This window comes from Hippichthys cyanospilos, chromosome 9 (assembly GCF_059441005.1).
Source record: "Hippichthys cyanospilos isolate Australia breed blue-spotted pipefish chromosome 9, RoL_Hcya_1.0, whole genome shotgun sequence".
Classification (NCBI taxonomy): domain Eukaryota; kingdom Metazoa; phylum Chordata; class Actinopteri; order Syngnathiformes; family Syngnathidae; genus Hippichthys; species Hippichthys cyanospilos.
This window is the reverse complement of record NC_142377.1, coordinates 8,029,745-8,155,698: the sequence shown is the minus strand read 5'-3', so window position 1 is coordinate 8,155,698 and position 125,954 is coordinate 8,029,745. Positions and strand designations below refer to the sequence as shown.

At 42.0% G+C, this 125,954-nt stretch overlaps 8 protein-coding genes across 11 annotated transcripts in view; 3 read left to right on the top strand and 5 right to left on the bottom strand.

Annotated features, from left to right (window-relative positions):
- Positions 1-6,627: 6,627 nt before the first annotated feature.
- sack1d (scaffolding CK1 anchoring protein D) lies at positions 6,628-15,796 on the bottom strand. The gene is made up of 5 exons (XM_088423625.1): positions 15,780-15,796; positions 11,904-12,592; positions 9,332-9,499; positions 9,061-9,185; positions 6,628-8,133 (listed from the first exon to the last, which is right to left on the bottom strand). The coding sequence occupies exons 2-5, from the start codon at positions 12,393-12,395 to the stop codon at positions 7,347-7,349; spliced, it is 1,572 nt and encodes a 523-aa protein (XP_088279751.1). The 5' UTR covers positions 12,396-12,592; positions 15,780-15,796; the 3' UTR covers positions 6,628-7,346.
- LOC148418696 (zinc fingers and homeoboxes protein 3-like) lies at positions 15,633-40,393 on the top strand. Of its 2 annotated transcripts, none has more exons than XM_088423623.1 (3): positions 15,633-15,949; positions 35,604-38,313; positions 38,841-40,393. In XM_088423623.1, exons 2-3 carry the CDS (start codon positions 35,762-35,764, stop codon positions 38,872-38,874), a joined length of 2,586 nt encoding a protein of 861 aa, XP_088279749.1. In that variant the 5' UTR covers positions 15,633-15,949; positions 35,604-35,761; the 3' UTR covers positions 38,875-40,393. The 2 variants fall into 2 exon arrangements, with proteins under 2 accessions (XP_088279749.1, XP_088279750.1); XM_088423624.1 differs by lacking the exon at positions 15,633-15,949 and adding an exon at positions 18,348-18,469.
- A 1,219-nt stretch (positions 40,394-41,612) lies between these two features.
- top1a (DNA topoisomerase Ia) lies at positions 41,613-53,511 on the bottom strand. Of its 2 annotated transcripts, none has more exons than XM_088422624.1 (21): positions 53,366-53,511; positions 52,903-52,927; positions 50,795-50,879; positions 50,590-50,659; positions 50,336-50,388; positions 50,147-50,239; positions 49,995-50,064; positions 49,287-49,378; positions 49,099-49,214; positions 48,906-49,027; positions 48,689-48,811; positions 48,381-48,568; positions 48,052-48,196; positions 46,807-46,950; positions 46,545-46,730; positions 46,389-46,457; positions 45,902-46,016; positions 45,658-45,785; positions 44,336-44,430; positions 44,104-44,253; positions 41,613-43,531 (listed from the first exon to the last, which is right to left on the bottom strand). In XM_088422624.1, exons 1-21 carry the CDS (start codon positions 53,396-53,398, stop codon positions 43,429-43,431), a joined length of 2,205 nt encoding a protein of 734 aa, XP_088278750.1. In that variant the 5' UTR covers positions 53,399-53,511; the 3' UTR covers positions 41,613-43,428. The 2 variants fall into 2 exon arrangements, with proteins under 2 accessions (XP_088278750.1, XP_088278749.1); XM_088422623.1 differs by having other exon boundaries at positions 50,590-50,686; positions 53,366-53,510.
- Positions 53,512-54,724: 1,213 nt separating this feature from the next.
- cyld2 (cylindromatosis (turban tumor syndrome) 2) lies at positions 54,725-61,759 on the bottom strand. The gene is made up of 14 exons (XM_088422625.1): positions 61,593-61,759; positions 61,049-61,515; positions 59,771-59,903; positions 59,303-59,526; positions 59,056-59,224; positions 58,081-58,213; positions 57,840-57,944; positions 57,564-57,643; positions 57,117-57,183; positions 56,186-56,318; positions 55,994-56,102; positions 55,784-55,902; positions 55,496-55,700; positions 54,725-55,294 (listed from the first exon to the last, which is right to left on the bottom strand). Exons 2-14 carry the CDS (start codon positions 61,481-61,483, stop codon positions 55,089-55,091), a joined length of 2,118 nt encoding a protein of 705 aa, XP_088278751.1. The 5' UTR covers positions 61,484-61,515; positions 61,593-61,759; the 3' UTR covers positions 54,725-55,088.
- On the top strand, positions 61,572-77,995 carry snai1a (snail family zinc finger 1a). Its single transcript, XM_088422626.1, has 8 exons — positions 61,572-61,720; positions 64,841-64,951; positions 66,972-67,099; positions 67,190-67,256; positions 68,818-69,082; positions 73,747-74,200; positions 74,706-75,206; positions 76,737-77,995. The coding sequence occupies exons 6-8, from the start codon at positions 74,125-74,127 to the stop codon at positions 76,919-76,921; spliced, it is 762 nt and encodes a 253-aa protein (XP_088278752.1). The 5' UTR covers positions 61,572-61,720; positions 64,841-64,951; positions 66,972-67,099; positions 67,190-67,256; positions 68,818-69,082; positions 73,747-74,124; the 3' UTR covers positions 76,922-77,995.
- Positions 64,568-69,702, bottom strand: LOC148418693 (glutathione hydrolase 7-like). The gene is made up of 15 exons (XM_088422769.1): positions 69,621-69,702; positions 69,121-69,329; positions 68,896-69,047; positions 68,261-68,378; positions 67,353-67,420; positions 67,188-67,261; positions 66,935-67,116; positions 66,777-66,864; positions 66,558-66,691; positions 66,372-66,460; positions 65,544-65,636; positions 65,351-65,468; positions 65,115-65,249; positions 64,984-65,047; positions 64,568-64,911 (listed from the first exon to the last, which is right to left on the bottom strand). The coding sequence occupies exons 1-15, from the start codon at positions 69,700-69,702 to the stop codon at positions 64,793-64,795; spliced, it is 1,725 nt and encodes a 574-aa protein (XP_088278895.1). The 3' UTR covers positions 64,568-64,792.
- On the bottom strand, positions 70,287-72,162 carry LOC148418692 (uncharacterized). Its single transcript, XM_088422627.1, has 4 exons — positions 72,027-72,162; positions 71,353-71,487; positions 71,054-71,150; positions 70,287-70,898 (listed from the first exon to the last, which is right to left on the bottom strand). The coding sequence occupies exons 2-4, from the start codon at positions 71,459-71,461 to the stop codon at positions 70,643-70,645; spliced, it is 462 nt and encodes a 153-aa protein (XP_088278753.1). The 5' UTR covers positions 71,462-71,487; positions 72,027-72,162; the 3' UTR covers positions 70,287-70,642.
- A 24,537-nt stretch (positions 77,996-102,532) lies between the features above and the next one.
- The window catches only part of myh7ba (myosin, heavy chain 7B, cardiac muscle, beta a), a 23,510-nt gene continuing 88 nt past the window's right edge, over positions 102,533-125,954 (top strand). The window contains exons 1-43 of one of the 2 annotated variants that reach the window (XM_088422779.1): positions 102,533-102,644; positions 104,226-104,329; positions 104,396-104,539; positions 104,609-104,765; positions 105,266-105,293; positions 106,611-106,707; positions 107,350-107,358; positions 108,178-108,270; positions 108,375-108,438; positions 109,599-109,697; positions 109,768-109,871; positions 109,950-110,088; positions 110,168-110,286; positions 111,231-111,380; positions 112,143-112,313; positions 112,384-112,563; positions 113,352-113,484; positions 113,899-113,969; positions 114,297-114,384; positions 114,465-114,582; positions 115,145-115,268; positions 115,332-115,468; positions 116,585-116,840; positions 116,933-117,175; positions 117,384-117,560; positions 118,080-118,225; positions 118,301-118,391; positions 118,885-119,274; positions 119,338-119,464; positions 120,030-120,148; positions 120,214-120,410; positions 120,484-120,667; positions 120,729-120,894; positions 120,965-121,089; positions 121,580-121,695; positions 121,797-121,989; positions 122,285-122,488; positions 123,031-123,156; positions 123,231-123,401; positions 123,480-123,584; positions 124,172-124,267; positions 125,521-125,655; positions 125,924-125,954. The exon at positions 125,924-125,954 is cut by the window's right edge and continues 88 nt beyond it. In XM_088422779.1, coding sequence (XP_088278905.1) covers positions 102,548-102,644; positions 104,226-104,329; positions 104,396-104,539; positions 104,609-104,765; positions 105,266-105,293; positions 106,611-106,707; positions 107,350-107,358; positions 108,178-108,270; positions 108,375-108,438; positions 109,599-109,697; positions 109,768-109,871; positions 109,950-110,088; positions 110,168-110,286; positions 111,231-111,380; positions 112,143-112,313; positions 112,384-112,563; positions 113,352-113,484; positions 113,899-113,969; positions 114,297-114,384; positions 114,465-114,582; positions 115,145-115,268; positions 115,332-115,468; positions 116,585-116,840; positions 116,933-117,175; positions 117,384-117,560; positions 118,080-118,225; positions 118,301-118,391; positions 118,885-119,274; positions 119,338-119,464; positions 120,030-120,148; positions 120,214-120,410; positions 120,484-120,667; positions 120,729-120,894; positions 120,965-121,089; positions 121,580-121,695; positions 121,797-121,989; positions 122,285-122,488; positions 123,031-123,156; positions 123,231-123,401; positions 123,480-123,584; positions 124,172-124,267; positions 125,521-125,655; positions 125,924-125,935 — 5,805 coding nt within the window. In that variant the 5' untranslated portion in view covers positions 102,533-102,547 and the 3' untranslated portion in view covers positions 125,936-125,954. Of the gene's footprint in view, positions 102,645-104,225; positions 104,330-104,395; positions 104,540-104,608; positions 104,766-105,265; positions 105,294-106,610; positions 106,708-107,063; positions 107,202-107,349; positions 107,359-108,177; positions 108,271-108,374; positions 108,439-109,598; positions 109,698-109,767; positions 109,872-109,949; positions 110,089-110,167; positions 110,287-111,230; positions 111,381-112,142; positions 112,314-112,383; positions 112,564-113,351; positions 113,485-113,898; positions 113,970-114,296; positions 114,385-114,464; positions 114,583-115,144; positions 115,269-115,331; positions 115,469-116,584; positions 116,841-116,932; positions 117,176-117,383; positions 117,561-118,079; positions 118,226-118,300; positions 118,392-118,884; positions 119,275-119,337; positions 119,465-120,029; positions 120,149-120,213; positions 120,411-120,483; positions 120,668-120,728; positions 120,895-120,964; positions 121,090-121,579; positions 121,696-121,796; positions 121,990-122,284; positions 122,489-123,030; positions 123,157-123,230; positions 123,402-123,479; positions 123,585-124,171; positions 124,268-125,520; positions 125,656-125,923 lie in introns of those variants that run through there. The other variant, XM_088422780.1, reaches the window with a different exon arrangement.

Here is a 125,954-nt window from a genome sequence, read left to right as displayed (position 1 = left end):
ACCAGGTTGGGCAAAACGTGTGTTTGGAAGCACACAGCCGAACAATCAATGTCCGTAGTAAATAATTCACCCGCGGGTGGAACTATTGTTATGAATGCTGGGTTTCCGCAGGGATTGATTCGATAGGACCAACACGTCTTAGTGAGAAGTGCTGTCTCTGCAAACGAGGTATTTTACTTCCTGGTTAGGGACATCGGTACCATAAAACTTTTTTTTAAATCAGAAATTAAATGAAATGTGCCAAATGTAATTTATATGCTCACATTACACTGTTCAAAGAATAAAATATCATGTTTATGCCCTTCAGATGCTAACCACTAATGCAATACGCATTGCTAGTTTGTTTACATGCTCACTGTAAGAAAAGGTTATTCTAGCATCTCTGATACAAGCTTACAATCAATAAACCTAAATAATGAAGGTTAAGCTGATTATTTAACACTCACTACATTTAAAATATTCACATGTACACTCTGTGCATGGCTAAGAACACAGAGCCACTCCAGGTTAGGTTTCTTGGAAAACGCAAAATGGGAAGTACCTAACACAATAAGAGCTGTTTTGCTTTTCACAACAAGACATAACTTTACATTAAAAAAAAAAAAAAAAAAGAAGCAGCTCTGTACCCATAAAAACACAAAATAAACACTACATGGCTTTTACGAAGCCAAACTATATGGATTCATTGCAAAACTATGGGTGAAAAGTACAACAGTCTTTGACACATGATGATTTTAAAAATATAGAGGAAGCCGGGTAGGTTTTGAGTAGTTCGCCATAGAAATCCAACAAAGTTTATCTCTTGTTTTCTACGTGGCAAGATTAGGCGACGGACGCAACACAGTGTAACTTTGCTCTCCTACAACCTGCGTTTGCTTTGTTTCATCTGTGAAATGAGCGTACTGTACTGTACCCGGGACACCACGTGCCGCTCACAAAAAGCTCACCACCAATTTCGATTGTGTCGGACTCAGGTGCTTGTGTGACCGGAGGCTTACTCATCGCTTGTGTTTTCATCATCCGGCAGCATCCCGCTCCCTGATAACCGCATTCCACGCTGGGTCAGCTGTTGGGATTAGGCAGCGTCGTAAACGCTTTCTATGCGATGCCGCGCGCGACTCGGACACGCAAGTGTTAAGACGCTACAGCTGCTTCTAATGGGCCCGTGCCATAAATCTCTAAAGAATGGCCGCTCGGAGAGGTGGGCGCTCAGGAGCAGCTGTACCCATCTAAAAATAGCGTGAAGGCTGCTCCTGGCACACGTTGAAGTCAACATGCAGTTCAGCACAGAAAGCTTATCAACAATAACTCCCACCTGCGTGAGGCCTAGCATCAGCGATATCGCACAGGAAGCCAGGGCCTCGCGCGGCGGGAACGTCAGCGCATGTCACCCTGACTCATAGGCCCAAACAACCACGGCCGCGAAAATCAGTCACTTTGCAAAACATTTTCAATCATCTCCTCAAACCATTGGTCAGAGGAGTCACAAACATTTAGCTAGCTACACTGGTTGAAACAACAATACTCACAAGCTAAGCTCTTTTTTATTTTTATCAGCTTATCCTTTGGTTACGTTCTGTAAGTAAGAACAGGCAAATTTGTACTTTTCATCCAGCCCTGTTTGTTCGGGCTGAAGATAAAAATGAAAAGGAGTCATTTACAAGCACTCTGCTTGCACTTGGGTGCTCCCACCTGTCTGGGAAATGTGATTGCTGAACGTTGGGCTTGCAGGCTTAGCAGGTGCCAAATTCTGCCTGAGGGAGTCACTGTAGCACACAAACTGACTACTCAAGTCCAAGTGCTGTATTTTTTGCCCTATAAAGTGCATCGGATTATAAGGTGCACATTCAATGAATGGCCTATTTTAAAACTGTTTTCAAATATACTGTAAGGCGCACAACATTATAAGGTTCATAGAACAGAAGCTGCAGTAGTGGTTTGGGTTGCATTGTGAATCTACTAAATGGAGCAGCGTTAAAGGGAATGTCAACAAATAAATCAGTCAAACTTTTCAATCAGAAATTAAGAATAAAGAGCAGGAAGTACGATCTGAAAAAGGGGGAAAAATACATCTAGAATCAAAGACTGTTTAGATCACAGTCAAGACAAATCAAGAGATTAAAAGATTAGAATTATGATTCAATTAAATATGAAACTTAGTTTTTAAGCAACTTGCTCCAAATAAATTGCTTCTAAATTGGAGCACATATAGCATATCGGATTTTCAAACATGGTTTTATATCATTTTTAACAATAATAATAAAAAACATTTATAACTGAAATGCAGAGGTAAAATTTGAAGAATTTGCATGGCGATTGTTTTATTTTTTTCAGCCCCCAAAAATGAAAACTCTCGGTTTATGCACTGTATAGGGCGCACCAGATTATAAGGCGTACTGTCAGAAAATTGAAGGCTTGTAGGTGCGCCTTACAAAATACGGTAATCAAACTACAAACTCATCAAGCAGCTTTGCGGTAATTAAAAGGTGGGGGGGGGGGGGGGGGGGGGGCAACACTCACGAGCTGGACACTTTTCACGAGAAAAATGATCCAAACCTGAGCATTTGACCAAAAATGTGAGCTGATCTCTTATTGAGGACAAGCACAGAATCCACCGAGTATATTCTCAACCAGGCGCTATAAATAAACAAGACGCTGTACATAAATCCAATAATCAATTGTGTGACCAATTCACTCCGTCTGCTTCCCTCTGATCTATTTGGCCGGGTGGGATTTGTGAAGAGGGGAGACACTGTAAAATACTGCCACAATCGAAGTCCATAAACACTGACTGCCCTCATGGCAGCTTTATTTTCGTAAATATTTGATCATAGGCACCTCTAAAACTAACATTTTGACTACTTTAATTCAAATCAATAATATCGTTCAGAATATAGATACCATCATGCATTTCTCATTCATTTTTTTCATGAACGGAAAATTCAGGAGTTACTAGAAGGTTACTTTCTTAAAAACCTTATGTTTTACTTTGTTCCTTTCTGAAAAAGCAAAATTGGTAATCCTGCGCAACCTTATTTCAAAACATCTATGGGAATGTTTTCTCAGGGTATTTTCTTAGTCCTCGCCGAGGAGAAATCCCAAAGTATTTATCATAAGAACGAGAGAAAAATGTGACTAATTTCACCCTTCCTGAATTTCAACACGGCAAGCTAAGGCGACGACTGTTTTTGATATGCAAGAACAGGGCACTCTCTGGTGGCTAAAACGTGCCAGTGATGCGCTGCACAACTAGGCCTTGTTTTAGTGAATAGGCCCCCCTGGCCAGGAATAAAATAAAAAATCACGCGCGATATTGTGTTTTAATTGACACGTGAAGTGAAATATGCAAAGGTTCTCTGTTTACCTGTGAGCCTCATCTAATAGGTGCACACTGTTGTGTTGCGGATCCCCTGCTGCTCCCCTAATTACAGCCAGTGGTTGCTTTGCAGCAGCCTAATAAAATCAAATACAGTGCTCTTCCATATTAGCCCCATTGTATTTACTTGTAGATCAGTCCCCTCTCAGCTGTGCCATTTTACATAATGAATGCCGAGGCTTTTGATGTGTTTGCCCGGTAGGAGATGCGCGCTCGGCAGGAGGAGCCGCCCGAGGGCCCGCTGTTCTTAGCTTATTCCTTCAAAACGCTTTAAAAGCGTCTGCTGCATTAAGCCCAAACAGGCCTAATGTGGCATTATTTGAAAACCTCGCTCGTTTTCTAATTCGCTCCTTCTGCTTTACTGCCGTTAGATGCTGCGATGCTTAATTATTTTGTACAATCCGGAAGCGAGCCTGAGCATTGGCTAACATTTTTGCGATTAGTCAATCGCCGATTAGTATCCATGTAATGAACGTGCACGGGCTGCAAGATAATGCTCAGATGGTTTGGGTAAAATGTTAAATATGCATGAATCCCCGTTGCTATTTTGGAAACGCTATTTACATTAAACATGCCGTTGTTGGGGAAAACACTCGAGCCCATGACTGGATTCGATAAATGATCTCTGTTGTTGTATATACAGCAACGCTGTCGAATCGAATTTAGCTCGTGAGGAATAAAGAAAACGTATTTAAAAAAAATCCTTTATGATATTTTCCTCTGATTAATATTGTGTTTATAAAATAGGCATTGAACAACAGTGATGTTATTTTGTCACTTGCTGTCACCTGGAAATGGCCTCACAGTTGCTCAAGGCTAAAGTAACGACCAATCACAGCTCACCTGTTTTCTGAGTTTGGTCATGTGACTGTCACAAGCTGAGCAACTGTGATGTCGTTTTCAGGTGGCAGCAAGTGGCAAAACGGACGTCCCTGGAGATGGATTAAAATAAATGTTGCTGCTTGGTTCATATTCCACATATTCTATTTTTTTTTTAATTATTTTTTTAGTAAGAGTCCAGACATTCAATCTCGGGTGGTGTCTATATTTATATTTTCATTTTGTTTTGGCCAAAGGAGGGTCTGAAAATAGTAAAAAATTAAGTTCCACAATACTCCTAGTCCTTTGTTACCTAGTCACCAATTACGTTTGTACTTCATTATCTAAAATAATCAATTACTTTCATACTTACTTTAGTAATAAATTACCAATGATATTTAACTCAGGTAACCAGTTTCTTAAGTGCTTATTATTTCATTCAGTGCCAGACATTCTTAGAACCTCATTTAGCCAAACACCTGAAAAAAAGAAAAAATATATAAATAAGTACTTGCGATTTAATGTTGGATGAAAATTACGTTTAGTTTAACATTTTGTTAAATTCGAGATATAATGGTCAAAATAACACAAAACTTGATTAAATATTTCACTTTTACTATATGGCACTAGATTCATTCATGCCTCTTTATTTGTGTTGCCTGTAGTGGACATGTGTTGTTTTTGGTCTATATTTTTTTTTTGACTCATTCGAGCGAGTCTACTAAGTCCTAGTGTCCTCAGTCGAGGACAGACTGATCTTTCCACTGATTTCTGGTGTTTGGGTTGCAGGCAATGCACTTTGCTGTCTTGCTGGGACAAAATTGACACAACAAGTGGACACAAATAATTAGATTGGGTCTCAGGAGAATTTGAGTTTCCCTTTTTAATTGAATTACTGCAATAAATTGAATTCTCCTGCGTATTTGTATTTATTTTTGTGAATCTGTATAATCTGACGACTTTTCGTCACATGTTAGTGAAGCTTAGACTTCAGGAAATTTGTGCGTCGGTGCCACTGATGTATCAGGATATTTCTTTGGAGAGTAATGTTGCGGATACAGATCTGGAGTTGAAATCAGCTACGGGCAGATGTTTGACTGGAGCTACCAAAAATATAGTCCAGTAAGGAGGCTACCATTAGTTGGAAATACCTCTAAACTTCACTGGAGATCATATTTCATGTAAGATCCTATGGTACAGTAAAAATCAAAGAATACTTTTTCCTAAAGGGAAATTACTAAAAGAAGAGCAACAATTAGTTCTTCAACTAATTAATACTTGGTTTTGGGTATATCTTTCCCGACTCTAGTACTGCCAAAACTCTTAACAGGCCTCGTCCTTTGTGGATCCATAAATCCGTATACATTGATACGGAATAGTCGCACCTCAGGCAGCGAAACATTCAACACATCAAGCTCAGCGGGATGAAAACCCAACACACTTCTCACTCCCAGAGCCAAGACTCTGATGTGTTTTGATCCTTCGCAGCGGGGCTTTGGGTGCACGATAGGAAGTTGAAAACACCGTTCATGCCAGGCTCAGCGAGCATTTGCGCCCGTGCAAAGCCACTTTTTTGGGGGGTGGATTGCGATTCAGGAGGACGTTCAGTAGAGCATCGCTAATGGGGAGCTATGAACAAATTCCTACCCCCTGCTTCTCTTCTGTCTGGAAATATGCTGTTTTCTAACTGGTGGGAGTGTCTGGTTAGAAATGAAACATTACAAGAATTAATTTTTGAAAGAAATATGCTCTGAAGTCATATTAGCATTTGTAAACAGTGTTGCTTGTGTATGCTTACAATCCATGACAGAGCTTCTCCAAAGAGGTGCCATTTGACTCATTTGGTCCAGAACAATGCTTCTCAGTTATTTTTTGCAAACCCCCCTCCCCTCCCTAGGAAAGAGAAAATCTTTCACACACCCCACACACATCGTGCAGACTATGAATAAGATTATTGTCTATAAAAAATTAATAAGTATACCTAAAGGTGTATTTTTAACATGAACAAAAAAAAGCAATACAAATCAACTTTCAACAACTATGAGCTATTTTTTTGCCGTGTTTATACAGTACAGGCTATTCTAAAACAGAAAAAAAGAATCGAGCGCACAGGGCCTGAAGTAAAAAAAACAAAAACGCCAATCCTAATTTTATTGCAAATAAAAAAAAAAAAAAAATTACTGGTTTCACCCGCGTGCCCTCAGGGGGGGCCCGCCCCACTATTTGAGAAGGGCTGGTCTAGACACTGTCGCTTAAAAAAACAAAAACAAACAAAAAAAACCCCACACACACAAGCAGTTGTTCTCTCTTGTCACACTGGCACTTTGCCTTCTTGTGTGTTTTGAAGCTTCTGCAAATGACAACTTGTTTGCAATTCAAAATACAATTCAACTTAAAATGAACGCAATCAAGAATCAAAAAGAGCACTTTATTATTAGCAAGGCACAAGTATATTTAGATGCGTTCACCACAGCCATGTGTTATTCAAACACCCGCATCAGCACAAAAGCACTTGTAATCATTCATACGTACTGTAACAAAGGGGTCACCAACTTCTGAGAAACAAATTAATGTGAAGTGTGAACAGACTGATTCATGCATGTAAATTAATCATTTATTCGGGGCGGGGATGGATTTAAAAACGATACGGACACAAAACAAATTAGCAACTGGCACATTTAAACTGAATCACATTGAAACATCGCAACTCGATAACTCAATTGAGAAGCGTTTAGTTATCTAGAGTTGTCCAAATGCTCAGGCAAAATACTATGGCCATCGTTGAATAAGACATTGGAAAACGATTATCAACATTTTTGCCGATTATCTCTGGTTTTGGACCAAATTAATAATTAGAAATCATAAAAAACTGTTTTGTAATGAATTTGAAGAACTGCCCAGTTTTTACAGCTGCTAAATGAATTTAAAAATTGATTCATCGACAATAAGCGATTATCGTTAGTTGCAGCCCTTGGTGAATGATATTCTTGGGTACTATGTAGAGTCTGTAGGTGTTGGTGACACCTTATGAATTACAGTACCAGTAGTATTGCACAACTGCTACATTGTCCGCTAAATTAGCATTCTGCGACCATCGCACCCAAACATCGACGTAGAAATACAATCGAAAGCCAAGAATTTGGGGTTAAAGCTAGTGTACACATCTGGCGGTTGGCCATGCGACAATGGCTGCATTTTCAGCGAGAAGTCGAGAGTCCGGCATTTCTTTGCGTAGCCCCCGCCTACTCTGTGTCACGACGGCGATGTCCGCAAGCTCTCGCCGTTGGGACAGAGCGGCCATCATGTCTTCCAGCTTGGAGCGGATGGCCGAGTAGTGGTGCTGGCGCTCTTTCGTCAGACTGATGAAGCAGTCCTTCAGGCTGCCGGCCGGAGCCGCCTGGCCGGGGGGGAGCATCCGGAGAGGGGCGTCCTTGTTCTGGCCGAGCGCCTCGTCGTCCGCCGCCGAGAAACCCGTCTGGGTGGCCACGTGGCAAGATGCGACGTTCAGGGGGGCGGGCTGGCTTGCAGGGGGACTCGGACCGGCGGCCAGGATTTCTTCTCGCATGTGCCGTCGATCCAACCAGTCGTCACCGATGGTTGAGGCGTTTGACGCGCCGCTGCCGTTTTGACCCAGGTCTGGGGCGGCGCCCTCGGGTGGAGGCTGCAGGGATAAAGCGGGGATTTTCTGGCCTGGCGTACTGGTCAGGCACGCTTGATCCAAAGGCCTCTCCCTGCTCAGGTATGGGGAGGACGTGAGCAGATGCTTGCTGGGAATGCGCTCAAAGATCCCACTGTTTCGTACACTTGCGGGTATTCGGGGATTCAAAGGAAGAGACTGCGCGTAAAGGATCCGGAATTCTTCATCAAACTTTTCCGTTATCTGACCAGATAGCTCGATCAAGTTGCTGCTGTTCAATTTGCCGTCAGTCCAGTTGAACCTGCACGCACGCACGCACGCACACACACACAAAAGATTTACGAGCGTGCTCTGCCAGGACATTATTTTCATTTTGCTTTTGTTGGTCTGCTAGGAGTAGGTATGTGCCATCCGGGCGGCTAATGACTGTTTGATCGGTTCTCTGTTTATTTCATCTTGACAAATAGATGGATGTATAGGTATATAGACAGATAGATAAATATAGACAGAGAGCTAGCGGGCTCACAAGATAGTTAGCTAACATGATAGATGACGAGAAATAAGATGAAGAACTAGATAGCTAGCTAGCGAGTAAGATTGCAAGATGGATAGGAGGAAAGCTAGCAAGAAAACAAGAAAGATTGTGAGATAGATAGTTACAAGAAAACAAGATACAGACAGAGTGATAGATAAACATATACGTAGATGGACAAAACAATTAGCTCAATAGCTTACTAGCTTGATTATATACATATTTGATAGATGTACATTAGATATTAGAGAGCTAGTTAGCCATCTGATATTAGCTAGATAGCTAACTCAGATTGACAGACAGTAAGCTAGCATGGATAGATAACAAGCTAATACGTTTGAGATCAAATTAGCAATTTACTAGCTAGTAAACTAGTGAAATAGGATGTATGGATGTGTAATGTATAGATAGATAGATGTATAGATAGATGTATAGATAGATGTATAGATGTATAGATGTATAGATGTATAGATAGATAGATAGATAGATAGATAGATAGATAGATAGATAGATAGATAGATGTATAGATAGATGTATAGATAGATGTATAGATGTATAGATGTATAGATGTATAGATAGATGTATAGATGTATAGATAGATAGATAGATAGATAGATAGATAGATAGATAGATAGATAGATAGATAGATAGATAGATAGATAGATAGATAGATAGATAGATAGATAGATAGATTACCTGTATGAACCTGTGGCTGCACGGATCCCGTCAATTAGCATAAAGCGCTCGTGAACTCTCCCGGTGATCCTTGCTCCTGATCTTGTGTAATACGTGGTGCCAGTTATGGTTCGCACTCTCATTTGCTTTAGGAAAGAAAAAAAAAGAAAACAGAAAGGCAGCAGCAGCGAGCAGACCTGCTCAATCGTGTGAAATCATAAAGGAAATATTTGGATTGTATGCCACCAGATACTGGTGCCGCAGTATCCCTGCAAGGAACCAAGCGGCGTACCTGAAGGTCGTCCAGGCTAACGCCAATGTTTGCGCACATCTTGAGGAAAGCGGGACAGCTGGACTGGTCCAGCAGAATGTAAACGGGGACTTTGCGGACAGAGCACGCCTCGTGAAGATCCTTAAAGATATCCAGGTCTGTCAGGGAATCCGTAACTATGGCAATCACCTGCAGTGGAAAATTACAGAGAACATAATTTACTTTCAGGGCCGCAGTTAGTGTTTTCCGGGATGCGGTGCAAGATTGTGTTTTCATTTGTAGCAAATACAAGGCCTTATTGAAACACAGGTCTGAATCTCTGTCAGACGCACTCCCTTGGAATACGTGCACCGGTTCGCCCTCTTTCGACAGTCGTCTGTTACCATGGCAATCAGCAGTAACACTTGGTCAGCAAACAAATTACTTTTCACCCCCCCCCCCCATACGAGACGAGTAGCTTTTACAAGAGATTTGTTTTGCGCGGATCTTCCACGTTCACCAAGAGGGGTGGAATTTCACAAGCCGTTGTGTGTCGAGGATTAGACACGGATGTTAACGTAATCGCAGATTTAAGACTTCAATCTGGTCATAGACACATACAATCTAAATCTGCCTTATTTGAATGAAAATGCCTGGATTATTTTACGGAGGATGTGCCAAAATGTCTGTCCAATGACAATTATGCACAGTTACAGTCTTTTGTACGCCAAAGACTGTGGGCTAGGAGGCTCTGGCGACCACAAAAGGCCGAGATGATCTTCATTTCCAGATTGATCTGCTTGCTCAAAAAGACAATTGTCTGGCTCCACGGAGGGAAGTGCAGCTCCTTCATAGAAGAGCAAGTCAACTTAGCAAAGCGAGTTGGGACACATCTGCTGCAGTGTTTGCAAAGGCCCCAGGTCCTGCTGAAGCCACGCAAGCATTACTCCTTTGAACGGCAGACAGAGCTGACAGCTCGAATAAGGCGCACGACACCGCAATGAATATTTATTCTGCTTTTACTTTTGATTGTCCTTTCTTTTGGTCATTTCATCTCATTAAAAAGCCAGACGAAAGGAAACGGGAGGATCAAACTCAATTCCTTGGGGACTATTCGGCGTGATTTTGGGATGACATTTTGCTTTAGTTCTTTTTGTCCTGTAAAAGTGAGAGAATATATGAGGTGGTGGACAGCCAAATTCAATCATTCTGTCTAGTGGGCTAATAAACAGAAGTGGCAAAAATACTCACGCTCCGTACTTCAGAAGAAGTGAATTATCTTGTGTAAAAAAAAAAAAAAAAGTAGTCCTCATTCCACTCCTGCCCTTAAGTTAAAAAAAAAACGACACTCTGAAATGTACTCAAGTACAACACAAAAATGCAAAAATACATATTTTTTTTCTGTCAGTTATAGACTACCTACTTCACCATTTTGATAACTTGGCACAAAAATGTTTCCCCCCCCCGTTTATTAATTTAAAGAGTCCTTGCACTGTGAAGAAAAAAAAAATGTTTACCTTATCCAAAGGGTTGAACCTAGAGTTAAAAAAAAAATGTGAAAAGATGTTAATGCATTGCCTGATAAAGGTGTATTAAGTGTACTGTCAGGGATTTTACTGACTTAAAACGATATAAATTAAAAGTATGAATAAAGATTTCACTTATTGCAGGTATTTTTTGGAACTTAACCCCAGCGATAAATGTCGAAACACTCACTGTATGCACGTCACACTTTTATAAGTGATAGTCCAGTTGTTTAGCAATTTTCAGCAGTAAAAGTTAATATTTTGTTTGTGGTTATATTGAATTTAATAGCTAAATTATTTTTCATGTATATGTAATACCCTTAAAAACACATTTTTACCACTTGAAAATAAAATCGATTGTGCTCAAGGCTTGGGTAAGACCAATTACAACTCACCAATTGTTATTGGTCAATAGCTGAGCCTTCAACACGTGCGATGTCATTTTCAGTTGACAGGAAGTAGTCGAATGTGTTTTAAGACGTCTCCATAAAAAATATTTATTATGTCTTGTTAATTATAGACAAAACGCCTTTCAAAGGAAAAGGCTGACTTACATGCAAAATGTGTCACTTCATATTGCAATACTTGACACGATCTATCGATATTATCCCCCAGCGCTATAGATCAGCCGTGTCAAACATACGGCCCACAAACGGGTTTAATGGTAAAGTATAAAAATGAGCTGACTTTTTAAAAAAAATTCAGTAAATGAATGTTTCGTGATTGATAGTAATGCTAATGTTTTGTGATTAATAGGGATTTTGTTCTTGTACCATTTTGGACAGTATAAAAAAGAATAATACATCTGAAGTTGATTTAAAGTCATATAATTATATAACCATGATTTTATTGGTCCGGCCCACTTGGGAATAGATTTTCCTCTATGCGCATGCTTGAAAAAGTTTGACACCCCTGTTAGTAATGAGACAGTACTTGGTGACGGTTGATAATTAATCGATTTTAAAACCGTGAGCCGTTAATACATTGACGGGGCATCATCTGTGCAAGTTTCCAGTAAATAGCGATAAGTGTAGTTCGTGCACCCCCAGATATGATGCAAGCCCATAGTGTTGCATTTTGCAGGGTACCTCTCTGGCACTGCTGATCATTTTCCTCGCAGCTTCTTTGCAAGCGTAGATGTTGTCCCCGTAACTCGGTTGGAAGTGAGCCACAGCCCTGGTGACACCCCGGTAGGAGCTCGCAGTGAAAGCGGGCCAGCCGATCTCCAGAGGCGGCGGCTCCACATCCGACACCTCGGGGAAATAAGTGACCGACAAACAGTCGACCGAGCTGCTGAGAGACTGCTCGGCCAGCAGCGCCTGGTCCTCGCCGAGGACCGAGGCGCGCCGCGGGGCCACGGCCGCCCCCCGGATCCACTGGAGCTCCTCATCCGATAGGAAGTTGGCGATCGACTCCTTCCTGAGGAAAGCCAGAAAGTTGTCAAGCCCCCCGGATAGGAGCTCCTCCAAGGCGAGCCGGTGCCTCTCGTTGTACACCTCCTGGAGGTTACATTGCGCCGTCCCCGGGAGCGTTGACTTGGGCCTTAGGAGGGAGTCGTCCAAGCACTGAGACAGAGCCATTGCTTTTTCTGTTTTTTTTTTTTTTTTCCCCTTTCCCAACTTGGTCGCTAACAACGAGTGGAGGTTGTTCGAGCAACAGGTACACGCGTTCGTATTTTGTGCTTTCCCTGGCTTCCTCTGTGTTCCGGCTCGCCATTGGTCGCAGGGCAAGTCTCGCGCGAGAATGGCGACTCTCCATTGGTCCGTCCGGACTGTCACTTCAATGTAAACACAATGTGATTGGTTGGTTTGGATGCAAACACGACTCCCGTACTATACGCCTGCTTTGCTCTGACTGCTGCATCGCGTCTACCCTCCCGAAATCCACCCCCGCACACGCAAACCTAGTTCGTTACAACTTCTTGTTGAACATGAACATGGTTTGTCATTTTCTCCTCATATTTTCTCCTAAATTAGGTCTGATTCGCCTTGTGCAATGCCGACCTTGCTTTTGTAACCTATAATCTCGCCCCAGCGTTGTTTTATAATCGGGATCAAATCTTAAATTCTGTGCATTGTTACATTTTACTGTGTATGTTTAATGGCGGACTCTTTTTTTTCACCTCGTATTATGCATCTTGCCTTGTCACGGAGCCCGCGTTACTTATTTGCAGACTTACTATAAACACTTCCTTATACAGTATACAGTACAGATAGATTTTCCGTAAGTGCACGGAAGAATAGATAGATAGATAGATAGATAGATAGATAGATAGATAGATAGATAGATAGATAGATAGATAGATAGATAATCAGCAAATCTGTTTTAATGTTGTGATAGGAACACTACATTTTCTTTTCAAGTTAAGAGCACATTAATCAGAACATTAATTTATTGCATAATTTTGCATAGTATTCTATGCCTTCATCTTGTTAAGCCTCATATGGGTACGCATTGTCTTCAGTGACATAATTTTTCGTCAGACGAATCAGGAAGAAAAAAACAGATGATGTTACATGATCTATCTGCTGGAGTTGTTGAATAAATTAAGCCTAGAGCGACCGCTACAAATGTCCGTTCATTTTTACTGTCAAAGTAAGAGCAAATGAATTGGAACACGAAGGAGCTTACTGCGAAATTATGGTATTTAAATAGGGACAATTTGCGGAATGTATGCCTTTATTTATTTATTTTAAAATCCATTTTCGTTCATTTTGCACTTGTTTGGTGTAGCCCCGGGACTTCTATTTAAAAAAAAAAAATCATGGATAAGATGTTTATAAGACGACATATCCTTCACATACTCTTTAATGCACAGGGAAAAATGATTTATTGTTACAGCCTCATTCCAACGATAATGTAATCAGTAGCACGTGAAACGAACGCCGCTTAATGAAGCTGCCATATTGTGAAACTCGCAGAAGCTCACTCCTTGCACCACACCCACATTTTTGTTTCGATGCAATGCCTTAGCGATTGATAAATCTTGTTGTTCCTGATTGTTACTAACAGGAAACGCCTGACCTCATTCCTGGACAAACTGGTACGGCAAAGAAAACTATTAGCCTATCATGGGAAAATAATGTTAATACCCTCCTAAAGTACAGCCCTCACCGGTCGCAGGGCACACGCCGACAAGCAATTATTCACACTGGCATTCATGGGAAAACTTTGAATCCTCAATTAACTCCACGCATGTTTTTCGAGTGCGAGACTACCTGGTGAAAATCCGCGCAAGCATAGGGAGGACATGCAAACGCTCCGCAGGAAAGCCTAAGCCCAGATTCTACCGCACTGCCTGTTCTTAAATTATTAATTTTATAATTTATAATGTAAGTCTTCATGAATGTTGAGAGACACCGCTGGTGAACTAAAATGCCAAGAAGAAAAGTCTGAGTGCTATAATGCTGGTGAACGTACAGGATCATCGCAATTTCCTTGGGATGGGATATGACCAGTGGTTCTCAACCTTTTTTTAATGACGTACCCTCGCGTGAAATTGTTTTGTTTTGTTTTGTTTTCGGCTAAATACCCCGATAGAAAATTGCGTTACTCATAATGCACAGCTGTATACAATTTCACAAAATAAAGGTATGCAACGTTGTGCAAAAGAATCACTGAATAGCTACTAAATAAATAAATATGATAAATGTAGAATATATACATATTTGTGGGGACTGATGACTAGTAAGTAACAACAAACAAAATGGGACGAGGACACACGGTTCACCCTGTTCCAAATAATTAGCTCTCAATTTGAAAAGAAACTGATTCCTTTCACAAATATATTCATTAAATTGGTTTTAAGTTAAAAAGAGTCTTAAAAAGCATTAAATTAGACCCGGTCAGAATCTCACATACGTTGCCCACATTGTAGTCACAGTTTCTGCTGGAGGGATGTTATGAAATCAAATACAGTTTAAGAATGATCCTTTTGATCACAAAGACCAGTAAAAAGTATTTAAAAAAGGAATTGATAACAAAAAAATGTTGATTATCGAATATTTTTTAAAGTTAAAGACAACTTGCAAATTTGGCAATTTAGCTGTTAGCATTTTGCGGCCCACATGAAATGATGTGGGCCCCAGGCCTTGGGTTTGACACCTGTGGATTAGACGCTTCCATTTCCTATATGGCTTGTCCTCATCAGTGTCCTACATGACCCGCAGGCTGTGAGACGGACACGTTAACCACGAGGTCGCCGCGCTGCCCATTTGCTTGAAGTCTTTCTGTAAATTGAGCAGTTTAGCAGAAAAAAATGCGAATATTTTGTAAACAAGGACATTCAAAAGAAATAAATCCTCCACCCACATAAACCGCACATTTTTCTCTTTTATTGTGCTCGAATCAGTTGAGAAATCGCAAACACGCCACATGCCGTTACATGTTTTAGGAACTGACATTTTGACGCAGAATGACAGTGACGTGAACACCGGACTCCGGGTCTAATCCGCAGGGGAAACCAAGAAAGTAGGAAGCCAACAGGATTCCGGTTCATGTATGGATTTTTGATATCCAAGTAGGCAACAGGTATTGATTTTGGAATACAGTGGATGAGTATACTTCTGGATTTAGATACAGAGCGCCGGTGATTTGCCCATATAAGATCTCATTGTTGGCAAAAACCTTTTCCCGGGATAACGGCTCTGTTTTAGGCTGCGTTCAAGTGCACCGCTGCCTCCTTTCTGGTGTGCCAACCACTGTGTCTCGGGGGTGGTGACGTTGCACAGAACCAGTCTATACATCCCTCCTCCTCCTTTTTTTTTTTTTTTATTACACACGCTCATCTATCCCCGCCCCTCTCCAAAATTTGAGATGAAAGGGCTTCTGGATTTTGGATGACGCTCCCAATCACGTGCTCCTAGGAAATACACTGGCTATATTTTTTGGAGCTGCCTCGTCCTGCATCGCCGAAGCATAGTTGTTTTCGCAGCGGGCCGGCCAGCTCCTGTCATGTAATGTACCTTGCCGTGGTCAGTGACGGGTTCACGCCAGTTCGCCGGGTTCACTTGAGGAGAGCCCCCACCCCCTTGCTCGCCTCTTCTCCTCCTCAAAGCGCGGCGATCGGAGCTAATCCAATATTATTCATTTATATATTCATGTCGGATTCCATTTTGCCGTGCAGAGCGTTGAGGTAAGGACACATCGACTCTTTCTGAGGCGGAGCAAAGCGAGCTTACCAACTTGTTTACCGAAATGACGTGCTCGCGCTTCAATTGTGGATGTTGATCCGCTGCTGTAGTTTATATCAAGTCGCCTATGTATAAAATGGCGACACTAGGTGGAGGGGGGTGGAGGGTTTTTTTTTTTTTTTGGGAGAGGGGTTGACTGTCCCTAAGGTTTATACGGAGTGCCAGCTGACCGTTGGCAAGTGTCGGGGGAGGTCGTGTGAGGCTTCCCGAGCCTTGTGAATGGACTTGAAATGGCTTTACGCGTCACTTTGTCACACTTGGAGCCCGGCGAGCCCCCTTTGCGTGCGCGCTCCTGCTCCCTCGCTATAGCCTCCAATGTGGCGGATCTGCTTATTATTATTATTCTTTTTTTTTCATTATTGCACAACGCGCTGTACGCGTTTCCTCTCTCGAGCGCCTCGAGTTTGGAGACTTGGCAACACACGCTATACAGCACACACACATAACATAAGACGGGCGAATCTCACGCGCACGCACAAGTGTCACAAATGCTCCCCTTTTTTAATGCACGTCCTGCTACGGTAGGCCCAAAATGCACGGGACTCTTTTCTTTCATTTCCTCCTCTTCCTCCCACCAACATGTGCTTCTGCCCTCCTCACACACCCACTCACTCGCACGCGCGCGCGCACGCACACTCAGTAACGCAAGTACACTGCTCGTTTCTACATATTTTTTTTCACCAGAGTTTGGCTTTTCGGTGGGGTATTGAATGCATCACTTCCGGTGGAGGAACATTTTTATAAGTTTACGTAAATACTGAGTCTTCAGTTGGAAGCATGTGGTTCTGAACGTTTTTTTTTTTTTTTTTTTTTTTTTTAGATGATATACCCTCTGTCTTTTTTTTCAGCCAAATGCTCTCCTAACTGGCGCAAAGCATTTTTCCATTTGGATGGGGGGGAAAAATATTTTAAAGTGAGTGGCCTGCCATCCGTGTCTGATTTCATAAACTTTGTAACTACAGTTGTTGTGGTATCTCGAGGCGTATTTCATTGAGCAACTCCTGAAGACAGGTCGTGTAACTGTTTTTATTTCTGGCTTGTGTGCCGGAAAATGGCGTCACTAATGACAATGTGCATCCGTACGAAAGGTAACAAAATTTGGCATACCGCAATTTGGTTATTGTGGCTTCACTCACATATTTTTATTGATAACCTTAACTTTTTCTATTGCTGGTTTATGTTGCTACTTTTGAGCAATGCTATATATATATATATATATATATATATATATATATATATATATATATATATATATATATATATATATATATATATATATATATATATATATATATATATGACCATATCTGTCTGATGTTTACCCCACTATTTCTCTCAAGATTTTTCCTCCTTCTAAGTCAGACCAGACATAAGAAAGGAAAAAAAAAAAAGAAAGGGGGGGGGGGGGGGGGAGGTGTCAATCTGTACTTTATGGATTTCGGTTGTTGTGAGAATTTTTGGGAACGTAACCCACACGGTAAATGGGCGAACACAACACAACAATTTGCAAAGGAGCCACTAGTAGGCAAGTTAAAATTAAGTTGAGTCATGTTCCAATCAATTTGCTCTTAATGTGAAAAGAAAATGTACTGCTCCTGTCACAGCGTTAAATTAGATTTGCTGGTACCTGTTAAAATCTCACGTACCTCCTGAAGTGCCTTCACGTACCCCATTTGGGAATAAGTCATGACGTCAAAGTATCCCATGATGCACAGCACCGATATAGGAAAAAAAACCTCTTCTCGGATTTCGGTTTTGCAAAAAACGTTGTCATGCAAGTATCGCAACCTAACACAAATAGACTGACAGAGGTGTGTTGTTTTCATTTCATTTGAAAACTACACATAATCCATTACATAATCCTTGTAATTTATTTATGCATTCCTTATTTATTACGAAAGGTCCAATAGCCGATATTGATCCACAATGTTGTAATTATGAGATTGCAGTGACTAATGAGTTAAAATTATAGTCCACTACATATAAAACTCCCTATACGGTGAATAGGGAATATATTTGAATCATTCACACAATCCCTACTCACAACATAAGAATTTTTAGCGGGACTTTTTAGTAAAGCATATAGCTCATCCCCATGTAGCGCTGTGGGAATAGGGACAGAATGAAAGTGTCTCCTTCTGCCTTCAGGGGAGGAAGCTCTCCTCTCCGAGTGTTTGTTGCCACTCGGGCCCGCACTGTAGCTCCGTGAAACAAGAGGCCAGATGAATCGTGGCAGCCCGGCCAAGTCGACAGGCGTGATTCACTGGCAAAATTTGGGAACGGGCTTTAATTATTTCACCATGCGAGGGCGTTACATATAATGTAGGTCAAGGAAAGGACTGAGGTTTTTCCACAGGGCCGTTCCAGAACAAGTATGGTCGTCCTGTGGACAAGATTCGGTCTCCATTCGTGGGCGTGTGCGCGCTTGACCAGTAAGACGCGCTAGACGAGCTCTTGGCCCGGTGAGCGCTGCGTGCGTGGAGGTTTTCGCTCCAGCCGGATGTACGCTGGGAACGGGCTCCCGTGTTTCGGAACTCTGCTCTAATGAGGCCAGCCAGTCTCCCTTTCATCCAGTCAGAAATAGGACTGCGGTCGGGTCCGCTTTTGTCCCGCGATCTGCAATCTACGCTTAAGTATTCCATAGAGCTGAATAATAGAATCCTCTCCAACTTGCAGTAGATTTCCACGCAGTGATTTACGTAAGGCTCATAACTGTCATGCAAGTGTAAAATGTGTAAAAATAGCCGTCATGGTGAATTGACATAGTAATCGGCTAAGACTGTTTACCTGGAAGGGGAGTAACCGATTTCTTTTCTTATTGTACATATTTGACTTCCTGTTGACTCTGTTGAAATTTCTTGAGAGGTAGTTTTCATTTGCTTGGAGCTAGAAATGAGAAAAATCATGAAAATGTTCAATTCTTTGACTTACGGAAATCAAGAATTCCACGATGGCTCTGAAATGGGGGAAAGTGAAGAAAGGGGTATGTGAGATTTTAAGAGGGTTACTACATCATCATCGACACTAATTAAATGCCTGGTGTCGTTTTCAAATTAAAAGCAAATAAATTGGATCGTGAAGCAACTTCCTGCTAAATTGTGTTATGACTCCTTTGTAAAACGTGAACTTTCACACGGTTGTGCATTGTTATTATTGATGCAATTTTCATGCAGATGAGCCACAAGTGAAACTAATGTGTACGCCTAGAGATACCACAACAAGTGCAGTTTCAAAGCTGGTTAAAATTTAAACATTGCACTTTGATGGAAGTCTTTTGTTTTTAAATTAAAAAATGCTTTGCGATTACTCTGCTGAAAAGATGTTTCACAGGGGACACAGTTTAAAAAAAAAGACTGAGAGCCTGTTTAATAGGCAATTCTAGCCTGTTTTTGAGGGTGCCTAACCACCCTGAAATTGAACCTCCTTAACATCTAAGACTTGTTTATTTTTCGTGTGTCCCTTTTAACCCTTCCAAGGTCTGCTAGGGTGATAGCTAAGTGGTCGTGCCATGTTGAACTTTGACATCTGGGTGAAATTTCAGCTCCCTTGTGTCCTCCCATCAGTGCTTTCCCTTTGATTTGAATTGCCTTTGTTGTAACAATCAAAACATTGCTCAAGGGTTAAACAAGCTGGAGGAGAAGAACAACATTTTAAAAGCAACCCTACTTCCAAAATGTTTCGCTCCACTCTGTCCCACCCATCTCGCCTGCCCGATTTGCACAGATGAATATGTTAAATTCCACTGATCCACACATTACAGTCATGGCGTAAGGTGTAAATACCTGGTTTAAACTTGGCTTGCATGCAACATTTCTTACATTACCAACACTGTCTTATCATTTCCCTGTCCTCATTGCGTCAGAATTTAATTTTAGCTCACTGATTATGTTGCTAGCTTGGAGTTAGCTCGACTCTTTTTTTTTTTTTTTTTTTGAAAAGGTCTCCAGTGGTTAGAGACGGCACCAATGTCCTGTGTTTGAATGGGAGAAGCTCGCTGTCAAATATTTCTTGTTAGTACCTGGTTAGCTGGTTTTCTATTGGTCCGTTGCAATACCTTACATGGCTAGAAACTATATTGTAAGCGCACGCGCTAAGGTTTGTTTACCCTGTTGTTTTGCCTTATCGCTTCTTTGCTGCAGCGGTTTGTTGTTTTGTGCCCCGCTGGTCTCCTCTTGAATAAAAATGGTTCACTTTGCGCGCACAGTGAAGTGAATATGGAAGACCCCCGTACCCCTCATTGTTACTGTTGCATCTTGTGCCGACAGATGCATTCCCCGAAGCGTGCTTTTGACAGTTTCCCGCACCTACTACGGTGGTACCGCTAGGAAATGGAAAACCAACCTTGAGGGGTCGTCAAAGTTGGGAAAGTTCATGCGTTCAAAGTTTAGCTCACAAATCTTAAACTAAAACTACAGCTCATAATTGATTTTTTTTTTTTTTTTTTGGAAAGAAACTAAACGTTCCAAAATCAATTAGTTATCCCCCCTAAAGTCTTGCTGGCATCCAAAAAAATAGAACATCTATCTTAATGTAGGTCATTTTAAATCATGATTACAATATTATTTTTTCAGTTATTCTATAAAAAATATTCCGGTGACCTTCTCATGTTGATTTGGAATGTCGACTTGTACCAAAGGAGAACAGCATCGAGCAGTTCTGTGATAAAAATCATAAAATGCAAACAGTTTTTGCAAAAATATAGTTCTGAATCTAAATAAAAAACATGAATAAATGTTTCTGACATTGGTTACCAATAAAATAAATGAATAAGCTATACTGTAATCTAGGTTTGGGAGGCTTGACTAAATCTAGATCTTTCATGATAACGTTAGGTTAGCTTAGCAATTAGCATGGCTTCGCCGCTCTCTGAAGTTGGAACAAAACATATTTTTGGTGAGGCACCTCATCGTTTGTGGAGATGGAGACTGGGGCTTCTCACCGCCGCGTGTTGAAGTGCGTCGCCAGCCTTTTTCATTTTTGTTTAGTGTCCCTCAAGCAAGCATTGCATTTCGATGACGTGTGCGGCAAGTGACTGTTGGTGGCCCCGGTTGCTAAATAATTGCCCATTCCGCCAAGTTAAGTCTCGTTTACAGCGTGTTTTCTCCTTGTTAGTGTAACAAGAGAAAATTTGGCAGTCTAGACCAAAAATGAACTGCTGTTTAAAAAAAAACACAAAAACATTTACTAACCCCAGAATGAGTTTGTCGGTAGTTGAGTTCACGTTTGAACAATTTCACGAACTTCTGAGCCGTCTCGATACCACACGGTATGAAAGGGGCATCCTATCTACTTGACTCCTTACTATTCCTTGTAGAAGCCGCGGTGGCTTGGCAAGTCCCCCCACTACTCACAGGCTCCACAAAAAACCTTTCTGCCGTTGGTCGTTCGTCTCCGAGTGCTTGTATCCAGTGACAATACCGCAACGGCGCGGGCACATCACACCTCCGTGTACCTGCAACACTCCACTTGTGTGGCGTCGGTTCCGACAGCACTTTGTAGGTATTGTGCTTGTGCGTGCCTCCCACAGCTCAAAACGAAAAGCCCTTCCTGAGAATACCAAGAAAGGTCAGATGGTCACGGTTTGCAGATTTAGCTGACTTGGAGTGTTCGACATTCCTCAAGTTCTAACAAGAAAATCAACCATTTTAAAAAGATGTGGAACATAATATTTTTCTACAATTTCCACAGTTGAATATATCCATATAAATTACTTTTGCCACATTGGCGATTTAATTCCTTATCAAATATGAGGTTATAGTACAAACGAGTTCCGTTTCCACGTTGGCGACGTAACCGGAATTTCTACATAAGTTGGAATGAACCCTTCAATAATCCTAAATACCCCGGACATGTCTAAATAACTATCCGAATACATGTCGGGGTCTCGCCTTTCTCTGTCCTTTTGATGATATTCAGCTTTGTTTCCACCGTAAAGATGGCGAGACCGGTGCGAGCGCGCAGAATAAGCATGGAATGCTTGAAAATTCCCCAATGAAGGGAAATAACACTTTGGGGCGGTTTAGGGTGACATATCAACATTGTATAGCAAGGTGACTTTTCATGATAGGGGCCCTTCAATGACAAACCAATCAAATTTCCTGCTTTAAAAAAAAAAAAGAAAATGCCATAATGCTCGGACGTACACTGGGGGGGGGGGGGGGGGGGGGGGGGTACAGAGAGCGGCGGAGTCCTGTGCAGGTGCAGTTTAGTGCGGGCTTCCAGCTTTTATTTAATGGCGCTTTTGTGGTCCGCGTTAGCTGTATGGAATCTGGGACCGCAATAAAACAGCACGTTTGGACAGTTCCAAGCTCGCGTGAGGGGCTAGTGTGGAAAGAACCCCTGCCACTTTCTGTGTCCCGTGCAGGATCTGGCAGTTGACAGGCTTGGAGGAGGCTGTGATGTCAGCCATTTTAGGATGGACCGTACAATGTGTGGTACGCCGCCATCTTTCTTTCTTTTCTTCCTAAGTTGCCAAATGAATGCCTGTAGTCTTGGCTACAGAACTGAAGAAGTTATTCATGAAAAGTGATGTAAAAGGATGCGTGACTCAGAATTTTTTTTTTTTCTTCCCTCGGCGCGCCATGGTTTATTTGTCCGTCATTCATCTGGGCCGCAGATAGAAGGCTTTTGTAAAACAATGTACGCTTTCCGCAGAGAGCTGCGCCCTAATATAACAGCAAACACGTGCGAGGAGACACTAAGTATGTCACTGCGGCGTCTTGATTGAGAAAGGCGGCGACAGGAGGTCATTTGCAGCACGCTCGCTTGCGCTATTTCCTTAACTAACCCTTTGAAGAGCGCAGGGAGGCGGCTTTGGGCTACAGAGGACGAAAACGTCTCAGACCTCACCCGAAGTTGTCTGAAAGGGACCCGAGGGTGAATGGACTTTTCAGCGGTATGGCTCACAGGCCCGAGTGGATTAAAGTTTGTCTTGCGCCAGATGCAGCGCGAGGAATTCAGTGTGTATGAATCTTGAGGTTGGTGGGCGTGCGCGAGCTCGGCAGTTCAGTGTGTGTGTGGCATAGTGGGCAAGGGGAGGAGAAGGGTTGCCATGGCAATGTTAACACATGAGTGGCACGACCGACCGGTCTCCCAGCGGACGGGGCTACAGTCATGGAGGTAAGGGGGGAGGCGGGCGTAAGAGAGGAAAAGAATAAAGGGAGGAAGAAGAAGGCGAGATGGCTGACAACACCTGCGTCGCAGACGTTCGCCCGCGCAAATACGGCGGACGGAGACATAAAAAACGAGGGCGCGGACCAGACGGAGACGCTTGGAGGTCACATTTTGTCTTGAGCCGGACGGCCAGCGCGGACGGCGCTCTATTAACGTTGCGCTAATCACCCTGACATCTCCCACTTGGATTTCAGCACACGTATCACTCCAGCCACACACTTCTTCAGGCTGCCGCGCCGTACAGTGACACGCGTGATGCCCAAAGCACCTTATTCCGAGCGCGTAGGGACGTTCCCCTCGGAAATCCGAGTTAATAAAAGAAATATTGGCAATGCCGTACTTTCCCAAATATAAGACGCACTTTTTTTTTCCTTCAAAAAACGAAGGCCAAAAGTATGGGTGCGGTCGCTTAAAAATGAGACGCACGGATGTGCATTTTTATATCGACCATGTTCTTACTTATAATAATTACCGTAAGGAGACGAGCGAGAGGGCGGACATCAGCCGGCTGTTTGCAGCCAGTGCCTGTTGCGGCTAACTGCAGCTCGTGTTAGCTGAGGTTGTTGCGGCATCGATTTCAATAAAAGAAGTGAGCAAACTGAACCTACTTCCGAGTCCATCCTTGCTCACGCACAGGAATATTACTAAAACAGAGAGCATCAGTAAAAGTTAGGATGTCTCCATCGGATTTAATTATGAGGGGCGAGGTATGGAACTGTGCGTGCCGCTTAGATGACGCAGAAATGTATTCCATTTGACTCGCCTATTAATTGCGCTCTTTTGGCACATACGCACAATCGTAAACGTGGTGCAACTCGGATGGTGCGCAACTTTGGGTATTTATGGCAAAAGGAACTCAGGCCGTGTCGCGAGGAAACGGAAGAACCGACTGCTTGGAGCGCAATCAACGTTACTCTGGCGCCGCGTTCACCGACTGCTCACAATGTGGGAAATCTGAAACACACTTAACAAACATATCATTTATGGATATGAACGCAAGCAAATATCAAGAATTTACAAAGATGAGATTTATTTTGTTTTGCTATAGGTCTTACATTGTTGCCAAACACGGTAACGTAAAAAAATACCAGGATTTGATCCGAAAATTAAGGGCCCGTTCTATATTTGGGGGATTTTGTGAGTGAATTGCCATTTTTGCATATTTAGAAAAGTCGCACAGCGTATGAAACAAATTGATAAGTAGCAAACGTGAGTTTCCGCATATGCGGCGGGCCGCTTAAAAATGGACGGAGGGCAGAAAATGGCCCCCGGGCCATCGTTTGGGCACCCCAGCCAGCCTTATAAAAAGTCGGGATAGTTTTGTTCCTTGCAATTTGGACGCACCTTTGTTACCTACTCTGTATCGGCGTACCCTCAAAATCAGGTGACTCGGGACAAAGCCCCGAAAGCATGCGTCACGACGGACAGGGTAGACGTCGGTAATTGCGAGCGCGGCATGTCCGCAGCGAGACGTCTTACAAGCCCAGAGCGCCAGATCACGTTTGCCTCATAAATGAGCCCCCATTGTTCTCGATCTTTACAAGACAGTGATATTCTGTTTCCGCCTTATCTCCGGCTTATATTTAGGTGTCCAGCTGATCCCCTCACATGACATCCAAGTCTCTATTGGACAGCAGACAGAAAACGTTCCCTCTGGACACATTTTTTGATCTTTCAAATGGATCTGTCAGGGCTCGTCCCCCTTTACCCCACTTCTAGTCAGACCCCCCCACCCCCAAAAAAAACAAAAAACAAAAAACAAAAATGCAGGCGTGGATCACTGTCAAGGCAAATTAACCACAAAACAAATGTTTTGAGAGCGAGAGACTGCTTTCTCTCGGTTTTTCCTTTTGTGTTGAACTCTTCCGCCGCCGTCGCACCAAGAGACTCCTTGCCAGTGATTCGGTTCAAAGCGAAAAGATTTGAGAGCGTCGCAGGCGCTAAATGTTGCGGAGGTGAGGAGGGAGTGCGTAGACGCCCGACTAGGAGGTGTCAGCAGGGAGGAATATTGAAAGAGCGCCGGCTGTCATCATCATCACTCATCCTCTCGCTTTACTCCCAGACGTCTGAGTTGGCTCTTCCTTTGTCCTGCTCCGTCTTCTTCCACCTCCTTCATGTGACAGGCGAGCGCGGTGCAAAATCACAAATCTGCGTTTGTTCATGTCAACTGTAGCTGACCCAACAATCTGGGAGCGTCTGCATCACTGGGCTGTTTTCAATTAAATTTTAATGTCTAGCAACCACTTTGCAGCCTCGCCTCTCCTTCCGGTGGCGGCGCCGTCGATTTTTCACGTCGTAATATTCTAATTGCTGCGGCGCTTGATGAAGTGGTGAAAAAAAAAAAAAAAACGGGCAGCGCCGCTCGCCGAGGTTGAAGCGCTGGGCCGTATAAAAGCGCAGATTATAATCGGGCATTAATGGCATGTAAATAGAATACGCCGATGGAAATGACAGCCAAGCAGGCGGGCCCCTCCTTCAAATCGTAACGCTGCTATTAAATCACATTAAACGAGAAAAAAAAAAAAAAAAACAACGCCAGAATGGAGCCTAATCCCATTTGGTTGGAAAGGCTCGCTTTTCAGCGCAGGAACAGTTTAGCAACAAGGCAGCGGACGGGGCTTTCTGTCGGCGCGGGGGGGCTCGGCAGATGAGAGTTTGCGTCGCGCCGGCAATGCGTACGTACGCCAGTGGCCTGTCACCGGAATCTCCGGCTCCGACGACTTTAGAGGCGGTTGCCGATTTTTGGCAGGACAGAATAGACCGATTTCCCGTTCAACGGCCGATAAGTTTAAAAATGCATGATGAATGAAAAAGGATTTGTTTCCCCACAATGCATTTCAATAGGCTTCAGTTACACGCGGTTTCATTATTCAGGGGCCTGCCTGCTAGCTTTTTCTATTAAAAAAACAAAAACGTTTCAGAGCGCATTTGATGAAGTTATGAGGACATTGTCTCTTGTCATATGTTTGTGTTAACAGTAATGGAATGGTTAATCATATTTCACACACACTTTGCAAACTATACGCAACGCATCCTTTTTCCAAATCTTGTAAATGCTTTTAATAATTAAAGTTATTTATGAATATTATTTTTCCTTCAACCACTCAAATTCTCACCATGCATTTTTTAAAACAAACTCTGACTTTAGGTTGTTTATGCGGTTTGTTTGTTTTTTATTTGGGTTGTCTATGCAGAATTGTTACATTGCTCACCGAAGCATTGCTTGTAAAAATGAAGATCTGCTTTGTTTTGAATAACTGCTCCGCAGAATGGCATTATCGACAAATTCCATGAAATACAATGAACTCATTCAATGCCAAGGAAGTATTTACACGTTTTTTTGAGAGTTCAGACATTCAATCCCACATACTTAAGTATTGATTTCATACTTAAGTATCTGAAAATTAATGTTCTTAATGTCGATTTAATACTTAAGTGTCTGGGATTTAATGTCCGGACTCTTAAAAAACGTGAAAATACGTCCCTGGCATTGAATGAGTTAAGCATAAATATATTTATGGGTAAGGTTTTGAATCGACAGCGAGTGAGTTGGAAGCCTTCTTTAAACATGTCGGTCTATGGGCAAATAGTGCATCATCCATCCGTCGGGCTTATTTAATATGAGTTTTTAATGCGAATATTGATGACCGTATTTTCCATACCATAAGGCGCAAATAAAAACCTTTATGTTTCCTGTGTGCACTGATTTGTTTTGTGCAACTCCGTCCCAAAATCTGTAAGTAAAAATGTTATTGTGCGATGGTGGCACAGTGGAAGAGTGGTTAGCGCATACGCCTCACAGTTCAGAGATCTCAGGTTCGATTCTGGTTCCGGCCTTACTGTGTGGGGTTTGCATGTTTCCCGGTGCCTGCATGCGCATTCCGGTTTTCCTTCCATTGTTCCAACAAGCTATCTAGATAGGACACTCCAAATTGCCCTCAGGTGTGTTTGGGCGTGTGAATGGTTGTTTGCCTCTGTGTGCCCTGCGATTGGCTGGCAACCAATCCCCCCCCCCGTGATTGGCTAAGAAGACTTTGGGAAACCCTTGGGCTTGACTGACTGTCGGGCCATTTCCTCCTACGCCAGGACGTGTAGCAGCAATAAACCATAACCAGAACATGACATAATACGTAAAGTATGTACGCTGGCACCGCTAAAACATTCCAAGTACATTATGTACTAGTATTTTATTGCCAAATGTATTTTGAGCCTTTTAATAGAGTGCGCCATATGTATGAGTTAAGTATGAAAAAAGACCCCATAATTGAGACACGGTGAGGAAAATACGCTAGATGACTAGGAAATCAAGCCTTGTATCTTATTTTGCGGGGAAAAAACCTCACGGGTACCACAGCAAAAAAACGCACACACACATTATCGTTCACCCGATAGTCTGCGGAAAAATTTACCGTCCGAAAAAAGTGTTATTGTTCCAGACCTGGCCATGCGGCACCCCTGAGGGCCAACGTTGCTCTCGGCTTTGTCCACCTTGCCACCGAAACACAAATCCTGCCTTTTCACGGGCGACATTCAATGAGGCGCTGTCTCGGGAAGCCCTTGTTTTGTGTCTCAAGTCACGCTCTACCACATAAAGTGCGTCCTTCTTTGCATAGGTGACTCCGCTCTTTATCCCCGTCTTTGTTTCTTCCCACCGAGGGACCGAGCTGTTTTTTTTTTACAGTGTCTGCGCTCGTTTTAACGCAGCTGCCATAGCAAGACTCCGGCATTGTTACAAAATTACCTTTTCTGGCCATTCATCCAGCCAGTGCGTTTTCTCAAACCGCTTTTTCTTTACTACAATGGCCGCTGAGTATTTCTCAAACTTCTGGCCAACCGACAGAGCTCCAGACATTAATGCGATCTAATAACGCTGTCACTGTGAATAAATAAAGTCAACTATATTTCAGTTGCACAAAACACACCAACATAGATACTGGCTGATCATTCAATGGAAGCCTGCGACAGCTGTTTGAGAAGGCGTGGCGTAATTTCCTTAAATATACAATACCGTATTTTTCGGGCTAAAAAAAACGCAGAAGGTATGTGTATGTATGTATATATATATATATATATATATATGTATATATATATATATATATATATATATATATATATATATATATGTATATATATATATATATATATATATATATATGTATGTATGTATATACACACAAACACACACATACAATCATTGAATTTTATCGATCAGCCATCAAGATATTGGCTGTTCCTATGCGATATTAATATTTTAAAGCCGGCTACCGTTACATGTCAAATCAAGCACTTTGTCATCGTACCACCAGGGGGCAATGTTTCACACATGTTTGCATGACCAAAGCCACATTTACCAATGTGAAATGGCATTGAGGTTCTCACCTGATTCCTAATATATACAATGCTAGGTGTCATGCTAGGTGTGAGACACATTTTGAAAAATCTGACAAGCAAAACTCAGTTTAAATGGACCGAAAATTACATTTTGACAGCTAATTGATTTCAACTTTTTTAAATAATGTGCTTGGTTCTAAGTAGGCTTAATTCTTTTCATTGGTTTGCACTCAGCAAGTAAGTTGGCTGTGTTGCCCTGTGTGCCAAGTTTTTGCCATGTCTTGGGTGAATTTGTTTTTATTTTATTTCATTTGTATTATCATTATTTGTGAGTATCAAACCTTGAAGTCTTGTTTGTATTGTGCTCGTTTAAAAAAAAAAAATAAAAAAATTGTGATTTATTGATTATTGATATTGACCAAAATAATCGTGATTATTTTGGCCATAATCGTGCAGCCCTAATATATATATATATATATATATATATATATATATATATATATATATATATATATATATATATATATATATATATATATATATATATATATATATATGTATAGGGAATGTCCTAAAAGAGACACGTGAATATGCCTTGCTTTTAATTGCATAGCAGGCCTAATTGTCCTATTCCAATTTAGTACCTTTATCCCATCTGGCAATTTACGAGTTAGTCATATTGTCACCTAGCACATTTTGGGTGTGTATAAACATTTGGTACAAGCCTTGATCATTTTGTGAACCCCCCCCCCCCCCCCCCATTATATTACCACGGCATGTCTAGAGAATAACCCCGCTTGAACCATATCACGTAAATTCAGCCTTGGGGTACAATTATATGAGAGCGGCCAAATACAATTGGGAATGTGTTTTTCTTGTCGGTTTTTAATTTTCATATACAGACAACAAAGTCGTCAAAATGATCACAGTCGAGCTAAGCGGCAGTTTGTAAAGATCAAAAAACATAAAAACTCAACCTGTTTTTTTTTTCTCGTTCAAATTTAACCGATGTAAGTGCAACAGTACCTTCATTTAAGAATCACAACATTATTTTTATTATTTTTCATAACTTATTTTGTTAATTAATTGATAAATCTGCTGGTTAAAAACACACATTCGTTTCCATCCTTTTTTCCCCCCCCAAAATATTTGGCAAAACATTTTTTAACTGCCTATGTAAACCTTGGGATCAACCCGCAAAAAAAAAAAAAAATCCTCCACAAAATAAAAAATTGCCCCTCAAATAAAAGCAACGATTCACCAAAATGCTGTGCTTGAAAAAAAAAAAAAAAGGATTGTTTATTGCTGTATTATTGTGTTACCCTGTTAGCTTCACTTAGTGATGATCCTAAATTTCAGACTATAAGCTCTTACTTTTTTTCACGCTTTAAAACCTGTTCACTATAGTCCAGTGCGGCCTATATGCAGTTTTTTTTTTTTTTTTACTAACCACCAGGGGGCAATCTCCACCAATATCCACTTGTAGTCTTTCAATTAGTCTTGTTATTGTTGTGTTGGTGCACTATTCAAACAATCCAAGCAAGTCTGTGTTATATTGAAGGTTTTTTGGTGCTGCTCTTATTTCTTAAAACGCAGGCATGTTCGGTCTATGTTGAAGGCATGCTGGTGCTGTAACCAGGCAGTTTAAAAAGAAGTTTCGAATCAAAACAAAAATGAAAGAAAATGTGTAAATATCTGCTCTTACAGCCTGCGGCTTGTGGTCTGGTGCGGCCCATACAAGATAAGGGAAGACTTTTTTGTCGGTGTGGCTTATAGTCCGAAATTTACGGTTCAGCATTTAGACAGGAATGTTAGCAAGCGAGGTTGTGTTAAAAAAAAAAACGTACACTTTGAGACCATTGTTTCTGGGCTTCTAAAGGAACTGCCAAAGCAACTCAGTGTTGTTCTGTTTTCTGTTAAAAACGGAATAAGCCCTGAGGGTGATTACGAGTCAATTGCACTTTGTCTGCTGACGCAGAGACCGACAACATTTCACATTCGCACCAAAAGCCAACGAAGAGCAGGCGCTGAACATATATTTTTTTTTCGCGGGAGAAAGCGGGCCCGTCTCGAGGGAATGCAGAAATCCATAGGAGATTCAAACCCAGAACCTCGCTGTTGCGATGATTTACGCACACGGCGGACTGCGTCTTCCGTTAGACAAAAAGAATGTGTGCGGCTAAAGTAAATGGAGTCAATGTCGATTTGTTTGAGAATGGCATCTTTCGTACAGATGTTTGAAACGTCTCCATCCTGCTGCTGCGTGAACACGCTTGTAAATCTTTTGTTGAGTGAACAAACACGGTGTCCTTAGCAGGGGTTAATTGAGTGTTCCATCAGAGGATATCATGACCTGTCTGGCACCAAAACGTACAGCACATGCCTGCGTCTGCATGCAGTCAACCAGGATTACTGCGTAAGATGCCGTTGACCTACTTTTTTTTTAGCGTTTGTTTTGTTTTGTTTTTTTTATTCCCGTCCGAAAGCAGCAGCTGTCAGTCGTAAAATGACATTTAAAAAAAAAAATGTACAAAATAAATAAATAAATTAAAAAGTAGTCACAAGGGGCTTGTCGGGTCATTGAGTGCTGTTGGGCAGTCATTTGAGGATTTTAATTCCAGAACAAGTTCATCTTTTATTTACCAGCCACTCGGGTGGCTTCGTTCAAATGAAAGTCTATGCGGAAGGCCTTTTCTTCGCCGTGGTCCAAAAAAACATGGAAGCGTATAAACCGAAGCTATATTACACAAAGTGTCGGCTAGTATAAATCAGGGCAATCTTTTGTATGAATGTGGAATTGGTGGCGTTTGTGTTAAAGCGGCGCGATATGGACAGAGTGAGCTGGGAGTCGCTCTCCCCGACACGCCACACGTCAACAATTCTCCAGTCCCAGAAAAGAAGACAAGAGAAATATGATCGGAGGTTCTGTGTGTGTCACAAGTTCACTCGAGGGGCAGAGGGTGAAGAATTTACTTCACTTTTTTTTTTTGGTTCAACTTTCCATTCCTACACGGCGATTAAAGCCAGCTGTATTGCTGATGTGAAGCTAACCAAGAGTTTTGTTTTGTTTTTTTCCTCTCCCAAATTGGAATATTGATGACTTGGTGAGAGGCATATTTTTCACCTCATAATAACGCGGTGAAGAAAGGAGAGAAATTTGTTGCGCATGACTGAAGTGTTATAAGACAGTAGCTGTGGTTTGCAAATGGATTTTGCGCATTGGGCGATGTGTGTACTCTGGCTGTATGCATGATTTTTAGCAAGCGCACGGCACCATCATTTGATCCGGCAGAATTATTCTGAAATGTATTTATAGCACACACACACGCACACACAAACACAGTCTATAGAAGCAGGGGTTACTGCAAAGGACTTTTCCCTTTCATGTAGCAAAGTAACCAGAATTAGTAAGCACATATTTCCTATTATAGTTTCTGACATTGGATCATAGCGGCTGAAATGACATGATATTACTATTCGCCATTTTTTTCCTTCTTGAAATGTTCTGATTACATTTTTTTCACCAAACCAAATGAAAATACAGAAAAAAAAAAGTTCTCACTGGCAATTGTACACCAATGCCAACTAACAAAAAAAAAAAAGTTGTTTTCGGGACCTGTTATTAATAGTCAAGGAGGCAGATAATCAATATTTGGAACCAATATTCATTTTCAGTAAAAGGACAAAATATGTGTCAAGGGAAAAAAAAAAGAATACAGCAAATCCAAACGTCTTTAAGTACATGTTAAGCGGATATTTGGAGCCGATATTCATTTTCCGTCAAATTGAAAATATTAGCAGCCGAATATAGCCGTAGTCACAATGGAAGCCGATTCCAATATCCGCCGCCACCTTGTGGCCGTTTTAGTATGAGAACAGTAAGCCAAGAGAAAAGAAAACTGAAAATGTGTTTGCAGTATTGAGGAAAACTGCTATGATGTGATATATAAGTCTGTCTTTAATGTTACACGTTTTTTTTTTCCCAGGAAATTGAATGTATGACAAAATATTAGTGGTATTGATTCTTAGTATCGGTATCGATGGCTACTCAAGAATTGCGTAATTGTACAGATAATGGCCTGAAAAAAGCGGTGTCATAAATCCCTCCGTTAAAATGTCTATAAATAAAGTGTTATTTATGTAACCACCTTTCAGATTTGCATAATGTTGGGTTTTTTTTCGATTGTTTTTTAAAATGAATTTCAGGCAGCATACTACTTTGTCGTAAAATTCTAACAACGTTTATCAGAATGGGTCACCGGAATGCCTTAAAAAGTCATGTAAAAACTTAATAACACCCCTATAGTTTTCTCAAATTAAATAAAAAGATGTTTCAATTTCACTTATTGTTGTTAAAACAAAACCAAAAAGGTTTTTTTTTCTTATTTTTTTCAAGGCTTCTGTTAAAATTTGTCAAAGCGCCAAATATCGGCACCAAGGATCCTCCGGCCGATAATCGGTTGTCCCTTCTGCAAATTACAACCACAAGCATAAATGTACTGTTAAATGAATACCTCTGTCACAAAAATGCATACACAGTTAACAACCAGGCTTATTCCTTTTGAAATACGCCCATTTGCGGTAAGTTTAAAATCGCAGTGTAATTATTCCATGTGTGTATAAAGGTTTCAAAAAACCCACCCGGCGTATATTTTTCGGTGCCAACATCCTCCCAAAAAAAAAAAAAAAAAATTGAAATGAATACTCATCACTTGCGGAGACAAAAGCAGCGTGCATATTTTTGTATATTTTTGCCTGCAGACAATGTAAAACAGCTGGAAAGGTGGAATACATGTGCAACTATCAATCAAGGGAGCGGGGGGGAAAATACACCCCACTCAATGGCTTGAAAATTCCCCCAGGAAGTGTGCGGCTAATATTTATTCACTGATAATAACTCCTTCCTTGAGGGAGCCAGGTGGCATCTGGCAACAAATCTCATTCAAACCTCGCAAATCACATTACTCGCTATGCACCTCGGCTATAGTCTCCGTGCAAGCCTACACTTTAATTACTCCTTCCTTTGTTTGTATCATGAAACGCCGCTAAAAATAATCCCGTGGACACATGCCATTAATAATTAGCTGAGTTATACCTAAGGCAGCAGTCAAGGAAACAACAAACATGACAGACGGGAGACGTTGTCAAGGCACGCCGTCTTTTGGAATTGATGAAAAGTGACAGCGAGACTGTATGCCGAAAATCCAAATAAATCAACGCGACACCTGACGGGTGCCGGCGAGCGTGCGTCTCGCTCTCAGACGCCCCTTCCCGTATAGTCCCTCGCATTTCAAAAACACTTGTTTTTCTTTCGAAAGACGGCTCCGACGCCAGGCTATTTCCAATCGTCAATAAATGCTTTCATGCTAGCTATCAATAGCCTTTCAAACGAGAGGCTATCAAATACTGCATATCCGCTTTACAGCTGTAATACAAAATACTACTTATATAAGCTGCTTTTATTTGGAGCGAAAGAAATAATCCCTGCAAGTGTTTTACTTCAGCGCTGTGATTGTAGAGCAACACCACCTACATTGTCACACTGTATTCCCACCTACACTTATTACTCTGCGGAGGGTTATTAGCTTCCTCACATTCACACTGCTGTTACGTGCTATGTCCAAACATTGTGTGCGCAGCAGTGGCGCCTCCAGAAATGTTTCATCGGGGTGGCCGCGGGGTGGCCTTTCCAAATCTTTGGATAGCGCACCAAAACTAAAAGCCAAAACTAATAGCCTGCCGTTGGTGTAAACCAACGTGTCTCTAAAATCAAGTCATGTCTCTGAAAGTCTGACGTTAACAACTTAACCCTACGGTTAGCGTTTCGAGCTTTACGAAGAATATATAAGGCATAGATAGCACCGTAGCTAACACCTGTGGATAATTCATTTTGCTCTTTTATTCAAGAATCGCGACTTACAGAAATTACATTGTTAGATCAATCGTAGCCGAGTTACAGATGCGATTTCAATACAAAATGTCAAATGGGTACGTCTCGATTCAAAACTTTTGCATATGCTAACATATACTAAAGGGAAATACCTGGCATTAACGTAAATGATGAGAACTGACATTACCTAGCATGTTATCCACAGTCACAAGTTGTTGGATCAACAAATAAACTCATTTTCGGGCACATTATCATAAATGACAACATTCTTACAAAGAAAGTACAACTTACAGACACTCGTGGGCCAGATTCCACAGAGAGAAAGAAGAACGCAGTGATCACTCTCAAGTCGAGCCCCACTGTCCTTTCTCACAACAAAATGTAATATCGACCTTGGCCAGAGGCGGCGCCAAAAAACAAAAATCAAGCCAAACAAAGCACAAATAAAGCACTACTCAAGGATAAACTAAACCAGTTCCAAAACATTATTATTATTATTAGGGTGTGATCATATATGTACATATCAAACACCTCTGATAAAAAAAAAATAATATCGTTAACAAAGCCATTTACTTGAGCTGTCAAAACGTATTGATTGACAACTAGTGAATGGTCAAATTAATCACCAAATATTTTAATAGTCGACTAACCATTGAGTCATTGTGTGAAATTATCCAAATCCTCCAATTTCAGCTCATCAACAAAGTTATTCTGATTTTGTTTGATTATTCCTTGGGTTTCACCAAAATTAGACATTTAACTTTGGGAAAACGGCGACAGAACCAGTGACTAAATGACTTTTCAAATTTTTGTTGGCGAGTACGACGTCAACCCTTCTTTTGCAATATTGCTTAACTGTTTTGTTGCTGTTTTATCGCTAAGCAAGACAAAATAAACCACAAGAATTCATAAATACACTTTAAAGGAGGGTTTTGTGCAATTTTATCGTAGAATAATCAACAGAATAATCCACTAAACGATACTTGATAGCGACAGCCCTAATAATTACTCTACGTATCGCGCGTAACATTTGCAATATACACATAAGGAAAGGGACCGCAGTCAATCAATCAATACGGAGAATTGATATCACTGCCGGTGGTTACCTATCTATTCTTTCTGGCTCTTATTTTTCTCAAGTTAGCAAAATTTGACAGGTGGAGTCACTGATCCTGAATCCTTGTCTCCGCTGTGCCCGACAGGTTCCCCGGGAGCTTTTAAAGTCGGACAAGGGTCCCGCGGCGGCAGAAGGCATGACGCAACACTGTGGCTGATCCATGACACTCAAGTCCACTCGCCCTCGTCTCTCATCAAACCGGACAATCAATCACTCACTTCGCCATCTCCATAAAGCTCCACAATGGCCAGCAAGAGGAAATCCACCGTACCCTGCATGATACCATCCAAATCCAAACATGCGCGGGAGGAAATTATACTGGGCTCGCTGCCAGAACTCCTACCAACAATCCCGGAAGACGGCATACTCAGCATCTCCGGAGAGGAGTCTGGCCACGTCTCTCGCAACTCATCCAAATCGGAACGCGGCAGCGAGGTGCAGAAAGGAGGAACGTACGGTTGTCCCCCGTGCTCTTTCGAGTCCCGCGATTTGAACTACTTTCTGGATCACATGCACAACTGCCACTTGGACTTCAGGGCCCAGCCGACGTTCTACTGCCTGAACTGCGGGACCTCGGTGGTTCGCTTTGAGGCTCTGGCTCTGCACAACGCCAACAGTCACCCCAAGATCGTGGAGGGCCTGATGACCGCCTCGCTGGGCGTCAACAAGCGGGACGGCGTCACGACGGTGGAGCAGAGCCTCTTCATGGACGACGGCGACCGCTACCGAGAATCTGGGATCTCCCTCAGCAAAACCCCCATCGCGAAGATGATGAGAGGCAAGGGAGAGCACAAAAAGATTGTAGTATCTCATACCGTGGAAGTATTGAAGAAAGTCAGCGGGAAAGATGCGGAGCCCAACTTGCTGACAAATGTGCCTGAACTCCAAAACGGGGCTCTCGGCGTCTCTGGCGCCCAAGCTATGCCGAGGACGGCTGTTAGTCACGCCATCGCGACGGCAGCGTCCAACCAAGTCTTTCACCAGCACACTCCCTCCTCCCTCTACTCCCCCCCTTCCTCGGACTCCAATAAAGACCTTCCAAAGGTGATGATCCCCCTCAGCAGCATCCCCACCTACGATGCCGCCATGGACACCAGCAGTTTTCTTAAGACGTCCTTTGGCAAGTTCCCCTACCCGACCAAAGCTGAGCTCTGCTACCTGACGGTGGTGTCGGAGTTCCCCGAAGAGCAGATCAAACTGTGGTTTACCGCCCAAAGACTCAAGCAGGGCATAAGCTGGTCTCCGGAGGAAATCGAAGAGGCCAGGAGGAGGATGTTCAACACCGTGTTCCAGGGCGGAGCTCCCCAAAAGCAAGCCGCCGCGCAGCGTCATGTCAATCACATTGTTACTCACCACGCCGTACCGGCCCCTTTGGGTTCCAAAGGACCAAATTTCCCCCTGGCCGAAATCTCCTTCGGCGGCTTGAGAACCAGGCCCGGCGGAGCGGTGGCCAAGCAGGCCAGCGCGTCGACCAATCCCCACGTGACCAGGGTCTCCTACTCGACTCCGCTGCTCCCCCCGAAGGTCCCGTCCCTGGTCCGAACGCCTCAGATCCCGACCAAGAATATCCAGGCCGAGCCCGAGAAGACCGCCGACGGACCGGACGCGGCGGCGGTCGGATGCAACGCCAGTCGCAGCGGCAGTAGCAGCAGCACTTGCAGCAGTAGCAGCAGCAGCACCAGCTATTCCAGCAGCGGCATCTGCCCCGAGAATGTTTCCCGGAAAATCGTCAACAACGCCGGCCCCACCAACGGCGTCCACAGCTTTGCGACAAACCTTAGCAATAACGATTTGCACTATCTCGCCGCCCCCAACGACCAGACGCGCCCGGAAGCTTTGAACAGTCACGGCTCCGCCGAAAACACCAGCGACATAAATCACACCAATCAGAACAGCGCCGCCGTCAGCCCTCGAGAGCAGATGGACGAGCGGGGCAAAAGTCGGAGCGACGACGGCGGCGTTGCCGACGAGCGCCCCGCCCCGAAAGATATCGCCCCCCACCTGAACCACGCCGGCACTTCCCCGACCCAAAGCACCACCGGCACCGCCATCGTCGCGAAAAGCGGCCCGCCCGCGACGGATGAGGGCAAACGCGGCAAGGAGTTCAGCATAAAAGGCATGTCCATCCTGCAGCAACTCATCAAGGAGGACGACCTTTTCAGCGGGGACCGCGGTTGCTCCGAGCGCAAGATCGAACCCGTCAAAATCAACTTCAAGAGGCTGCAAATGAACGAAAGCGAGAGCGCGCCCCAGATGGCGCATCAGGAACACAAGTCGGAGATGGCCGAAGGCTCCTTCTCGGCCCCCAGGGCTAACAAGAACGCCCAGCAGCTGCGCATCCTTCGCCAGGCTTTCTCCAGCGCCCGCTGGCCCAACAGCCAGCAGTACGAGGAGCTGAGCGTGCAGACGGGACTGCCCAAGTCCGAGGTGGTGCGCTGGTTCAGCGACAGCCGCTACAGTCACAAGAACGGACAGCTCAAGTGGCTGGAGAGCTACCTGCGACCGGCCGAGGAAGCCAAGGAGCGGCCGGCCGGCAAAAAGTACCACGTGGAACAAGATTTCAACAAACCCCTCCAAGGGGACGGAGAAAGCAACGCCGAGCAACGGCTCCAGTGGCAGGATTTCAACTCGCCGCTGCACGCTCTGATGGCCGCCGAGGGAGGCGGCGAGCTAATCAAAGCCGAGACCTCGGCACAGCCGGGAGTTTTGAAGGACGCCTGGCCGGAAAGAGACCATCAGCGGCTGGCTGCCGCTCAGCCGCTGATTGAGCAACCCAATGATGCCAATCAGACCAGGTAATTCCAATCAGCGTTATTTAGTGGGAACGCCACTAATGATTCGCCTAATTCCCCAAATATAAGACACCTGAAAACAAAGGACAAAAGTATGGGTCTTTTTTTTTCCGACGCAATTCGAGGAAGATCGATCTTTCGGCCACACAAGTCAATTTGACACACGTGCGCATTTTTTTAGAATAATTACTGTTACTGGACCAGCTAGCACAAGGCTTAATATCGAGACGATTTTGGGGTTGACTGGCCCTTTAAATACCCCCAGTCAAAAAAGACACCGGCTTGTTGTTGAGGCGTGTGTATGCGTACAGTACAGACATTCATGTCATGCCACATTCAGCCAATCAAGGCTCTGTGTTTCAAAAAGCTATTTTTAGGTTCAGCGGGAGTCTGGCCCATTAAATTATAGATTTGAGAGCGTATCATGAACAATAGGGAGCGGGGTGGATTTCCAAGAGTCCCGCCCCTCCCCGTATAACTTTTAGGATCCCATCCTCACCTGTGTGTCACGTTTGCTTGCTCACGTTTAGGGATCGCCTGAGGATGGAGCTGCTGGAGGTGTGACGAGGTCGCCGGGACCACGCCCACCAGGCCGGGCTCCGATAAAAAAAGAAAAAAAGAAAAAAAAAGTGTTTGTAATGACAGCAAATGTGATTGTAGCTGGACCGTAAGACTCTGACTGTAACTGTGAATACCCCCCACCCCCCTCCTCCTCCTTTTCCTCTTCCTCCTCCATCTGCCATCACTTCCTCCCGTGTCAGAAGAAAGAACTTCTCACCTTCTTCAGTCCTGTGATGTTTCAGCCTTTCATGCTTCTTTGTGGTCGTGTGGGGAGGGTGCACAATGAGGTCAGCAGAGGGATCAAAAGAAAGAGAGAAGACGCACACTGACTGGAAAACTGACTTGAATGAACAAAAAAAAAAAATAGGACGGGATGAGGCCGAGGGATAACGTTTTGGGGTCAGCGCCAGAAATCTATATACAGTATATGATCGAAACTGCACTATCAAAAAGGCGGGCTTGTACTGACTGAATGGACAAAAGATGTGTCAAAGAAATGTTATCGTTGGCTTTTGTGATATTTTTTACTTTTTTAGCAACCAGTACTTCAGCACTGCCTTGACTTTTACTTTTTTGTTTTGGCTTGTTTCTTTTTTTTCCAATTCTATTTACTTTTCTAGTCACTGTAAGTCCAGATGCAATCGAAACATGTTTTATTTAGACTCGTATCAATGTTGGTGATCACTTTGTGGTTCAGCTACACGCAAGAGACTATAACAAATGCACTAATGAAGACAGCAATGCTCAAAAAAAAAAAAAAAAAATCCCACTGCCCCACTGCAAAGGTATTGACAGCTTTGCCCGGATCAATAACCTACAAAGCCCTGCAAGCTGAACAGAGACAAGCCTGTCACGCTAATGTTGCCTTACTCAGCTCTGTCCATGTGTTTATGGCCTGTTTGTCCATCAGCTCGCTTTCCAGCTACTGCGCTTTCTGTAAAGGTAAAGAAAAAAAAGCAGAGGAAAAAAAAAAAGCCAGTGCATCAAGGATCGCCGTTGGTCTATATCTGTGAAAAAAAATCGTGTGCTGCTTTCTGTACACTTTGGAGATGTTTTCATAACGCTAATATTGTATCAAATAATTGTGACTGGCCAATTGTGGTTAAAAAGCTAAATTACCAATTGGATCATTTTGACATAGACAGAGTGAGATCTCGATCTAGCTAGAGAGCCAAATGGGGAGAAATTCTCTCCTGAATTTTCTTGTTTATATAAACATACAGTCACTACATGGATATCCTATTAAGCTGCATCCTTGTCAAGCTGCTACTAGCTAAGAACGGTGCTATACCATCCAAAGTGAAATTGGAGGTTCATCTCCTACCAGCAGTGTATGCACTTGTGTCGAATGTTACAAATTTATTTTGGTTTGAGATAAATGGAATCTGGACTTACGGTGTAATGATCGCTCACAAAAAAAAAAAAAAAAACTTTTATGAAATAGCCTGATCATAAAGCACTGTTGTATCATCCTTTCTACACTTTCTCTGAATCTTTACAGAATAAACCGAATACTCACCAATCAGCAGCGTTTTGTTATGTGTTTTGTGCCCAAAGTCCACCTTGCAGCGGGGATAAAAACGATGCCAAAAAAACAAAAGCTGTGGGATACTTTTGAAATGATTCTACATTGCTTAGCGCGCCACCTGCTGGCGAATCGCCGACAGTAGCTAAAAAACTGGCAGGAGACGGTAACTCGGCCGGGTTCCATTTTTTTCTTTCCTTTTTACTACAGAACAAGGGAGGAGGAGAGTTAAAATGGGCCTCGAACATGTCTTTGATGGACCGTAGAGTTGTGGATATGATGTATTCATAAAGGTATAAATAACCGGTGTAAGGAAGGAGGGTGACAAAACAAAACGTACAAAGACAATAAATTGTCCGGCGGAGTAAATGATATTTGCCTAATCACCTTGATGCATTGAGTCTCGATCACGTGATGATTTTTTTCCCCTTTCTTTTCGGCAAAAGAGAAAGTGGGTAGCTTGTGGCTCTAAGTTCATAACAGCGTGTTTAGCCGACCTAAAAGAAAATAAAAAGACAGGGCAAAAAGAAACGGCATAACACAAACGGGATATGGTCAATGCTTCAATAAGATTTTCCCGCCGGAATCAAGCTGTAGCTTACTAGCTAGCTAGCTAGCATCACTGAAGAGGCCGATTAATCCCATCGCACATCTCGTTTCTGCCAGCGGTCAAAATGAGCCTCGAAGAACCTAATGTGTGGATTCTTTTGCCCACCTGCGGACCTGTTGAAATGGACTGGTTGTATACTCGCTGTTGAACACAGCAGTGAAAACATTTGGATCTGATCGGCATAGTAAATGTCCAAGGCAATGAAAAAGGCAAGATCGGCTCCTTAAAAAAAATGAGTACAACTTCTTTTGGTCAACAACTCCATGCTAAGTGAAATTTGTGGAATTCACATTTACATGGCAAAGTAGGTACTAGTAATCTAGCATGTTTTTGTGTGTGTGTGTGTGTTGCACACTTGCGTGTAGGGCGGGGGTATGTCAGGGTCGATCCAAGAATCGGCAGGAAGGTCGATATTGTAAGAAAATAGTATCAATCTATTTTATTTCCGTTTCTCATGGGTCTTTCAGTCAATCCTCTTTTTTTGTTTTGGGCCTGTGCATGGGAAATTTGGCACCAGCTGTGCTATAGCAACTTTCATTTGTAGTTACAATATTGTTTAATAATGTTTCAACGCAAAGTTTTGATTCGCACCAGTTTGTAGTCATGTTTCAGGTTTAGAATGTCTTTATTTCGTCGTACAGGCATACAACAAAATTGGGGATTTGAACATTTACCCGAGTGAAGTCCAATCCATGTCTGCCACCCCATATTTTTTTCCACTTTTATCCGTTATTTGTACAGATATCAATATTAGATGTAAAAAATATTCTTCCTATTAATACCAAAATAGCGGAGTTGAGCCAAACAATTGATCCCGCCCAACACAGTTTAAGCACCTACTTTGTTAAACTATGTACTGTTTCGAGACGTTTCACTTATTAACACTGTATTGGACATGAAAATTACAGTATCAATCAATATCTGACCTCAACCATACAGGTAGTGTGCTCTCTACTGGGGACATGTGGTACTGCACCGATCCCAGTCAATTCTATGTGGAGGACATCTTTAGAACGCAATGGCCCGCGCACTCAGAACACAGACTTGCAGACATGCTCCATCTTTTCGGGTAGAATGGATGTCAAAATGACAATTTTGACTTCTGATGGACACAGTCATACATTGAGTGGGCGGGGTCTACCTTTTCACTGAGTTGTAGAAGGTTTAAGCAGCATTAATGGCCAATTTTAAGCACCCAAAGGCAGGTAACGCCAGACGACCTGGTGTGCTACGCCAGGGCACAAAACACGAGACATTTTGTGTGTGTGTAGGGTTTTTATTTATAGTCTTAACCTACAATGAGCATACAACTTAACGTGATCAAAATGCTAGGACAAAAAGGTAAAACAGGAATAGGATGTTGACTTTACAACTACTTACATCAACTTTCCTATCATGAGTGGAATAAAATGAATTCACATTAAAATGTTACATTGCTTGAACCTCATTCTTTACACAATTAGCTACCTAAAATCGTAACAGATTGGTGATTAATTTTTGGCAAAGTTGATATCCCTCACACACTCTTCTCCGACGAGAAACACTTTTCCTTTTACAGACTTAAATACGTTGAGTTCAAGTAACAGGGGCGATTCTTTTCCTCGAAACAAATTAAGTTCGACTCGGATGGAGACTTTGGGGGCTTGAGCGGCGCCGTCAGGGGATGGGGCCTCGCAAGTGACGGGATCAAAAAGATTTGATTCACATTTACACTGAAAAAAAGAAAAAGTCCCTGATTGAAAGGCTGTAAAACATATTCACATTCTGCTTGCTTAAGTCAATGTTAACATGGTTGCAGTGTTCCTCCAACCCCCAAAAGCTTGCCCACTTCGCACACATCTGCATGCTAAACACCACTTTAAATAGTCCAGTTTAAAATAATCACCCTAAAACAGACAGCTTTTAAGGTCGGGGCCCCTAATACATACACGCGTAACACACAGTCGCTCACTCGCACGCACCTCAAGCTCACATTTGTCCATGTCCTCAAAAGGCCTGTGGGTGGTATTAAGGAATTCATTTGATTTGACTATCAAAATATAGATGCATTCATAATACATGAAGGGGCTAAATTAAAAACAGTGAATGAAGATACGATGATACAAAGCTTTTTTTTTTTTTGTTTTTTTTTGCTTAATACACAAGCAATAGGACCACAGAGTTCAAAGTTCAGGCATCGCCATGGGGAGGAAAATGTTGAGGGGGGGCGAGGGGGTCATCCAACTACTGGCACTACGCCTTGATGCTCAGTTCAGCTTTATGCCTGATCGCAGATCAGATGTTCGACTACCACTCAAATGTGGCCTCATCTCATCTTTTTTTTTCCTGCCAAAACCTTATCGGGTCTGTCCATCAAGAAAAATTCATTATTGTAAAAACAAGTATCCGATTAAAAAGTAGAGTTAAAACCACAACCTGGAATTTAAAATTCAAAGTCCTCGTCTGCCATGTCGATGGCCCAGGCGAACTTCTCGCGCTGGGTTTTGTTGTAGATCTTCTCCACGGGAATGCCCCACTTCTTACACCTGGCGAGGAGAAACCAAAGTCAACAGGCCGCAAGCATTTAAGAATTACTGTAATTCTCCAAATGGAGGACGCCACTGTGGCTAGGATGCACCTTTAATTTTGAGGTCAAACGCCGGAATATTCGGTTACTGTGTATAGGACGCACCAAGAGTTGGGCGACAGTGTAAAAACTATAGCAAAACGGAATAAATGTATCTTTTGTAAATCTTTCATATTTTCTCATTCTAATCCCTAAATTACATATTTGTTGTGGATGAAGTATGTCAGATTCCTCACTCTGTGAGCGGGTCAATGAACGCAGCGCGACCCGGCTGCTGACAGCCAACTGACGTCCGCCTTCTACCTGGTACTGTAATTATTGAAGTAAAAATATGGCGGATGCGAAAACACACATCTGTGTGTCAAAACTGCAATTATGTGCTGACAATCGATCAATCTTCCTCAAATGTGTCGAATAAAAAAGGAAAATTCTAATCTTTAAATTATTGTTCATAGGTTTCACCCATCATTTTTGGGAGAAAAAAAAGTGTCTTACATTGGGGGGAAATATATATTTTTTTTAATCACTTACCAAGCCACAGAAATTCGAGGGTCAAGATAGTTGAGCTTTGAGGTACCGAGCGCAATCTGCTTGTTCTCTTCGCGATCGGTCGCCTGCACTTCTAGCTTCATCAGCTGCTCTTCTATCCTCTGGACGGCCTTCTTCTTGGTCTCCACGGCCCTGCGCGGTCAAAACCCGCCGTTATAACGTACGAGGCTGCTGACAGAAGCGAACATATGCGCTGCAGGTGAAGTCCACTCACTTCTTTGATTTTTCATCCTTCCGTACTTTGGCATCCGCCTTGGCGCTCTTCAGCTCTCTTTTGGCATCCGTTAGCTGGTCCCTTTTAGCTTCGATCTGAGACAAAGTGGACATTTCAGTAAACACGGCGTGGTCATGTTCCCGGGCTCTTGGCATGGATAAACAGATGAAGGGGGAAAAACAAAAACAAAAACAAAAAAGTGTCGATCCCCCCCAATAGAAGTACCCTCAAGAATATATTTTTTTCAGGCAATTACTTCATAACTAACAAAGGATGTTTTGATGGGGAAACTGCCATATCTGAAACTTCACAACGGTATTTGTTGTGGTCTCACTTAAGACCACAGGTGGCGAACTCCAGTCGAGGGCCGGTATCCTGCATGTTTTCAAACACACCTGATTCAAACGATTAGGATCATTTTTCAAGCTCCTGTAGAGCTTGCTAATAGGCTATCATGCAGGATGGCAGCCCTCGAGGACTGGAGTTCGACACTTACGACCTAAGACGAATTTTATTCACTAACTCTAGAAGATGTTTTGTATAACAAAGTTATATTTTTGACCTAACCTGTTGGGAGAATTGCATCACGATGTGCATCAATGTCAAACTTAAAGGCATACAATGTTTTGCAAAAAAAATTGCTCATGTGCCAACTAATTAGCTTTTAATATGAAAAACATAATTATATTATTTTCATAACGTAATACATTCAGAAACATCACATGGTATTTGCCGATTCCTCCAGATACCTTGTCAAAACCTTATCCCACTGAGATGTGGACATTTGAAAGTATTGAAAGCGCATTTGCTTTCCTTGGTCATTTTTTTTTTCGTGTTGCCATTATGAACATGTTCAATATTTCCCAAAGACACAAAACTAGAAAGGGGGAAAATGAAGCATTATAAAGCATTTAGGATTTTCCTTTTCTTAGTCCTCTTGATCAGGCATGTGCAAAGCCGGTCCTCTTGCATGTTTTTGAGATTTCTGCCCTCCCAACACAGCTGATTCAAACGATCAGCTCATCAGCAAGCTCTGCAGAAGCTTGATAATAATCTTGATCATTTGAATCAGCAGCATTGGATGATAGAAACTTCTAAAACATGCAGGGCTAGCGGCTTTGGACATGCCTGATCAAGAGGACTAAGAAAAACGCATTCTATTTCCATTGCATCGTTAAATCAAGAACCACCGAGAGGAGCCCAAAAAAAAAGTCCAAAGCTACAAGTATGAAACCTAAATCAGCAAAAAGAAAACCCGCATGCTTGTAAAGCACATCCTACGTGACGTATAGAACGAAAGAACATAATCTCTCTTTGCCAACCTTCGTCATCAGGTTTTGCATGGACTTCTCAAACGTCTTAGGTGGAGCCCTCTGGTGGTTACACAAGATGGCCACGGCTCTGTTGGCCCTGTTGTAGGACAGGATCTTGGCCGGAACGTTCTCTTCCACTGGAGAGCCAACAGCGCCAACGGTGATTTGACAGTGACAAAATAGACGCATTGACTTAAAGAGAGTCCCGTCATTGATCCGCTCGGGATTTTTCAGCCTAGGTTCGGCAGCGTACCATTTGTGAGCTCTTTGAGCTGCTGTTGCAAGGTGATTGATGCGTTGTATGTACGGAAAACTTTGGCTGTCAGACCATCCATCAGCTCCTGAAGGTGCTTGTTGAGAATCGAAGTCTGACAAAACAAAATGAACGACGTGAACAAGAGGCCATCCTTCCAAATAATAAGAAGTCTTTGGCTTCTGACGGATGAGTTTGTGCGGTTCGGTTAGCTCGGCCATAAACTACGACGAGTGTCCAAATTTGGGTTATGACAAACATCCCTCAAAGCTCGAACTGTTTCTGGACTTTAAACATATCAAATGAGTTCAAAATCGGGTTATGTATTCTACTGTTGTAAGGCAGGGCCTGTTGCACCGGATTGTGGCATCAATCATGATTAATTAACTTGTGCTTGGATGTGTATGACAATGCTGAAATGTTGCATGGCATCTTGAAAGCGGCTGCGGTTAAACTCCAAGGTACAACTGCATATTTGGGCGCTTACGTTCAGGCGATCAAACAGGTCGTCATCTGGCTCTTTGTTTTCCATGAACAACTGAAGGTTTTTGAAAACCTAAAAGAGAAACAACAAACATGAATCGGTTTGCAGCAAGGCCGTCTGTTTTGTTTTGTTTTTTTTCACGCCGCCATTTTTCCTCACCCTTTTTTCCACAGGGACTTTGTTATAATATCGGATGGAATCTTTACCCAGGAAGTCAAACTCCACCACATACTCCTGACCGTCGTTCTCTGGATAGAGCTTGAGGTGTTCCACTCTCAAGGAGCAGCAGCCAACCGTGTCGGCCGTCTCTCCTTCCTCCTTCTCGTTACCTGCTCTCAGCGCCAGCTGCGCCACGCAAAACCAAGCGGGCATTTGAGGCGGCCGTCGCCTTTCACCCCAGAGGTACGTACGCGGCGCTCACCTTGTCGATGAAGTAAAGCGCTACGGCCCTCTGTCGGATTCGCATCTCCTTGGACTTCCAGTCCTCGCGATATTGGGTCCTGATGCGGTCCACGCATTTCTTTAGTCTGCGCGCCGTTTCGTACTTTTGCCAGTCCTTCTCTCCCTGCACACAGATAAACAATTCTTAACTAGGAAATAAGTAGGGCAAATGGCTTGACCTATTACAATCATCATAGTAGCAGGAATGACAAAGTACGATAATGGAAATGGAAAAGAACGACCAAGTCACATGCCCACTGCTCTTCCTAGTAATAATCTGAGCTAGTTGATTTTTTTTTTCCTCTAAGATTTGTGTCAGCATTTGAAACACGATGCTAATTTTGACCCATTGAAATTTGTGTTCTGTTCACTTCCCCAAGCAGACTTACATTCCACACACAGCTTAGATGATAAAAAGAGAGGAGAAAGTTGAAAACTTAAAGTTATACTGTACACCAGTGGAACTAATTTAAAAGGCATTCAGAGCAGATTTCCAATTGGCAATAACCATCCCAAAAACTGCCGCCCAATACACGTCTCAATTTCTACAGAATGCTTCATCTAATTTTCAAAATTATTTTTGAGTTGTCACCTGGAGTCGATGTGGCCTTTCCAAACACACTTTACATTTTGACAGATTTTCTTCCTTTAAAAAATCTGGTCACGTTGCTAATTATAGCCCCGAAGAGAAATGACAAAATGAAAACGCAAACAGATGGTCCCACATGGTACACTATTAGGCAGTGGTTCTGAAAATTCTTTCAATGAGGCAGCTCAAGTGAATATTTTCAGCCAACTACACAACTCACCAGCGCAAAAGCATTTTTTAATTTTATTCTTTTTAGTGCTGCGCCAGCCATATCTGTTTAAACTTTGGTGGTACTGGTATATCTCGGTGTATTTTATTGAACTCCAAAAGATAGATTGTAAAACATCCGTTTTTATTTCCCGTCTGATTGAAAATTGAGTCACCAATGACAAAAGCATATTTGTATAAAACTTAAAAAGAAACAAGGGAACCGCTATTTTGCAAAGGATACAATGACACACTAGCAATTGGTTGATTCATGATCCAATTAATTTGCCCACAATCAAAAAAAAAAAAATGAAGGTAGATTTGTCGATACCCGCAAAAACCTTGTTAAAATTTCACACGGCGCCCAAAGCACCTTCACATACTCCACTTTGCCCCCCTTCCACCAGTGCAACTCTGGTTTTAGCTTACCTTAATCCTCGAGCTAGGGTTCAACATGATGTACTTGATGGAGCCTTGGATGTTCTCAGTCCACGACACCAGCCAGGTCACCTTGTTGTCATGACGAACCTCTTTCCACTTTGTGCCCGGAGGAGGCTGCGGGTGCTTGGAGTCTCTGTGAGCAGTCAATAAATACGGGCCGTTCAGAAAGTTACTCAGCACTTGGCTATTTAATCACCTGACCTGTTTCAATATAGAATAAGATGTCTGTTTCATGGAAAAAGAAGCACACAGTGACTTTCCAAGGACCCTGTAGTGAACCGCACTACTGGCCAAAAAGGCCCGGCAGCACTACTAACTTGCTGCAGTTGATGATGATGTCTTTCGGTCTGATCCGACGTTTAAGCATTCCCATCTTGGGATGGTCTCCGCGGCCGCGGAACAGGCCAGGGGGCTCGATGCGGAAGTTGGCAATACGCTCCCTGTGGTTGTCCATGATGCAGAAGCCGTATTCTTGCAAGAGGCGTTCGTTTTCCTCTTTGATTTTCTATGAGTGTCAAAAACATCAATCAGTACCAAAAAAAAAAAGATCTAAATATATCAATAATGCTAACGGACAGACTTCATGTCGGTTCCAAACGTGCCAATAAACGTCTTAGAAGTTTACCAATTTTTCTTCCTTGGACTTGGCTTTTCTGGCTTCACTCTGAGCCTTGAAGTACTCTGACATCTCAGTGAAGTTGCACTTCTTCAAGTCTGTGATTTTCGCCTTTTCATCTGCCGTCATTTCCTTAATTGGGTAAAAAAAATAAAATAAAAAAGCCTATTAATCCAGAAAGATCGGAGAAGCTGTCACAAGACAACTTGGCACGTTTTCCACCTACTTTCCGCCAATCTTTAAAAAAGTTTTTTCGAAAGATATCCTTAGTGGTGTACTCGTGGTCCAGCATTTTGGCAAAGAATGTGGCCACCTCTTCCGCCTCCGGGCTGAGCTTCATTGGTTTACCTTCGAGATCAAAAGACGCGTCGGTCAGCCGGCTCGAAGTGCTGTGACTTCATCCGACGAATGTTTCTTACCATCGTAGTAGAAGTTGACATTGCTAGGGAGGGGCTCATATGGAGGTGCAAACACAGGCCCTTTGTGCTCCAGAAATTTCCACTTGACACCATCTGTGTATCTCTCCTCTTCCCACCTGGAATCAGCGGCAAAATGTATAAAAACGCATGAAAGAATCACAGCACAGCTATTCGCAGCACCGACTAACCATTTCCACTTCTCTTCTGGTTCCTTCTTTGCTTTCTTTTTTCCATCAGCAGTTTCTCCTTTTTTATCTTTTGTCTTTTTAGGCTTAATGTCCTAAAGAAAAGGGAAGCGGAAATTAAATGAGTTGGCCCAACCCAAACTGCAATTCACGTCCAGTAAGTAGAGAGAGACTGATTGAAACACATTATGCAAAATCTAACTCACTTAGAGACCACATGTAACATGAAGAAGAAGAAGAAAAAAAAAAATCTAAATAAGCTCAAGAGTTACAGATAAAAGGGGATCAGGACCTTTCAAAGTCATTGTGCAATTTATTAATTTTATTACTGGAAAAAAACTATTAAAACATCCCCACTGATAAGATTTATGACTAGGCAGTAAAAAAAAAAAAAAATGCTGTTAAAATGGAAGCTGTTGAAGGGCAAGCTACAGTTAAAAAACAAAAAACAAAAAAAAAAAAACACTTCCTTTCGGTAAACAGAATGCATTGCATGGCGCAGTTAGTGAAGCTATATGGGTAGTAGATCTTGTCAATATTAGTGTGTTACCAGCAGTTGAATGGGTGTCATCTATGTTGCCCTAAGTATTTTTTTTTTTTTAACTGACTAGTTTGTGTGTAGTGACATCCAAGACGATGTTTTGCAAAGTCTCCAGAGTCTGATTAAAAATTAAATAAATAATAAAGAATTGCTCACGCTTATATACTTACATCAATTTGTTTCCTTTTCTTGTCCTTCTTGTCATTTTCTGTCTTTACTTTTTTGGGCTTGAAATCATAACTGAAACATGAACATTAAAAACATGTTAACTGAAAAAGCCAACCAAGCCGATGATATGGTAAGTATAGTTTTGGTCACTCACTCATCATCATCATCCCGCTCTCTCTTTAGAGACTTCTCAAGTTTAGGGGAGTGGTAAAAGTCCTCGTCAGGCTCACTTTTCACATGTGGGGGGCTGCAACAGAATAAAAACACATTCAACCCAATGTATAAACATTGATGTTCTGTGCATGCAGCGCATCCCATTGAAACAGAACCCGAGCGTAAATACCTGGCAAATCCATTCTCTTTCTCCTTTTTGATTTTACCATCAAGGACTTTAATCTGTGAAGGTTACAAACGTTTATATATCAGTGATTATCTTCAAAACGTTTTTTGTATTATTACTGCCTTCTGTGCAAGAAAAATAGGCAAGCCGTCACTGCTTTAAATCTCCTTAGTTGATATTATTCAACAGTTCACATGTTCAGAGCAATTTGAAGATTATGTGAGAAAAACGGGCTTAATATCCTTGCAAAGACCCACCTTCTTCTCCTTGTGCTTGTCTTTAAATTTGTCTGTGCTTCCATCTTTGTGCTTCATCTTGTCTTTATCTCTGTGTTTTTTGTCAGAGGAGTGGTCACTGATCGATCAGTAAATAAATAAACACATTTAGAGATCAGATTGAGGGGGACAAACTGCATTGGATATCGCCCAAATCATAAAGGTGTGCATTTTCAAAATTAATCACCTGTTGCCATGCTTTAGTTTCTCCCGTTCTTTATCTTTCTTGTGGTCCTTGTGTTTATGTTCTTTAGATTTATGCCTGTGGGAGTCTACAAAAAAAAAGCAGGTATCGGAATTGTGCCAGGGCAGTGGCAAAATATAGTTGCAGTTTTTGTATTCCGTATGACCATGCACACAGGTTTTTTTTTTCCTGAAGCAAAAATACTCATTTCAAATCAATGATGCAATCACACAGTACCCTCTTGTGGCATCAACAACCATTGTTTGAGATAATATGAAATGGTGACAGGTCATTACATGCCTTGTTACACCCCCCCAATACCTTGTCTCCTCTTGCCCTACTTTTCAGCTAAGACACAGATGTCATTTTAGCATCACGGATGAATAAAAGCAGACAGCAATGAGTTTTCGGGTGGGTCAACATTTCTAAAGCCGATGGTGCTGATGAGAAAAAAATGGTTTTTGAATATTTCTTTAAAATTTGGATTGGACCACCTTCGTAAAGACAAAATCACCATATGTCAATTTATTCACATAAATAAACGATTAAACACTGTAGGTGGGCGAACTCATTAAAAATACTTGAGTATGTGTTTGTCTAATAAGTTCAGCAAGCACTTTTAAAAGGGGAAAATTATTAAAATCTTAATATGGACTGTAAGCGACACAATTAGCTAAACTCATAACGCGCTATCATGAAGCTTAGACTTATTACAAACACAGTAAACTCAGGTTTCTAAGTCCCATTTTGATGACCTTCATAGTTTTAACAAACATGTGTATGCATTGTTCAGGCCACACATTTATTTATACAAATTATTGTCCAAACTAAGGTGTTGAAAGAGCTTGCCCTTTTTCACAATGCAATGTTAATGTTTGAACAAACTTGCAATTTAGGGGTCTTCTGAAAAGTGATGATTTTGTCGGTAGGAGCAGGCCACCTGACTTCAGCCATCTCAGGCTATGAGTATAAGCTACAATGTTACATTAACTTTTGTTTGCAGAGTCTCAGATCTTTTACTTCAGCTTTCGGTCCCGAAAACCTTCACTCGGAAACTCAAAAACTCTCGTTGTTCTATCGTTTAAGATGAAACAATGATCTATTATTGGATTTACATTTATTTTTTGTTTTACATGGGATTAGAACTGACTTAATTTTCATTCCGCAAAGAGTAAATCTGTAACTGTTCAGTGTTCTGTCATGTGTATGCCATTACACTGGATTTATGTGAATCATGCCTAGATTCTTGACCAGATCAAAATTGAACACCAAACTTAGGTCTCAATGGGGCTTTATTTATTTATTTTTTATTATTAAACAAATGTTTCAATTGTGTGACAATCCATTTGTCTCCCAAAAATACAATTCCATCTCGGACCAGTGTCAATTTTATGACAAAACGCCTATAAACCTTTCACATTCTTAATTTATTTGTACAATTTAGAACACGTTGATGAAGCTAAATAAAAGGTCTGAAATAGTGCATTTTGAAATCCCACACGTTGGGAAAAACGTTGTCCAAAGCTTCACGCTGTCAAAAGTTACCGGTACTTTCTCCAGGGCGAGCGGAAAACGAAGCCCCTGTGATCGGAAGCCTAATTGAAGCGTCGTCAATAAATAAGCTATCGCTGGTCACATCGTGTTCCCGACTGTAGCGCGGCGGAGGCGAGATGGGGCGCCCTCCCAGCCACGAACACCTCTGAGGCGAGGCACCGAGCTTGGGTTCAGCTTGCAGTAGTCAGGCCGCTGCGCCGAAAAAGAAAATGGCGCAGAGACTAAGTCCTCAACCCCCAAACCCTCACTTTCAGCTGGAAATTTCGCCCGCTCAACGTCACCGACGGCTGCATCCAGCACGGGAAATCGGTAAAACACCCCTAGCTCTGTCCGAATCCGCATTCGAACCAACGATGTGATTTTCCGACGAGCTGTAGCAAGACCTCCCTTTTGAACAATAGACGCTTGTGAGTGAAAGAGAGGACTTAGTCTCTGGACGCCATTTCTGTCCTCTGCTCTAAACTAATCCCATGTTGTAATTTATCAACGGAGACCCGTGCAAATGAGACGAAAAACATTGTAATCGTCATGTGTGTAAGAAACGTTAACACGCTTACCGTTGACCCGAGAGCCACAGTCGATCTGAAATATATTAGAAAACAGACAAGGGTTACATACGCTACAAGCTAACCAGCCGGCGGCTAACTAACTTTGAACTTGCTGGATGGCGAATCGGCTGTCTCTTAGCTTCTAAGCTAGCTCAGCTAACGTGGCTACGCTGCCTGGTAATATGATTTAGCGGCTAATACCTACACTGCTAACGCCACAGTAAATCCATCTCTATTCGAGTAAGCATCGAAGCGCATGCTTTGCCAGCACGCTGCCGCGTCTTCAATCGCAAATACCGATAAACTGTCAACGCATTATTCTTATTAACGAAACCATCAGACTTGGACACACTCGGCCAACGCGCCGCTTACAGTTAGCCAAGTTACCCTGTCAAGCCAAACAAATTCAATGATGGTAAGCGTGTACGCGTAAAACATTGATGGCGGCGACCCGAAATGTGCTCGGCGTTACCTGGTCCTCGTTGTGGGAATGATCCCCACTCATTTCCTAAGCGGCGACTGACAAAAAAAAATAAAAATGACAAACGTGAGGCTTAACCACACACCGGCGAGCAGCAGCAGCAAGCAGAATGAAGAAAGGACTAAGCGCTGAAGGGCTAAGTGTCGTTTGGAGAATAGTGCGCATGCGCCACTTTTAAATGGTTAGCTAGCAGCGTGGCTCCTCCTTTTGGAGGAACGTGTTGCTTTTCAGCTGCGGCGCTGAGTTCACGCTAGCTGGGCTTTTAGTTCTAGCCGCAGAACAGGCAAGTAGGAAATCGGTTGAACGGATTGTTTCCTTAAAATAATAAAAAAAATAGGAAAACATTAACATGTGTTAAAAGAATGATAACCCCCCCCTTGTTTGAAGGTCTTCTTTGATACTTGGAATGCTGTTGTGCTATGACTTTCAAATATGGAGGTGACCAGAATGTGGGCCAGAGAACGCAAGGCAGGCCGACCTACCCTTGGTAACCTTGAGAGCCAACAGCACCAGATATCATGTAACAACGCAGGAGTTTCAGACTGCACTTGATGTGCAGTGCAGAGCATAAGGTCACCGGCCATGTGTTTAACTGTAGTAACTAAGAAATGTTGTCAACCAGAAAGTGTTTCAACAACAGTTGCTAGCATCTCCGTGGGTCTTGTTTACATCATGTGAACGCCTCTTTTGTTATTTTAAACGGCTTTAATGGCCTAAGACGGGCGCGTGTGTATTGTCTGTTATCTGTAATAGGTCTGAATCTATTCACCAAAGCAACTTTCATACATGCTATCATTTTAACGGTAATGAAAATGGTCTCTAATGCGTGTTTTGATGAATCCGCGAGCAAGCAAAATACGACGTGAAATTATGGCACTCAGTTCCGTGAATTCTTGCTGAGTTTGCGAGCCCATTTCCATCCAGAAGGGGGCGTTAAAATCTACTATAAAATCCACCAACCTCCAAAGTCCCATGCCATTTTCAATATCAGTGAAATGATTAAAAACGTTTAAATACCACTCTAATAATATTGCTAAACGAACATTACGTGCATCATGCACCTTCGTAACTTATTATATAACCATCCTACACTCATGGAGTAAACGAATGTAGATGTAGAGTATTTTTTTTAACTCAGATGCAACGTCTTCAAATAGTTTGTAGAGCGCCAATCCATGCAGAATTTGATTCAGTAAAGTGAAACTTCAATATTTTGATGCATGAAAATGACGCACATTGGAATTGTTTACAGTAAACACAATCTGACCATATTTGTATTTTCCGCACCCCATTTCTCAAGAGACAAAAGATAAATGCTCAAGGAGACTCCAATTATCTTTCAGGTCAATCTAAAGTGCACAACTAGAGTGTTTATTGCATAAAACCAAAGAAAAAAAGGAAAGCATAACAACATCCACATAGAACATTCTAAGTCTAACCATACATTTGAAAATTCATGACAAAAAATGAAAAAAAAAATGCAATGAAAACGTAACAAAAAAACTGTTTGGTTTATATTCCTGATATGTCTGAATATGTAAAGCAAAATCTAGTACTAAAGAGTTTCCTTCTAAACAGTACTGCATTTTTTGTTATGTTGAAAAAAAAATCCCCTCCCTGCTGTTTGGATGCAATAATCAAAACCTGTTTGATAAAGTGCAAAGTTATTATTTAGGCACTGTTGCAAGAACACTGCGTCCTTGGAGTCATACATTTAAGGCCCCTGTTGATTTGTACCGGACAGAGTCATTCCCGGCTTCTGGTATAAAAACATGTAGGAGTCACACAGCAGCCTGCGCACAAGTTCAGGAGCACACGTGGGGTTGACCCTTGCCTGCTCCTCCTCAGACTGTGCCATAAAGTCACCCAGCTCTGGACAGGCTTGGATCTCTGGGATGTTGAAGCCCCTTTGATCGTCGCCTGCGAGGAAAAGCAGCGATGAGATCAGTTATCAGCTTGAGAGGAGATTAAAGAGACAAAAGAAGTGCATCCTTATCTGCTTTATCAGTCATGAGCAACCGTTTCATTCGAAAACCAAAACATGTCAATGTTTGCACGAACATTTGGGGGGAAATACGTCATTGCAGCGCTTAAAAAGAAGATAATGATCAAGATCCTCACCGCATCGATCTGCCATGCTATCAAAGAAGAGCCAGGAGTGTGGATCAGAACCAGATTTGACAAAAGACACATAGTGACTGGTTTGGATGCAAAGCACAGCAAACAGCTGCATCGTTTGCCGAGGTGCAGGGGAACCTGTAGCTACCTCAGCTGGTACTGTCAGAGGTTTTGGGAAATGCCCCTGTCGCGAGGAATGTCTGTGCACCTTGAAAACAAAGAAGCGGTCAAATAAATAGAAAGTCATGTTTATCAATAAGAGTATTATTTCTCATTTAAAAAAATGCCTACCTGTGTGTTGCAGGTTGAGCAGTATTGCTTAATTCTCCCTGGATACAATTTGTGATCTGGCAGGCATTGGAGACACTCATGCTTTGCCAATTGCCCACAAATGAAACATTGCCTAGGAGCTGGAAAAACACGCAGATGTAATTAAAAAAAAAGTTGTTAAATGATTAATTATGGTCTGTTCTGACATATACAAAACCGTATGTTCCTTACAGTTGTACAGGAGGTCGGTGATGTCCAGCTCCATGGACGGAATGATTTGAGAGAACATTTTGTACTTGTTTCCGAACCTTGGCATCTGAACTATCAGACAGGACGGCATCTAGGGAACAGGTAAAATATGATAATGGGATTCATGCAGTAGTTATTCCTTGTTAGTCCTCCCTGGACTCCATGTTCCCGTACCTCTTCAAATTTGACATCGCATGACAGGCAGGAAGTGTCCAGCAGCTGTTGAACTGTGGGTATCTGTGTCAGCTGCTCCTTTTCCAGAAAGATTTGGAATGTGTAGGCCCCTTGATAGCTTTCATTCCTTGACCTGGGGGACATCTGTATTTAGCACCGGTAATCTATCTTATATAAATCACGACCAATATGGTTTTCCTGATGCGGATGTTTGGGGGGAAAAAAAAAAAAAAATTGGCCGAATTGGCTGACTAATTTAAAAATTATAACGAATCAACTCATATTTGTTTCCTCCCAATGCATTTTAATAGGCGTCAATTATGTGCAGAGTTTCATTATTCATAGGCAGGCCTGTGCCAATTCATGCCAATAGCTAATAACTAGCCAATAACATATATAGCGAATACTGTTTCAGTTCATGGAATGCATTGTGTGATGCAATTAAAGAAGCTATAAGGACATTAGTTAATTTCATGTGTTTGCGTTCTTAGTATTTGGTATTCGTGTTAAACTGCGGCTTTAGGTTGTGTGTAAACTAGTGACATCCAGGTCAATTCTTTGCACAGCTTTCTTCCATTTCACCTACAGTAATCATTTCTTGTAAAAATGAAGATTTGTTTTGAATGACAGGTTCATAGAATGACGTCAGCAAATTTATTGATATATATTTAAAGATACAAGGTTACCGTTTGAATTTCTGTTTGTTTATAATAAATATTGACACCAGTGTTACTTGTATGCAACTTATGTAAACGAATAGACTACATAATGGTAAAACCTTAAAATAATTGCCAAATATCGGTCATTTGGCTGATTTATTTTTGGCCAAATTTTGAAGCGACATAATCAGCCCATTTAATCAGCTTTCAAATTAATCGGTTGGGCCCTAATAAAGAGAAGAGATTTAAAATTTGACTGCCCAAGGTCATACCTGAGTTTAAGCAGCGGCTCAATGCCAAGGACCTTCTGAAACAGAAGTGTGATGAATTCTTCTGGGTCTGCAGAGAAAAATGACAATTAAAGGGGAGTTCAAAAAATGCTGTATACGGCCCGTAAGTGTAAACACGGCATTCTGATTAATAGTGCGTATATTAAACGTCAGGTAACGACCAATCATGGCTCAGCTGTTTTTGGTCATGTAATGTGCCGAAGCAAAATGGTTTCCCTGGAGATTGATCAAACCTAATGGATTTTGCTGCTTAATTCATATTCTACACATTCAATATTAATCAGAGATCTGTGTTTAGACAAGTGGGCCCACGAGTAACATGTGATTAGAAAGAAAATTTAGGAATACATTTGCCCTTTAAAATCAATTGTCTTTTTTTTTTTTTTGCAAGCTCAGCATATACGAGAGAGGGCTTCGAAGAATATGCACCTTTTTCCTCTGTTCGAAATGTGTCACAGCCAAGCTGATTGCGGAAATTCATGACGCTGGCAGCAGGCACGAACCCTTGTCTGCAAGACATGCATTTGAACTCAATGAGTCTATGATGCCATGTTTATGAGCACATAACACACCGTCATAAAGAAATCTTTTTTTTTTTTTACCACTTGTGGGTTTTCTAAATGTCAGTGTTTTCATTTTGCAAGCTAAAAGCGGGCATATGAAAAAAAAGACAATGTTGTCTCGATGGTAGGAAATCACTAATACCTGCGTAACCGATTGACTATTTTTCTCAGCGTGGAAGCAATAGGCTCTGCAGTGTCTGCAGGTTTCTGGCAGATATTATCCAAGGTCACAGAAGAGCTGAACAAACTGAAAAAAAAGAAAACAACTGCTTTTTTATCTAGTTGCACTGAACTACTTTGTCACTTGACGTTACCCAAGAATGAAGTTGCACCATGGCATCTACTAATCATTAGGTGTTTGATGGGTGGTGAACTGGTTTTACCTGAAAAGAGTGGCATCCATATAACAGGAGTTGATGTGACCCTGAATCCCTTTCATTTTTCCCACTAACAAAGACATGGCGTCTGATTCAGCAATGGGTGCCACATACTCCTCAGAATCCACATAAGGGGGAACTAGAGCGCACAAAAACATTGGTTTTGCCTTGTGACACATCAAATACAGTTAGCAATACATTTAGTAGTGACAAAACTATCTGTATTTCCAATACATATCCAATGTGTCTCTTGGATAACAAGTTATAACCTTTCACAGACACACAATGTAGACCTTAGGCTTTCAAAAATGCTGTTTTAAGAGTGGACACACAGGGCTAGCATTAACCTTACATTGTATTGTATCAAGCTGGTATCAGCCTTATTTTGGGGTAAGCTTTTATTTAACTTTGTGAGACATGCTGATAACCAGGGAAGCTCTCTGAACCTTCTGTTGGAATTTTACAATCAAGATGTATGTTGTCTACAATGTATTTTAAAAATCATTAAAAAAAATCAACATGCATATGTGAAAAATTGTTCAACAAATAATTACATACCAATGCTTTTTGTTTAAATGTATTATATCAAGTATGCTTAAAATCACCAGCATTCAAGAGATAATTAGTTTTTTATGCATATATTTATTTATTCGTTTGTTTGTTTTATACCAATATTTTTGCTTTTACCAAACATGAATATCGCTTCCAAATATCGGTCATTAGCCTCCTTGACTAATTGGTATCAGCATCTGCCTTGGAAAAAAACATTGGTCTGTCTAGTTCAGGTTCATAAACCTATTTCGTTACCCTGGCAGACTTTTAGATCAAAACATTTTTTTTTTTCACGGAGTCAAACTTATTTTGCCAATTATCTTTTGTGACAATTACTGTCATTAAAAAGTCCTCCCAAAGCCAAGAAATGACACGGTTGGTTCACAATAATTTGTTTGGTAAATGGTTCCATTGCATCAAGCAACTAACCTGGAGGTATTTCCGCTTGGCTGTAGCTGTCACTTCCTGTTGGCGAGCTGACAAACCTGCTGTCAGGGTTACATTTAGTGACGGGGACAAATAAAGCCCTGCTCATTTTGCAGGTGAACAAACGCTGGCCTTTGAATGTCCCATCAGAGCAATTGTTCACATCATAGTCCTGATGGTGCACAGAACACATATCGTCAATGGCACGTATTTGCACAACAAAAGAAAAATGATCAGCTTTGAGACTCACCAATTCAATCCCAGCCCATTCCGAAGTTTTTCCTACCGGGACACCCAGCCACCTCACAACCCCATAAACTGTGACCCCCGTATTGGACATGACCTCCACCAATGTCCCCACTTCCAAAGGTGCATGTGATGTGTTGTGATTTGGACTCGGGTTGATGCTGTGTTCCGCGTTTGATCGAATAATAGGCATGGAGTTGTTGCGCATCACCCCCTTTTTGTTGGTGCCTATGAGAATGGAGGGAGGCTCCGGGTTAAAAAGTCATATGACATTCTGTATCTCTCATCTTTTGACATGCTGTTGGCTAACATAACACAGGTTCAAATATGCAGACAACTCAGCAAGCACGCCAAGCTTTTGCCATGTGATGGCTCCACTCTTCTGCATTCCTGAGCAACTCGACCAGTTTTGCTACTAAGCCGCATTCACTTTTACATTTTCTAATTATGAAGCATTGTCCTCATAACATACCTCCGTGATGGCCAGCATTCCAATTTAGTCCGAGGGGGATTGAGTAAGATGGGACCACCTGGACTATGTCAGCGGCGCTGAACAGGGGCAGAGCCGGGACTGACTTTTTAGAGGATGAAGTCAGCTCGTGATCCTAGAAAGCAAACAGAGAAAATCTGATTAAGACCAGTGTCTCCACACATTTTCCCCTGAGGATCACAGAGAAAAATTGAAAGATGCAACAACCACTAGGAATTTTTAAAATTAATGTATCAGTCACACCAAAATCAATAAATGCATTGCATATTGTTTATGTAGTACAGAGGTTAAAACAATTCTGACCTAAACATCTTTTTCTAAATAGGATTTTGGGGTGTAATCCACCGTCCAATCTTTTGAATGATTTTAATTGAAATAATGAATCCAACAAACATTTACTTAGGTTTGATTTGTTAAAAAATACTGTAAATCCTGTGCAAAATGTTCAACAATCCATACCAATTTTAATTTACTTTTAATGAAAACTTAACATTCATACCGTGCAAAAAAAGAAGCTATTTATAGCTCGTGCATAAATGCCAGTAATTAAGTAGTAATTATCATAAACACAAACCACCCTTTCAGCATTCTGCCAAATGGGGAAAACCTCAATGTCCTCATTAGTATTTATCGCGGCCCACTTAAAGATGGGCGGTGGACCATAAGTGGCCCCCGCCACTGGACTAGTACACACAACTTAGATGGTGACTAGTTTTCTAAATTACACTCTAGTACACTCTGTTTGGGTGGATGCCTTACATCAAGATGTGTACCAATACTTATGTAATTATTTGCCTCAGCCTGCATTCCGCACTCTTGAGGATAACAATCACAAGCATCTTTTTTATGTTTATATCAGTGCGTCTCAGTTAAATTTTGCAAAGCTTGTGAAAGAAAACTTTTTGCCCCCCACTCACCCTGCAGATACGATTATAATCTAAAAAAAAATGTGCAAGTACACCTAAAGTTTATGCTTTTTAACATCAACAAAAGAAAAAAATACAACATGGAATAATTAACTAACTACTAATCAACTACTTTTTTACATTTTGTATTCAGGTTACACATTAGTCTAAAACAGAAAAAAAACGGGTGCATCAAAGTGCCTGAAATTGAAAAAAAAATGCTGCCAATCCTTTCATTGCAATGATATTTCACATGGCTAAAACAAAGTCTTTTCCCCACTATTTGAGAAGGACATGTTTAAGCCACAAACAGAGCTTGTTGCACTATAATAGTGGAATGTCAAAAGGGACTCACCACAAATTCCACCTCAAAGGCCAACATCTGCAGATCATCTTTGTTTTCCTTTCTCCCAATCTGCATCAGGTTCTTCACCACTCCCGGTAGATGCCCCTTCTTGTTCTTCACCACCACCACGTCGCCCACGGCCAGCTCACAGATGGCCGAGAACAACTGCGGGTTGCGCAGCAGTTCCAGGCGCTTGCTGGCCGAGGAGATGAAGAGCAGGAGCTGAGCTTGGTGGCGGCTCAGCGAGTACGTGTCCTCCCACTGCACCGCGCCTCCTTTCTTGGGGCTCCCGGCGTTTGGTCCCCCAGAGTAGAGGAGCCCCATCAGCTCCCCGCTCTGCATCTCCGCCTCCACCCGACCGATGCATCCCCGGGAGAAGCCTTTCCGCGACTTCCCGCGCGTGACAATGAAAAACTTCTCTTTCAACACGGGGTTGGGATCCATTGAATCCAAACAAGGTCAGAAGGGGTTTTGCTCTGTGGAAATGCAACGCAGGAAAACATGTTAACACTCTCATTTGTTTTACAGCAGTGTTGTCAAAACAAGCACTCACCCTGATGGTTTCTTTCGGAAGACAAGCTGGTCTCGCCAGCAACTCAGCGGCACGTCAGAGACAATATGTTGTCTGCCACATAGGAAATCATTCCAGAAATGCAATAACACTTCTTGTGTGCTGACGAGGTGAGTGAGTGAGATTCTTCTAGACTTGTTCTAATATTGACCCGAGTGCGACCGGTCACGCCCACTTGCTTCAGCATTTCATCCCCGCCCTCAGCACAAAACAAGTGCATTCACTGGGACACATTTTAATGACAGCGCGTGACTGCAGTCTTGATAAGATAGTGAGGAATGAATATTTCCCTTTGGCATAAGTATCACAGCATTTTATGACAAATTATTGGGTATATGTGTGTGTGTGTGTGTGTGTGTGTTGTTTTTTATTTTACGTGGTGAAAAATGCATAAATATAACACATTTCTACTTAATTGTTAATAACCAGCTTTGATCAATTTATCTTTTTTTTTTCCAACCTAAATTTAAACGGTGCATAGCACCACACTGCTTTGCTCGTCAAATACGTTTTCAGAATGTGAACTTTACTTGCCAACTAGAGAATGGAAACAAGCTGGCGGGCGAGCTCGCTAGCCTTGGGAGGACAAATCTGCAATCTAAAAAAAAAAGAAGAAAAAAACGGCCAGTGCCACTGATTTTTGACGGCCCTGGGCAGATTAGATTGACTTGGCAGCACAGAGAGACTCCAATTTGTTTGCACAAAGAACCTAACATCCACATACAGAACACGATGCAGTGCAAGCAAGAAAATGGACTATATTTAAATGTACAAGAATATTTCAGCGATTATTTGCACCATTCTCTGGCATAGTCTCTTTATCTAAATGACAAAGGCATCAATCAAACCAATTCAAACTGGTTAGAAAGACATTTTTAAGAGCAATAGCTCATCTATAAGGACTCCAGCTGTCGAACTCAAGTGAACTCAGTTGGTGAAGAGATGCTTTTCTGCTCCCTAACCACTGTCGAGATGCTTTTCAGCAATGTGCCATATCAATATACTCTTACTGTAAATGCTGTTGAAAAAGAGGACAGCAAAATATCTGAAGAAGGGTGCTCAATGGGTCGATGGCATTCGACCGGTCGTTCACGAAGATAGTTTTTGGTAGACTGACAAACAACTACTGTGACTGCAGAGGCACATAACAGGGTATATACTCTATAGTATACTATTCATTTCACCAAAAACACTTCTGCTATCATTAGGATTAACAACACATCTTATTCATATCTGTGCATTTATAACGGTTTGCAATATTGTTGTGGTTGGTTGCATGATGTCACGTGCGCCTCTGCCGTTTTTGCGCCCGATGTGGCCGAACTGAGATGTTTACGTTGCTCTCTACAGTCTCAATGATTAAAGCGATAAAATACAGAGTACTTGGGTCATTCTACGTTAATTCATCGTGAAGAAATGCTGAATGGTTTTGGGGCTCTGATAGTTGCTAGGTGACCTTTTGAAGCCACTGTTCAGCAAAGGACTAAGTGAATATTGCTATCACCAATTAGAAAAAAAATAGTGAGTGGATCGCTGGAGGTTGGTTGCTGGCAACGCAATAAAACTTGACAGCAGCCCTGACTCCAAACTTGTGAGAGTGTCTATACAAGGAAATCTGATTAGCTAATGAGTCTATGATACTCTTTAGGCGCATCCTTTTCTTTTATGTCCATTGTAGTGGACATTTGTTTTTGGTCTATATCGTTTGACTCAAGCTACTCCTACTTGATTGTAGTATTCTCAATCGAGGACATCCTGGACTTTCCACCTGTCTCTCCTGTTTGGGTGGAATATACTTTGTTTCTTATTGATACAAACCGTGTACAAAAACAGAAATATATGAACTGTATGTATGATTTAAGGGAAAGAGAAATAAAAGTATTTTATTCAAAATATGGGGAAATGCAGTGATTAATACAGGAGTTGAATGTATTTACTGTACTTGAATACTTTCCACTACCTGTAAGATACTGGCAGGTGGCTGCTTTTCTGTGCATGTCAAATCAAATTTTGGAGTCCATCCATCTTATGTCATTCATCATCAGGTATAGCTTATATATCTCTGAAGTTACGCAATTAGCTCGATGTGAAAGACAATGAAATAGTGGAATTTGTAACATGTCTATGATGGCAGTACGAGTTAAGGTCTCTTCTCAGCTAACTGACGTTTTAATTAGCCAACATTGAGAACATAACTTGAAAATCGCCACATCACACAGCTGCTGCAAACGACATCAGGTAGAAATATTTACTGTAACCAATCCGTGCTTTGAGTGACATGTTTGTCCTCAGACTCCACACATGTGACACGTCCCACCCTGTGATGTAGGTGGCACGCAAGTTTGACAGTATCTCGTCTGTACATCAGCTTTACGTAACAGGCTTGGCGCTCCTCAGTGAGCACATGCATGCAGGCACTAACTCTTTCGTTTTGTGGAAAATGGAAACACCTAAAAAGGTAGTAATGATGCATTCGTTACAGTTAGTGTTTTTAATTTCCTGTATGATCAATTTTTAAGCATGAAGCAAAACTCAATCACATGCTGAAGTTACCACTTTTCGGCAGTCGTTGTGTTCGACTTACGTGATAGGCTCATGGTGGGTGGAAGGGTAAGTTCAGGAGCAGGAGGATCATGTGAGTTTTCCGTCCAATGAATGGTAAAAGTAACTTAAAGAACACCTTTGCTGAAAGTGATATGCATGCACCCTTTGTAAGGAGGAACTTACCATTGAAGTGGCTGAAGTTTAGCCAACCGCATCAATGCAAAGGACCTAGTTGTCACTGCAGCCATAGCGAATTATAGCAATAAAGACGCTAAACGCTGTCAAATCCAGACCTCGAAGGCCAGTATTCTTGCATGTTTTCCATGTTTCTCTGCCCAACACACCTGATTCTGATGATCCTAATCATTTGAATCAGATTTGTTAGAGAGGCATTGAAAATATGCAAGATACCGACCCTCAAGGACTAGAGTTTGACATCTCTGATTATCAATCTTTTGATCTTCCACCATAACAATGCATCTTAAAAACTAAAAAGCTGGTAGAGGGTTTTTCTTAAAAATGTCTTAGATTAAACTGCCGAACAAAGAATAATAACTTTATTTCAGCATGTTACAATTCCCACTTCAGTGTCATGACATTTTGTATTGTTGGTAGAAGGTCATGAGAACATGACACTTTCAAGAATAGTAGAAAGTCCATTTCTTAATTACGTCTTTGTTCCTTAGCACTCCATGGACTGACGTCTCCATCCTCTCCACTTTATGCCCCGTTGCATTCACAAGTTCTGGAACCTGAGCTGTGGACAGTTATAGTGGTAATGAAGTTAATCACAACAGGTAACTTTTGTAAAATCTGTTTGCACACTTACACATTGCATCAGGTCCTGTCAGCAACACATCTTCATTTTCATAAAGCAGGGAACGTAGTAGCACCTAGAGCACACGTGGTAAATGTTTCGCATTACAAAGTAACTAACAAGCCAACTGCTGTTAATGCTACCTGAGTCATTGTAGTTAAACTGTATCTTCCTGATACAACCAGTACCATATAGGTACCACATCTATTCCAGGCCGGTGCCACTATTGTGGGTATCAAAGCCGACAGAGGTCTTTTCGAAGGTTGGATTTGGTTCATCTAATTAAAAAAAATAAATAAATAAAATAAATAAATTATATATATATATATATATATATATATATTATCTGATGGATTTTATTGTGTGTAACTGCACTCACGCTGTTCGTTTTGCGTTGGTCAACGGTTTTGTCCGGCCAGCTGAAATCAAGGATGAGGCTGTTAAGAATGATGCCTGATTGAGTTAGGATTCGGCTCCCAAATGGTCTGCTCAGTGAACTGCAGGAGATTCATCTTGCAAAAGAGTGTTTCAAAAATCAAATGCCACATACCAATGTCATATTGCCTTCTCACCCTGCCACTGACACGATGAGGTCATCTGCTCCAAATACGGCTACTTGTCCACTTGTCAGCTTGGTGTGGTCCTCTGATGGAGATTCAAGTGTTCTTTGGTGAAGCATGAATGACTGTTAAAATGTCTGTGTCCATACATATGAGGTTATATAGACCAGGAGTCGGCCACCTTTACTAGTCAAAGAGCCATTTGACTGTCCCCCAGAGAGAATAAAAAAACTAAAACACTGGGAGCCACAAACATCTAAAATGAGGATGGTTAAAAGTAAGTAATCCTCTCACTTAGGAAAGGAAAGCCGGGATTAAATGTTCCACCTGAAGCTAACTAAAAGAATGCCATCTGTATTGTCATTTTATCACATGTGGATTGTGCAGGATGCTCTTCAAATGAATTAAAGACCAGTTCACACAATGTGGAATTTATATTTGCAAAAAAAATATTCAGTTTCAGTCATAAGTTTGGAAATGCCATCAAACTCAGGCGGTCTCAAATGCCTTCAGAGCTCAAAACATTCGTGAAAAAGTAAAAAGTAAAAATAAATAAGGGCCACTGAAAAAAATACTAAGATGTGCAAAGCAGTCATCTTGGCAAAAAGTTCTATCTAAAATGCTTTATTTTAACGATAGGCTAGTTCGATTCGATGGAGTCATTTTTAAATTCACAAAGAGCCACAGCAGAAAGATGCAGGTCCCTGATATACACTATCATAATTAAAATAAACCATGCGAAAAGCAGAAAAACAATAGCGCCACATGCTTAGTGTGTCTTTAAATTCTTATACAAAGTGCTTTGTTCAAAAAACATAATGATGGCTTTGTGTATTTTACCTTAGTATGTCAGTGAGCAGCTCAGTCACAGACAAGTTATATTTCGTGCCACTTGCCATTGTGAAAGCTGCCTTTAGAGCCTTTGCAACCTAAAGAAAGACATTTTTAGAGGAAGATGAACACAATTCCTCTTGACCAAAATAGACAAACCTTTCATGATATACATTATGCTGTGCAGCTCCATACCTCACTGGTCCAGCGGAGTGCCGTTTGATTTTCAGAGGTCTTGTTTTTGTGGCGCTGGAAGCCCTCGAAAAGCTTGAGAGTCAACAGCAAAACTGCACCGGCGGATGGTGGAGGAGGAGCCAAAATTCGAAAATCTAAGAAAAAGTAACAACCCCAAATCTGGTCTGGACAAAAATGGAAGTCGTTCTTTCATCTACAGATAATTTCAGCATGACTTACTTTTAAAAAGTCCTTCCAATGGCTGACCGACTTCCACGGTGTAGTTGCTCATGTCCTCGCTACTCAGTACTCCTCCATGGCCTTGCACCTGGAAAAAAATAATCAACAGTATTAAGCTTTAATCATATATCTTGAATGTGCAAAGCTGGTTAAATGACCTCTTCCTCTATCTCCTGTGATAACTTTCCTCTGTAGAAGTTTGCCAGGTCACTTTGAAGGACTTGAGCTAAATTGGGCATCCTCAGAAATGAACCCGGAAGCAGAGCTCGGCCGTCTGGGAAGAACAAGTTCCTGAAACGGGCCATCAGCTGCTCTCCCTTGAGGTTTGCTATTGCATCAGCTGTAAACAACACAAGATTGATAATGACGTGTGATCTTGATGAAGACAATCTGATAAAAAGTATGACTTACAGAGACTCTTGGATACATTAAAACCCACTTTTGCCACATGAGCAGCTCTGGTGACGATATCGTTCCAAGGTAATCTGCGGTCAAAAGGACGACATCTGATTCGAACATGTCAAAACTGTTGACTTTGATATTTTAAAATGATCTTTTGCTTTTCTTTCCTTTTACCTGCCATACATTTGATGAGCTTGATACAACCCTTTGAGCATTCCAGGCACTCCCACCAAAAGACCTGCCTACATAGTTTGAAAACAATAAAAAAATAAAAATCAGGCTGTAGTTTAGAGTAGGGCCGATCAATAGAAAAAAATTGTAAGAAATAATTTTCTTTCCTCCCAATGCATTTTAACAGGTGTCAAACATTTGTTGACCTTAAACAAATTTCATGAAAGACATATTTTACTGCATATTTTCAGCACTAAGGCGCACCGGATTTTAAGGTGTACCTTCATTGAATTATGATTCAATTAAATATTAAAACTTCAATTTCATCAAATATTTTGTTGATTTAAACAGTTTCTGGATTTTATAAGATTGCACATTTACAAAAGCGTGTGGTTTTTGCACCTCATAAATTGCTTACAAACTGAAGCATATATAGCATATCAAAATTTCAAACAGGGTGTTATAAAAAACGCAATTGTAAAAAACACATTTGTAACTGAAATGCAGAGGTAAAATTTGAAGAATTTACATCCCAATTAAGTTACTTTTTTTGTCCCTCAAACGAACACTCGCGGTTTATGCACTGTATAAGGCGCAACAAATAAAGCCCACTGTCAACTTTTGAAAAAAAAATGAAGGCTTTTAGGTGCACCTTATATTGCGGAAAACGTATATTTAGGAATTCAAGGGTATGCTATGGATTTAATGACACTAGAGTTATTCAACTGCTGTAAATGGTTAGAGTACACAAACGTTAAAAAGTAAAAAGAAATATGCAAATATTGGCCATTTAGCACATTATTGTGGGACGATGCTTTCAGGGCCTTAATCTGCCAATTAAAATCGGTCTGGCCCAAGTTTATATTTTCGAACAGTGAAAACGATCAAGCGACTTTTCATTCCTCACTTACCTTTTGTCCAAAGCCATTTTGCAGCAACTCCTCAATAGGCTGTTTTGGTGCCGTCCCCTGAAAATTTATGACCTTTGTATCATTCAAACGAATGTCATGAACAAGCATCACCCCTCCTCTGCATTTAAAAAAACAAAAAAAAAAAAGCAAGGTAAAGATGTGAAGTTGTCAAGGGGGGAGCTATAGTACATGGTGGTCATGGCCACCCCCACACATGCTGACAAAAGCTGGTAAACATAGACTAAAATGTATAGGGAGAGATTTGGAGGAGGAAGAAAGTAGTGTGCTGCTGACCACGGTTTAAATTTCAGTTTAAAAAAAAATGCAGAAGTTGGTCATTCATAATTAAGTGGAAATGTTCAGTCTTCTGTGTTTATAACTTTTTTCACCAAGCAAAATTGTATCATCAGGATACTCATTCAATCTGAATTTTTCTGTAGCATATCCAAATACAAAAAAAACAAAAAAAAAAACAACAATATTTTTAAATCTAAATATATGATATACATTAGTTTTACTTCGCAAATTCCTAAGACGTAACTCTGGCCACCCCACAGACGAAAATTCTGGCTACGCCCATGGTGATCGGACACCAAATTCCCAGGAGTGTGTAGAGAAAACCTGAGGAGCCTCACCCACCAATACCAAGCACATGTGGATGCACCACACCCAAACACAAAGTTGCAGCGATGGCGGCATCCACACTGGAACCGTGATCATCAAGGACTCTCTGGCCGAGACCTGTGCAGCGTTCGTTGGCCGACACCAACACTCCCTCTACAAAGAGCTGAAAAGCCGCCAGAATGACAACCTCGGCATGCAGTAAGTATTCAACTTTAATATACTATCAAATAGCATACCGTATTTCCACCAAGGTAAATCTGCAGTATTAATGCAGTAGCCACTCCAATGGCACAGACGACAGAGACAATGTAAAAGCGTACAAGCGCATTGTCCCTGACGCTTATCTTTGCTTTGTTAGAGTTGATATCCTCCTGCTCACAGAATTGAGGCCAACCGGAGGCCACTTGTTGCAATGGTATGTTCTTGGTGACTTTGCTGACATCTGCTGAAAGTATACCACATATCGTATATTCTCTGTGGGGATTTAGCAGTCAAAATCAACACACACAAAAGGTGAGAACAAAATGACATGTTTCCAAAAGCTCTACCGGTTTTGCCTGAGGAAAAGTAGCAAGGCAAACTAAGCAAATATAGATCAGACAAAAGGAACAAATGCTTACAAAAAAAAAATTATATATATCATTTGCCTTGCTTATATCATACAAGTTAACTCTCAAGGCATTCATCCTTCTGGGTAGATTCAGGCAATACTTTTTTGAATCACAGTGGAACTCACCTGTCTTGAAATGAGACAAATCAAAACTTTTGTAATGTCTTGTTGCTTGACTGTTAAGTTCTGCATCAGGCGAGTCTTCCATGGCCCAGAGCGTCCACCAAACATTAATTTGATTCAGGTGCAGGTCTTGTGCCTTGCTATATATGAACTTCACTCCTCCCACAGCATAGTCACAGCTGCTATAGCTGAACTTCCAACTAATGAGGTAATGAAGAACATTCACAGGTAATGAATGCATTTTTTGGTATTTTATTGTTGTGTGTAAGTAAAAAAAAAAAAGGATAAACACACATCAACGCTTTTACAGGCACACTTTTCACAAGCATTTGCATCCATGAAAGCAATGCATGTCAATTTAAAATAGTCTTACAAAACTACCAGTTTTGTTTAAAGGGCCCGTATCTTGGAAATTGAAGTTTTAACCATGTTACAATATTGATTTCTCCTCCCAAGTGTTTTTTTCCTTCATTAATGCATTTTGAAGAATTCCTTGCTTATTCTGAGCACCGCCCTGTCCGAGCAGATAAACATAGCTCGCGAGAGGCGTTATGATGACAGCAGGCCTTCGTGCCGCCTCTTCACTGCCCCGGTACTTCTTGCGCAAGAGTTAATACATACCCACCTTATCTTCATTCCAGGGTTGGGAAGGTGAGATTTTGCACCGAGTTAGCCAAGTAAACAATGTTTCTTTTATTACTGTGGAAAATGTCAACATGGCAAAAATGTGTGTTTGGGAGCATATAGCTGGACAATCAACGTTGTAGTACATATTTCCCTCGCGGGCAAAACTGTTATGAGAAGTGGTTTCCTGAGGGGACCGATTTAATAGTAGGAACAGGTGTGTGTGTGTGTGTGTGTGTGTGTGCTCTCTTGACACATCTTTTGATTTGTTGGCAACTCCAGTTCATTTCAGTGCATGATTTGTCCATTCATAGAAGAATTATGGCATGTAAAACAATGTAATTTAAAAATGTAAATGGTATCAGCTCAATGGATGTGTGACTAGTGTCCCTTGCAACGTTTTAGTGACTGAGAGTGCGATTTCCCGGCTGTTGCAGTGGGAAGAATTGGCGCTGGAATCCGTGCCGAACACGATTGTGTCGCTGAATAGCATTTCGGGACATGCGGCGGTGGGATGTGCAAGATTTTTGCATGCATGTCAGCTTTGTGACCTGCTCTTGCAGGGCTTTATGAGGAGAAAGCAATGTTGAGATGGCTCGAATGTTGCTGGCTTCTTTGCTTTCAATTGTGGACTGCTCACTGGCTGGATCTGTAACACTAAAAAAAAAAAATTCAATCTTCAGCTACTCATTTTGCATGCTTCAAAATAAGGTTTAATGTAAAGATGGACTAGTGCTACTGTATAATTCATCTAAAGGAAAGTGTTAAGTCATAGTTTGTCAGCATTGTAGACATTGAATTATATATTTTACCTTTTGGGTTCTAGTTTTGTAATAGTCGTTGCATTCGTAGCAGAGTCTGATAATACCATGGGGGCCGCCGCTCTTGGGATCTCTGCAGAACTGCTTTCTGTGGAGACAAGTGAAGGAATAATAAGACCTGCTGCTGAACACCCAATGCTTAATGTTGATATGTTCCGTTGGTCATTACAATAGTTAAAAAAAAAAAGAAAAAGCCAGAATATGTCAAAAATGCTTTTTTATGATGTATTTTAAATGTACACAGAAGTTTCACCAGCTCAATCAAACTGTACAGTAGATGCACAACCAACCTTGACAAGTAACCATAAGCCATTCTTCTTCCACCACTTCTTCGGATCTGACTTCCTCCGGGGTCTCTTCCTCTCCCCCAAAAAGCAGATAAGCCAGTTTTCTGAGCATCACTGGTCCTTCAGACGTATCTTTAGCTAAGGAGGATCAAACAAATTCTTAGCCGGTGGATACACGATCTCACAAGAGTATTCTTTCACACTTTGAACGTTTGACATTCGTCCAACAAATAACAATGTTTGGTCAGCTGACTTGGACGGCCAATTAAAGATCGAGATTCAAATAATGATGCCCACCCCACGTGACATTCATTGTTAGGGCCCATCTGTCGCTTGACAAAGGCGTTGGCAAAACGGATCTTAGAATACGTCTGAAAATAATAAAATCGCACACTACTAGTCTTAATTGGCGCACTAAGCTTCATGAGACAACAATATTGTTAATAAATTTAAAATGTTTTTTTAAGCGTTTGAGACGAACTTCATGCACCCTATTGACTCGCGGATCACATCAGTCACTACATTTATATTCTGTCATTCTTTGGTCAAAAATTAAACTTAGATATGCAGTACGTCAAATCTAATAAGTTAGTTCTGTCACGTCACATGTAGCTACTTTATACAAAGTATGTTTACTTTTTTGACAATACATCAAAAGCTTCAAAGAAGATTCTTACCTTAAATTAGTTTCTCGGGTTGACTCACTGCCATGCAGTCGACATTAGATTGTTTTTTTTTTTTTTTTAAATAATGTGTACGGATTTCAAATGCTTAAAAAGCCAGCAAAGCTGTCGTTGCCGTTTGTATTTCAAATGTTCGACCAATAAGACAAGTGGGTAGGCTCAAGACTCCGCCTACGACGGGAAACCACCAATCGGAGTTTGCAGTCTGGCCACACGCTCCTTTTTTCTTTTTTTTCCAATTCTTTATCTGATACAAAGCAATACAGTGCAAATAACATAACGACCGCCAGGGGAACACGGAGTCAGTAGAATATAATATTATCTATATTAAACAAATACTGTACATTAAAAAGAGCACACAAATCACCGATTTTAAATCCGCGCTGGACATGCTTGTGGAGTCTTGGCCAAAGAGCACACTTTGGTGACAAAATAATCACCTGCATACTTACAGAGACCGCGTGTCCGTTTTTGCCCCCATTCGCGAGTTATCATGCTTGCAAATGACCCATTGAGAGGCAGCCGTGTGAATTTAGTCTCATGTTACAGTCCAGCGAAAAATACATTTTACAACAACAAATAGTGCAACATATCGGTGTTTGCAATGGTATTTGCATTATTCTTCAATAAAATACAATTGCACAATCTTCAACTTTACTCGTATTTTTGAAAGAGTGGTTTCAATATTTTAATGTTTTTTTTTCGCAAATGTTAACGGAAACAATAGCTTTTTCATTAGCATAAAGTCGCTCAAAATTTGATTGAGCGTTCAGCAACAGCCTTTTGATTCAACGTCATAATTACGGGGAATTCCGAATGTTACAGCAGTCCAATGACGTAATATGTAACTTCTGCTTTTGTCCGCCAAGTGGCGCTTTTGCCCTAACGTCCAATTGTTATTTTTTTTTTTAGTCGCTCCATTTTAACATGTGCTTCAGACGAGGGTCAAGCGGTTTCATTGTTTACAGTTATAAAGTTCCGACAAACTTGACGATATCAAGTAAACCACCTATCTGCTATCTTTGTGCACGTAACATGTCGCCCGCAAAAAGTTTGTTGACCCAAATGTGCCTCTAATGACCCATGCATACTTAAAAGAATCATCCTTAGATGTTGAGAATTCAATCATTTCACAATTCAAGTGGAGACCATCTGCTGTTCTAACGTCAGGGTAACTTTGTTCTATTCTGCGCTTTATTTAGCTCAAGAGAACTAGATAAACCATTAGAAACAACCTAGAAATACTGTGAGAATTAGTTTTATAAATGCATTTGATGTCTCTCTTGTGTTTGATCTTGCTAAACCACAAGTGTTTCTTGTAATGCGTGTCCTAAAACCTTCTTAAGTAGTTCAGCTAACACGATCTGGTGACTGTGTGTCGCAGCATATGATATGCTCCATTTTTTTCTAATTAAAACTTTGAATGAGTCTTCTGTTCCGTGAGGCAAATCAGCATGTCCGTCATTGATTCTGCGTTTCCATTTGATTTGAAGCCATTACCGGTGTTGGTGCTGTAAACCATCGGCTTAAACGCGATCCCCGGCTTTTGCTTCAATATTTTATGGTTGCCATTAAATTGTATTCATTTATTTCCCGCCTCTGACTTTCTGGTCAATGTAAAATTTGCTGTAGGCCCAAATAAGGCCCAAATTGAGTGAGAATCCATCTGCAATTTTAGATGAATCTCAGCTCCTTCAACTTTGCTTGCCTGCAGGTTAGCACGGCTGGAATCCTGTCTGCTAACACTTTGTGAGCGCCGTGTTTGGGTTGAGGAACGCATGAAGCCCCTTTCCTGCACAGAACAGCAGGAGGAGGAGGAGGAGGGAGCTGGTGGCGGCGGTGGTGGGGAGGGCCCTCGGGGCGAGCACACCCCTACCGCCTGTGTCAGTATTTCAGAACAGAGGCCAGCATTTAGTCATTCTACATGAAAGCTGCAGGCACGCTGCTCTGCTGAATTTCACTTCAACTTTTGGACTATTGGAACACACATTTCTATATTTCCCACTCGGCAGAGGACTGTTTTGTTCCAGATTGGACATCCCACGCATCGCCGGATACTTTGACCCACAGCATTTCCACACGCAGAAGGAAAATGCCTCGATCTTTCTTGGTTAAAAAGTACTTTGCCAAACAAAAGCCCAACTACAGTGAACTGGAATGTCAGAATGGTGAGTTCAGCAAACCTTCCTTACGTAATTGCGCACATTGGTGAGAAAGTCTTCCAAGTGTAGATGCTGGAACTGTGTGTGTGTGTGTGTGTGTGTGTGTGTGTGTGTGGGGGGGGGGGGGGGGGGGGGGGACTGCAAATGTGTTTCTTTTTTCTTTTTTATTTTAATGCGGTTTAACTCCACATCCTGTAACTTCCCGATAGTTGCGGCCCGTTAGATGCGCTTTCCTTCCTTAGTGGCGACAGACAGAGCTCCATTCATGTTACGAGCCCTTGCGAATATGTGGGAGGAAACTGCCCATGAAACCTTCCAATGGCTGCAACTTTAGCGCCCCCCCCCCCCCCCCCCCCCCCAAAAAAAAAAAATCTAAAATGGGTGATCAAAAGAGTCCGTTAAGTTAAAGGGATCGGCGCAAACATGTGCATCCAATGAGCTTGATCGGCGCTAAACGCCAATGTTTTTGGTGTGAACCGTTGTTTGAACTGTGCCTCCATCTCTCTGTCAGATACGTCACTGGACAAATACCCTGTGGCCGAGCTCTCATCCAGCGCCACCTGCCTGACAGCGGGTCTGGTGTGGGACCTGAGCGTCCTGCCCGCTTTGTACCTGCCCAGCTCCCAAACGGAGCCCTCGAGCGTCCCGGGCCCCTTGGACCTCAGCTCGCCGTCCAGCCTCAGCAGCAGCGCCAGCAGCAGCGGCGAGGAAGACGAAGGGCGTACTTCAGACCCCCCCAGCCCGGAACCCGTGCACACGTACGCCCCTCGCCAGCGGATGAAATGCACCGGCGCCATGGCCCATGTCAGTCCTCCCGGGGAGGAGGAGAGGGAGGCCCCCGTTACCGCAAGCAGGCCCGCCTTCCTCTGCAAGCACTGCCCGAAAGAGTACACCAGCCTGGGGGCTCTGAAAATGCACATCCGCTCGCACACCCTACCCTGCGTGTGTACCACATGTGGAAAGGCTTTCTCCAGGCCGTGGCTGCTGCGCGGCCACATCCGCACACACACAGGTGAGAGAACCCGCAAATCCTTCTATCGACCCGGGCTAAAGTCTACATTTGAAGTCACGGGTCAGCCGGTCAGTCCCGTGTCGCCGTTGCTGTAAAACCCGAAGGGTCGGCGTAAACCGCGGCAATCAATGCGAGGTCTTCCAAACTGGGTGCAATCGCATGCGCGGGAAGCCCTGCGTAGACTCTGCGCTCATTTGATCACGCATTGTGTTTAATGTGCTGACAACAATGCCCCCCTTGCTAATTGTGTTATCGTCGCTTTTGGGGAAGACGACACAATGAGGACAAAAGGGTTTTATCAAGTGCTCTTATCATGGAGCACTTGCGGCAACTTGTTAGCATGCTAATCTCATTTGGCCCTGATTTAATCATGCTAATTCACTCAGTCTTCGACCGCACCAGTGTTTCTTCATTATCCACACAATGCGTGTGTTTGTCTGACTGAAGTGTTAATAAGAGACGTTTGTGAATTCAAAGGCCCTTGGCGCTACCTGCTAAAGGCTTTGCTACCTCTAAGTTTAAAAGTCAGAGTGAAAAGTTTTTCTGGACCTAAAGAATCACTTTAGAAAGCAAACCCGACAATCCAGTGTGATTGGATGGTAGGTTCACAACAGTTTAATTACTTTAAGGTTTAAGGCCTGTTTAGAGTGCTGGCCAAATTTGGATTTTTACCCCATGCAGATGGAAACTGAATGGCTCATTTGGGAGTTTGAACAGTCGCAAAGTACATGAAATCAGAGAGCGCGTTTGGGAGGCAGTTTCAGTTTGCATCCCAATCTGAGCAGTTCCAAAATCACCCGCTCTCGTCGTTTCGGCTATTTCCGGAGCTGCGACATCGCAGAAGCCATGTCAACAGGGACTTCTGAAACCTCGTTTGTCTCAATATCTCCTCAAATTCCTAAATATTTCTCGCCACAGCGCACAGACAATTGTGCAGCATCTCTGATGTGGCCCGCTCTCTTTCTATTATAACTTTATGCCGGTAGCCCTAGCAGTGCATGGAGTAACTGCATTAGCGATGGCTCAAGCTTCGATAAGGTCGGAAGAACTCGAATTGCGTAATTAATAGTTGATTCTTAATCAAACTATGCTCGACAACTTCTTTGAAAGTACATGTATGTATTACAGAACACAGGAACTCTTTTAAAGAGAGAAACTGCCTGCTAATTTCAAGCATTCTGACTCTAGTCTGCCTTTTTGCTATCATAATGTCGCCTCCGGTAGGCCTAGTGGTAGATGGAGTAACTACACCTGCGTTGACTCAAGCGTCGTTAGGTTTGGAAGCACTCGGAATCCTGATTAAAACCTAGTTTTTAATGTAACTAGGTTCGATAACTTCCCAGAAATGACAATAATTTCAAAAAGGAGAGAGCTTTTTGATGAAGTTTTTTTTTTTTTTAATTTCCCCTTAGCTTTTTTTCCACAAACACATTTGATATCAATTAATGGTGATGGTGCTCCTCCATTGTGGACATCCTTTCACATCAACGTGAACCTGAATATTAACACTTTCCCTTCTTCCCTATTTAGGCGAGCGTCCTTTCTCCTGCCCCCACTGCAACCGGGCCTTTGCCGACCGCTCCAATTTGCGAGCCCATCTGCAGACCCACGCCGAGGTGAAGAAGTACCAGTGCAGCGTCTGCTCTCGCACCTTCAGCCGCATGTCGTTGCTGCAGAAACACAGCTCCTCAGGATGTTGCTCCGCCGCCGTGTGAAAGCTCAGGATGGCCGAGGAACCGGGCTCTTCCTCAAAAGCCCGAGAGCCTGATGACATTTCAGCTTTAAGAAAAATGGAAGGAATCAGTCCTCGATGTGGATCTGAATTTTACAAGCCTTTTAGCCATCCCCCGCAGATCTTTTCCATACTATTTTTTTTTTTTTTTTTTGAAGGCTGTTGGACCAAATCAGAATCGAGCTGATCTTGACTTGATATCAGCTTCTTTTGCTGCCATCGCGTGCATTCCGAAAACCAAATATGTGCTGAAGCGGGGGTAAGAGGTGTTCTTTCCTGTTTCCGTCGCCGGACAGCTCAGGATGAGTGCCCAGACGCAGCTGCCGAGAGGTAGGGGTGGCGTGGGCGCTATCAACCTCTCAGCGTGCCCCCAAATACGCACGCACACACAAAAGCCACGGCGCACACACAGCTGTCCATTGGTACCGTGGCGTAGATAGACGAGGTGCCAACAGGTGCTTCGCCGATGACCTTGGCTGGCGGATAGCAGGTGACATCCGCCGCAAGTCGCCACAAAGGACGCCGACGGTGGTCTTAAGCCTCTATTTTGACTCCAGCCCAACCTTCTCTTTAAACCATGCCTTCCGACGATAGGAACACGCGAAGCTTCACGAGCCGTGCACTCGATGTTACCACAGTGTTAATAATAGCAGTCAAAGCCATACGTGAGATGAATTTGTGCCTAGAGAGTTTCCTTTTTGTTTATCTTTGTCTTATTTACCTCATTACCGTTTGCGGCCTTAATTCCTGTTTGCAGTATTCAAATCAGCAATAACCAAAATGTTTCAAAGCAAAAAGGCTGGGACCAAACTTTTTTTTTTTTCTTCAACGTTTACACCATGGAAACGTGGTTGCCTAATATGTGATGAGAATCCTGCAAATGGACAGTACAAAGATGAATTGTATAGTTTATTGAACATGTATGGCAATGTTTTATAGTGCAATGTGCAGATGATGTTACTTCAATTTTGTACCCTGCTTGTGTGTTCAGTATTTTGTGTATGCCCAAAAATGATTCTGATTTTCATTCAATAAAGTAATTTATGTTTATTACAAAGCGGTTTCTGGCTTGAGAACTTCAGCAGAGGCAAGGTGCGCTGCACCTGCCGTGATGTGTGAAAGGAGAACAGTTGATACGTTACGATTAAACAAGGTCCTGTGTAATCATTAACCGGCACTTCAGCATCTTGATATTGGACGTGTGGAGTGAAGTGACCATTGTGCAAAAGCAATTTTGCAGGTGAACACGCTGCATGATGGACGGGGAGGGGGAAAAAACATGAATGCACCTGTTGTCAGTTTCCACCTGCCTTTCACTTCTCTCTGTTGTCGCTGCGCAAACACAGCAGCCTACGAGCAGCGGCCGCGTTACGAGTAAAGTTGAAACACAAATGACCACTCGTAAAAGAATATTTACTTTGAAAAGGTTGAATTTGGATTGAAGATTTGTGTGAGACTTGTTCTGCTTTTATCTAGAGAACCCTTGATGAAATCCTATTTTTTCATTATCAAAATGACCTTGTGTTTAAGGAATTCTAAAATATAGCATGACTATGCGCTCTAAAGTCTGAACAGATTTAAAAAATATATACAGTATATATATATTTTTTTAATGTAGTTTGCATTGTGCCTGTTGTTCCATAAGCCTGGCGCTTGCAATGTGGAGGAAACCCACAAAAAAAAAATAAAGAACCCAATTAGGGGTTTAAAAAAAAAAAAAAAGGACCCACCAAATATTTGGGTGACTGGCTCAACTTTCTGGGTTGTTTTACACCATGCAAGCACCAGACAACCCAAAATGTGTATTGCTCTATATAAAAACAACTGAGCAAGTTGGGTCGGATCGATGCAAATATTGCATCGTTCCTATTTTTACCCATTTGAGTTGTTTAAACCGAACTGTTTTAGGGGTGTGTTTTTGACTGACTCGTTTGGATATACTTGTGCGCATAATAATAGAACCATACAAATTCCGATTAAACAATGTTTGCGTGCTTAATTTTCAAACGTATTGGTTATAATGTAGGTCAAAGGCAAAGTTTTTTTCTTTTACTACACGAGTCAGTACTCTTATGGGGAAAAATGCTATGTTTTTAGCATTTAGCCTGCTAGCATACCACCTTAGCATCATGGGAAATGTGCTAAATGGACATTATAATAGAACCCTAAAAGTTGCTGTTAACAATGTTATCTTACTTTATTTTCAAACATATTTGTATCATGTAGGTCACATGCTAAAAAAGCATAGCATTTTTTTGTTTTACAAGTGCTAAATTTATAGCATATAGCCTACAGCTACGTTCAAACGTATTTGCAAATATATTTGCTGGCCAAAAATGTTTTATATCACAATAGCACGCCCGTGTCAAATTGAGCATGCTTATCTCTTTGTAAATGCATTTTTAGTATACTACCTCTCATGTTGGCTCATTTGATTGTGCAGATGTCCCAAATGTGCCAAATAACTTATCTCTGCCCTTTGAAAGAGACCTTCTGAAGCAACTGACGTCTGTTTTTAATCACTCCCAGGACTGAGCATAAATTTGAATGCTCCCCAATGTCCCCGAATGGATCTGGGTTCAAGAAGTGTATCGCGGTCGCGGCATGTGTGTCGTGTTTTCCTACTCTTTTGTCTTCGGGGAGAGCCGAAGCTGTCGTCCTCCTAGACGGTGAGTCAATGTGTTCTCACCTTCCCATGGCTCCCCTTTGCTCTCCGTCAGATTAGTCAGGCGGTCGGGCTGCGTGGGCCAGAGCCCAGCCGAGCGGAGTCGAGCCAGCCCAGAGTGAGGTAAACTGTTCCACGGCAGTTTCTTATTTCCTCCTGACTCAGGGATATCCAGTACGTGTGCAGCCCGCAGGCTTTGGAACCATTGTATAACTTCAGACTGGCTCGTTTGAAAGTCAATTCGCCAGATTGTCCGACATCTGCAACGCTGGATTTCGAGTCGATGATAACGGTCCCCTTTGGCCATGATGATCTTGTGTCTCATCCGGGATGAGCCTATTAAACTCTCAGCTGTTGCCAGTTAGTTCAGGACTATTTTCAAAATGTCAGCTGGCAACATGTCCCGAGGTCAGGCTCTTGACTTGTTCTTTGACTTTTTTTTTCTAAGGAAAACACTTATCTACCAGGGATGGGACAAGATCTCACGAGAATCAAAACACCACAAGATTTGTCGTATCTTGAGATCCATTTTTTAATTTTTGGAGCGGGCTTGTTTGGCTACAAGTGCAATGGAATACTCAGAAGAAGGAGAAACTCGTCGGCAAACTTCAAAACAAACCTTAGCAAACCAAATAATTAATTATGGATACAAACACCTTGGTATGCTTTTATCCTGAAGATCTTCCCGGAAGAATGTCGCAGCGATTCTTTCTACTGCACAAACTGTTCCTCACTCCCGCAGCGAGTCGTGATTCAACACGGCACATTTTGAAATTACGCTCAGTTGCCAATTGAGGGGAACTAAACGTCAGTTGACTGAAGGATGTAATGGATTTATTTTCAAAAGAAGCGAGCAGACTGAACCTACGTCTGAGTCCACCCTTGTTCGCACACAGGAATATTACTAAAACGGAGAGGTTATAATGTCTCCAACTCATTCAATCAAGAGTTTATAATTGCGATCTCTTGGCAAATACACACAATTATAAACTTAGTGGAACACGGATTTTTATGGCAAAAAGAATTTGAGCTTCGCCGCGAGGAAAAGAAAAAACAACTGCCTTGAGCGCATTCAACATTACACTGGCGCTGTATTCACTGACTGCTCACAATGTGGGAAATCTGAAACACACTTAAGCTGCATTAAATATATAATTTACTAATATGGTCACAAGAAAAATTGATTCTGTTCTGCTATAGTTTTTCCATTGTCACCAAATTGTTGGTGCAGCCTATACACGGTTACATAGAAAATACTAGAATTTGACACTAAAATTAAGGGTGCGTCCTATACACTGTTGCGCCCTATATTTGGTAAATTACGGTTACAATCACCAATCTCGTGAGACATCTCTTCTCGTGCGATTTGTGTCTCATCCCGTCCCCTATTATCCACCGTTTTTGACACACCGCCTCGCCTAAAAAAAACCCCAGACGCATATAACTCATGATGCAATCTTTTTTTTTTATATATTTTAAATCCTGGCATGTCTCTCTGTCTTCTCATCCCACTTTTGCCACAGAGCGTGTTGGGCTCGACTTTGCCAAAGCAAACCCTTAAAAGCTTTGCTGCATCACGTTGCCGCGCTTGTTTCTGCCTTTTTATAGAGAAAAGAAAACACAAGACGCTCCCCGTCTTGTTCCTTGAGGAGAGCGCGGGCCCTAAATGTGAAATCCGAGAGCGTTTTCCTGCTGCGTGCTCTACAGTGCCAGAACACTCACTGTAATTTACCAAAAGTGGCTGCTATTTATGCCATAAAGCATGTGTTTAACATTCCTGAACCCCGTCATGTTTGTATATTCCTCGCTCCCTCTCTCTGCCTGACTCTACAGCACAATTTCTATTTATGTGTGCGTCCCTCTTCGCTGAAAGATCGTTTCTCCCCCTGTGAGACGAGGCCGACAGGAAGTCGGAGTTTACGTTGGCCCACTTTCCCCCGCAAAAAGCGGCCCGGGCCGAGGAGCCGCAGGGATCAAGTGCCGAACCCCCCCCCCCCCCCCCCCGCATCAGCTGTCCCACCCGCGGCTGCTCAAATGGCCCAGCTTTTGGGGTGGCTTTTCGGTCGTGGGGGCAGTTGGGACTCGGTCGGAAAGGATGGCGCTGTCGGCGTTTCGTAAACAAGGCTCATGACACAAAACACTTTGAGAGAGCTCTCCTTGGGAAAAAAAAAAAAAAGCGTCCATTCACAGTGGCCTGCTCACATGGACCCGATTCCAACATCCGTGCGATGGGTCTCTTCACACTTGTGACTGTCACCTGAGCGCCATTGCTCATTTTATTGACATGCTACGGTCATAGACAGGAGGCTGATTGTCTGCAATGGATGATCTAAAAAAAAAAATGGGACAATTGGAAATTGGGACACAGGGGTAAAAATCGCTACACCACTGCTTCTCAATTATATTTTGCAAAACCCCCCATAGAAAAGAGAAAACCTTCCCTTCCCACTTTCCACGCCGTCTATAAATAAAATTATACCTAACTGTATGCTTTTAAACATGAACAAAAGATAAAACCAATATAAAGCAACTTTCAACACCTGTCAATAACATTTTTACGGCGTTTATATGGGTTACAGGTTAGTTTAAAACTGAAAAAAGTGCATCAATGTGCCCGAAATAAAAATAAAAATAATGCCAATTCTTACTTAATTGCAATTAGACTTCATATGACAAAAACAAGGCCTTTTCACCTTTCTTTTGTTTTATTTATTTCAAATGTGCTTGTATCTTCAATCAATCAATCAGTAACAAACCAAAAAATGAACAAGAGAAAAAAAATCAACCTCTTCAATTATTGCGGGTATTTTTGGAAACTTAACCCAGCGATAACGGAGGCAATACTTCACACGTCATGTATTATTTCTGGTGGTTACCTCAAGATAAGATTAGCACTTTGCTTCATTGCTCATGTCTTGGTGTTAACAAAAAAAAAATCCTTTTCCAGGAATCTCCTCTTGCAGTTTGCGATCTTCTTAATGTTTTTAAAGTTCCCAGTACTGGTTTGAATGTTAGCGAGAACTAATTTGGCACCTCTTAGCTCCAAACGGGGCCGAGGCAAAACGGCTGCTTCTAGTAAAAAAAAACAAAATAAAAATGAGTACCAAAAGCGATAAGAGCACAAGTACGTTAAATGATGGATCTGATCAGGCTGCGAGGTTGCCCCAGGGCTGCATCGGAGAAGTGCTTGGGTGGGTTTAAGGATGGGGGGGGGGGGCACATATTAAAGAGTAATGAATCACACACTCAGTCACAGGGTCGTCGGCTATGAATGTGCTCTCTGTTGGTTTTCCTGGAGCCCGGAGTTTACTAACTGATGACGCAGGCCCAACTTGATCAGAGACATGTGTTGCTGCACAGTCGTTGCCAGCGAGAAGCAGAGCGTTGGAAAAGGAAGGGGGCGGGGGGCGGAGGGATGCATGGCGTCTGGGCTCTTTGCTTTCCCTGCGTCCTTCGGGACATTGCCTCACATTGCTCTTGATGGGGAGAAAATAAAAGTCCAGCTTTTACATGGCCGGGACAGGAAACAAGACAAGTGTCAGAATGTCTTGACCGAGCTTTCTTGACTGTCAAAACTCCCCGATTCTTGTGCACTGTGTCAGCAAAGGAGTTGGCCAAGCAAACGCTCTGTCAAAGGCTGACAAAGTCATTTCTTCATCACAACTGCACAAGCTAAGGGAATACAGTGTTCCCTTGTTTTTCACAATTAACGGGGATTCGCGTATAAGTGAATTCCGCCAAAGTTGGATTTGCCCCTTCTTGGACATTGTACATACATAAATAAAGTGTGGGAAATGTGTTTGATAAAACCTTGCCTCCCTTTTTTTCCCAGATCCAGTGATCTCCTAACCGTACTACGGAGGCATCTGTCTTTTTTGGGCACAAACTTCCTATTTTTTTTACAACACACAAGGGTGGTGAACGGCCGCTAACTCTCCTTGCAGCCCTGAGCACTACGCCCGCAGATTCACCACAATGTAAGTTTTCTTAAAGTGCCAGGCTCAGCATTTCTTGTCATTCCCTCATGATTCCACTCACCCGCCCCTCTCCCAAATGTACATCCTCGCACAGCACTATCACTCGCAACCACAAGCGCACCGCCTGTGAAAGCAGTTGCCAAAACCCCTCTTATATGCCAGGACTCTTTAGATGTATAAAGTGCCTTCATTTGCTGCTGAACAAGACCGAGTATTAACAGGCTGTTAGACTGCTTCAGACCCCAAGGACAGGGCGCTGGAGTGTTATTGCAATACATCAGTTAAGCGCTCCTGTAAAGCAACAGCCTTTAAAAAAAAACACCAAGCCACAAAAAGTAAAGTTAGGGAACACTGTATTCCTTCAACAAGTCACGAAGCAAAAAAAAACAAAAAAAACAATCAATGCAGACTTCCTCATGGTTTCAAGACAATACGTTTGGATATAATTACAGTCCTTGTGGCATTTTAGGAAATTTCACCTGTGTCACCTTGAGTATACTCTCCCAGGCAAGGTGCAAGAGGACGTTGCGATATCGCCGCAGGCCTTAACATGCAGATTATGAAAGAGCTGCTGCTGCTCTTTTCTCGTGCACCTGCCGCGACATGTCTGCGCATAACAGCGTGTAAACATCATCAGTGAGTATGCGGAGGAACACATTGTCTCACCTCCTGTCTCCTCTGACTTTGGATTTGATGCAACTGGGTTGAAGCATGGCAAGCCTGGTCCTGCCAGAGCGGACACAAGTGTCATACACAAAGTGCTGTCAGGAAGAGCGTTGGTAATCATGCGCCAGTCATTTCACATTTTGGTCGCAAAAACTCCTGAAAGGCAATGGAATGGCGGTGCTGCTTTGACACTTTCGAGGTTCAAGTGTGGAGTGAATTGATGAATGCCCGAAAGGCATGTATGAGTATTTTGGTAGGGCGGCAGCTATCGAATATTTGGGGTCATTTTTTATCAATTTTTTTTTTTACTTGAAATTGTGCTAAGCATCGTACTATTTTCCTCCTCCTCCAAATCTCTTCCCATAAAAGTTTGGTCTATGACATAAATGTTCCATCTGTAAAAGTGCATTTGAGAATAGCCAATGTGTTAAAAAGTGATCAGTAGGAACGGCAACTGTATTACTGTCTACATCAAAGTGTGCAGTCATTGGCGAATAAATCTGATTTGAGTAAGTCCAATGTGTTCAAAAGTGATCAGTAGGAATTGCAACTGTCAGGCTCTCAGCATCAAAGTGTGCAGTGTCATTTATGTCAATCATGCCAGCCTATATGGAGCATTTAAGAGATGCTAGCTAGCGGCTAATAAATCTGATTTGAGTAAGTCCAATGTGTTAAGAAAAGGTCAATAGGAACTGCAAATGTAGTCATATTTGTCAATCATGCCAGCCTGTATGGAGCGCTTGAAGAGAAGCTAGCTAGCGGCTAATAAAGCACATTTGAGGAAGCCCAGTGTGTTAAAGATTGATCAGTAGGAACAGCAAGTGCCAGGCTATCAACATCAAAATATGCAGAGTCATTTATCTCGATCATGTCAGCCTAAATGGAGCATTAAGAGCATTTGGGGGGGGTAAAATCTCATCTCGTGGGATTTGTGTCTCATGCCATCCCTACAAGGCGCTGTCAATTTTTGAGAAAATGAAAGGAGCTAGCTCCAAATACTAGGGCGAAATTAAACGACGTTCCAATTATGACAACCGTTCCCACTGCTGTCCGGCGTCTCGGGCCGCTCGCCCAGATGTAGGTTATCACACATCAGCGCGGGTCTGCGTGGGAGGCCGCCGCTACAGCTGCTTATGATGGAAAACACCCGCTTCTCCCAAAGAAAAGCCTCAGGCCGTCCCCCGCCATTGTGACACACACCCCATCCCGTCCCCGACCGCCCCCCCTAAACAAAGTCTTGCGGGCTCAACTGAAGTCCATGTGTTCATTGGTGTCCCAACTTTCAAACATCTCCCTCTAAACAATAGACGCACACATACACATGCGAGTAAGCAACCGCTGGCACCGACCCGAATTCTCCCGGCGCAGCACATGTTGAAGCCATTATCCTGTTGCTTGTTAAGTCATTACTCTATAGCTTGTTATTTTCTCAAGCAAGAGAAAGCACTCTGTCCATAAAGGAGTGCTGAGAGATTTGCCACCCTACGCGGCCTTCGGATATGGGAAGTTAGCGTCCAAAGGGAAGAATGCCTTGAGGCCAGAAAATCCTCCGGTGGCACAAGCAAAGCGTCTCTGCTTATGCGTCCGCCGGGACCGCGTTTGTTAGTGATGACGCAGCAGAAACGTTTCTGTACTCCAAAGGGACATGGGGGATTTGACATAGTCCAGGAGCTTTGACATATTCATGGTGGATCTCAGACATCTGCTTTCCATTTCCCCCCTTTCCCAAGACAGTGATTGCTGGCAGCAATGCCTTTCAATGAAATGGTCTATCTCACTTCCTGTGTGATCAGTTTAGCATAAGTGCGTCCACCACAAAGCGTAATGAAAGCCCGACGCCGGTTTCATTGTCGGGATGGGACGAGATCACGCGAGATCTTTTTTTCTTAGCCCTGTGTTTTGGCTTTTACTTGTTGCTGCTCTGACAATAAAACAAACGTGGAGAGACTTCAAAATAAAACAAATGCCATAATTCCCTGCATACAAGACACCCCCCCCAAAAAAAATCTTGGCCAAAGGTATAAACAGTCATTTAAAGATTAGATTATTTTTCAGCCACGTAAACCAAGTTTTGATGCACAGATAGGCATTTTTCTATTGGCCATATTCTTACTTACAATAATTACCGTAACGGGCCAAGCTAGAGGGCGCACATCAATGCAGCTAACAGTAGCTCGTTGTGATGTCGCAGGTTGTGATGTCTCCAGCTGATTCAATTAAGAGTGCATCGGTTAGAGAACACAGAAAGGTATTCCATTTGACCCCTTTATTAATTACGGTCATTTGACATGTACACAAAATCGTAAACTTAATGGAACGTGGATGGTGCACAGCTTCGGGTATTTATAACAACATACTGTATAGTATACAGTACAGTGTATACTGTACTTGAACTGCGTTGCAAGAAGGAAAAACAATGTTACGCTGGTGCTGCGTTCACTGACTGCTCACAATTTGGAAAATCTGATACACACTTAACGGATATGAACACAAGAAAGATTTACTCTGTTTTGCTATAGTGTTTATATTGTTGCCAAACTGTCGTTGCGTCTTATACATGGGAACATTAGAAAAAATAGAATATGACTCTAGAATTAAGGGCGCATCCAATAAACAGGTCCATCCTATATTTGGGGAATTATGATGATATTTGCACACTTTACGCTTTGGATTTGCTTTGATGCTCACAGCCTGACAGTTGCTGTTCATACTGATCACTTTTCAACAAACCAAGCTGACTCAAATGTGTGTTCTGAGGTTCATTATGTCTAAGGGTATATTTAAAAAAAAAAGTTGATTATGAAAAAAAAAGATAAAAATTGGTCATTCATAATTGAGTGGAAATATATATATACTGTATATATATACACAGTTCAGAGGTCCCGGTTCAAATCCACCTGGCTCCGGCCTTCCTGTGTGGAGTTTGCATGTTCTCCCCGAGCCCGCCTGGGTTCTCTCCGGGCACTCCGGCTTCCTCCCACCCCCCAAAAGCATGCATGGCAGGTGAATTGGACATACTAAATTGCCCTTAGGTGTGATTGGGCGCGTGAATGGTCGTTCGTCTCTGTGTGCCCTGCGATTGGCTGGCAGTTCAGGGTGTCCCCCGCCTACTGCCCAGAGCCAGCTGAGATAGGCACCAGCAAGCCTGCGACCCCTGTATACAGTATATATATATATATATATATATATATATATATATAGTTTTTTTTTCTTTTTTTTCTGAGGCATGGTTTTATATCACAGATTTTGATCAAATCCCGTCTCGTTCCGGTGGACTCAATCTGATGAGACATCTCGTCTCGTGGGATTCGTGTCTCATTCCATCCCTGTAGAGAGCACTTTCCTCTTTCATTGTTTTATTTTTTTTAGGGAATGGGGGGCACCCATCCTCCAGCCTCGACACCAAGCTCAGAGTTTATTAGCAGCCACTTTGACGACATCCTTCCCTGTCTGCTCCACGCCAGCAGAACCTGCGATCAGCCACACTCTCGCCACAATGCTAATGGCTGACACATGTCCCTTAGCTGCGCCGCTCGCACCTAAGATCAAAGACGGGTACTGATTTGCAGCCCCTCATCCACACCACGCCCCCCCACCCGCCCACCTCCTCTTTGGCACCAAGGCGACATGTCTGAGCGCAGCCAAATGGCCAGGCACCTGTCTTCCTCACATTCAGCGCCAGCCTTGTCCCGTTCCTTTCGCAGGAACCATATCATGGCAGCCGATGCGTATTCCAGCTGTGGACGGCGTGAGATCAGATAACGCCGTCCAAATATGTTGCATGTCACTGCCAGAGCCAAGAGTGCAAAAACTATACTGAGTCAGTTCCTTTTCCCTGAGCTTGTGGGCGGACACTGCAAAGGAGGAAATGGAATTTATGGAGACCTGACCGTATTAACTGCCCGGATTGGCCCCCACTCATGAAATTCATGGGTTCATACACCTTGAGCTTTGAATTCAGCTCGTGAGTTAGCGATGGGACTTTTGGACGGTATTCAAAGAATAATAAATCTGACCTTGTTGTTTTAAAGTTATGTAAATACCGTATATGATTTTATTGGCCTTGCCCACTTGGGTGAAGATTTTCCCCTATGCGACCCGCAAGCTAAAATGAGTGTGACGCCCTTGCTTTGAGTGTGTCATTGATGGGACCTTTAATATTGCCTTCCGTTAAAATATTGTATATTTAGTTATATTAAATATTTTTTCTGACTGTCTTCTTTTTTTTTTAACCTTAATTTACAAACAAATTCAGCTGACTAACTAAATCATTAAAGGGACAGTGTGTAAAATTTAGAGCATTTTTCATTACAGACAGGAGAAGGTGCTGCAGGTGCTGCGTTTACCATTGTCTTTAGCTTCTCTCTCCACTCGGTCCCTGTATGACTTTTTTTTTTTTTTTTTTTTTTTTGCGCTTGCTCCAGACATTAAAATCAACCCCCCAAAAAAAATCAACAAAAGGGAGAGGCTAGCCAGGGCATAGGCAGGAAATCCCAATGCAGCATGAACTATTTTTCTCCAGCGTTCCACCAGAACGGCTGTTTGTAGCATTGACCCCCCCCCCCGTCACCCTGTCTCTGATAACTGTCTCTGATATCTGTTCTAGAAGGCAAACGCGCCGCTAGCGCCTTGTGAAGAACAATCCAAACCTCTGTCACGCGCACATATGTAGTCTGTTCACTTGCGGGCCATTACTCAGCAGCGCTGGGGGGGTTGTGGATCGGGGATCAAAAGCTCGGGGTTCCCCTCAATCGTAACACAATGTTCCGATGCGGTCAGAGCATAGACAGAGAGGCACCTTATTTCACATGGACCCCACAAATGGCAAAAACACTGAAACGGAAAATAGAAACAGGCCACTCCGAAAGTATTTGTGTTTTCTTTTCCCTCCGCCGGCTCACATTGCGGCGCGAGTCGGAATCTCCGCGTCTTTGTCTCGGCGTCCCACTTGACAAACATTCCTCGGCGACGATCCTAAATCTCGCTATCGCTTGATCACCGAGGACGCACATGCTCTTCATGTGATTCCAATGAAGGCCTGAATTCTGCCCGCCTTCCTCCTTTTCGCCGCGACACACATTCCTTTTGATTAAGACGAGACGGTTCGAGGGATGACGAAACCGTTCGGGTCAGCGAAACTCGTGACGGATCGCCAAGAGCAAATATTAACAGTCGAAATGGCGGCAAATATGACATGTTTGGTGAAATCCATGCAGATTTGTTTTGAGGCAGCAACCAGGCAGTAAGCCTGCGATTGGCCCGGATCTAACCAATGAGACCCCAAGCAGAGTTAGGAACCCCCCCCCAGCCCCCTCAAATGGCCCAAAGTCATCCTGTTATTCAAAAAAATCAAGCTAATTCGATGACTTATGATTGTATTCAATTCTATTATTATTTTAAATGAAGGGCAACGTGCTCAAAAAGTCTTGAAGAAAAGTCGTTCCACCTGCAGTAGCTACGATAACAACGTTTGTACGACGTTCCATTCGGGCTCATTTTCAGTCTCAACATGGGCTTTTTCTTGCATTTTAGGGTGCGACATGTACCTAATTTTTGTAGGTCTAGGTGATACAAACAACTGCGGATGCTTCCTTACAAAACTTAAAAGAGGGCGCTGCTAAGCTATTTTGTACCAATTGGTCAATAATCCTTGATTTTCACATCAAAGACATTTCACAACTAACGAAAAGCATTGAAAGATGACGAGGGAGCTGAAATTTCACCCAAATAGCGACAACGTGGGTTTTTTTTTTCATTAGCATTGCATGCCATGTGGGCGGCTCAGAAGAAGAGCGGGTATCACGTCTGCTTCACAGCCCCGAGTTCAAATCCATCTCGCGTTAACCTTTTTGTGTGGAGTTTGCATGTTCTCCTCAAGCCTGCGTGTGTTTCTCTTTGGGCGCTCCGTCTTTCTCCCACACTCTAAAAACATGCACGGCAGGTGTATTGGACACTCTTAGTCGTCCTTAGGTGTGATTGGGTGCGTTCGTCCCTCTGTGCCTGATATTTTGATATTCCTTCATGTGCCATGGGCTGCAAAAGTGCGGATGGCCCCCGGGCCAAAGTTTTGAACACCTCTGAACCAGACCATAAAAAAAAAAAGCATGCAAGGTTTTGCAAAGGAGTCACTATAACACAATTTAGCAATAGGTTCCTTCATGTTCCAATTTATTTGCTCGTAATTTGAAAAGAAACATACTGTCACAGCATGAGATTAGGCTCGCTGATATGCACAGAAACCCCGTTAAAATCTCCAATACCCCCCTCGAAGTGCCTTCGCGTCCACCGAAGGGGTACCCGTACTCCCATTGGATGCAGGAATTATGTGTGATTGGTGTTTACATTGCTGCTGTGGTACTTTTGCTTTGGCACAGGCTCCTTCCATCACTGGAAGCAGGCACCTTGCAACAGCTGGTTCGAATTATCCACGGGGTCGGGGGGAGTCGGCGAGAGGAGGCGGAGGGGAGGTGTGGAGACTCCTGGCGCCAGGATCGGGCCAGCAGGTCAGGGAGGATGACGATTACCAAAATACTAGCAGGCAGCCATGGGCCTGCGGAGAGGGGGTGTTCCTGGCTCACACGGCTCTCAGCTACAGGATGGGCAGGCGGGCAGGCCAGCGGCCCGCCGTGGGGGCTTTTGTGACTGCCAGAGGGACGCTCCTACTTCCACTTCCTATGCGATAGCCCCTTCCTGTCATTGAGAAACACAACTATTTCAATCGCTCTTTGTTCCAATGACAAATATCGGGGATTAAATAGAACCAGGCGGGGTTTCGTTCAAGCCTGGCACCGACTCCTCCTTGGCACGGATTGTCATTTTACTTGCAAATCTCATCTTCATGTATTCGTGTCATCAAAGCGACTCTTTGCTGTGGTTTGCTCACTCCGAAAAAAAAATGTCTGGACCACATGTGAGCTGGGCTCAGTAGGCTGCAGTACACGTTGGGCCGACGGTAGATGGTGCTGTTTGTCGACATGCAACATATGTGGTGTGACGAGAGGTCGACATGGCAGAAAGAAGGCGGAGTCACTGAGAAGTCGACAAACAAGGTCTTCAGAGAATAACGATTTCAGGAGGCCACACAAACACATAAAATTTCGCGTGAAAAGGAAAGAGCAAGACTCCTCATTCGAAATGTTTACAACAATGCAGCAATCGCAGTCATGGGAGTTTATTTCACAAAGACGTTGCAGAATAATCAACTTTGACCCTTGTGTGGTATTTCGTCCAGTAATATATAAAGACCCTAATACAGACTTTTATATAAATAATAACATAAAATATAACGTATAAATAAATTAAAGTAAAATATATAAATAAAATAAATAATATAAAGTAAAATATAAACCATACTTTAAAACGGAAGTTAAACTATTTCTAACTGTCAAAAATCAAAAACGGTGCTTTTGAAGTTGTTTACTGGGCTCTTTCTATGCCTCCAGCTGGTCAAACGAAGTTATGAGTAACTATGACTAAACTTCCCCCCTATTCATGCTGACTGACTCGCTCTTGGTGTTTCCCACAATCATATCAGAGTCCAAGATTATTGACCAGCAAAAAAAGACACTTGTGACCAAACCAACCCTAGTATCAACTAGGATCCAATTCTTCAATTTGGAAGTAGTTTGAATGCTAAGTTTCATTTTCTTTAACAGTGGAGTGTATTTCAGAATGCGAATCTTCAACACAACTTCTTAGTTGGTTGAGTTCACATTTGCTGCAGGCCCTTTAAGAATGTCTTTGCTGCTCAACTCCACCCATGACTCCACCTTCAGAATGCACACTGACCACAAAATATGAGTGTGGGACATTTTTTTCTGATTTATGTGCCAGTAAGAGGAAGACAAAGGCGTCCCCTGCCAACCCGATGGGGTATTGCTACGGTGCCTTGATATTCCTCCGCAATTTTGTGAACACAAGTACACGCAGAGAAAAGAAATGGAGTATGTCGCCCTCTGCTGGTTAAAATGTGACTCACAAACAAATCAAAAAGAAGGTTTAACTTCGGACTTTTGCCCTAGCTGAAGCTTCGAAATAATCAAGTCATCCTTTGTTTCAGTGTTAGTATTCCCAAGCAAGGCCTATAAACGATGCGTTTGAGGTCTTTGACTCACTTGAATATAAACCACCGCATAACAGCATTGTAGACTTGTGTTTGAATGATAGTTTTGAGGTGCAAATTTTGAATCTTCACTGGAGTGTTCCCCTTGCTTGCATGTGTGTACATGATTGGAAAATATAGACAAGAGATGGTTTCAGCAAAGATATTTTCACCGCTTGAAAATTGGCTTTGTAAACATTCTTCCAATGGCTTTTCTGGGGTTTTAATTGTGTTTTTGAGTTGTGTTTATGTTCATGTTTTTGTTTTTTTTCCCCCCTGGTGTCTGTCCTCATCAGTGTGATTGTGCCCACCTGTCTGCGTTAATCTGCTTCGCAGGTGTTAGCCAATCAGCTACCTCCTCAAATTGTTTCTCGTTCAGGTGCTCCGTGTTGTCTCATTGGTTGTGAGTGTACTTAGTTTCCAGTTTCCTTTAGGTTCTTGTCGGGTTATTGTCTGACTGTCACTGTTTTACTTTCACTGTATATGTTGTCATTAGTGACGTAGGATAGTTTTGTTGATTAGATCCGTTAATTTTAGGTTTGTTTGTTTTGTTTTTTTAGTTTTGATTTGTTACTTTGGATTGTGTTTTCGACGTTTTGGGTCCATCCCCCTCATCCCCCATGCCTCGTAGATGTGAAATCTCCATTCTCATTTCTCTGACTGGAGCTAAGAAAAGTAAAGTAGTTGAACTAACGCATCTCCACTTTGGGCACCTACTCTTTTCTTAATACATTATGTACATTATGTAAAAAGTGTATTTTTGTCTTAACAACAGCACAATTTATGTCACATTAATTGTGTTGTGACTTTTGCCTTGCCTCGTCAGGGGTCGTCACGTCACAGTTAAAAATTGACTTGTACTAAATACTTTTAAACAGTAGAGGGCGCCAGTGATTAACACTACTCCTATTTGGTTTTATTTATCTCGTTTGAATTCGAAATCACAGTCCATTGTTTGTTTAGATGCGAAGCGGTAAATGTGGCGTCTTCGGATTTATTTCATCTACTTTTTGTCTCTTCCCACATGTAATAAACTTTTTTGCGAGCCAGCTGCCGCTGTTCACACTGTTTCACTCTCTACGTGCCGAGCGGCAAGGCTGCTGACACACTTGTGATGTGGTTGTAAAATTGAGGCGAGAGTAAGGCAGCTGTTCCAACACTCGTGGCCCGCTGCCATGAAGCAGCACCGCTGAATTCCAAGCCGAGCCTTCTGGGATGTCTCAGAGAGGAAAGCATCCCCCCAGGACTGTTTTCACCTGCCAGGCTTGTTCGCAGCATCCTGGGGCCTCGCTAGCTGTTAAATGTTGGGGGGCCAGGTGGCAATCAGGAATTCAGACTTAAAACGGGGACGCGGCAATAGCATGGGACCACTTGGTGAAATTTTGGAAATCTCTTCAGGGTTTTGTTTCTGTGATATTTTTGAACCTCCTAGCTCAGCGGGAAATTAAAAAAAACTTTGGCAGCTTACTATTCAGTTTTATTCTGGACTTCTTGCTTCAAAACTGTGGATTTTGTTGAAAATAACGTGAGAAATGAACCGACACCGCTTAGCTGTGTTTGATTTGCATTTTTGCCAAGTAGTCCACTCCTATTGGCCCGTAAACATATTGTTTTGATATCGCTATCAGTCAACCTTCTTTTTAACCAAGGCACACTTTTTTTCTTTGGAAAAATCTCAGGGCGCACCACCAGCTGAAAAATGATTACATTTGAAATTAAAATAAGATATAAATTGTAACTCCGTAGCCTATATTAACAGTATAACATCCTTCAAATCAAAGGTTTACCATTAGGAATCATTAAACATCGTTTGACGCCCTTTTAAGATCTTGTACTGTCCTGCCATCTATTGGCCAAGAATATTTATTACACGTTTACGCTGCAACCTATTTCTCTCACAGCTGATAACGTCACATTGTTTCCAAAAATTACCCCCCAAAAATGTGAAATTGTATGATTTCCCAAAGCACACCTGATTTCATTTTTTGTACTTTTTATTGCTATTTTCTAACTACACAGCTCAGGATCCCTCATTTTGAGAAAATCGCAAAATAGCATAATATTCACTTTTATAACTCTAAGTGACAGATGGATCAAATCTCTTAAATTCACAAACAATCAAGTATTATCTAAATATATACTGCCCAAAGCTAGCTGGGATAGGCACCAGCAAGCCTGCGACCCTTGTGAGGATATAACCGGCTCTAGAAAATGAGTGATGACTGAAACATCAGAAATGAACTTGCAACACATTTGCCGCATGGCATTTCCTTCACTTTATGTTTGAGCAGTTGCCAAACATAGCAGGTGGCATAATGCGTGTGCATATGTGTATGTGTAAAGGACACATACAGGACCTTGACGCCAGCGTAGACCAAGCAACATGCATCCTTGCAATCGTCCTAAAAAGCCAAGAGTGAAATGCTGTCAGCTAGCTACGATATCAGCCTGAAAAAAGAACAGTATCGGATTATCTCGCTCTACATCCAAAATCACATCCAAATGATTCATGAAGCTTCAGCCAGCTTCATCTAGTCCTTCCTTTTCATGCCGTAGTGACAAAACGTTACAAATAAACTAATCAATGTGTGCGCTTGCTTTGCCTTTCACCGCAACACAAATGAGGCTTCATGAAGCAATTTTTGACACCTCGAGATGGCACTCTTGTTTCAAAGCGGTTGTGAAAATTGAATACATTTCCATTGCATTAGCATTTATCTATAAACCAAAAGCATCATCTCCAGGAGAAGAAAAATCAAACATGCTTCATGAAGCTTCATTTTCCTACCATCATGTTGCGATGTCCTAATGAAGCTTCATGAAGCCATTGTTATATTTTTGACACCTCTAGATGGCACTCTTGGTTTAAAAAGGTAGTGAAATTACTACATTTGCACTGCACTATCATTTATCTTTGAACTAAGAGCACCATCTAGAGAAGTTAAAATATCACAAATAATGAAGCTTCATTTTCCTACAATTATGTAGTGATGGTCAAATGAGGCTTCATGATGCACTTGTGATATTTTTTATACCTCTAAATGGCACTTGTACTTCAAATGAGGTAATGAAAATGTAATACATTTCTATTGCTTTAGCCTTTATCAATAAATCAAGAGCATCATGTAGAGAGGTAGAAAAATCACACATGCTTCATGAAGCTTGATATTCCCGCCTTTATATAGTGATGGCAAAATGAAATTTCATGAAGCACTTGTAATATTTTGGACACCTCTAGATGGCACTTGTGGTTTAAAGAGGTAGTGAGAATTTAATGCAGTTCCACAGCACTAGCCTTTATCTTTGAAACAAGGGCACCAGCGAGAAAAAAATGCTTCATGAAGCTTCATTTTTCCATCACTATCTTTGTGCCGACTTCAAAATGTCGACCTCAATAGCCTCCCCTTTGTTATCGTTTTTTTTTTTTTGCTGGAAGGTAAATATGAACTTCTCTCCAAGAATGCAAAAAGTCAAACTGTGAAGTTGCGCTTACCAGACATTTTACTCGCTTGTGACTGTAAAAGTTTAAGCGACGTATCGCTGACATGGACAGTAACTCATTTTCACCATCACACAGTGGAGCGCACTAACAAATTCCCATCAATCACGACGCATAGCACGTGTTTAGTCTTGTTAACCCTTTCAGTTAGTTTTATTGGGCCGACGAGGCCGCGGGGCTCTCGCCGGGATCCTGGAGTGCGTCGGATTGTCTGCGGGCCTATGTTTGGACAAGGCGGCATGTCCATTGTCTCTGGTGACCCAGCTGGGTGGAGGTATGCCTGAGCGGTCCCGAAAATAGAAAGACAGCTGAGAGCTGCCGCGCATAGCCGGGGCAGGGCCGCCCGCGCTGGACGGGCCTACGCGCTCAGACCACAATGAGGGACGGGGCTATTGTCTGGAGCCGCCGGCTAATAGCTCAGAGACTGATTAGCTCCTCTGTGCGGGTCGGGTGGCGGCTATGCCAGCGGATGTCGGCGCGGAAGAATAATTGGGGCTTTAGGGTGCGTCGGTGCCACGCGCCAGCCCGTCTCCAATGTGATGACCCCGCGGCTGAGGGCTCAGCTGCAATGCATTGTGGTCGGCCACAAGGCGTTTACAGAAATATCCACCGCCATGAATGCTTTGATCCAAACGCTGCCTCGCCGACCTTTTGATTGTATGGCCTATTTGATATTTATCATGTCCAGCAAGGCTTTATTTATCCGCAACGTTTAAAACAGGTTTGCTCAACGTGGTGGAATATGAGCGATTGTAACGTCATCGTTCTCTGATGAAAAGTATGGCGGGCCGTGTTTTGTTACTGCAATTGTATACAATATTGACGATTTATGTTATGTGTTTTCGGTGTTCAATTTATATCGTTTTGATGAAGTGGTTTATATGCTACACATTAATGTACACTTTTTGGATTTCTAGAAAACAACCTCCCTAAGTTCTCGATGTTCATTTCCCAGGTGGCAGAAAGTTTAAATTGTAATTGAAGTGCATGAAAATAAGTGAATAGTAGACGTTGTGCCCCGTTGCTCAAGGTTTTTTAAGCCGACAATCTAGCTTGTAATACATTTCTATTGCTTTAGCCTTTATCTATAAACCAAGAGCATCATCTAGAGAGGTAGAAAAATCACACATGCTTCATGAAGCTTGATATTCCCGCCTTTATGTAGTGATGGCCAAATGAAATATAGCAGACAGAAATTAGCTATCAGATAGCTAGATAGCTAGACAGACAGACAAACAGACAGACAGACAGACAGACAGATAGATAGATAGATAGATAGATAGATAGATAGATAGATAGATAGATAGATAGATAGATAGATAGATAGATAGATAGATAGATAGATTGATTGATTGATTGATTGATTGATAGTCAAGGCAGAAAGCTCGCTAGCAAAGACAGAAATTAGCTGCTAACTAGCCATAGCTAGCTCAACGAGATAGATAGATAGATAGATAGATAGATAGATAGATAGATAGATAGATAGATAGATAGATAGATAGATAGATAGATTGATTGATTGATTGATTGATTGATTGATTGATTGATAGTCAAGGCAGAAAGCTCGCTAGCAAAGACAGAAATTAGCTGCTAACTAGCCATAGCTAGCTCAACGAGATAGATAGATAGATAGATAGATAGATAGATAGATAGATAGATAGATAGATAGATAGATAGATAGATAGATAGATAGATAGATAGATAGATAGATTGATTGATTGATTGATTGATAGTCAAGGCAGAAAGCTCGCTAGCAAAGACAGACATTAGCTGCTAACTAGCCATAGCTAGCTAAACGAGATAATAGATAGATAGATAGATAGATAGATAGATAGATAGATAGATAGATAGATAGATAGATAGATAGATAGATAGATAGATAGATAGATAGATAGATAGATAGATAGATAGATAGATAGTCAAGGCAGAAAACTAGCTAGAAAAGACAGAAATTACCTGCTAACTAGCTATAGCTAGCTAACTGGAGATTAGCTGCTAACTAGAGATAGATAGATAGATAGATAGATAGATAGATAGATAGATAGATAGATAGATAGATAGATAGATAGATAGATAGATAGATAGATAGATAGATTGATTGATTGATTGATTGATTGATTGATTGATTGATTGATTGATTGATTGATCGATCGATCGATCGATCGATCGATCGATCGATCGATTCAAACAATCAATGTATCGAAAAGCAGTTGAAAACAGTGTTGGTCCGTGGCCGGCTGTCTTCATAATTTGGTAGCAATCAAATGTATACGAGATGTTTTGAAAGGCAGCAGCAGTTGCTTTCGATTTCTCATTTCGGTATTTGACTCGGTGATTAACGACGGCACCTGTGCAGAGGTCCTACACAGAGATCGGGTTGGGCTGCGTCAAGTACGATTAAGCGCTGATGAAAACGACTGCGGCCGTAATTCCCAATCTCTCTCCATCTCGTCGCCTAATCCCGCCGGCATTCGGCGCATGATGATCTAAAACAACTGTCAGCGACCCGCAGAGCAAGTCACCGTGCCCAAAAAGTCGGCTCCTCGCTCGCACATCACCAACATGACAGCCGGGCCAAAACCCGACCTGGAAGCTAACGTTTTGAAGGAGAGGCCTTCAGACTCAAGTTATTTTATACCAGAAGGTAATTTAAACCTGCACAAATGTCCAATCGTGAAAACGGGAGCATGGCCACATTAGTCTAAATGATTTTGAAGAGCACTGGGGATGTAAGGAGAGCTGCGGCCCGGTCTACTCAGCTGTCGTGGAAGCTTGCACTTTAGTGGTGCGGAGAGATGGGCTGGCCGGGGGGGGGGGGGGGGGGGGGGGGGGGGGGGGGGGGGGGCTGCAAACACCCCCTATGTCTTTGTATATACAAATATATGTGTGTGTGTCTGTGTGTGCGTGCCCTTGATTTTTGCTAAATGGTGGACGAATCCAGCATTTTATTGTCTTTGTGGGGATCTATTGGAGAACCATTTGAGTAGACACGAGTTCAGACCTCTTTTTGAGGGTTAAGACTCGCTTTTCATGTATACATAAATTTCAATTGGATTTTGGTGGAGACTCGGGTAATGCTTAGTTAGGACAACTGTTGTGATTGTTAAGATTAGGGTTAGGGACCAGGAAATGGATTATGTCAGTAGCATGTTCCCATTATGGTCGAAAAAAATGGTGTGTTTTTTGTGCGTGTGTCCGCGTCCTTGGTTTTTGCAACATGGTGGGACACCAAATCCAAGTTTTACTGTTTTTGGGGGGGAGCTCTTGCACTAGGAAAGGCATTATGTCAGTAGTGTGTCCCCAATATGATAGAAAAAAAAACATTGTGTGTGTGTTTGCATCCTTGCTACATGGTGAACACCAAATTCAACTTTGACTGTCTTTGGGTAACTTGCACTTGTGGGCACCATTTTGGTGGACCCCACAAGTTCAGAACTCTTTTTGAGGGTCAGGGCTTGCTTTTAGAGCATAGATTTGAATTGGATTTTGGTTTAAGTTAGGGTAAACGTTAGAGTTAGGGTTAGGCAACCTTTTGTGAGAGTTAGGGTTGAGGTTAGGAAATGCATTATTTCAGTAGCATGTCCCCACTATAATAAAAAAGAACCCTGTGTGTGTCTCTTCCGTGTTTGTGGTCCGTGTGTGTGTGTGTGTGCGCGTGCGCCCTTGGGTTTTGCAACATGGCGGGAAATCCTTGCTTTTGCTGTCTTTGTGAGGATCTTTTGGACTTGTGGGGTCCACCAAATGGCCCAGACCTGTTTTTCATGTTCAAGACTCGCTTTTAGAGTTTGACTTGGATGTTGGTTGAGTTTAGGATAATTGTCACAATCTCTTGTGATAGTTCAGGTTAGGGTCTAAGGAATGCGTTATATCGCTAGCATGTCCCCACTACGATTGTGTGTGTTCCCTATACTTGTGAGGACCATTTTGAGTACCGACTACCGACATAGGGAGGACGTTTTGGAGCAGTGCGAACATTTAGGCCGGTCTCGCTAAGGTTAGGGTTAAGAGCTAGGAAATGCATGATGTCCTCACAAGTATAGCCGTACAAACGTGCGTGTGCATGTGCGAGTGTTTACAGACTTATTTAAAGCCAGCAGCAGCTCCGGGGACTTTGGGATTCATCTCCTCCTTGTGTGTTATCAGCATGGCAGCTTTTCAAGCGGCGCAACGAGTGACATAGTACATAAAGCAGCCCGGCCGCTCTGAAGAGCCGCTTGTCCCAGAATAGCTCGGCCCGGCTCTATCTCGCTGATGCCGTCGCGGCGACACCTCATAGTCTGCCGCCGCAACAGATAACGCCGTCCGCAAAAGATGGCCACCGCTGGCTTCCCAACCCAACTCCAGGACAATCAGGAGAAGGATTGGAGATGGATCTCAAAATGGGCCACTGGGAGTACCTATACATACAGATCGATCTGAATTTATGCACAGCCGATACCGATTATTCCGAGAGGCCGAAAAACGATATTTGGAGCCAATAATCAGTAAAAGGGACAATATTGGTGTTTTTATTCTTTTGAATAAAATTCGAACTCCGATACTTTGTTGAAATGTCTTTATCTTCTGTTCGCATGAAAGGCGTTTCACATCAAAGGAAAAGCATTGAAACATGACAATAGGGAGCTGAAATTTCACCCAGGCGGTGACAACCTGTCAAAGTTCATCATGAAACTGTTTTTTTTTTCTAAATTAAGGTTAGACATATTTGTTAGACATATTGTCTAAATTCATACAAGTAAATAGCTCTCTTTAGTTTTGAATAGTACTGCAAATGATACTCTCAAAAAATTCTAAAATAACAGTAGTGTAAATATTTAGCCAATAAGCTATGCTAATATTTAACTTATCTTTGTTTTAATTTAAAAAATAAAGATGCAAAGTCTTGCCAGTCAGCAGAATATCTTAAAAAGAAACCTGAAAATCTAAATAAATAGTTAAGTAAGTTTTAAATACATTTATTGTGAGCTATCAGATTTATAAGAACAAAAACATGTTAAATATCGGCCAATAATCCACTCATTCAATAATTTTCTTTTCAAAGTAAGAGAAAATTAACTGGATTATGAATCAATGTATTGATGAATTGTGTTATAGTGAGTTGTTGCAAACGGCTGAGGATTTTTCTTAAAATTCTAAATATCCGCGCCAATAATCGGTTTATTCCTAAAATAAAGGTGTACATGAGATACCAACAGGATTTCTTCAGGTATCTGCACATCAAATTTAGCACTTTTTAATGTCATGACAAAACAGTATGTTTTTCTTTTTGAATTAAGAGTAAATGAAATGGAACATGAGGCAACTTAATGCTAAATTGTCCTATAGTGAAAACATTGCATGTCTTTATTTTGTTAACTTTTATACGGATGCAAACTGTCATTTTTTTTTCCTGCCGATGAGACGGAAATATTCAAAAGTTTGATAAATCAGACACAGGTAGCACAGCTTTCTTTTTTCCACGTAGAAAAATGCTTTGCGCTGGTTTGGGGTACTTGGCTGAAAAAAAAATATTCACGTTAGGCACATCATTGAAAAAAAAAAAAAGAAGCACTGCGCTGATGTGAGGTTTTACTGCAGGTGACTTCATGGTGGTGATTTGCAAGTGTAGTGGAATTCTGGACTCTGGCTTTATCTATTCTGAGAACTTGCGCCCCCCCATAACACCTCCAACCTTTCCCCTTGCTTTCAAGGTCAGATCTGGAGTGCGCTTGTGACAAAACGACCTTGTAAAAACAAAAAGGGAAAGCTTGGCCCAATGTGATCGTTTGAGTTAAAAAAAAAGTCGTATTGTCAATGAATCCATTCAATTTTGTCACTTTTACTAGTTGCACAGGCGCCTAACTATCCTTCAATCTATGAATAAAAAGTTATGTATTTATAGTAACTTGTTTAATGCCGCACAGCTCCTGAAATAATCCTCTAAGGTTGCATCCTCACAGGGGCCAAACAAACACAATGGCAAACATCAAAGTCAATTTCTCAAACTAGCCAAGAGCGTTTCGAATGGCCATCGCCTTCAATGTTCACACGCACAATCACTTGGTTCTTATTAACTTATAACTTGTGTTATTGCTCTTTGGCTTCATGGTTTCATTTCTGAGTTATAAGAGTCCGCGCAAACACAAGTAGCCAAGCAAAAAAAAGTAACAAGTAAGAAATGAAGCATTCCCCCCAGTATCCGCGGGTGCGGGGCGCACGTAATAAATACTGTGCAAAAATAGCAGCGCAATGACAAAAACTTTGCTTTCCTTTTGTGTCAATTGAGACAGGCGCTCGGCACCAATGGGCGCTGGAGGAGGTGCCATAAACTAATGAGGGACAAATGTCCACTGAACGTGACCTTGACTACACGCTATAAAGCGGCCCACTTCTCACCCTGTTGGCATTTCCTCACGCGCGTCCCGGCAAGTCACCGGACAGCTCTTTGCACTTCCCAGGTGGGTTGCGTATGTCACTTTTATAGATCTATTTTATTTTATTTTACTCACGGATTGACGCATTGTTACTTGTAGACTGTCGTCACCTCGAGTTGATTCTGGAATTGGGACGCGGCCCTGTTGTCATATTTTCGCTTTTACGCAGTTTGATTTCTCGCTAATAAAAAAAAAAAAAAGTAGTAGCATCCTAGCATCTTTTGTTGTATTGTGCTTCAAGGAACTACACTTTTCTTGATCGGGCCTGCCCGTCGGGGAGTCGGAACCATGTCCCGTTTTGACATGAAGGAGTTCGGGGAGGCGGCGCCCTTTTTACGCAAATCGGATTTGGAGCAACTGGCGGTGCAAACTGTCGCTTTTGACGGTAAGTCTCCACGAAAATACAAAGGAATCTTGTCTTGGTTTTTGTGTTGTTTATTGTGTTCCTCTCGTCGCAAATTAAATAACAAACAACAGTCCAAATTAAAGAACAAATAAAGTCTAAACAACGGCAAAAAAATAACATTCTCTGTCATGATTGGGACAGTTTAATTTTAATCGAACGCAAAAACAACATTTTTATTCAAAAAAAATCCTGCGAAAAATGTTCGGACAACAAAAATGTATGATGATTTGAAATCTGTTTTAATCCTATACTTAACATTTATAGCTTGTGCCAAATAAAATATATATTTTATAGTTTGCGCAACACTTGATTCAATGCCACATTGCATGGTTATTAACTATTGTAAACACGTCTTGTGAAAAACTGTTCAATGTCGATTTTTAAAACCACAGCTTCATGAATTAGTTCGATTTATTGCCAAGTTTAAATTCAAGCAAAATCATGTGAGTTTAAAGATTATCTACAAGTATTAGAGAGTGATTACAATATTGATGTAATAATGTTCCTTTCATGTGTTACAATGCTGCATCTGTATTTTAGCAGCAACATTACTCATAGTACTAAAAGTATCCTCATGTACTAAAATTTCCATGTAATGTATCTTACCTCATTCAATCCCAAAGACAATTCTATTTTTTTAAAGAATGCAGACTTTCGTACTTGTTTATAACTGTCTCTCTTTTTTTTTTTGCAATTGTCAGAAGATAGTTGCTACCAAATGACTAAAGTCCTAAATTAATCAGTTATTTTATACATTAAATTCATCAATATTGATTACTTCATCTATTATTTTAGCACTTTTTACTTAAAGTAATGATTAATATAGTACCTAATTACCTAAACTTTATTGATTACTTTAGCATATTTACACTTAAGTATAAAGCAATCAAACGTAATTAATACTTGAGTACCTCAACTAATCAATTACTTTAGTATGTAATTACCCAAATTAAATGTTTTTTTATGCACCTAAAGTAAGCAAATGGACTGTAATTACTTTTTCCCTCAAGTAATTGATTACCTTAGACTTAATTGTGCAAACTAATTGATTACTAACGCATGCTTACACAAGTAGAAAGTAGTCAAACATAATTCCTTGAATACTTGAGTACCTAAACTAATTAATTAGCTTAATATGCGATTCCACGAAGAAAATGATTATTTTTAGCACCTAAAGTAAGCAAACATACCGTAATTACTTTAGTACTCAAATAACCAAATTGGTTAACTTTTAAAAAAAAATGGTTTACTTTAAAACTTATTCCCTCAAATAAATGATTAGTTCTTAGTTATTGCTTACTTTAGCAACTAAAATGATCAAACCTAAAGTACTTCAGTACCTACAGTAAGTGCCTCACTACCTACTACACACACACACACACACACATAAATATATATATATATATATATATATATATATATATATAAATTTTATTGGTTAATTTTTTACTTCTTTCAAAAAAATCTATATATATAATTGCATAATTTGTCTTTTTAGGGCAACGATACCACTTACAAACTAGACGAAACAGAATGAACACAGGCTCCCTTTTCCCGCAGGTAAGAAGAGAGCCTGGATCCCCGATGAGAAAGAAGCGTACATCGAGATCGAGATCAAGGAGCACAGTGGCGACAAAGTCATTGTCCAGACTAAAAATGGCAAGGTAAGGTGCTAATATCCAAAGTGTCCTCCCTGTCCCCCTCCTAACGTCCTCTTGTCGTCTCCACAGACTCTGACCGTGAAGGAAAGCGACATCCAGCAGATGAACCCCCCCAAGTACGACATGATCGAAGACATGGCCATGTTGACGCATCTCAACGAAGCTTCCGTGCTCCACAACATGCGCCGGCGCTACTCGGCCTGGATGATCTACGTGAGCTCGGCTGACCTTCCCCGACCTATTCCGGGCTGGGCGGAGCTCATCGGTTGTTGTCGCTTTTAGACTTACTCGGGCCTCTTCTGCGTGACGGTGAATCCGTACAAATGGCTGCCGGTCTACACGGCCCCCGTGGTCGCCGCCTACAAAGGCAAACGACGCTCGGAGGCGCCGCCGCACATCTACTCCATCGCCGACAACGCCTACAATGCCATGCTGCGCAGTAAGGGTCTCTCACACGCACATTCGTACGGCTATACTTGTGAGGACGTCCGTAAATCAGGGGTCCCCAACTGCCGACCAGCCGGTACGGGACCGCAATAATAAATTATTTCCGTTTTATGCATTACCCAAGTCTGAAAGATATTTGATTTTAAAACTGGCCAGAAATGGACGCCCCACCATAAAATGTGTTGACCGCACCGTGATGATAGAAACTTTGGGGACCCTTCCATATTGCATTTCCTAGCCCCTAACCCTAACCTTAACCATTAGAAATGATTGCCTAACCCTAACCCTTACCTAGTTCAAACCTATACTCAAAAAGCAAGTCTTGACCCTCAAAAAAAGGTCTGAACAAGTGAGAACTAACCTAAATGTCTTCGCAACTCCAAAATGTCCTCACTATGTTGGTAGAAAACTCAAAGCAATTCTCACAAGTACAGCCAAACACACACACACACACACACAGCACAGACTTAGCAAGTATTTTCTCCCTTTCAGATCGGGAGAATCAGTCTATGCTCATCACGTAAGTACCATCTTCCTTACAGGGCCCGTATCATGTTATTTAAAACTTTCCAGTTAGCGCTTGTGCAATATCTTTTTCAATCCTTTGATCTTTACATCAGAACCTTTCACGTCAAATGGAAAGCATTGAAATGAGGCACTCGGGAGATGAAATTTCACCCAGATGGCGACAACATGTCAAAGTCAAAATGGCACGGCCACTTAGTTATCACACAACCAGTACTGGGCTGCCAGAATGATGTGGAAGAAAATGAGCCCAAAATACTGCAACAAGGCTTAAATATATGATATAAAAGCGTACATTTGGCACATTAACATTCATTTCTTATGAAACATCGTTTTTGTTGGTAGCGAAATTTCAAACCAGGAAGTGAAACTTCGCGTCTCATGACATCGTTCGAACGAAATGAAACAATAACATAGCAAAAATAACAAACAAAAAATTAACTTCACCTTGCGCTTTGTAAACTTATGTGCGCAACTGTTATTTTACATCATCAAGAAACTCAAAAGTAGATTTAAACAGTACTTCACATAGACAAACCTCAGAAGTTAGTAGCAACTAAGCATCAATCTTCGTAAATTATGAATGTGCTATTTATTAGGGACAGGACGAGCTCACAAAAGATGAGATCTCACGAGATAAGGATGCCACAAAATTTCTTGCGCAAACACAGCAGGAGATCGATTTTCTTTTGGCTGTTTGTTTTTGAATTTGGGTCTCGTCTCATTCCTACTCTTCATCCAAAACACTTGGTTCTTCTCCAAACAACGAAGCGTGCAGCTATGGCCTCTCCATCAGGTATAATTGTGGGAATCTTTTGTTTTTACGGCAAATCCATTCTTGTATTTTCGCCACTTGTACATTTTCGACACTAAAACCTTGTAACGAATCAGTCAAAAATTGTTGTCTACTCGACTGACTCTGCGCATAATCTCTTCGTCCCGACTGGTGTAAAATGTGGTATTGCTGGAGTGTGTTTACACTGCACTGGCAGTACGAACAAGCAAGGAATTCTCTAAAATGGATCAAAGAAGGACATTAACACTTTCAGGGTGTTTAGGGTGAGAAATGAACATTGTCACATGGTTACAAGCTACAAAAAGTTGAATTTTCATGATTGGGGCCCTTTGATTTGTGATATCAGTGGACAAACAAGTTACATCACTTATAAAAGTATTGGCAGCCATTTTTCAACGGTAAATATCCTCACATATTTTTCTTTGAAGGTGTTTTTTTTTGTTAGTTTTTATTTTTGTCGTATTTTGCTTCACTTTTCTTGGTTCTCTTTTCACCTGTTATTTTTCACACTCCTAGCGGAGAATCCGGTGCTGGCAAAACTGTCAACACGAAACGTGTCATTCAGTATTTTGCCATTGTGGCAGCACTTGGGGATACCTCTGCTAAGAAAGCAGTAAGGCAAATGTGGCAACTCTACTTTTTTTTCTTCTCCTCCCTTTTTTCAGTCCTTTTTGTGTTTTTTTTTTTTGGCTGAATTTGATTTTCCTTTTGTTTTTTGTATTTTTTCCATACAGGAACCCTTTTAATGTATTTGCATACATTTCCATTCCCCGGAATGTCCTGTCTTGACCCCATGTGCTTTCCAGCCCCTTTGCAATGCTCCCGTATTGAATTTTGGATTCTTTTTCTTCCCCTCTCGTTTTTGTTTTGCAAATGTTTTCCCGGATTTTTGACTTTTCTTTGTTGTTTGTTGCTCATCTCCCCGCAACATTTCATCATATAGAGTTTTTTCTTTTTTTTTTTTTCACCATTGCTTTTAACAAACCAGCTTCTGTTGGTCAAGTTCCCTTTTTGTGAAAATCAGTTCATTCCTGACAACATTTCAATTTCACTAATTTTGTTGTTGACATTTTCTGCTTGCAGCAAGGTCCTGCCACCAAGACCGGGGTGAGTGATATCAAAGTGGAATCGCTTTAACTCTTTCAGTGCCAAGCTGATTTCGAACATTTTGACGCATCTTTCAAGGCCGTCAGAATATTGTATTGTACGACAATGGTGGTACCATATGACTGATTGGATTCCATTCTTTACCTAGAAAAAAAAAGTAAGATTCTACCATATTGCGTTCTTTAGTAATCACTGTTTGAAAAAGCTATTTTGGACAAAATGCGAAAATGAACTTTTTTGTAAAAACCTTTGTTTTCTGCACAACGGTAACTTTGACACAAATATATATTTTTGGGAGCATCTGAAACACCTCAATAGTCCTTTTATTCAAAATAACATGAACGAAAACATTGAAACTGTGTTTTTTATGACAAAAAATAACAGTTTGCATATCTATATAACTACATTGTAACAGCGCTCAATTGGCATAATATTCCGCAAAGCGCTGGCCACGAGTGTCATTTATCCATTCATTAAAAAATAAATAAATAAAATAGTTGATAAGAACTCTTATCACCGCTGCACAACGATAAGTATTTTACATAACGAAAATTGTCGTCTATGGCTCTGAAAGAGTTCAAGGGGAAGTCATCCCTGGAATGTAGTAAATAATAATTGGCTTTATGCACCCCTACTCGTCTAAAAATTGTATTTGTGGATTTTGAATTAAGCAGCAAAATCCACCCGTGTTTTTCCATCTCAGGGTGCGGCCATTTTGCTCAGGGCACTGGTAAGAACCAATCATGGCTCAGCTGAGCAGTGAGCAACTGCGATGTGATTTTCAGGTGACAGTAAGAGGCAAAATGGCCGTCCTTGAGATGCGATTTTTTAGATTTTGCTGCTTAGGTCTCATTCCAAAAGCACAACATTGATCATTTTTAGGCCGCATAAAACATTTTATTGGGGTTGACTTCCCATTTTAAACAAAACTGCATGGTGTTGTCTGGTTTTACACAAAATGTCCCCTCTCTCTCAGGGGACTTTGGAGGATCAAATCATCGAGGCCAACCCCGCCATGGAGGCGTTCGGCAATGCCAAAACTCTGAGGAATGACAACTCGTCCCGTTTTGTGAGGATTTTACAAATACTCTCGGGATTTTGGATTCATATTTAGTTGCTTTTATCAGTTTGCTATGCTTTCCGTGAAAAATGACGTCTCCGTTTTCACCACAGGGAAAGTTCATCAGGATCCACTTTGGTCCCACTGGCAAACTGGCTTCTGCTGACATTGACATATGTGAGTTGGCCATTTTCACCAGTAAAAAGTTCATATTTTGTCAATAACTCATTTGGTAAAGTTTTATTTTTCATGTATGATTAATACTTTTTCAAACATTATTTTCCATTTGCTGTGTTCGGCTGAATGCATCCTTTCATACTGAACAATTTCCATAGTTCACATGCTTCATAGGCAAGCACGCAAATTAATAAATGGACATTGATAGCCTTATCAATCTTTTTTTTTCAGTATTTCCTTGTTTACGTTCTGATCAGCTTGGCACATCTACGTCTAGCTGTTGGTATGAGGCTGAGAAGTATGGTGCATTCAAATGCAGTTAAACATTTCAAACTAATGCTGAATAAAAGAACAACGATGCATTAAACATTGATAACTGTAATAATAATCATCATCACCATCATTCAAGAGTCAAAACGGACTTCTTGTTCTGTTCACTTCCCTGAGCAGACTTACATTCCACACAATAGAGCAAATAATAAAGAAGGCAATAAAAAAAAAACAGTAATAGGGCATTGTGATCATCCTAAAGGTTAATAATGTCATATTATCATTTAGTAAAAACTAGTTCTGTACCTATACCCATACCGTTTTGATACCATTTTTTTTCAATGATTAACAAAACTCTGCAAAAAACATTCGAGCCTTGGTTTTTTTTTTAAGTATTGGTTTTATACGAAAAAGAAATAAATATGAATTCTTGACAAAGATGTCCATTTTGGGATTCCATCTAGTGGCTGTATAATATAACTCCAGCCACTACTATAGCTTCTATTCTATGCGCCTTATAATGTGGTGCGCCTTATATATGAAAACAGTATTAAAATATGCCATTCATTGAAGGTGCGCCTTATAATTCGGTGCGCCTTATAGAGCGGAAAATGCGGTACTAGCTTACTAACCATTCAGCGTATCTGGGACTAGTTCCATCTCCCAGGGAGCCTGAAAGAGTAAAAGGTAGAAAAAAAACATGACGGCTGAGTGAAATCGAGACACCTAAAACGAGAAACCAGAGTTTCTTTCTGCGTCCAAGCGTACGAAATGTCCAATTCATTATCTTCGTTAGAGCCGACAACAATCTGGCCTCCAAACATTTACACAGCAACTCAATACAAGCGATTCGTTTTTATGATCTCACAGCGTCTCTGTCTGCTCCTCAGATCTTCTGGAAAAATCCAGAGTGATTTTCCAGCAGCCGGGCGAAAGGAGCTACCATATTTACTACCAGATCATGTCGCAGAAGAAGCCAGAACTGCTCGGTGAGAACTTGATTGTTGACTTTAGATGTTAGGGTTACATGATACGCGCTTCTAAACTCTTTTGTTGCAGACATGCTGCTGGTGTCCTCCAACCCGTACGACTATCACTTCTGCTCTCAGGGGGTGACCACAGTGGAGAACTTGGATGACGGACAGGAGCTGATGGCCACCGATGTAAGAGATGATTTTTTTTTTGTGGGGGGGGGGGGGGGGGGGGGGGCTCTCCATCAAATAACCAGATGATGTCCGCAGCACGCTATGGACATCCTGGGGTTCCTGTCGGACGAGAAGTACGGCTGCTATAAAATAGTGGGCGCCATCATGCACTTTGGCAACATGAAGTTCAAGCAGAAGCAGCGTGAGGAGCAAGCAGAGGCGGACGGCACTGAAAGTAAGGAAAACCGCCGGCAACAAAAGAGGCGCAAAAATAAGCTCGTGATTCGATTTGTTCTTGTTTTTTGTTTGTCAAGGTGCGGACAAGGCCTCGTACCTGATGGGGGTCAGTTCAGCTGACCTCATCAAAGGCCTCCTCCACCCAAGGGTCAAGGTTGGGAATGAGTATGTGGTCAAGGGTCAGAATGTTGAACAGGTTAGGACACACAATCAAGTGGAACAGCTTTGGACTCGCACATGACTTTATAGGAGTTTTAAATTTGTAATTTTTTTTTTTGTTTTGTTTTTTGCCACAGTGTCCAGTCAGCTAAAAAAATCAACCTAGTTCCAATTTATTTTAATGGCATTGTGGTCCATTTCAAAAGTATTTTTGAAAATAGACGTCATGGGCCGCACAAATGTGGATGATGGGCCACGAATGGCCCCCGAGCCGTAGTTTGGACACCACTGGTCCACAACACATGAATTTGTTCCACTCATTCAAGCTAAGTTCTAATGTCCTCAGTAGAGGACATCCATGTGTTTGGGTGGGATGCAATTCATTTTGCTGTCTTGCTGAGACAAAATGGACACCACAAGCAGTGAATATACAGTCAAAAAATATTCTGAATTTACTGACTAAACCTGAGTTTTTATTTTGCACATCATAGTATAATTTTTTTGCTTTGATTGACATTTTGGGGGTAATTTCTCAGTTTGATATATATTAATATATATTTTTTATATTATATATATTTTTTTAATTTCAAGTGCATTGCATTCTCATGTTTGAGGTTGAATTGATGTTTGGAATAAACAGCTCGTATTTACTTGATCGTGTCTCGTCTAACATTAAAAACAATAAATAAACAAGTATCATAATTCCTACTGATATCAGATGGCTATCGATATCTGACAGTACTCTTGGCCGCAATATCGGCACCAGATGTGAAAAAAGATGTTATCGGGACAGCCCTACGAGAACGTTTCTAAATGTAAAATGTGCGCTTTTGTTTTTCAATTCTCGTGTTAGTGATTTTGTTAGCGTTTAATAACTCTTGCTGTCAACGCTAGCAACTGTGCACACACTTGCGGGGGAGCTATATGTGTAAATGACAGCTGCGTATACAATATTTGTGTGCGTGCGCGTGTGTGTTGTAGGTGAACTATGCCGTAGGCGCTCTGGCCAAAGCGACATATGACCGCATGTTCAAATGGCTGGTGGGCCGGATTAACCGGACCCTGTACACCTCACTGCCCCGCCAGTTCTTCATAGGCGTGTTGGACATCGCTGGCTTTGAGATCTTTGACGTAAGTTGGTCCGTCTCAAATGGCGGGCGTGGGAAAACGCTTGTTTTTGAAATGTCAAGTGTTTACAGTGAAATAAAGATTGTTTTTTTGTCTTTTTTTTTTTAATTTCAGGCACTTTGACCCACTTGGTTTCTTTTCAGTTTTAGACTAAGCTGTAACCTATATAAACAGTACAGAAATAGTTAACATTTGTTGAAAGTCAATACACATTGCTGTTTTCTTTTTTTTTTTAATGTTAAAATGAGGATTTACTAATATTTTTTTATTATACAGGATTTATATTCAGTGTGGCAAGTGGGCGGAGGGGTGGAAAAGGCTTCTTTTTTTTGCCAGTCAAGTGTAATGGCAATAAAATAAGCGCTGGTATCTTTTTTTTTTTGTATTTGAGGCACTTTGATGCACTTGGTTATTTTTTTTCCAGTTTTAGACTAACCTGTAACCTGTATGAACGCTGTAAAAAAAGTTGTTGATATTTGTTGAGAGGTAATTTACTTTTTTTCTTTGGTTAATGTAATAAAGGACATGATTTTAGGTATACTTACACATTCTTTTTTAGGTAATAATCTTATATAGTCAGTGGCAAATGGAGGAGGAAAAGTTTTCTCTTAGCAAAATATAATCGAGAAGCACCGAAGTAAGTCGACAGGGTTTGTAGAATTTCCAAGCTAGGTGTACTGTAGGCTTATTTGATATTATTTCCTGTGTCAGGATCATCCTACATCATAAAAGACGTGCGCGTTTATTTTTTGTCTTTTTTTGCAGCTCAACAGCTTCGAGCAGCTGTGCATCAACTTCACCAATGAGAAACTGCAACAGTTTTTCAACCACCACATGTTCATCCTGGAGCAGGAGGAGTACAAGCGGGAGGGCATCGAATGGACCTTCATCGACTTCGGCCTGGACCTTCAGGCGTGCATCGATCTCATCGAGAAGGTAGAAAAGACTCGCTGGCCTTTTTTGTTTGTTTTTTTCTCAATTAGAGTAACCTGTTGCGGTCCCGTAGCCTCTGGGCATCATGTCCATCCTCGAAGAGGAGTGCATGTTCCCAAAAGCCACGGACAACAGCTTCAAAGCCAAGATGTTCGACAATCACCTGGGCAAGTCTCCAAATTTCCAAAAGCCGCGCCCGGACAAGAAGCGCAAGTTTGAGGCCCACTTTGAGCTCATGCATTATGCCGGAATCGTAAGTGCTGCCTTTTCACTCACCATTTCTAACCTATTTCTTGATTACTTTACTACTCAATCTATTGTTTAAGTACTTACTCAAGTAATAGATTAGCCTAGGTAATTCAGTGCTAAGATAATTAATTACTTTCATATTTAGGTACCTATTTAATTTAGGTAATTAAGTACTAAAGAAGTAAATTACCTGATTAATACACAAGAAATTCATTATTTAAGTACTTACTAAAGTAATTGATTACTCTAGGTAATTAAGCATTACCAACTTCAGGTAAGTAAGTACTAAAAAAATGTATCACTTGATTTATACTTTAGTACTCAATTGATTATTTAAGTACTTACTAATGTATTTGTTTACTTTCATACTTTAGTACCTAAGTAATCAAGTAATGAATTACTTAAGTACCTACCTAAATAAATAAAAAACTTGAGTACATATTTACCTAGCCCCAAAAATATTAAAATATATATATATATATATATAAATGGTACCTTGGATTGAATTTCTTGACTCATAGAATACTGTAAAAATATATCTGTGATGAAGTTAATTGTGGCAACACGAGAACCACTTTTCAAGAAAACCAAGCTTCATCAGTCACAATTGCCGTTTCGCCATTTTCTAATTTCATTTTCAGTCGACAGCGACTGGCAAAATATGATTTTAAAAGTATTCATTTTAAAATAAATAAATTGTAAATATTGAATCAATTACATGCAAAATAATAACTTTAACGCTGAAAATGACCTAATAAGGGGAATTTTAAATGGAACATTTTCGTTTCACAGGTGCCGTATAATATCATCGGCTGGTTGGACAAAAACAAAGACCCGCTGAACGAGACAGTGGTGGGTGTTTTCCAGAAGTCCGCCAACAAGCTGCTAGCTTCTCTGTACGAGAACTACATCGGGTCCGACTCAGGTAGCTTCAAAGTTCAAGTTTAATTGTCATCTGCATACTTTGAAATTCTTATTCTGTTCACTTCCCCCAGCAGACTACATTCCACAATCGAGCAAATAATAAAGAAGGCAATAGAACAAAAAAAAAAAAAAAACAGTAATAGAGCAATAATGGCATTAATAATGAACCACTAATAAATGAAAAATGTAGAATGACTTACATTGTGAGCATATTATGAAGTAGATGGAGTGGATGAAACTGTATACATATGAGGATGCAAAATATGTATTTCGCCGCTTTCCTGCACTGTGCAGGATTTGTAAGGTGCAGGTGTGCGTGCAGTAAAGTGACTGGTGACGAGGCAGATTATCTTCCATAAAGGGATACCCTCAAGCTGTCAAAATCATTTGTGGAATAACTTTTGCTCAACTTTAGATGTCAGGAGCGGGACCAAAGAGAAAAGGAAGAAGGCCGCCTCATTCCAGACCGTGTCTCAGCTGCACAAGGTGAGACGCACACATGCAAAGCATTTATTTATTTGTTTCTTTTAAGGCTTGAGCATGGGGATGGAGGCAGTTAAGACTTGCAGTGATGTTTAGGGCAATGATCACATGAACATCACTTTAAGTCTGTGCTGGCTCCTCTCTCAATTCGTCACTGGTCGAGTTTTTGAGGTGCAGGATGGCTTTATGGAGAGAGAAAAAAAACTTTCTAAAGATTAGAACTTCATACAAGTGCACTTTTTTTAAATTAGTTGTTCCTTTTTTCCTTTTAGAATTATACATATACAGTACATAAAGTGTAAGATTATGCAATCTGTGTTTTCTTTCTAGGAAAATCTGAACAAGCTGATGACCAACCTGCGCAGCACGCAGCCTCATTTTGTGCGCTGCATCATCCCCAATGAGACCAAAACTCCTGGTAACGCTCAGCTCAAGCATAGATTTGAACCATGTGGGTTGCACTCACTTTTTTATTTTTTTTTTTTTGATGCGGTGCAGGGGTCATGGACCCGTTCCTGGTGCTGCACCAGCTTCGTTGCAACGGCGTGCTGGAGGGCATCAGGATCTGCAGAAAAGGCTTTCCCAATCGGATCCTCTATGCGGAGTTCAAGCAACGGTAAGCCATCGCATACAATAACAATCCCAGTGCACACTTACAGTAGGGGTATCCTGTGTATATTCATTTTATGTGGCATTGTATTTTGAAGGTGATCCAAAAATCAAATAAACTGTTAAAAAAAAAAACGTGTGTGTGTGTGTGTATGTATGTGTGTGTGTGTGTATATATATATATATATATATATATATATATATATATATATATATATATATATATATATATATATATATATATATATATATGTGCGTATTAAAATTATTAAAATCTATATAAAGTAAAATATTCATATATTTAAATTATTCATATTATTATTATTATTTTTTTTTTTTATTAACAGCATATTAAAATAATTACGGCCAGCCAGGAGGAGAAGCGTGTATTGCTGCATTTACCATAATGCCCCTGAATCTCCCACGGGCGCATGCGAAAACTGACACATACTCCCTTCAAAACTATCCAATGAAAAATGGCAAAGTAGTATAACCCATGTTGGGAAACATACAAGAATGGCCTGATTTTCTGGATGATGCCTTGCTCATCGTTTGCGGCGTTGCTCCAGCTACCGTATCCTGAACCCACAAGCCATCCCCGATGACAAATTTGTGGACAGCAGAAAAGGTGCCGAGAAGCTGCTGGCCTCCTTGGACATCGACCACAACCAATACCGATTCGGCCACACAAAGGTGAGACGGCAACTCCTTTGGAAGGCGTGATGTTGTTGACTTTGATTTTGATCTGCTCCTCAGGTCTTCTTCAAGGCAGGCCTGCTGGGTCAACTGGAGGAGATGAGGGATGAGCGTTTAGCTAAAGTTCTGACGCTGCTGCAGGCTTCCGCTCGAGGCTTCCTCATGAGGCTGCAGCGGAGACTTATGAACCAGAGGAGGTAAGCCGCGGTTGAAAACCAAGAAGGCCTCGCGTTTGGCGAATAACGGCGTTCCCGCAAGTCCGCGGCGTTTTCCCCGTCGCGCAAAACAATGCTGACGGCGCCCTCCGAGCCACATGGCGACATGTGTCAAGCGGCAGCTGCTCCGGGCCTCCCTAAAAATACCGCCGGCGGCCCCCTTCTTGGATGCCCGATGGCCCCTTTTGTCCGCGGCGCCTGTGCTTCCAAGCGAGCGCATTGATGGGATGCGTGGCGGGTGACCGAGGATTAAAGCCTGCCGCCGGGGCGGAAGGTTTGGGTTGCTAAAAAAACACAGACGCTCACCTTTGAGGGGCACCCGGCGTGGAGTTATGGCAAAAATGCAATCAGCTCCCCCGCCCTGCTTCGCTCGCCCGCGGGCGGCGTGCGGCGCACCCACTAAAATTCACCCTCTAAACACCCACGGCAAGTCCTTGAGCCTCCATATTTAGGCCTGTGAGAAGCCAGCCCGCCGAGACTAAATCAATCCGCTAACCCGCTTGGGTCGCTCATGAAACATCAAAAGCGGCGTTGGGCGTACGGTTTCACGCCGGCACATCCCTCCGTGTGTGTTCGCAGCGACCGAGCAGCAAGGGCAAGTCACTAAATAAAGAAATGCGCAACTCTAGAATGACGCCTTCCGTCACATTTCCTCGCCGCAAACTCAAACTAGCAACGTTGTTTGACTAACGTTAACTAACATTGTTAGTTAGTTAGTTAGTTAGTTAGTTAGTTAGTTAGATAGATAGCTGGATAGATAGATAGATAGATAGATAGATAGACAGACAGACAGACAGACAGACAGACAGACAGACAGACAGATAGATAGATAGATAGATAGATAGATAGATAGATAGATAGATAGATAGATAGATAGATAGATAGATAGATAGATAGATAGATAGATAGATAGATAGAAAGAAAGCAAGATACAGACCAAACTAGCAAGCTCGTGAGCTAGCAAAATAGATAGCAAGCAAGCAAGATAGATAACTAGCAAGCTAACAAGATAGATAGATAGACAGACAGACAGACAGATAAACGCTTGAATCTTGAATATCAAACTCCATGAATTTCCTGTTTGTTTCTGGCGATTAGGGAGGCCCTGATGATTATCCAGTGGAACATCCGAGCCTTCAACACAGTCAAGCATTGGCCTTGGATGAAGCTCTTCTTCAAGATCAAGCCCCTGCTGAAGAGCGCGGCCACGGAGAAGGAGCTGGCCAATCTGAAGGAGGAGATGGTGCAGCTCAAGGAAGCCTTGGAGAAAACCGATTTCAAGCGCAAAGAGCTAGAGGAGCGGCAGGTCAGCCTGATCCAAGAGAAGAACGACCTCTCGCTGCAGCTGCAGGCGGTACGTGTTTATTCCCCCACCGTTCGCACATTCCGCTTTTAGACCGGGAATGCAACGGCGTGCGCCTTTCTTGTTCTCCGCCTCGCCAACAGGAGCAAGACAATCTTGCGGATGCCGAGGACCGCTGCGACCTGCTCATCAAAACCAAGATCCAGCTGGAAGCCAAAGTCAAAGAACTCCTGGAGAGGTTGGAGGATGAGGAGGAGACCAACGCTAGTCTGCTGGCCAAGAAGCGAAAACTGGAGGACGAGTGCGGCGAGCTGAAGAAAGACATCGATGACCTGGAGCTGACCTTGGCTAAAGTAGAGAAGGAGAAACACGCCCTCGAGAACAAGGTCACACTTCTCAAGCGATCCTGGAAGATGACCTGTTGTAACAAAGCATGGAAAATCTTCATTCATATATCCCCCATACCACTGGTCCCCAAAAATGACGATAATGAATTATTTTGGGTGTTGATCCACGGACCAGTCTTTGGAGACCCCTCCCCAAACGTAAAGCGATGATGGTATTGGAGGTTTCAAAACATCTGTCCCATTCCAGGTGAAGAACCTCGTTGAGGAAATGGCAGTTTTGGATGAAACCATCATGAAGCTGACCAAGGAGAAGAAGGCGCTCCAAGAGGCCCACCAGCAGACTCTGGATGATCTTCAGGTGGAAGAAGACAAAGTCAACACTCTGACCAAAGCCAAATCCAAGCTGGAGCAACAAGTAGATGATGTAAGTGGTGTACAACAAGCATACGCAAACAGCAAAAGGAAAGTATTCTATTAGAAAAGTGGGGGTACGAGCACCACTTGGGGGTACGTGAAGGCACTTTAGGGGGTACGTGAGATTTTAATTCAACCCTTCTGCAGTATTTTCATCTAAAAACAAAGACATTCACATCAAAAGCAAAGCACTGAAAAAAGGCACTAGGGAGCTAAAATTTCAGCCAAATGATGACAATAAGGCAAATTCCAACATGGCACAACCACTTAGTTATCACACTCGCAGCTGTGTGCCGTCCATTGGATAAAATTCTACGGGAATGATGTGGAAGAAAATGACCAAAAAATGGCAGGGTTTCTGCGGGTATCAGCCAATTTAATTGGATGCTTTTTAATGCAGTGACAGGAACAGTATGTGTTTTCTTTTCAAATTAAGAGCAAATTGATTGGAAAAAGAAGCCGTTCATACTGCGAAATTGTATTCTAGTCACTCCTTTATGACAAACTGCATAATTCTTGTGTAAACTAGCTGGAGGGCTCCCTGGAACAAGAGAAGAAACTGCGTTTGGATTTGGAACGTTCCAAACGGAAGCTGGAAGGAGATCTTAAACTTTCTTTGGAATCTATTATGGATTTGGAGAACGACAAGCAGCAGATGGAAGAGCGGCTAAAAAAGTAAGTCTGGCTGAAAATAAAAGACCTGAAAAAATACCTCTTGCTGTTTTTTATAATGATGCCAATGTCTACCAGGAAAGACTTTGAAATGAATGAGATGAGCTCCAAAATGCAAGACGAGCAGTTGTTGTCCATTCAGCTCCAGAAGAAAATCAAGGAGTTGCTGGTAAGTGTCGTCCCCACACAGCAATGCGACGCGTTTTTGTCAGAGGTGGGCATTTTACATTTTTTTGCTGGTCCCCCCTTCCATCATTGTCAGTCCACCATTTTTACAAGCCAAAATTGTAACTGCCAGTCTTAAGTCTCACCACAATGCCTAGTGTGTGTTCTCTCAAAACACTGAAGTCTTTTTTTTCAGAAACGGTAACATAAAAGAAATTCACCTGATACATTTCATCTGTCACATACACTATAGAAGGTTTTGCTGAGCTTAATTCACTAGATAATACACATATACATATGTATTTTAAATTACTTACCATCTAACCCAATCAGAAAGAGTTTGTCATTTTGCTATGTCCCCATTGGTTACTGGAATGACATCAGCTGTTTATGGATGATGATGATGGATGACATTTTCGTCCATTTTGAAAATGGCCAGTGCCCACCTCTGAATTTTGTCGCGTAACAAAGCCGACCGACGACTCCTCGGGGTCCAGGCTCGCAACGAGGAGCTGGAGGAGGAGCTGGAGGCCGACAGAGCCTGTCGGGCCAAAGTGGAGAAGCAGCGTGGCGACGTGGCCCGCGAGCTGGAGGAGCTGAGCGAGCGTCTGGAGGAGGCCGGCGGGGCCACCTCGGTCCAGATCGAGATCAACAAAAAGAGAGAGGCCGATTTCCTCAAGCTGCGGCGGGACCTGGAGGAAGCCATACTGCACCACGAGGCCACCACGGCCTCCCTGAGGAAGAAGCAAGCCGACACCGTGGCCGAACTGAGCGAGCAGATCGACAGCCTGCAGCGGGTCAAGCAGAAGCTGGAGAAGGAACGCAGCGAGGCCAAGATGGAGGCCGACGACCTCGCCTCCACGGTGGAGCAGCTCTCCAAAGGCAAGGTGGGAAAAAACGGAGCGTGCGCAGGATCCCGGTGAGATAGCCGCCATCTCCTCGGCCTGCAGGCTACTGCTGAGAAGACGTGCCGTCTCTTTGAAGATCAACTGAGCGAGGCCAAAGCCAAAGCGGAGGAGCTTCAGCGGCAGCTCAACGACAGCACCGCCCTCAAGGCCCGCGCTCAGGCCGAGAGCGGTAAGCAACATTACGTCGCCACGCATTTGAAGGTCGCCGAAATCATCATTTGTCTCACTGGTACCGCCGAAAGGGAATTTCAGCTTTAAGGTGAAATTTCACGGACCAAAAATGTGCTTGGATTCGTTCACTGCCATTAACAAATATACTTGTTAACTACGTGTTTTTTTTCAACGGGTGGGCGGGAAGCATCTGTTACCTCTCCACTGTAATTTCCAAATTCACAGACAACTTTACCAGTGGACAATCAACCAGTAGATGGCATCGGTGCACCATTATTGATGTGAAATGAGCACCTTTAGCATCATTTGTGGCTAAAGTTGGAACCGGCTGCTTTGCATTTATGTAGTAAGCTAAATGTTAAGTAAAAGAATGCATATTACCCTACTTTTATATAAATTGCCGTTGGAAGGTTTTTTACCATTCATCAGACTCAGTAAAGCAGTCTCTAAAGGGAATTAGAGAGACAAGACAAGAAAGAAACGGTGGGAGACGTAAGAATGTCCTCAGTCCAACTCTAAGCTACCATGCTAACATGCTAACTCATGAACTTAACCCTACACAGCCGAGCTGGGCAGGAAGCTGGAAGAACGCGATTCCACGGTCTCCCAACTTCAACGTGCCAAGACCGCCTTTGGTCAAAATATTGAGGATCTCAAGAAGCAAATGGAGGAGGAGACTAAGGTCAGGTCCAGATCATCGGCGGTTGTTGAAAGGCGCTTTTAAAACATTCTAACTTCCCTGGCCAGGCTAAGAACGCCTTGGCGCACGCCCTTCAGTCGGCTCGCCACGACTGCGACCTTCTCCGAGAGCAGTACGACGAGGACCAGGAGGCCAAGGCCGAGATGCAGAGAGCCTTGTCCAAGGCCAACGCTGAGGTGGCCCAGTGGCGGACCAAGTATGAAACGGACGCCATTCAGAGGACCGAAGAACTGGAGGAAGCCAAGTGAGTGGCACACTTGGAACTTAGAAAACGAGAAGACATAGCAACACATGACATTCTTCTTGTTCGCTATCAGGAAGAAGCTGGTGACGCGTCTTCAGGAGGCCGAGGAGACCATGGAGGCCTCCAATGCCAAGTGCTCCTCTCTGGAGAAGACCAAGCATCGACTCCAAACGGAGATCGAAGATCTGATGATCGATTTGGAGCGTTCTAATGCTGTGGCTGCCGCCCTGGACAGGAAGCAGCGAAACTTTGACAAGGTACCGAGCAGCTGACACCGAGCTGGGCTTTGTCTAAAATTCCACCTCGTTTCTCTACCAGGTGCTGGCTGAGTGGAAACAAAAGTACGAGGAGTGCCAGACAGAGCTGGAAGCTTCTCAGAAGGAGTCCCGTAGCTTGAGCACTGAGCTCTTCAAACTGAAGAACTCCTACGAGGAGAGCTTGGATCATCTGGAGACCGTCAAGCGAGAGAACAAGAACCTTCAAGGTAAACGGCGGTGACACTCGGATCACTCGTTCACATCTGAAAGTTCACGTATGCTTCTTCTCTCAATTAGAGGAGATCGCTGATATGGCGGATCAAATCAGCCAGGGAGCCAAATCCATCCAGGAGCTGGAGAAGATCAAGAAGGGTCTGGAGATGGAGAAAAGCGAGATTCAAGCTGCTCTGGAAGAAGCCGAGGTAAATATATGACCCGATGAATTCATTCACTGAAAATGACGGCAATGGACGTCAAACATCCGTTTTTATTGGACTGGCGGAGATTGAGGTAAATTGACTAAAAGTACTGTGCAGTTTAAAGTCCTGGCCATATGAAGCTTCATGAGTCGTGATATTTTTTGACACCTCTAGATGGCGCTTTTGGTTGAAAGAGTTTGTGGAGGTTTAATATTACTTCACTAGCCTTTATCATTAAACCAAGAGCTTCATCGAGAGGTGTCAAAGAATCACAAATGCTTCATGAAGCTTCATTGTTCCACCACTATGTAGTGACGGCCAACTGAAGCTTCATGAAGCACTTGTGACATTTTTTGATTCCACGAGATGGCACTAGCCTTTATCGTTAAACCAAGAGCTTCATCTAGAGGTGTAAAAGAATCACAAATGCTTCGTGAAGCTTCATTTTCCCATCCCTACCTACACAGTGAACCTGTGTGTGTTTGTGTTTCAGGGCGCGCTTGAGCACGAAGAAAGTAAAACCTTGAGGATCCAACTGGAACTGAACCAGATCAAGGCTGAAGTTGACAGGAAGTTGGCAGAAAAAGATGAAGAAATCGACAACCTCCGGTAAGTTTGACTTGCAGGTGACCAAAGATGGCAAAAAAAAGCCTTCTGGGCGATGTTTGTGAGAAAATCCGAACGGTGATTCATTAGAATGATCTTTTCAGCCGTAACCATCAGAGGGCGCTGGAGTCCATGCAGGCCACCTTGGACGCGGAGTCCAGGGCTCGCAGCGAGGCGGTGCGCCTGAAGAAAAAGATGGAGGGAGACCTGAATGAGATGGAGGTGCAGCTGAACCACGCCAACAGGCAGGCCGCAGAGTCCCAGAAGCTCCTGAGGACCGTGCAGGTTCAGCTCAAGGTGAGCATCGATTCCTGCACAGAAGAATCAGGGTTCCGACCCATTGAACAAGGTTTTTCAGGGCATCCGTTCTTTGTAGACCAAGTGGGTATCCGGCTGGGATTAAAAGCTGCCAATTTGGGACAACTTCCATGCAGACACACACACACACACACACACACACAAAAACTTTGTGTTTTGGGTTATAGAGTATAATGAGGTGTTAGTTTTTTTATCTGACTTGACTGCCACTGAAGATTGTAGGTTAAGACTTTTGACTGTGGTGATTCTCACTGGGTGACTTTTTACTGGCCAGGACGTGCAAATGGAGCTGGACGACACGGTTCACAAGAACGAGGAGCTGAAGGAGCAGGCGGCCATGACGGAGCGGCGCAACAACCTGCTGGCCGCCGAGGTGGAGGAGCTGCGGGCTCTCCTGGAACAGAACGACCGGGCCCGCAAGTTGGCCGAGAACGAGCTGCTGGAAGCCAGCGAGAGGGTCAACCTGCTCCACTCGCAGGTAATGCCGCCCTCTGCTCCTCAAATTGGGAATTCAAGTGAACTTATTCTTGTGCCATCTTGAGGAGCCCAAAGATGTGGTTCATAAAGTTTCAAATCAACCAGAAAAAGAGCCAAGAGTGCCATCTAGTGTACTCCCAACAACATTACACATGCTTCATGAGGTTTCGTTTGGCCTTCACTAGTCATTTTGGTCACATTTTGCCCCAGAACAAAAAGTGTCGTGGTGAGCAGCCCAAAAATATCCAAAGTGCTTCATGAAGCTTCATTTGGGCTTCATTAGTTATTTTGGTTACGTTTTGCCCCAGTACATAGAGCTGAACAACCAGTAGAAAAAGCTAGATTGCATTCGCCAGGGGCCTTAAAATATCACAAGTGCCTCATGAAGCTTCATTTGGCCATTAATAATCGTTTTGATCACACCTTGCTCCAGAGGTCAGATCAACCAAAATAAAGAAGCAAGAGTGCCATCTAAAGGAGCTCAAAGATATCACAAGTACTTCATGAAGCTTCATGACTCATTTTGTTCACATTTTGTCCCAGAACACAGGGCTGATCAACCAGAAAAAGAAACTGGAGAGCGACCTGTCCGCGCTGTCAGGCGAGGTGGACGATGCCGTGCAGGAGTGCCGTAACGCCGAGGAGAAGGCCAAGAAGGCCATCACCGACGTAAGCCCAGAATTGTTTGTTTTTTTTTTAAAGCCGCCCGTCCGGCTCCTTTCACACCCAGGCTGCGCTTGTAGGCGGCCATGATGGCCGAGGAGCTGAAGAAGGAGCAGGACACCAGCGCCCATCTGGAGAGGATGAAGAAGAACATGGATCAGACCATCAAAGACCTGCAGATGCGTCTGGACGAGGCCGAGCAGATCGCCCTCAAGGGCGGCAAGAAGCAACTTCAGAAGTTGGAGGCCAGGGTGAGAGACGCTTTCTTTAAAAGTTCTTTTTTTTCCCCCTCCATTTGACTTTTCATCAGACTAATCGTACGTTCCTAGGTGAGAGAACTTGAAAGTGAACTGGAGATGGAGCAAAAGAAGAGCCAAGATCAACAGAAGACGGTGCGCAAGTACGAGAGAAGAGTCAAAGAGTTATGCTATCAGGTACGCATCCAACCATTCGGCCTGTTTGTTTCACAAATACGCGAGTGATACATAAATGAAGTTTCAGGAAGCACTTGGGATTTTTTTGGGGGTGCTCATGGCTTAAAGATAAATGCTAGAAAAGAATTAGAGAGAAGTTCACAACTTCTCTAGTCCTACCCTCTTGTTTTCTATAAATAAAACAAAAATAAGAGTATTCATAATTATAATAATAAGAAATTTGAAAATCATTTGATCCATTAATAAAATTTAGAAAATAAAGTATAATATATTATGCATATTATATTATCATTTATATCATATATAATTTATATTTTATATAATACATGTATATATTATATATGATATAATATTTTACTATATTATTTTATATATATTATATTATTTCTGTTTTTTAATATCTTTCTATATTTTGTACATTTCTATTTATATATATGTATATAAAATTTATATTAAATATTAAATAATAAACCTCCGCTCCCTTTTTTGAACCAATGGTGCCATCAAAAACAATCAAGAAAGTGCTTCATGAAGCTTCATTGTGTCAAGGATTCAATATGTGCTTTGAATTTTTTGGGGGGCGGAAGGCTGAAGAAGACAAGAAGAGTCTGGTCCGCCTGCAGGATCTCATTGACAAGCTGCAGACCAAAGTCAAGAGTTACAAGAGAGTGGCCGAGGAAGCCGTGAGTCCATCGCTTGACAAACACACTCTAGAAGCACTTGTTTTATATTACAGAAAAATCCATTCAAATATATAATGACAATATATTAAAAATATCTTAAAATATTATTGAAACCCTAACCCTAGTTTGAAAGCCAAATTTGAACCCCTTAGACCTAGTTTGAGGCTTACTACTTTGAGCCTCTAACCTACTCTAACCATGCTGCTTTCTTTTCAAGAAAAAGCTCTCATTCTACATGGTCATGGTTTTTTTTCTTGTTGTTTTTGTTTACTTTTTATTATTAAACATTTATTATTTAAAAAAAGCCATATTATACATAGTCCTTTTTTCTCAAAAAAAGGCCCTTTCTATGCATGTGTGGTTGTTTTTGTTTTTTAATCAAAAACCATAAAAAAAATCCACACTATACATCATCAATTTTCTGGTTCATGTTTTTTTTCTTGACTTTTTTATTTACAAAAAACATAAAACTTATATTTTCTCCTTAAAAAAGCAATACTATACATGTTTTTGTTCTTGTAAAAAGGCCTCACTACATCTGTTTTCTGTTATTTTTTATTTCTTTTTATACAAAAAAACATACACAACATATTTTTTTCATAAAAAGCAATACAGTACTAAAACCTTTAGTTATTTTTGCTATTTTTTAAATAAAAAAACATACATTGCAATCTTTTATATAAAAAATACATGGTCCATTTTGCGCAAAAAGCCTGTCTATACAATGTATAGAAAAAAACTAATGATGTATAATATATAGTTCTTTTTTTTAATCCAAAAACATTCAAAACATCTTTTTTTCTAAAAAAGTAATACTATACATAGTCCTTTTTCCAATCAAAAAAGTCTCTATTCATGGTCAGGTTTTGTTGTTGTTTTTTGTTTGTTTGTTTACATTTTTCAATAAAAAACATACCAACCATAACATTTTTTGTCAATAAAAAAAGCAATATATATATATTTTTTTTTTTTTCTCGAAAAGAAAGGCCTCATTAGGTGGCGTATTTGTTGTTTTTTAAATAAAATATCATACAAAACGGAATACATTTGTTTTCGTTAACAAAAAAGCAATTCAAAACGTGCAACTCCAAAACGTGCCTCACTATTTACATTGTCTTTTTTTTTTTTTTGATGGGGTTGTTTTTTTTCCTCAATTTCAGTCAATAAGAACGCAGAAGTGCTTGTTTGTCCAAATAACGTTAGTGAGCAAATATCGTCGTTGACTGGTGGCGCCGTGTTTTGCCGTGTCCAAGGAGGAGCAGGCCAACACCAACCTGTCCAAGTACAGGAAGCTGCAGCACGAGCTGGACGACGCCGAGGAGAGGGCCGACATTGCCGAAACGCAGGTCAACAAGCTACGCGTCCGCACCCGAGACCAGGCCGGAAAGGTTAGCTTCACTAGCTTCGATGGGAAAATGAAGCTTCATCAAGCATTTGTTTTTTTCGCCCTCTAGATGTTGCTTTTGGCTTAAAGATAAATGCTAGTGCCATGGAATGTATTAAAATTCCGCTTCAACTTGGTGCGCCATCCAAAAAATGTAACCAGTGCTTCATGAAGCTTCATTTGACCATCACTTCTTTCCAACGTGCCATAGAAAAAAAAGTCGCGTGGCATTGCTCTGCATGCGTGACGACATCTTGACGTTTGCGTTTTAGCTGCCTGAATAAGGAAGATGGAGGCGGCGCG

Coding starts and splice junctions, on each gene's coding strand:
- sack1d (XM_088423625.1), bottom strand. CDS start 12,395: ATGGCTCTGTCTCAGTGCTTGGACGACTCCCTCCTAAGGCCCAAGTCA. Junction 9,186..9,331: donor TTAGCCTGGACGACCTTCAG/GTACGCCGCTTG, acceptor TCTTTCCTAAAG/CAAATGAGAGTGCGAACCAT. Junction 8,134..9,060: donor GCAGCCACAGGTTCATACAG/GTAATCTATCTA, acceptor GCGTGCGTGCAG/GTTCAACTGGACTGACGGCA.
- LOC148418696 (XM_088423623.1), top strand. CDS start 35,762: ATGGCCAGCAAGAGGAAATCCACCGTACCCTGCATGATACCATCCAAA. Junction 38,314..38,840: donor AATGATGCCAATCAGACCAG/GTAATTCCAATC, acceptor GCTCACGTTTAG/GGATCGCCTGAGGATGGAGC.
- top1a (XM_088422623.1), bottom strand. CDS start 53,398: ATGAGTGGGGATCATTCCCACAACGAGGACCAG. Junction 50,389..50,589: donor ACAAGCACAAGGAGAAGAAG/GTGGGTCTTTGC, acceptor TAACCTTCACAG/ATTAAAGTCCTTGATGGTAA. Junction 49,379..49,994: donor AGAAAAGGAAACAAATTGAT/GTAAGTATATAA, acceptor CCTTTTCTTTAG/GACATTAAGCCTAAAAAGAC.
- cyld2 (XM_088422625.1), bottom strand. CDS start 61,483: ATGGATCCCAACCCCGTGTTGAAAGAGAAGTTTTTCATTGTCACGCGC. Junction 58,214..59,055: donor CCAAGCGGAAATACCTCCAG/GTTAGTTGCTTG, acceptor TGTGCGCTCTAG/TTCCCCCTTATGTGGATTCT. Junction 57,184..57,563: donor ATTTCGAACAGAGGAAAAAG/GTGCATATTCTT, acceptor TTTTCTCTGCAG/ACCCAGAAGAATTCATCACA.
- LOC148418693 (XM_088422769.1), bottom strand. CDS start 69,702: ATGGAAGACTCGCCTGATGCAGAACTTAACAGTCAAGCAACAAGACAT. Junction 68,379..68,895: donor CATGTGCTTGGTATTGGTGG/GTGAGGCTCCTC, acceptor TTTTAAATGCAG/AGGAGGGGTGATGCTTGTTC. Junction 65,637..66,371: donor CTGCTCACTGACATACTAAG/GTAAAATACACA, acceptor GCTTCACCAAAG/AACACTTGAATCTCCATCAG.
- LOC148418692 (XM_088422627.1), bottom strand. CDS start 71,461: ATGCTCAGAAAACTGGCTTATCTGCTTTTTGGGGGAGAGGAAGAGACC. Junction 71,151..71,352: donor GCTTATGGTTACTTGTCAAG/GTTGGTTGTGCA, acceptor TTGTCTCCACAG/AAAGCAGTTCTGCAGAGATC. Junction 70,899..71,053: donor ACAAAACTAGAACCCAAAAG/GTAAAATATATA, acceptor TTTTTTTTTTAG/TGTTACAGATCCAGCCAGTG.
- snai1a (XM_088422626.1), top strand. CDS start 74,125: ATGCCTCGATCTTTCTTGGTTAAAAAGTACTTTGCCAAACAAAAGCCC. Junction 74,201..74,705: donor TGAACTGGAATGTCAGAATG/GTGAGTTCAGCA, acceptor TCTCTCTGTCAG/ATACGTCACTGGACAAATAC. Junction 75,207..76,736: donor CCACATCCGCACACACACAG/GTGAGAGAACCC, acceptor TTCCCTATTTAG/GCGAGCGTCCTTTCTCCTGC.